This window comes from Silene latifolia, chromosome 10 (assembly GCF_048544455.1).
Source record: "Silene latifolia isolate original U9 population chromosome 10, ASM4854445v1, whole genome shotgun sequence".
Taxonomy (NCBI): domain Eukaryota; kingdom Viridiplantae; phylum Streptophyta; class Magnoliopsida; order Caryophyllales; family Caryophyllaceae; genus Silene; species Silene latifolia.
The window spans coordinates 163,359,237-163,502,009 of NC_133535.1; the positions used below are offsets into that span (position 1 = coordinate 163,359,237).

The window sequence follows — 142,773 nt, forward strand, 5'->3', positions numbered from 1 at the left end:
AAAGTATAAGGGTACAAACGATAATTGGAAAAACGTAAAGGGTATATTGTGAAAAAAGTGAACAGTTGAGGTAGCCCAGAAAAACCCAACAAAATATAAACCCTAATCAAAATCATCGCTCACTTCTCTCTTCAAAATTAGGGTTTAGGCAAAATCGTCGTAATCTCACAATGGCAGCCGCCCAAAATACGAAAGTGCTCGTAAATAGTGATCTCTCTTGGTTTCATATGCCTGCCGGCATGTTCCGTTATCTTTTGACGTGGCCAGAGCGTGTTGCTGTTGATGTTGGTAGGCAACATATGATATTTGATGCTACGCATATAAACAGCGGTAATCACTACAATCTTGAATTGCATGCGAGGTATAAGCCCGATGGGTCTTTTAATGACATAGTGATGAAATTAGGCTGGTCGACCTTCCTTCGGGATGCTCAGGCTGGGGAGGGATGGAGTGTGACGTTTACTCGTGGAGTTGGGTTAACGCTGTTCTTGGAGACGAATCCGCCTCCCGTCCCTGTGGTTCTTCCTCCCATCGTCCATGTGGTTCTTCCTCCGGTTCTTCCTCAAGAGCCTCCAAATCCGCCTCCGTCTCCTCAAGACCCTAATCCTAAGCCAATTCCGTAGGAGCTTGCTCTTCCTGATCTCAATTTGGTATGATCTGTTCGATTAACACAAATAGTGCGATCTCAATTTGGTATAATCTGTTCGATTAACACAAATAAAGTATCAGCCGTACGGGGCAACATTTTAACTACCTGTTACCGAAAGCACTTTGAAGAAAGCGTAATAGCTCACTGGTCTACTCCATTTTGCCCCCTTATTTATATGTATCCTAAATAAATATATGTTTAGAACTGTAGTTAAGCTACTAATTTTGTCCTTTTTATTGATGACAACCGAGGTTGACCAAAGACGGAATATCTCATTGTATATTCCAAAGACCATCAAAAGGAGGTTACCCTAAAACCACTAGGGTTACGCAATTCAAACAAACAAAACCATACATTATTATCCCAGAGGTTAATCTAACGTTCTACTCTTACATAACACCTAATTTTGCTCTTTTAAATTATCAACTAAGTCCTGGTGATAAAAGGGACTTGTAAGAAAAAAGTTTCTATTAATTAATACCTATATTGTCATAATAAATTATCAACGTATATTTTACACAATTTACCAAACGTTTGTCACAGATTATTAGTATTTTGCCACGAATATTGTTACTTTTATTAGTATTTTGTCCCGATTATTGTTATTGTTGTTGTTGTTTTTGTTGTTTTCGATTTTTTTAGCTAAGTAATTAATTCAACCTAAAAGAACTTTTCAAAATAGAAATTTCTATATTTTTATTTGTGAATTCAAGGTAGATTGAATAGTTAACATTGTTATGAAAGATGAGAATTACAAGCTCTGAAATAATAAATGAAGATTTTGTCCGTAAAATCTATTCTAACCATAAAACCCAAAATTTATTTAGTATTTGTTTTTATATTTAATTACTATTAGAATGAAAAGCCAAATTCGAATGAAAAACCAAAATTTAATGATTGTATTTAGTAGATATAAACTTTTTCAATATTTTTTTAAATATATACATGATGATATAGTTTGCTAAAATTATCTCAAAAGGAAAATGATGTAATGTGATGCTTTTATAATGTCTTTTTATTATATACAAGTTTAACAACGTATGAGGAAAAAATATACAACATTTTCAACCAATATTCATCTTATTTGTCAATTTAAAAAATAAGTATAAAGAACTTTAATCAATTCATTAACATGTTTTATTACAAAAACTTCTATTACAATATAAATTTTACTATAAATTATGAAATTTGGATGTGAATTTGTATAAATTACATCATTTTTGAATTTTTTTCCTCATAAAATATTAATGTACCCTATTAATTTAAGGCTAATAATGATATCTTTTAATTTTCTTTAACTTATTTGTTATAAAATATACAAGGACATTTTTATAAGGAATTTAATAAATTTAATTTTTATGTGCAAGGGTTAATTTAGTAATTTTACATGGTTGTGAGGTGGCGTCATAATAAGCTAAAAAATGTAAAATTTCGTCAATTAAGCACGCAACATGCCGTGTAATATTATCGTATAGATAATTAGATATACTAGGTTTAAACCCATGAATTCACGGGCTGTTCTTATCTAGGTTATATAAAAATGATTTTAAAAATATATTTGTATTGAATGCAATAGTTATATGATTAATGAGTATGCTTAGTATCATATGATTTTATGAATTAAAATGATTGCAAGTTTGAAAAAGGTGAACATACTAAAACCCATATAAATATTACATGTAAAGATGTAGGGCTAATGGTAGATTGGGGGTTGGAATTTTTTTTAGCATATTTGGGACTTGTGACATATTTGAACAATCAATTTGCTAGTTTTTTTGGTGTTTGGCAGACAACACGTTTAGGGTCAAATTTACTATTTTACAATATGCAGCTCGCCCAGCTTATTCTATCAGTACATTAAGACAAAATTAAGTTCGCTTTTTTAACCATGGAAAATATTAAACCATACCTTCATTCTATAGTCCATAATTTGTTCATGTCTTTATAAGGTCAATTTTAATATGTTAATTACCAAATATCTTTAACAAATTCTGCGAATTCAATATGGTAGTCAAACATGTCAACAAATTCCGCTATTATAGCGCAAAGCATTTTTAGAAAATGACTTTTAGTTCAAGTACTTGGTCTTATGTAAATTTGTTGTATGTTATTATATATTCTGTTTACTGTTTCTATCATTAATAAGATGCATATTGTAAAATTATTGTAGAGATAATCGATATGGAATAATTCATGCTCATAATATATTATGAACCACAAAATAGAAAACCCTTCGTGAACTATTTTATTGTAATTTTTCAACTATCGTAAAAGCTATATAGAGTTGTCGGTGGAACAATTATGGTTATTAAATATTGTACCCTTTCTCTAATCAAACGTCCCCTCATTTAACTTATTTTAATATTAAGACGGATATATATTTGTGACTGTTATTATCTTAAATATAATTATATAATGTCACATTTTATTGATGACGTAGATGGTTATATCAATTGTCGCGTGATCACTGTGGTTTGATTTTTATAATTTAAATATGTGATTGCATAATTGGTTATTTCAAGTGGGCGGGTGTGATCAAAGTTTCCGATTTTTTTCTTATGCAAATAAAAATAAATAAATCAAATTTTAGAGAAGTTAATTCGTTATACGGAGTATTTCACTAAAAAAATAATTCCATCTGTTGTGTGGTTAGGGACTTAGAGCATCCGCAAAGGTGGAAAAATAGCTCTCCATATACACCCTCTCTCCTTATATGGGCATCCTCATTGTTGCACCAACCTCCCCATTATTTGAGGCTCCACTGTTTTTAGGGAAGGTCCCCAAACAAAAAGCAAGACAAATTGTGTTACTTTTGGGGAGGTTCCCAAATGTTTGTGTGTGAATTGGGGAGCTTCATTATTGCATAAATATAGTTATGAAATGGGAAGGGTAAATAAAAAAGTTAGTGGAAAATGAGGTGGACGAATAAGAGAAGGAAAGAGAAAATATGGGGAGCCTCACCTTTGCGGATGCTCTTAGGGATACTCTGGTCTCTGCTTGGTCACAACTTGAGCTCGGTCAAACTAGTCTCACTCCCAGTCTAAATTGAGCTTGACTAAATGTTAATTCATATATTATTTGGCACTTTTCCCATATTTTTATTTTTTGGAGTTCAAGATGAGTTTTTATTGAGTCGAACATATCCGTATTAAAAATGAAAATTTGATTAAAACTCATACAGTATATTAAAGTCACTCTTGGGCCTAATGTTATTGGACCGGCAGCTCCAAAAAATTCCAAGTCACTCTTGGGCCTAATGTTATCGGACCGGCAGCTCCAAACCAATGTTATATGACAAAATTTTATATAAATAGATTTTGAGCTCAAGCTTTTTCCGAGCCGGGCTCAAACTTCAGCTTTTCTAGCTCGGCGACCTCCGAGACAAGCTCGAGCTCTAGCTCAATTCCTGAGTCGATTTTGAGCCCGTTTAAGCTTAAGCTCAATTATGACAGTTAAGTAAAAGATTTTAGGATTAAATTTAAATCAAAGTAATAATATATATATAATCGTCTTTTATTGTAATCAGTAGAGACACGAATTATCGATGAGTACTACAATTACCTTTATAAATTTCGCCTCGTTTGTCTTATTTCTACGACGCTTGTTGGGGGGAGCCTCTTGGTTACTACTCCGTACTTTAAATTCTTTCCCCTTCTTTCATTTCGTACTCCATCCGTTTTGTTTTATAAGTCGTTTTTATTCTAGTACTCCCCCAATAACGTTGTATCAAGCGTTATTAGTCGTTTTATTCTACTATTCCCAAGAACGCTTGATACAACATTGATTATGGTATCAAGCGTTAATTTAGTCGATAACCTTTCATGAGAATTCGTAATTTGTATGAGAAGTTCATAAAAAAAGGACATGTAAAACGACAAATAAAATAAAAGAAAAAAACAATTTCGTTAGAATATCACCAATGTGAGGAGCAAGTTGGTAAACACCGATAACAACCTCACGTGAATTACTCCATCTGTCCCCGTTAATAGTTTACGTACACTTTCTTTTTTCGGGTGTTTCAGTCAATAGTTTACGTTTCTATTTTGGATATGTTTACTCAGATGTTGTTTAGTTATCTACCTATATTTAGACTTTTTAATGAATTTCATTTCTTCCATAACGGTATCGAATTCTAATGAAATTAGTTAGGCGATTCACGACTATTGCAAATGAATACGTACACGATTTAAGATACAAGGATGACATCATCACTGAAGTAGTGCCGTAACTGTTCAACTGAATTAGCTCGAAATGGTAATCATTCGATTTGCGAAAATTAAGCTCTTTGTGATGTCAATTACCAATATATAGCCCATTTGCATCCTTATGAATAGTTTCGACTTTTAATCGGGTACCGAGTAATTAGCAAAGAACTAAAAGGGCAGCCTGGTCCACGATAAGGGTTAGTTTAATAGGAGCAAGTCTTTCCCTGCCATTTTTGGCAAGAGGCCGCTCCAAGGACTTGAAACCTGTGACCTCTCAGTTACACGGCAACGGCTGTTAAGACGATATAAGGGGAATGGTTTGTATTATTGTGTCGATCTGATGAGGATACATGACGATATATATAATAGACGACGACACTCTAAACCCTAGACGGTAGCCGTCGTAACTCGTAATCTAACCCTAATGATAGTCAGCCCTAATGAGCCTAATATCCTAATAACAGCTTAAGTGGTGCGCCATCAAGGATCCCTTTCAGGCATGGAATGCAACTATGCAAGGTAATTTGAAGAGTCCATGAATCCGATACAACGACACATGATTAGTCGAAATTGTGTAATTTAATTAAGATAGTGCAAATGTGCAATGCCATGGTAGACCCAAAAATTAGAGGACCTTAATGTCCCAAGTTTTGCTACCACTAAAACTTTCTTTACTTTTTAGTTTGTATTATTATTAGTTTTCTCATTATAGTTTAGTTAACTTTACATTGTGTTATGTACACTTTATTTGGAATAAATGACGTATGGATAATAATTAAACAGCAGTGTCTTAATACCACTATATATACATTTCTTTTGTCGGTTCAGTAGGTCTCTCTTAAGACGGACATATATATCCATCTTAAGATGAAAATTGAAAACAGGTCAAATAACACCTTACTTGGAATAATATGGGACAAACTTTTTGCTAGCCGTAGGCATCCGTTATGTTTTTGTTCTATCTATTCTATTACAGTATATTTAATCTGTTTTAAGTTTAAGACGGATATATATACCGTCTTAAACAAGAATTTTGTGTTGTTGCTTAGCCACCTAACTGTATGTCTTCGTTTTTTCTGCGGTTGATACATGAATCTTCCTAATGACGAGGAATCAATTTATTGGAAGAAAATGAGTCATTTGTCACACAGATTGTGAGATTTATCTGTAAGCTCTACGCCTCTACTGATACGACATTACATTATCGACATTTCGACACGAAAAACTACTCGAACAATATTAATTTAATCAACTTAATCCAAAAAAGTACTTCGTATCAAGGTTTGATATATTATTAAGTTTTTTTTTTCTTTTGTGAAAATACAACTGGATCAAAATTTGAAAGTTCATCAAATTAATACTTTCATATTATTTCGAGTTACATCATTTTCCAAAATCTCTCGTATATATTTTTAAAAAATGGGACAAATCTAAAGAACAGGAAGAAATATATTTCAAGACGGTTTTAAAAGTTATGGGAAAAAACAAAAGGGTGAATAGAGTTTATTCAAGTGACATAAACTACTTGACATTAATCTGAATATATTTTTTTTTTTGGGTGTTGACTAGGAGTATTCCCTACCGACAGCTGAGTCAATCTCCTTTCGGTACTTGAAAGTAATTTAATGGGTTGACCCCCCTCCCAAGTTTGACTTTTTCATTCACAAGAATCGGAGATCAAACCCTTGACCACTTGTTTAAAAAACGAGAACCCTTACCATTTATACTAGCCAATTTTGGTACATTGATGTGAATATGTGACAAGTTGTTATTACTCTCCCAAGATAATTGGACATGTTGACAAATTTTAAAGTGTTGCTCAAGTAGCAATTTACATGATTTCATATGTGGTAAGATTGATAGAGATACTAAGGAATGAACCATGAGTCCATGCTTTTCATGGCCCAAGTGATAGTAACAACGGAGTAACATGTACTGTATGTGACTATACCCGTGTAAGTACAAGTGGGTGAAATCTCAAGTACCCGGCATCGTCTTTCACTAGTGTTAGATAAATGTTCTATAGTGATACTCTCTTCATTCAACTCTACTATACAAGTTTCTTTTATCACGTTTGTCAATGCAGCTTTTATACGATAAATATCATTAGCTGCGTATTTGCAAAAATTATAAAAGTTAGATATTTTTAATGTACTCTTAAAGACGAATCAAATAAGATCCCACATTAATATATTTTCACTTATATATCGAGAGAAAATTGAAGTTGAATGTCCGCTTGTGAATAGTGCGCAAAATAAAAAGTTGCAAAGTAGAGTTGAATGGAGGGAGTATTAAATTACGAGTGTATCAGGACTGAACTATGAGTAGTCCATGTTAATTGTACTCATGAAGTTCAAGTGGGAGAAATCCAAGTATTGACTCTAATTCTAATTTTTTTTTTTTTTTTTTTTTTTTTTTTTTTTTGTCAAATGAGAGTATGAGACGCAATCTCCGCCAAGCTTACATTTTATTACTCTCTTAACCCATATGATCGACTAGTGTCACCCTTCGTTAATATCTCTCTTCTGAAATAAACGAGGAGAGTATAAAAGCTAAGAGTAAGAAAATTATCAATCAAGGAACTAGAGATGACGACAAGTCGGGGCCTAGGATTAGGGCTGGTCAATGGTGCAGGTCGGCCGGGTCCGGGCCAGGTCAAGGGGCGGGCTGGATTTGACTTAGGAGACCCGGAACCAGCTCGAGATAGGGACGGGTCCGGGCCGGGTCGGGCTAAAGATGACCCGTGAGGCGGGTTTAGGGCGGGTCTAGGGCTTGGACTGGTCGTGCTTGAGATTTGGGGACTCGGAACCAACAGGGGTATAGGGCGGGTCGGGCCGGGTTGGGAGACGGGATGGGACGGGCCAGGTCAAAAGTGATCGTAGACGACCTGGCCCGTCCGGGACGACCCACACTTTTGACGAGCCCTACCTAGGATCAACCTGGTCAACCCTGAATTGGCCCTTGAGGTATGACAGGTTGGCCGGGCCGAGCCAATTATATGGATGGCCTGGGCAACCTTAAACTGACCCATTAGGTGGATCTAGGGCGGGTCGACTCATGATTGTGAACCACAACCCCACCCGAGTGATCAACGAACCACTACGGGTCTGGGAGAGGACATGAGCGGGCGAGGTCGACCCGACCTTTATGTTTATATATACGGGTCTTTAATTTAATAATTGGACTATGAATGCGTATTGAACAATGAATGCACTGTGCAAAGATAATGGTGGGGATTAACATAAAATAATGTTTTTAACTTTATACTAATGCTACCATACATCTAGTTTAGTAGAATATGACCTGACTATTTCATGCCATAAAAATACATTATTTATTAATATTATCATCATTACATAATTACTATTATGCTCATCAGCTGATGTGTCTTCCAACAATTGTAATTGTTTACTTATTAGTACATACATAATCTGATCACATCTAACTTTTTTCTTTTAAGATCTTAAGAAGAAATTTGCATAAATTTCCTGCATCTTCTGAATTTGTTTCCAAATTCTCACGGAACGTTGTGTAACGCACTAATCATGCCATTCTTGTTTTCTTTTCCTAATTTTATGTAACCATGAAACGGTTTTACATGTAAGATCCGTCTTTTAAACATAAAATCAAATGCAAGACTGTATTATATACTACGACTCATGAAATCAACTAATTATAGTTGATCTCGTGTAAAACTGTTGTAATAATTAAGATTTCCGTGAGACAAAGAGGTATAAGGCTTCACTACTACAGATACAGGCTATAACAACGGTCAAAAACCGTTGTTAAATAAAAAAGCGGTCGTTGTTAAAGCGTCCGTTGTAGAAGGTTTTAACAACGGTTAGTTTTCTTACGGAAACCGTTGTTAAAACTATTAACAACGGTTTTAAATATAAAAACCCGTTGTGTAAAGTGTGACTCAATTTTGGGGGGAAAGTTATAACAACGGGTTTTAATATACAAAACCGTTGTTATATATAACGACAACGGGTTGTTCTTAAATAACCGTTGTTGTTTGTTCTTAAAAAATAAAAAAAAAATTAAATTAAATATTACTAGCTATAAATATTAAAGCATCCTTTACCTAACATATATTAAAGCATCCTTTACCAACATATATTAAAGCATCCTTTACTAACATTCATTAATTGAAACAACATGGCAATGAACCCTAATTTTATCAACAACGAAGAATGGCTTACACAAACGATTGAAGATGATGGTAAGGTTCTCGCCGGGCTTCCCACCGATCAACACCCATTAATCAAAGCATCCCTTGAACATCAACGGAATTATTGGATTAAGAGGCGTGAAGCGGTCCGGCTTGTCAACAAAGCCTCATCATCATCATCATCTTCATACCCTAGTCGGCTCATTACTCGCAACTTGGTCAAAAATGAGAGATATGTTGAGTTGTACTCTTCCAACCTTATCTCCACATGCAAGTCGTGTCCTTGCATATATTCAATCTGTTATTGCAAAATATGAAGCCAATGACCCGAAGTTAGCGGTATACCAGAGTGGCGTGATTGGTGGCGGGTTGAGAAGCGCTTTTTACGCTTAACCGGGTTGTTCCCGCTTATTATACATCTTTTGATTTCGATAATTGCTTGTAATGTATTTGGTTTAAAATTAAATGAAATGATCATTTTGAAAGTGTTGAGTTATGCTTGTTTGATTTGCTTCCATTTTTTCAACTCCATAGATCTATCAGTCATCATCAAGATCTGATTATGGCACAACTTCCTAACATATATGGCACAACTTCCTAACATATATATTAATTAAAAAACAACTCAACCCACACATTAGTATAAATACATTGCATTATCTCAACTAACTCGCTAAAACATGCTCGATCCGTCTCAAGGACGCCAAATAAGATGGAAATGAAATAATTAGAAACACATACATGGAAATGAAGATGGAAATGAAATAATTAACAAACCCGATAATTACGAACGTACGTAAAGAGACGATGAAATCAAAAGTGACGGCGAGAAGATAAAGCGACGATGAGAAAGAGAGAAAGAGACGATGAGAAAGTGTGTGTTTTGTGTTTGTGTTTGGTCATTCTTTGGGTTTGTGTTTGTGTATTAAGGTTTGTGTTTTGTGGGCTCGCAGAGACTTGTGTTTGTGTGGTTTATAGTATGGGAAGTATTGACAACGGTTATTAAACAACAACCGTTGTGAAATATGTTTTGACAACGGTTATAAAAAACACCCGTTGTTAAATAAGTTGTAACAACGGGTTTCAAAAATAACCGTTGTGATTACTTTTCACTAAATTTGCGCCAATTTTGCGCCAAATTATTAACAACGGTTGTGCATGGGTGACCCGTTGTTAAAACTAATAACAACGGTTTTTATAACCATACCCGTTGTAATTTATTTTAGTAAAATTCGCGCCATACATTCTACAACGTCTATTGTGATTTTCGTGAATAATCGTTGTTAAAGGGGCGTTGTAGTTGCCTAAATTTGTAGTAGTGCTTGTTCTTTTTTACTTCAATTTTCTAATATGAACTGAATTTATAAGCCCAGAATAAACATTATACTCCTATATAGGATCCGAATTTGTAGGAAAATAGGTATAAACTGAATTACACTTATAAAATACGAACTCAACTTATATATAAGACATGGACTTTTTTTATTATAGGATCTCAACTGAACTTAAAGAAAGTGACTTTTAGGGTTAAACACGTTTATCGCGCAAACGTCTCTTAGATTTGTATAGATTTATTTGCTGAAAAGAGAGAGGGACATGAAGATTTATAATAATTAAATACGTTCTTTATTTGTCAATACAAAGGGCATCTCTTTTACATCTCAGATTACATATACATAATATATATAATGTGAATAAGTTAGTCAACCTCGTTAATCTACTGATTTGTACTGAATATATGCTTTTTTATGTTGGTGAATCGTGCAAAATGCTTTCATGTTATTTTAATGTGGTGGCTGTACGTACATGATCATCGTCTTCTTTTAGATTAACAATTCTTCTATAAGACCGTCTTATTAACCTTACAATACAACTTCATATATATTTTGCATGCATGCAGTCCTTTGATTGAAATCCTTATTGTATGCAATGCAGCAATGGCAAAGCTAAACTTAACAAACACGTTATTTGGTCGGGTAATTTTGAATCTAAGTTTTATCTCGTATTTGGTTATTTAATTCAAAGAATGGAAAAGATAAATAAATAAGTATGGATTATATCGGACACGTACACTATCTCGATTAATATATTTTTTGTGATACTATATATCAGCCTAATTTTAAAATCAATATTTAGTTTATGGGATATACTTTACAATGAACATATATAGTGTCATAGTGAAGTCATTACTTTTTCTAGGGCATCATGGTACGTACGTACGTATATGCTTAGTGATAAGATACTTTCTCTTAAACTAATCTTTAGTTCTGGATTATATTGCAAAATATAATTAAAGAAATGAAAGAAAAAAATAAAGATTTCGTGTAGGTGGATCAGTGGATATCATCGCAATGGTTTTCCAGCTATATGGTGAAATTATCATTATTATTATATTATATTTGTAATTTCATGTTATTAGAAAAATAAAAGGTGCATGTACTTTGGATAAGAAATGAAACAACAAAAGTGGCTTATGAAATGGGTATTGCTCGCAAATCTCCTTAAGATCCGATCATTACCCATAACTGGCTAGACTTGGTAAATGGGTTATTTAGGCCGGTCAATAATTATCTGGTCATTTTTCTAGTCAGGTCGTTTGAGTTATTTCGGTGCAGGATTTTGCTTTAAATATATCATTTCGAGTCATTACCCCCGGTTTATTACTGAGTCAAGTTCGGGTCACTTTTAGGCGGTCTTGGGTCAGGTTATTCAGATTGGTCAGCTTTAATTTGTCAGGACTATCCATGACGGCGGGCTTAAACTATTTGATTCCATACCACCTCACCACGGCCCTAACACTTCAACCTTACTAAACTCTAACTAAACGAATGCAATTGATTCCCGCTTTTATCTATTCCGTTCCTACGTGGACCCATTCGGATTCACCCCTTGGTGGCTAATGTCTATACTCTCACAAACAACCAACCAAAAACATGCACAAATGCACAATGGGTGTTACACTTGTACCTTTACATTCTCATAGAAAGTGGAATATTCTGTGTTGTGTTCTACTCCCTCTGTTCCAGTGATATGTTTACACTTTTTTTATTTTGTGAGGGGTAAATAAAGGAAGTATAAACATATCACTGGAACGAGCGGAGTAGTTGTAGTAATGTAATTGTTCCAATTAGTCTTCCTTATTATGACTAGGGTATCCGTTTTAATATTATTCCACCCCAGCATTTACGACATTTTTTTTTCGTTTTATTTATAAATTTTATTTTCATTTTATTTATACTATTTAATCTAACTGTTTTAAGTATAAGACAGATACATCGATCTTAAATAGAGTAACAATTACTTGTGATGGTAGTTGTAGCTCTTTACTAATGAAAGGGTCGGATTTAAGTTGGTCCATGTTATTATTTGGAAAATAGCCTTTCAAGTCAACAAGGGCCCATATGATAATGAACAGCTTCAAGATTTAGTCTCCACTATCAAACTATAAATAGTTCAACATTCATACACCTCTAGTTCCATGGGCTACTTTAGACGACAATAGTTGGTGTCATGGTGTCATGGTATGACACAATAGCCCAATCACGACGCGTTATTGAGTGCTTGTTTGCTTGTCCATTAATTTTCGAGTTTTTAAAGTTTTTATAAATCGCTAAATTGTTCATAATCGAGAAATAGTCTTCATAAGAAATATTCGTTATAAAAGTTGTTACTTACCTACACGGCTAAACCGTATTTCGTGGTGTTATAGTGAAGGTTCAATTGTATTAATTTTCGATTCGAGTGGATTTGAGATTTATAGATCCCTTCTCAGGTTTCTCTACGTACTCTAATTAGAATGAAGATTGTATCATATGTCCCGCCTCGGACCTAGACCCGGGTCAAGCATGTCCCAGCCCGCCCCTCCCTCCCGACCTAGCCCGGGTCTGACCAAAAGAGCCCGACCCGCCCTGCCCGGCCCTAGCCCGGCCTGAGTACAGGTCTAGGTGCAATTAACACCATGACAATAGTTGGTGTCATGACATGGCACAATAGCTCGCCAGGACGCATGGAATGCTTGTTTGGTTGTCCATTAAATTTATGAAATTTTGAAATTTTTAAATTGTTTGGTTGTTTATAATTAAGAAAACGACTCGTAAATCATTCGTTACAGAAGTTGTTACCTACCTAAATCGTAAGGAGTATTTTCTAGTGTAATACAATAAAGGTTCAATTGTATTAATTTTCGATTCAAGTGAATTTGGAGTGTATATTATTTAACACTAATCCCTCTTTATATGAACAGACAAATATTAAATTGAATGAAGAGCGTATCAATATGTGGATTGTACGAACCATTACGACCATGTACAAGTGTACATCAACATTTAAAAAAGAGAGATTCCGAGTAGCGTTTATTATATGAGCGTTTGGAAAAAAAAATTAGGAAGTTGGTCCATAGATCACGGGAAAATAAGATCATGAAGTACATTTAGCGATGCTTTGAGCTTTAATTATTCATGTTTTTCATTTATTTTGCAATAATACATATCATTGTGCTCCACTTAAAAGTCTGGTCTCAGGTTGGGAGCATGAATAGATGCTTGTTGTAACGGAGGCGTCCCGTTACCCAAACAGTTAATTGATAAGGCGATAAGAACAATAAATAACGAATGTAAATAAAGTTGACACAAAGATTTACGTGGTTCACCAGTAAAATAACTGGCTACGTCCACCCTGCGAGGAGATCAAATTTCACTATTGTGGAGAAAATAGTACAACAGTAGACCGGTACACACACGCTCAATGTGAGCCAAAAGTATACCCTATTCTACCAACAAATATAGTAGTCTCAAAGGAACAAAAGAGACTACCCAAATAAGACGAAGGACAAATAATCTTGAGGCCTACCAAGATCTGAACAAACTCCTCCGATCTTCAAAGACAGACGAACAACAATAATAGAGCCCGGAACAAACTGAGTTTTCTTCTTCAGAAGGAACCTCACAAATCGACCCTCTTTATTGTGTGCTCTCAAATCTCTCTCTTAATTAACCTAGAATAAAACTTGGGTCTTTATATATTTATTCCACCCAAAATAAAATATCTAGACTAATAAGAAATAAACTAATAGGAAATAAATACTAATTTCCTAAAACTAACCACGTACAAACAGAAGGCTAAAAAACCAACCAAAGTCAAACACTAAGCTTATTATATTAAGAAAGCCTCTAACTTTCCTTAACACTAAGCAAAGTCACGTAAGGCACATTAATAGCCAAAACGCACTTAACCGAGCTGCTAGTATCAGATGTACGTGCGACTTGCAGAATCAAAAAGCGCTACTCACGTGAGACTCAGATAGCTCCTCGTCTCTCGTTTTTCTTGCCTTACATTAATCCGTCTTTGACACAAATTCAAGGCACAAATTCCTAACAAATCTCCACCTTGACTTGAATTATTCAAATACGAACCCAATCAAGAAGAAACCCCAAATCAGCTTCAATAGAGTCGATCCACAAGTCACTATCTGTCCCGATAGTCTCCACTTGACTTGAACACAACTCACAAAACGGACAAACGAACCAAGTGTGCAACAAATGTGACTAATATACGAAGTACCCAATGTAGTAAGCTGAAACTACCAATTGTACTAAGTACCCAACATATCTTCATACCAATAGAAAGGCCAAACGTAGCAAACTCCGAAGAGGACAAAAGCTACCAAACGCCAACACAAATATATGAGATACCAAAAGTCACTATGATGGAACGGTGTACCAAAACAACACACACAAGATTCCAAACAAAATCTCCTCCAAACTACATGGCTAAATGTACCGTCGTACCAAACTGTCCCAAAAAGAACACAAACGCCACGAACAAAATAAATGTCTCACTTGAGTATACTAGGTGTCATGACCACCACAAAAATGCCTACACCAAGGCAACAAAACTCAAGTCGAAACCAAACAAAAACAAACATTCTAAGCGAGCACAAATTACCTCCATCAAAGGTACAAATTGTTAGACAAGATAGTCCAACCCAAAAGCTCCAAAGAATAAACTTCCGTCGAAGTTTCAAATGACCCCTTATAAGGTCCCAAACGACTCTCTTTCAAGAGCCACAACAGCTCCACCTGGAGCCCCAAACCGCCCCACCTCTTGGGGCGCAGACCGCCTCATTGAGGCGCAGAGACAAAAGTAGATAGCTTGTCTTGAGAACCCTGTAGCTTGACCTGTACCGGAATAGACTCCACCTTACTGTCAACACTACCATTCTCACTAAAGCTATCCAAACCCGAATTATCCAGAATATCACCAAGTGACCCAAACTGGATGTGCTTCAAAGTATCATTCACATATCCAAGTTGCATATGCCCCAACTTAGACTCGAGAGAGACAGAAGAATGATTACCTGATGCTCCAACAGTCAGCACAGTGCCTTGAAGGACATAAATAGTTCCTTCCTTAACACCCCTCCAAGTAACAGAAGAACCCTTGCCAACGCACAACGATCCACCATCACCTTGAAAACTGTAGCCCTGATCAACTAACATTCCAAGTGATACAAGATTTCTCTTCAAACGTGGAACATGCCTAACACCTTCTAGAAAGATAACAACATCATCACATGTCCTAACCCGAATAGTACCAACTCCAAGCACCTCACATATAGACCCGTCACCCATGGCAACATTAACCCCATGTGAAGCTTCATAAGAAGTAAACCATTCCCTAAAAGGACACATATGATAAACGCATCCCGTATCCAAAATCCAACTATCCGAAGAACGTGGAACAACATCAACAACGAGAGCATAATCTTCCTCAGAATCGTATTTAGCAACCTTTTGTGCAACAGCAGAAACACCAGCTTCCTTCAACTTAGGACACTGATTTTTCCAATGACCTGGTTCCTTGCAGTAATTGCAGACATTCTTACGAGGACCCTTAGACTTGGTTTTACCCTTACTAGAACCCTCCGAATTCACAACAAGCCCTACAAGACTACTGTCTACAACACCACCTGACGCTACTCGGCGCAAATCCCTAGTGTGAAGCGCTGACCTCACCTCCTCTAGGGTCAAAGAATCTTTACCAACAACAAACGACTCCACAAAAGTCTCAAACGAATTTGGCAAAGAAACTAACAAAATCAAGGCAGCATCCTCATCATCTACCTTAACATCTAAATTACGTAAATCAAGTAAAATAGAGTTAAGACGGTCTAGATGGTCCTTGAGAGACGTACCTTCCTGCATACGAAGACCAAACAAACGCTGCTTAAGAAGCAACTTGTTGGTTAAAGTCTTTGTCATATACAAAGATTCCAACTTCAACCACAAACCTATAGCAGTTTCCTCATCGGCTACCTCAACCATAACATGATCAGCTAAACATAACAGAATTAAAGAATGAGCCTTCTCCTCCAAGACTACATCTGCATCTGTCTTTGCTGTCTTTGCTGCATCAGACGAACTACCTGTTGAATTTGCCTTTGAGATAACAGACCAGGGCACGCCTTCTTTGTCTAAGCAAAGCTCTCATCTTTAATCGCCACATTTCAAAACTATTTCTCCCAGTGAACTTCTCAACATTCAAAACATTCGTAGACGACATCTTTTCACCTGAAAATCAAGAAACCCAAATAACGCCTAAAACACAACTAACGCGGAAGCAGATCCCAAATCAAAACCTTAGCTCTGATACCAATTGTTGTAACGGAGGCGTCCCGTTACCCAAACAGTTAATTGATAAGGCGATAAGAACAATAAATAACGAATGTAAATAAAGTTGACACAAAGATTTACGTGGTTCACCAGTAAAATAACTGGCTACGTCCACCCTGCGAGGAGATCAAATTTCACTATTGTGGAGAAAATAGTACAACAGTAGACCGGTACACACACGCTCAATGTGAGCCAAAAGTATACCCTATTCTACCAACAAATATAGTAGTCTCAAAGGAACAAAAGAGACTACCCAAATAAGACGAAGGACAAATAATCTTGAGGCCTACCAAGATCTGAACAAACTCCTCCGATCTTCAAAGACAGACGAACAACAATAATAGAGCCCGGAACAAACTGAGTTTTCTTCTTGAAGGGAACCTCACAAATCGACCCTCTTTATTGTGTGCTCTCAAATCTCTCTCTTAATTAACCTAGAATAAAACTTGGGTCTTTATATATTTATTCCACCCAAAATAAAATATCTAGACTAATAAGAAATAAACTAATAGGAAATAAATACTAATTTCCTAAAACTAACCACGTACAAACAGAAGGCTAAAAAACCAACCAAAGTCAAACACTAAGCTTATTATATTAAGAAAGCCTCTAACTTTCCTTAACACTAAGCAAAGTCACGTAAGGCACATTAATAGCCAAAACGCACTTAACCGAGCTGCTAGTATCAGATGTACGTGCGACTTGCAGAATCAAAAAGCGCTACTCACGTGAGACTCAGATAGCTCCTCGTCTCTCGTTTTTCTTGCCTTACATTAATCCGTCTTTGACACAAATTCAAGGCACAAATTCCTAACAATGCTTTTATAATATAATTAACACAATTTACAGAATAAGACGGTTTTATATTATTTGACGGTCGTTTTGTGAAACAAATAGCCGCCACTGAAAAATTAATGGATGGATGTCCAAGCATGCATGGTTAAGAAATGCCTATCTAACTTGATTTTGTTGGTGTATGGGGGAGTATAGGAAGTAAAGTGGAGATTAGTTGTTTGTTTAGTTGATTAGTTGAAGGTTGATTAGTTGGAGTTTAGTTTGAATGAATTAGTTTTTTGTATTGATTTGTTGTGAATTCAGGATACACCAAAATGGGAGGGGAGGACCTCTATTTATAGTGCTCCTCCTCCTTCTCCCACATTCTTAGAATTCTCTAGAATAGAGCATTCTAGAGTGACCTAGACTTGTAAGCCTCTAGACTCTTCTATACATACAAGATATCTCTAGAATATTCTAGGTTTCTCTACACACACCTAGAACATTCATGTCTCTTCTAGACCGTTCTAGACTCTTCTAGACTCTTCTAGATTATTCTAGTATGTACATGAGTATTCTAGAACATTCTAGATGTTTCTACATTATTCTAGAATATACTGGAACCTTCTAGAACACTCCAGAAAAGTCTCACACTTCAACACTCCTCCTTGAGACTTTTGGAGTGACGCCCAGCTTTGATCTTAGAAACTCGAACCTTCCTGTCGGTAGAGCCTTGGTTAAAATGTCAGCTAGTTGGAACTCGGATGGGCAATGGAGAAGTTCCACTTCCTTTTCTTGCTCAGCATCTCGAAGTGCATAGAACCTCACTTTCATGTGCTTTGTCTTGCTGAAGCACACTGGATTCTTCGCAATGGCAATTGCTGACTTGTTATCCACCATAACCTTGGTGGCTCTTTCTTGTTTGTAGCCCAAGTCCTCAAGTATCTTCCTTAACCATATTACTTGATTGACGGCGGCACAAGCTGCAACGTACTCGGCCTCGGCTGTTGATTGAGCTACGATGTCTTGCTTCTTTGAATTCCATGAGAATACTCCTGAGCCGAAAGTAAATGCATAGCCTGAAGTGCTTTTCATGTCATCTACCGATCCTGCCTCCACTGTCGAGAGTACGCTATTAATCTTGGATTGTCGCAAGGCTGGTAAAATACTCCAAACTCTAGAGTACCCTTTAGATATCGAAGTATTCTCTTCGCTGTACCCATGTGAACCTCACTTGGTTTGCTCATAAATCTTGATAATAAGCTTGTGGCGAACATAAGATCAGGTCTTGTAGATGTGAGGTAAAGTAAGCTTCCAACCAAGCTTCGGTATTGCTTGAGATCAACTTCTTTTGACCCATCATTTTTGGATAGCTTCTCATTCAAGACCAAAGGAGTAGAAACCGGCTTACAGTTCTCCATCTTGAACCTTTTGAGGATTTCCCGAGCATACTTAGTTTGAGAAATGAAGATTCCATCTTTTGCTTGATGGACTTCCATGCCAAGGAAGAAATTCATTAAGCCCAAATCCGTCATTTCAAACCTTTTCTTCATCTCCTCCTTAAATGTAAGGATCATTTGGGCATTGTTTCCTGTGACAAGGAGATCATCAACATAGAGAGAAACGATGAGAAGATCGCCTTGTTTTTTCTTTACGTATAGTGTATGCTCATTTTTACTCCTCGTGAATCCTTGCTCAAGGAAGTAAGAATCAATCTTGCTGTACCACGCCCTTGGAGCTTGTTTGAGGCCATATAGAGCCTTTTTCAGCTTGCACACCTTTTCTTCATTTCCTTGTGTGACAAAGCCTGGAGGTTGCTCGATGTATATCTCCTCCTCGAGTTCTCCATTAAGAAAAGCAGATTTGACATCAAGTTGATAAATTTTCCATCTTTCTTGAGCAGCTAGAGCAATAAGAGTCCTTACCGTATCGTGACGAGCAACTGGAGCAAATGTGTCTCCGTAGTCTATTCCAGCTTGTTGGGAGTACCCTTTCACGACCAATCTTGCTTTGTACTTATTGATTGAGCCATCTGGATTCAACTTTGTTTTGTAGACCCATTTCACTCCAATCACCTTTCGATCCTTGGGTTTGTCCACTAATTCCCAGGTGTTATTCTTCTTTATCATGTTTATTTCTGTCTCCATTGCGTCTTGCCACTCTTTGTATTTGGAAGCCTCATCATAGTCTCTTGGCTCCTCAAAAGCGAAGTAGCATCTCTCACATTCCTCTTCATTCGATTAATAACGGACATTCTACATAAATTTCGGAGAGATCTTTCTTACCTCGAGGTCCCGTAGCATTCTCCGAATTGTCGTTAGAGGATGGAGAGTGTGCATGCATTGGAGTTGATGGAGGTGTAGGAGGATCATTATTGTTGATCGTATCATCATCACCTTCTGGTTGATGTTGGTGATAAGGAACTAGGATCACATTTCTTTCCACCTTCTTCTCTTCCCAATTCCACATTGCATCTTCATCAAACTCCACGTCTCGGCTTATCATGATCTTCTCCGTATTAAGATTGAAAATCCGGTAAGCCTTTGATTTTGAGTCGTAGCCAAGAAATATACCTTTCTCTGCCTTATCATCAAGCTTGCTCCTTTTTTGCTTTGGGATGTGAGCATAGCGATTGAGCCAAACACCTTTAAATGCTTAGTCAGTAGGCTTTTTACCGCTCCAGGCTTCTCTTTGGAGTTTTTCCTTAACCGCCTTTGTTGGAAGTCTGTTGAGCGGTATACGGATGTGTAGACACCCTCAGCCCAAAAATTTCTTCGGCATTTTCTTTTCACCAACATGCATCCGGCCATCTCCATCACGGTCCTATTCTTTCTTTCGGATACCCCGTTTTGTTGTGGAGTATATCTGCTGGTGAGCTGATGTTCTACACCTTCATCTTCACAAAACTGGTCAAATTGTGAAGAAGTATATTCTTTCCCGCGATCGGATCTAATCATCTTCAATTTGCACCCGCTTTGATTTTCAATGAGAGCTTTGAATTTTGAAAGACTTGGAATACTTCTGATTTTTGTTTCATAAAATATACCCAAGTCATTCGAGTAAAATCATCAATAAACAGGATAAAGTACCTGTTTCCAAGATGAGATAAGGTTCTTTGAGGACCGCATACGTCTGTGTGAACAAGCTCTAGCTTTTTACTTGCCCTCCATGCTTGGCTCTTTGGAAATGGCAGGCGGTGTTGCTTTCCAAGTTGACAAGGCTCGCATAGTTCTTTAGTTGCTTGAATCATTGGAAAATCCCGCACAACATTCTGCTTGTATAAGTCGGCTAGTGCACGTAAGTTGAAATGTCCGTACCTTCTATGCCATAGCCAGGTCTCCGCGGCGTGAGCTCGATATGATGACTCTAGACCATACTTCCATTTCAAGGAGAAGCTTTTATTTTCCATGGCAACTTTAGCAATCTCCTTATTTCCGGGGTCATATATGGTGCAATGATTATTTGCAAAGACTAGTGAATAACCATTCTTGATCATCTGTGCCACACTTAGCAAATTTTCAGCAAGATCCGGGACAAGCAGCACATCTTTAATGTATTTTGTACCCCGCTTAGTTGGAACAATAATCGTACCTTTGCCCTTCGATGTCAGAACTTCGTCATTCCCCATTCGTACAGGAGTTTGGACAGAAGTATCCAACTCGCTAAAGATGCTTGAATCATTCGTCATGTGACTTGTACAACCACTGTCAATTAGCCACCTACTTTCTTTGCTTGAAGTCTTTGCTTGGCCGGCATAGAAGAGGTGCTCATTATTAACGCTACTTGAATAATGAGCTTGGTCCTTGGACTCCATTTGTTTTTGTCTACAATCTTTTTTAAAGTGCCTATACTTCTTACAATGGTGACACTGGGGCTTGCCTTTGAAAAAGCAATTCTTTTCTGCATGATTATTCTTTCCACAAATGCCACAAGGAGGAAACTTTCCCTTTGATTGTGACATTTGTTTATTGCCACCATCGTCACTTTTCTTCTTCCACCCTCCGGACCGCTTTTCTTTATGCGATGACTTGAAAGCATCCTCGGAAGAAGATTCTCCGGTCTTGAATTTTGATCATAGGCGAGTAAGGATCCAAGTAGCTCGATTCTCGTGAGCTTTGAGAGATCCCTTGATTCTTCAATAACAAAGGACAATCATGTCGAACTTTTTGGTTAAAGTCGCGAGAAATTTTTGCACGATTCTCGTGTCGGTAATATCTTCGCCATATATCTTCATTTGATTAACTATCTCCGTTACTCTTGAAGTGTAAGTTTGTATGTCTTCATTCTCCCTCATCTTCAAATTTTCGAAATCTTTTCTTAGGGTATTGAGACGTATTGTTCTTATCCTTTCATCACCATGGAATTCTTTTTGGAGTGAATCCCATGCTTCTTTTGCGGTAGAAGCCCGCATTATTTTTGGAAAGATGGTCTCCGAAACAGCATTAAAGATAAAAGACAAGGCTTTGGCGTCCTTTATCTCATCCTCATTTATTTTCTTTAAGGATGCTTCGGTGGGTTGAACACCTTCTTGTTGCTTTTCGGGACCATTTTCCACAATCTCCCATAGTGCATTTGATTTTAAGAGAGCCTTCATTTTAATGCACCAATAGTCGTAATTTTCTCCTCCAAAAATTGGAAGAGTAGACGATAGAGTATTTGATGCGGAAGCCATAGTTTTATTTTGTTGCCCTAAGATCTTTAGAGCTCTGATACCACTTGTTGGTGTATGGGGGAGTATAGGAAGTAAAGTGGAGATTAGTTGTTTGTTTAGTTGATTAGTTGAAGGTTGATTAGTTGGAGTTTAGTTTGAAGGAATTAGTTTTTTGTATTGATTTGTTGTGAATTCAGGATACACCAAAATGGGAGGGGAGGACCTCTATTTATAGTGCTCCTCCTCCTTCTCCCACATTCTTAGAATTCTCTAGAATAAAGCATTCTAGAGTGACCTAGACTTGTAAGCCTCTAGACTCTTCTATACATACAAGATATCTCTAGAATATTCTAGGTTTCTCTACACACACCTAGAACATTCATGTCTCTTCTAGACCGTTCTAGACTCTTCTAGACTCTTCTAGATTATTCTAGTATGTACATGAGTATTCTAGAACATTCTAGATGTTTCTACATTATCCTAGAATATACTGGAACCTTCTAGAACACTCCAGAAAAGTCTCACACTTCAACAGATTTTATTGGCTCTCTTTTTATCTCTTTTTGTCTCCATTTTTGGCTTAACATCCCCATGAAAAATCCTTGATATTTTTCAGTCTTTTTGAGAAAGAAATAATATGAAAAATAGATGAATTTTATTTGAAGTTGGATAACAAATTGCAATGATTAATGATTGCAAATTTTTAACTTAAAATAATAATGCATTATTGAGTTTACCGTCGTAATATTAATTTAAAGTGGTTAATTTGGTGTGCATGGTTAGTTAGGTTTATAAATAATCAGCCGCCTCACTAGTATGTTGGAATAGGTCAGTTAAGCCGATATGGAGTCCAGGCCTGAGCTGATCTTGACCGAATTTGAGCCGTTCCAAAGCTGATCGGCAAGGCTTGGCTCATAAGTTGGCCGGATTGAGCTTGTCGAATATGTATATGTTATTTTAATATTATTTATTTAAATTATCAGTAATTTTATTATTTATAATTATATGATAACCTAGTATTATAGTTATATACAGAGTTTTCTTCTTTGAAAAGTAAATAAATTAGTAAGATTAAATAATTGAGAAAATGAAAAGAATATAATGATAAATCAAGCTTGATTTAAGTCAGACTTGAGCTTTCTCCAAGCTTGAGTCCGAACTTCAAATTTTTAAGCTCGGCGAGCTTCGAGCTCAAGTTCAAAGGGGACAATCAGCCAATCATAACTCGTGAGTTTATCCGAATACAACTATTCAAACTCAGATCGACTCGGTTACATCCTATGCACAGTCGTTTAACCAATAAATATTTAAAACGACCGTGGTCGACTCTATTCCCATAGTAATTAAAAAAAAAAAAAAAAGCCAAGTAGATACCCTACCATAACGTAGCCCTATAATTGTGGGTCTAGGTCCCCTATACATAGATCCCAAATGTTGGATACCTTAATCTAAAGGTCAAAATACAGAGAATCATACATGTATTATTTATTGACAACATAGAATCATCATAAATTAGTATATAGAATAGTATGTGAGTGGGTGATAATTGCATAATAAGGTTTGATACGTCATGCACACTAAGGACCAAAGGTACTGGCTCATTTTTGCTTCCCACCTTTCAATTACCAAATCATTTCCAAATTCCACTTATACCTTATCTTGCTTTTATATCTTTACCTTGTTTATGTATGGCCTTCAATAATTATGTACTTACTAGTTCTATAATTCCATTTTCATAATAATAATAATCTTTTTTCATAAATACCTTGTATATATTCCAAGGTTAGAGTAATTATTTGTGCCCTAAAACACGTGTTAATATGCTATTTAGAGAAAGGTTTAAAAACTAAGATTATATCATGAAAAAAATGACTTATAAACTCATAATTACCATAATCAATAAAATAATCTTGTAAATCTTTCTCTAATTATCTTTTTATTGTGTGCCCTAATGACACACGTCAGAATACCGTTTACTTATGTAGTCAAGAACTCAAGATTCCTTAGTTATCTTACAAGTTACAACCACGATCTTATTTTAATCAGCATTTTAAACTGCCTTAATTTGTGAAAGTCGTAAAGACCCCGAAATAATATTATTATTATTGTTATTATACATAAAGATGCTTCAAAACTATATAGAAGAGAACTAGGCCAGGATCCAACTCATTTGTACTGTAGTTAGCAATTCCCTAATAGTTGTCTCCAATATTCTACGAAAAATTCTTTATTGGCACGACAAAGGTAGTAGTAGTATTCGATCAGTTTACTACAAGATCTTCTTGGCTAGAATATGAGTACGTGCTCTCTATATATATCCTCCAAAATAAATGATGATAATACACTACAATTCCTTACTACATACTTTATCTAAGTCAATAGTCTAGTTTTTTTTTTTAAAAAAAAAATTACTTCTTATATTCCTCACATAAAAAAAAAAGAAAAAAAAAAAGCAAAATCAAATGAGTCAAAGAGAATAAGGCTTTATAATACAAAGTCCTCAATGGTTGGGGATATGTAGAATTTTGTTTGATCAACGTACTGGCATCTACCGCCTCATTCATTTGTTTAAAATATTTTATTAAGATACTTCTTATAAAAAAAATAGAACTTAAATAAATGATTAGAAAGGAGAAAATATATATATTCACAAATGTTTTAGAATAATATAATTAGCGCTTATGTAATGTTAGTTTATTAAAGTTAATTTAGTTCGACTACATTTTTTTATAAGACGAGATCACTAAAACTTGCAAGTAATGAGTTATACTTCTTCCATCTCAAGATAATTATCGTATTAGTTTGACTTTTGCGATCGAATTTTAGAAACTTTGACCTAAAATAAGCTTTTGTTAGCAAGACCTACAAAAAAAGTAGTATTAATTTACTAACATAATAAAATTTTTGACATGATAATAATAAATACTTACATTCATCATAAAAAAAAAGTCTTTTACAAAAATATTGTCTGGAAAAAATAGTACTCCGTAGTATATAAATAGAGAAAAAGTTGAATCAAAACAGTGCTTTTAAAAAAGCATGTGCAAAATCAAATGAGAAGATTATTTCGAGATAGAGAACGCATATACGTGCCTATCAATAGTTCAACACTACTTATTGAATGTAAGTTGTGTTTGACAATACATTTTAGGTATCTCTTCTTATTGAAAAAGCTTTTTTTGACAAAAAATTCACAGATAGCTTATTTTTGTGAGGTATTTGACAAGTAGCTAGGTACCCAAATAAACTACCTGAAATGAAATGTTATCCAAGGTAGCATTTGAGATCTCAGATAGCTGATCCTAATTTATATAGTTTTTTTTACCCCTTCAATCTATAATATTAAATAATTATTATATCATTTTACGTAATTTCCAGCTACCTTTTCAGATTTTAAATAGCATTTCAGTTTTCAAGTATTTTTTCGAATTTCAACTAGTTATTCTAAACAGAGCCTTACATTCCCTTAAATTTATGAAACTAGTAATATCAGTCCAAAAATTCCAAAAGCCAAAAAGGGTGATACGATTATATCTGTTGCATTATGATAAGATTAGTAGATTACATCACTTATAAAGGAATATATTTAATCAAGAAAACTATCTATTTTTGACTAAAGTAATTATAATCATATAATTATTAGAAACAAATCATAAAATACATCCTTAAGTTGGATTATGTAGAGTTAGTTTGATCTATAATTGAGGTTTTTGTCTTTGTCTATGAAAAGGGTAAAAAGATTTTTATAGCTGGACTTGTATGATATGTGCAACGAATTGTTAAAAGAAACTTTTTTTTAATAGTTACGTTCTTACGTTCATAATCAAATTAAAGCTCATGGCCTAAATTTGACCATCAATTATTTGATAGTCTATAATTCAATGTAGGCAAATTATATATCACATACATTGTGAAATTTATTGAACAAGACAAATTAAAATGCATTAGGCACAAAAGATTGATGTACGAGTTTAGGATATTTAGTACTACAAAGTTATTTCGGATAAATGTCGAATCATCTAACCTAATCCAACTCGAATTAGCTATTTTGGTTAATCGGAGATATGTTTAGACTTGAGTGTCTTTTTTTTTTTTTTGGATGGAAGGAACATGTATTAAAGAAAACAAAGTTTAGAGTACATCACGGGGGCGGGTCGGGGGATAAAGGCACAGAGGCCAAAACAGAGTCACTAGTACAAAGTTCAACAACAAAAGGAGGGGCAAGAGCCCACTCAAAACAACCTAGAAGAGAACTAGTATCATGGACGGAATGATGTGCAATCGCATCCGCCACACGGTTAGCCGTCCTCTTCTCAAAAATCAGCTTCAAATGGGGTGAGTCCTGCAAGAGGGCCCTACACTCAAGAATGATGTTAGTGTAAGGACCACAAGGGGCAGAAGTCTGCAAAATAGAGTTGACGGCATCCAGACAATCCGACGCAATCAGGACATTGTTCACAAGGACACTAGAACGTACAAGCCCATCGCGGATGGCAAGAACTTCACACAGGAAAGGGTCACTCCCAGGGAAGCGGAGTGACCACCCTAAAACCCAAGACCCAAAACAGTCTCTAATGACACACCCCAAACTGGCTAAACAAGAAGAGGGAGAAAGGGCCGCATCAACGTTGGCTTTGAGCCAACCCTGCGGCGGAGGGGCCCAGCTAATAGGAAAGCTAAAGGCATCAAGGGGGGTGGTACCGGTGCAAGGGGCAGTGGGGGTGCGGTCATTGGCTCTGGTCCAGGTAAAGGTTTGGGAGAAGACGGAGGTGTAGAAGGAAGAAGAGGGCCGAAGGTTAGAAGGGGAAGGGGAGAAGATAAGGTCGCAGCGCCTCATCCAAAGGCGCCAGATGGCAAAGGTGAAGAGGGTGTTCCAGCTAGGGGAGGGGGAGTTACAGTTGTCGAAAATCCAGGAGTGAAGGTCAGGGCCGAAGAAGGAATTTGGGACATTAATTGAAGCCCAAAAGTCAGAAGCGAGACTGCAATCACGGAGGACGTGAAGAGAAGTCTCAAGGAGGGAGGGACTATGGCAGAGGGAGCAAGAAGGGCAAGGGATGATGTTTCTAGCAAAGAGAGAAGCTTTGTGTGGTAATTTATTCCACCACACAAGCCAAATGAAGACTTTGATCCTAGGTTGAGTATGAATTTCCCACAACCATGACAAGTCCAGGGAGAGGGGGGGTGGGTGGTAAGGCGGGGAAAGGGGGGCCAGAGAGGTGGTGGTAGGTGTCCCCCACAGAGAACTTGCCTTTGGGGGCAAGGGAGGTGGAGAGGATGTCTCCTCGAGGGGAGGAGGGGATAGGGATTGAAAGAATGATCTGGGTAATATGGTCGGGAAGCTCGAAGTCAAGAGAGTCAAAGGACCAAGTACCATTAGTGATGATGGTGCAAAGTCTCGCCGTAGAGGAAGTAAAACTGAGAGGGCCAGTGATGACAGCCCGGAGAGGCCCCTAACTGGTCCAAGGATCATCCCACAACCGGATAGTGGAGCCATCTCCAATAGACTTGAGTGTCTGAGTCTGAATTAAAGTCACTACTTCACTTGTAAAAGATACCTAGTATACGATAAAAAAGATTGATAGACATACAGTACAAAGTTATATTTTTGGATAATTGAATTTAACCTAATCCAACTCGAACTAGCATTTTTTATTGTAGTTTCGGAGACATGTTTTAATTTGCATTGGGACTCGAGTTTTAAAAAATTCATTTGATTTAGATTGAAGAGTCTGAATTAGAGTCACTACTTCACTTGTAAAAGATACCTAGTATACGATAATAAGATTGATCAGACAATACAAATTAAAGTTATATTTTCGGAAAAATATTGAATTTAACCTAATCCAACCCTAACTACCTATTTTGATTGTAGTTTTTGGAGACATAGCTTAATTTGCATTTGTACTCGATTATTTTAAATTTTCATTTGACTTAGACTAGAGAGTCTCAAGTCTGAATTAGAGTCACTACTTCACCTATAAAAGATAACGTAGTATACCATATACGATAAAAAAACGATTGATCAAACACTACAAAGTCTGAACTAAAGTTACTACTTTACTTGTAAAAGATAGATACGCGAGTATACCATATACGATAATAATCGTCATGATTATGATCGAAGAGGCAATTTGGAGTAGTGTTCGAAAGGTTATCATCTCTTGAGCTAATGTTATGAATTTTTTTTTAAGGTGGGTACTTGATGTTTTGAACTTTGAAGTGTAGTCTTATCTCCCCACTTGAATCTTTTGCTTGGTAATTGTCATGCATTCCTTTTTTGTTGGCATATTCTTCACATTGATCCTAGATGCTTAAGTTAAGACTTTATATGGTCATGTTACATTTTGTTGGTCTTGTTCTCTCGAGCACAAACATACCCTATTAGTATCACTAATTTGCAGATAGAGCTCTTCCTCATAAGTTTTAACACCGTTATATTTTTAGGACTTAAATTCAAAATCTCTAGTTAAATTAGAATAATTTCTTAGCATATATGCAGTTGATCTAAGTACATAAAATTTAACACAACATTACTTATGATTCGTGATGTCTTAGGTTCAAATCTCTAACTTAGTCAAGAGTTTTTGAGTTCTGATTTTATATCAAAAGATTAAAAAATCGATACTACTAAAATCTTCCTTCTATTCCTTTACACTAAACAGATTTACATTTTTATGGACTTCACATATACAGTGCGCAGATATCAGCTAGCTTAGCTAGAAAAGTTAAACTCATGAAAAATGGTACTCGTGACCTGGGTTCAAATCCCGAAAATAATCTATCACTAGTCATTATATCTTCATTTAGATGATCTCCCAAAAGAAAGTATTACAGAAAATTACATGATGCTTAATCAATCAATCAAAGGAGTGCGTGGAGGCCGATTCACTTGGCTATCGATCTACTATTGTCTTTTGCTACTTTTCAATCAACATTCATACGCAAATAGGGTAGATTTATAGAATGCCAGCAAATAAGGTAAGGCCTGGAAAAGAGATGAAAAGAAACAAAAGATGTTCCAAGTCAAAGAATCGTAAGTAACGGGTAATCCAATTCTTATTCCTTCCAAAAGCTCAATCATACATGCATAATGCAAGTGATGCAACAATGCAACCTTGGCCGTGTTTTTTTGAGCTGAAAGGAGTTAAACTGAATAGAGCTGAACTGAATTGCATGGAGCTAAATTGAATTGAATGAAACTATAGCACGAGTTAATTTGAATAAAGTTGAGCTAAACTGAATGAAACTGAACTGAAGGTGAAATTAAGTCAGAAAGAACAACGCATTACTCTAAGTTATAGTTTTCAGATTGTATTAAATCGATTATCGTCCGACCCAAGTTATTGGATATATAAGACTCCATTTTATTGTGAGTCCAATTATATTACTAATTACGCGTCATCTCATTTCTCTCTCTATATATATAGCCAGTACAGTTGATAATAGGAAACAAAATAATGAAAATATTATCCTTAGAAGACAAAATTGACACTAGTTTTAAGTTTAATTAAGACGAACAATGTCCGTCTTACATGAAATTTGTGAAATAACACATATCAATTGTAGAAAATTCGTCCATGTCACAGACTCACAGTTGATGTGGCATCTCAGTGGACAGAATGTTTGGGCCATTACTGAGGAGTCTATGAGAAATAAAACGACTTCAACAATGCATATTCAAAAATTTCATTCTACAGATTTAGTTTCATCCATTGATCAATGTATGGGAGCTTCTTACTACCCAAACATATACACGGTTTTTCTAATATGTATCCTAAAACGCATAATAAAAAGCTAATTAGTTAAAGATTTTTACGAATATATGATTAGAATTTAGTGTGCAAACTAGTTTTTCCATAATCGATCAATGAAATAATCTTGTTACGTTAGAAAAATGATACATAATATAAATGCTAGTTGCAGGTTATTAAATCGAATATTCAGGTATTAGACGTTGTTTATCACATGTTTCTACCCCTAATTATCCCAATCTCACAATTCCATTTTTGTCTAAATTGCTCATTGTTTGATTAAAAATCATTTATTGGGAATTTGAATGTGTCTATAACTAAAATACATGATAAACCTTGCGTACATGTTTCTCCAGTCATCTCATTCACAAACATTTTACGAATTTATAGAAAAAATTTAGATTCGTGACTGAGATATAGGTATTATAGTCGATAAGTAACACACTTAATTTCGTATCTTCTTTGTATTCTATTTTTTTTTTTAATATCTTTTGTAAAAAAAAAAGCATTTTATTTCTTGAAAATATAATTTAATAAAGGTGCTAATAAAAAATGTTCCAAGGTACACATAGTCATGCTTAACAACAAGCCTAAAAAGGGCACTATCAAAACCTATAATTTTAGCCAACCCAATACATTTCTTTTTTCTTCCCTCTATATAAAGCAATTGAAATTATCTATCTAGTGCAATCCCACTTTCTTTCTTCTTTTCTTCTTCTCTCCTTCATCACACATTACATATTCTCATCATTTAACAAAGAAGAAGATTAGGAAAAAGACGGGTACAACATAGAAAACTGAAAAACTCGAGGATACAACGTATAATTTCTCAAAAGAGAAATAATGGTGAAATTTTCTAAGGAGTTGGAAGCACAACTTATACCAGAATGGAAAGATTATTTTGTAAATTATTGGCAACTCAAGAAACATGTCAAAAAAATTAAACTCTCTCGTAAATCAAAATTAGCTTCTCAAGTCTTGAATAACCCTTGCCATTGTTCCTCCACCTTTGGCTACTCGATTTTCGATCCCGTTCGATCTCTTTTCTCCTCGGTGGGTTGTAATAAGCTTCCTTGTTGCTGTAACTCCTCTCCGGGAGATTATGAGGTACATGCATACACGTAATGACGGAGTTAGGATTTAAAATTAACGGGAAATTAAAAAACAAGATTAAAGTTTTATGAGAGCAAATTAGTTATGTAATAATAAATGTAATATTTTAACCTTTATTCTTTTTTCTTTTCTTTTTTTTTTACAAAATTTAAAAGCAATTTAAAATTTTTCATTGCTCGGCCATCTACGATTCTAATGTAGACGAGAAAGTGATAATTTTTTTACTAGGTTTATTTGTTTGTAAAATTTTGTGTTCGATATTTTGCTCAAAGTTATTTTAAAAGAAATTTTTCTGAATTCGCTACAACAGTTTTCGTATGAGTGTTTGCTGTTTGCATGAATTTCATGGAGTGAAGCAAGCATAGTTATAAGTGTACAATATGCATATGTTAATCATATGTACTCCTACTATATATGATTAATTGATTATATACATAGTTTTGTTTTTGTTCCTTAATTACTTAAGGTATTGGCCATTCTTTTTTAATCAAATTTTGCCCTTTTTAGGCATTGGGTCTAATGTCGTTATTTTAGAGTTAATGATACAACATTTGCGTGGAGAAATTGGCAAAATAAAGTAGACATTTTAACGTCATTTTTGGTGTAAATTAAAGTTTTTAGGGTATAATTTTATTAAATTATTGTACACTTTATTTTTCTTAATATTATTGTCGTCAATTATAATGTACTCGCTCCGTGCTAGTGAATAATTTACATTTTCTTTATTTTATGAGGGAAAAATAAAGCAAATGTAAACTATTGACGGGAACGGAGAGTATGTAAGAAGCATTTTTTTTTTTTCAAATATTGTCTGTTGTGTATAATAATAATTGAGCTCGTTATTTGGCATGAACTTCACGTAAATAATGTGCTATACAAACAAGAAAAACCCATGCATCAAAGATAGCCATGCACATACATTATTAAACGGAAATTAATAAAATAAAACAATGGAATTAATATAAAAAAATTTAAGGGATAAAATAAAGGAATTGCATGAAAAACAAGCAACCTAATTAATTGTTTAACGTTGCAGATTGAGAAAGGCAAATCGAATGAAGGCGAGGACGATCAAGATGAATTACATCAAGTTCATGAACAAGAGCTTTCACAATTATTCTCAGAAGAAGATGAGGTGCTAATAATTAGTTAACTAAATTAAAAAATTCGAATACCATCCCAATCATTTGTTTAATTACACTTTTATATTATCTGTAAACGTATTTTAATTAAAGTTAAATAAATAATTACCAGGGCGTTATATTACGACAATATTAACATCTCCAGTCTGGCCTAAGAATATTTGGTTAGTATTATAAATATGCATAAATTGCGGATATCAAGTAGATCAGCCAGTTTAGTTGGTAAAGTTATGAGTGATGCTGCCATGACCTGTGTTTAAATCCCGCATGTTTAAAATTTGAGAAAAATATTTAACCTTTTTATGTCATTACATATGTAGGTGAAGATGTTTTTTGATAGATTGGATGAAGAACTTGAAAAGGTGAATAGTTTTTATAGAGCTAGGGAAAGTGAATTCCTACAAAGAGGAGAGGCACTCCTTAAGCAACTCAAAATATTGATAGATCTTAAGCAAGTCTTAAATCAACGTCGACGCAAAAATTTCCCATCACCTATGTCATCTTTCCATGGCGGATATCTTTCTCGATCTAACTCGATTTCATCTCGTAATTCTGATTGCTCTGGTAAGTTCATTTCCTTTGCATTCGATTTGATTTCCGAGATGGTAACAATCCTTCTCATGAATAAGAAAAACATATTCTAAATAAAATAAATGTGGTGCACCGTGCATGCAATTTTTATTGATTAGGATGCAGTGGCGTATCCAGGATTTGAGTAAAGGGGGGGCACAGTAAGAAAAAAAAATTTTGCGGACAACATTTATACATTAAAATTCAAATATCGTCTTTTTTTTAAAAAAAAAATTTTTTTTTTTTTTTTCTTTTTTTTTTTTTGTCACGTGAGGGCACGTGCCCTCACTTTCCCCCCCCCCCCAAATCCGCCCCTGTTAGGATGTATGATATATATCACTCCGAGCCGAGTTAGAATTTCTCTATACCGTTTTCTAAGTACTTGTATTAATTTGCGTGTGCATGAAGCTGTTGAGTAGTTTTAAAATTTCCAAAAAGCCATGCAAGTTAATTACGCACGTAGTATGTACTCCGTAGTATTATACATTTATACGGAGTATATAGGACGTAAGTATTACAACAACAACATCAAATTCTTCATCCCAAAATGATATGGGGTCAGCTATTCGACTGACATGAATCATTCTTTAGAATTTATAATTATTATGGTAAAATAAAATTTATTAATTCAAAAATTCGGTAAATTTTTATAGTCAGATTATTTCTTTATACATGATTATTTGTTAAATAAAATAGGGAGTAAATCGTTATTTTAAATTTTAAAATATTATGTAATACTCTGATCGCTCTTTCAAGGAAAATGAGTTGGCGCCACCGGGTGGCACCCAAATATCCAATCCACAATTTGTAAGTTATAACACATATGAGTGGTAGTTTAATTAGTGGGGTTGAAAACTCACAAATCCACAATTGTTGCATTATTGTCCTTTTTTTAGAGAAATTATGATGATTATTTTATGAACATAAGACTGACTTTATTTATTTTATTTGTAATTATTAAATTAATTAAACTTGTAATGGTCCTTCTTAACCACAAATAAGTTTAGTGGACCGCGACGTGTAAAATACTATGATTAAGAAATTGCAAGTTGGTAAGGATCGAGTAGTGAATGAAATAGCATGCACATATATAGTGTGCATAATCATGAGATAATCTAAGCCATATAATTGTTCTGTTGTTTAATTTTGTTAATTGTCAGTGTTAATTAGACTCCAACTTTAATAGCTTTATTCTCTAATTATTAAGAAAAAAAAGAGATTAGATTTAGACTTCCCATACTCCCATGCATGTACTATATCGCATACAAATATTCGGATAAAACGGTTTTATACAAGCATTAGATAAAACGGGTTGATTTTGTAACTAATGCTTCAGATCACTAATATAAATCATGATTTGTTAATGGTATTTCTATTTTGTATGGAGTATAACATTTCTGTAAAACCGTTATATACGAGTAAGAGATTAATTGACGTTTTAAATGACTTTATCGCTACCCAGTAAGTTTAATACAATAAATTAGCTGAGGAATGTAAAGATACACGTTAAAAATTGTTATGTTTATCTATATTTATAGTTTTTTGAAAAATTAAATATTGCCGATTGTAAGAAATGATTTGATAAGTAAAATGGAAATATATAAACAAAATGATTAACATTTCAACTTGATCAAGACAATTTATCCCTAGTTCGAATCTAAATTTATTTCTAAACAATATATTTAATTTCTAAATTCTAAACAATATATCCCTAGTTCGAATCTAAATTTATTTCAACTCGAAAAAGACAATTTCCGTACCAAAAAAAAACAAGTCTTACATAGTTAGTTAGTTACTGTACATGCCATAGTTGACTTTTAAGTATGACAACGATCGCACCCTGATGATCGCAAAGCCAGATTTGACACCAACATAATTCACCTGTCATTAGCCAAAAATCACATTTTTTACGATAATTTATTGTGAAACCGTCTTTTATTTACCAAAATTTGGTACCACAGAAAAGCGTAATAACTACGTTTCTAACGAAATTTACGTAAAATAGCCGACGACGATTTTAAGATAAGACCGTCTTACTCTTTTTTTTTTTTATTTGTAACCAACTCCCATTTTCGTCAAACAATTTCAACTTTTTCAATCTACCAACAAATTTTTAACAGCTTTTACAATTTTACACGGACTTTATTTATGTAATTCATACCGATTTTTAATTATTACTGTGACCGGATTTTGGGTTTATTTCTGGATTACACAACTTTGCACACCAGGTGTTTGTTGAAATTCCTCTGAGAATTAGCTGGACTTTTGACACATTTTGATTTACAATTGTACATTTAGCTATGTTACACAGACTCGTACACTCGTATCTGGCAAAATACGTATCGGAAGTATCTGATACGGCTATTTTGTGTGAAATTTTGAATATTTTGGTCTAAAATGAAGTATCGAAACATATCGGATACGGAATACGGCAACTAAGTGAAGTATCGGAGTAACAAAAGACATTTAGTGTACTAATTTTCAGATGGGTGCTTCAGAAATTGTCCATATTACTAAAATCAATTGGTTTTTCGTAAAACGGTTTTATACAAGTATTAATTATATACCGAACACGAAAGACGTAAAATGAGGACTGAAATTGTGCAGAATCTGAGATGAATGAAGCTTCAGATGCTTCATCACAGACAGATGATGTACTGGCAACCCTTGAAAAAAATGGGATAAATTTTATTGGGGCGGCGACGATGGCTAAGCATAAAAAAGGGAAGCCTAAGATGTCCTTAAGGATTGACATTCCCGCGACTACGCCAGGTCGGACAATTTCTGCTGTCAGCTCTATGTTGTGGGAGGATCTGGTGAATACCCCTAAAGACCGGCCGAGGGAGTTCATTAACAGGAAAAAAATACAGTGTGCTGAGAAAATGATCAGAGGGGCTTTTGTGGAATTGTACAAAGGTCTTGGCCTGTTGAAAACCTATAGGTATCGATACTCGCTCGTATTCCTACTTAAATCTACAGAATTTTATGTCGTTTTTGGTAGTCTGCAAATTCGCGTAAGAATGCTATGGTAGTAACTTTGTTATGTGTGTGTGTGTGACTGTTTAACAACTGCATCTGTGGACTGTCAGTTGAACTCATCATATTGACAGCTGAAATGTTACTGTCGGTCGTGTTGAGGCGTTGTTAAATGTAAGATTAACCATTTCATCATAGGGTGAATGGGTTAGACTCACATGTAAAACCGTCAGAGAACTAACTTGTTTCAAAACACGAAATTAGTGATCTTTACTTGGATGATTTGAGTTTCTTTATATGCTTAGTTATAACTGCCCCTTTCAAACTGATTAGGTGCTTGTATTAATATATCGGTTATCAGGTCGTTATGATGAGTTTGTTATTCATTAATATGAGTATTGTTCCCTTTCGGCTACGACATCCAAATGCTAAATTTAGTCACTCCTTTTTACAGCTCACTCAACATGGTAGCATTCACAAAAATACTCAAGAAATTTGATAAGGTATGATTTTGATTTATCTCTGTCATTAAGCATTAATGATCTACCAGTTTTGGTGTAACAACCTTAGATTGATTGGTGTATCGTCACATTCATCTTAGCTATTTTGGCTCTCAAATTTTATACTCGGTCATGATAAAGTCATCTGTTTTCGCACATTTGAGCTATTATGGCTCTCAAATTTTGTACTCGGTCTTGGATAATAAAATTTTCGAAACTGTGCAAAGTTACAAAATGGATTGGATTTTGTTTTGAACTAAATAAAATGTTTTATTCATAATCTTGCGAAAACGTTTGATGCGAGAATTTGTATTCTTATTATCAGGTAGCTAACAGACAAGCATCATCTAGTTACCTGAAGACAGTAAAGAGTACCCATTTTATCAGTTCTGACAAGGTAATGGAATTGAAATTATTTGATAATGGTTAATAATTTAATCATGTTTTTGTGTTGGAATCATACTAGACTTCATAATATGCAAATCACATATCAGTTTTCCACCCATATATAGCTAAAGCAAATCAAGCATAGAAATGTATTATTAAAGGCTAAACAGCTTAGAGCACTATGTAAACTTTAGTAAGTGTGTTCCACACAATAGGCCATACCACCATACCAAGATTTGTATATGAACTATGTGAGAGCGTGATACCGAATGTCCAAATGTAACGACTACGCTACACCAGCGGAGAAAAAGGATTGTACATCAGATGTACTACCTCATATTTAATGAGTTTTTGAGCTTTTGTGTATTTTTTTTTTTTGAGTTTTATAGAGTTTATAAATTACATTTTAGTTTTATGACGTCAAAAATCAAATTTTTCTGAGCTTATATGTAATTTTTTTTGAGTTATAATATAATTTTTTGAGATTATTGTTCAAGTAAATGAACTCAAAAACTTTATAATAAAATTCAAAAATTTTAAATTAAAACTCAAAAACTTTTTCTTAATGCTCAAAAACTACATCAGATGTATAATCCACTTACTGCTACATCAGCGTCTCAATGACTCTCATACTCACTTGTGGTGGGGTAAGGGGACAGATGTACCCGGCCTTACCCTTATGTTTTAAAGTTTTGAAAGTGTGTTCCACACAATAGGCCATACCGTTATACAAAAAATTGTATATGAACTATGTGAGACTGTTATACCAAATGTAACGACTACCCTACACCAACGTCTCAATGACTCTCACTTGTGGTGGGATAGGGGGACATGCTGTATCGGCCTTACCCTTATGTTTTAAAGTAAAAGAGAGACTGTTTCTGGATGACCAATAATAAGAATTACGTCGTGAAATGTTACGTAAAATGGCACCCAATCATTGGCCTTTAGAAATCCCTTGATTGGTGTTAATGTTAGGAGTTGCCAATATTATTTGCCAACTTGATTTAAAAGGCAGTATGTTAGTGGCATTATGGTAAGAAAGTTGTTTAAATAAGTTACTAGATTTTTGGGTGATTAATTATGTTGGTGGTGATGGTAATGTGATAAAGGTGGTTAGACTAATGGACGAAGTGGAGGCCTTATTCACCAAGCACTTTGCCGACAATGACAGGAAAAAGGCTATGAAGTTCTTGCGTCCCCAGCAACAGAAAGACTCTCACATGGTTACTTTTTTTGTTGGTAAGTTTATTTTGTATTTCGCGGTATTTATTGTGTATGACCGTTATATAGTACAACGGACAAAAAATTACATTTTATTTTATAATATTAAAAAGTGGTCACTTTTTAACCTAAACCGACACTTTTTACATAAAGTGGCAACTTTTTAACTTTTTATGTGGCCATATTTTAATATTACCGTTCTTTGTCACCTTGGTAGAGTTACGACTTACGAGTACGACTCTTCCGGCTCTTTTTCAAGTTTGATGTTACTCCAACCATTTTTCCCCATTTTTACATGTAGCTCTCTGGATGAGTATGGTGTATAAAATGAGCACCAAAAAGAGACAAGGCAATACAAATATTTGTAAAAAAAGGGGCGTTCCGAGAATCGAACTCGGGACCTCTCGCACCCAAAGCGAGAATCATACCACTAGACCAAACGCCCTTGTTGGTAATACCAAGGAATGAAACTCTATATTACACTTTTCATATGGCGTAAGATAAAACTAAAAAACTGACTGCTGTAGGATTTGAACCCATACGACTGTCTCATAGTATAATTTACGTTTGAATTGCATTTAGTTTTATCATATATCACTCGCGCCACCACCACCTCCGATACCAACGACCCAAATTTTTTATCCTGGGAGTGTTAGTAACATGAACATTAAATGGAACTGCCAATATGAAGTACGGAGTAGTAAATACTAAACATAGAAAACAATAATTGTGTATCTGATATATCCCATGATTTTTTTTTTTCGAGTTGATGATATTGAGAACGCGACATGATCCTTCACTTAGTAGAAGAATACTACTACCATAACCATGTGATTCTTTGTCCCTAAACATGTTTCTAGAAATGTTGAAATCACGCGATTTTCATTGTTTCTTTTATATTTGTCGGAGCAGGATTGTTTACGGGCTGTTTTGTCACCCTTTTCATTGTGTACGCAATTTTGGCTCATATTTCGGGTATGTTCTCTCATGGAAGCCAAGATGAATCCGGTTATATGGAGACAGTTTATCCTATTTTCAGGTATTTTTATTTCTCTCTAATGTATACAAGCATAATGTAAACTGTTTCGTAAAATGCATCGTCATTTGACTTTATAGACGAGTATTTCAGGATTTACATTTTACTTCTGTATTTTACTCGGACATTACTTATGATGTTTTTGATGCAGCACATTTGCACTGCTAGGCTTGCACTTGTTCATGTATGGATGCAATTTGCTAACTTGGAAGGCCACAAGAATCAACTATACATTCATATTTGAATTTAACCCAAAGACGGCCCTCAAGTACCGGGATGCTTTCCTAGTCTGCACATCCTTGATGACTGCTGTAGTTGGTGCCTTGGTCATTCACCTCATTTTAAGGTCTACTGGTTTCCCTCCTCACCAAATTGACGCCATCCCCGGCATCCTTCTTCTGGTTAGTCTTTCCACCTAAAACTTCTTTACTCTTACTAGTTTTTTCCAACTCGAATTCTACTGGACCGGACTTGGACCTGATCCTAAATATCCCGACTGAAAACCATCCAACTGAAGTGCACCAGGTTCCACTGATGTATGTTCCTGAATTGGTGAATTTGATTGTAACTCTGTATAACTTTGATTCTCAGATCTTTTTCGCAATGCTGATTTGCCCGTTCAATGTATTCTATCGTGCAACTCGATATTGTTTCCTTAAGGTGATACGTAACATTGTATTCTCTCCGTTATACAAGGTGTGTATATAATCCTTACTCGACAAGTCCTATTATTCTCTGTGGCTATGCTAATATCGTGGCTCACAATTTTATAGGTCCTGATGGTAGATTTTTTCATGGCTGACCAACTAACTAGCCAGGTAAATATGATTAGTTTAACACTGGCAAAGAGTAACTTAGATCGATTCCAAATGCAAAGTAGCTACGTAATCACTTACAGTATGATCCTTCATAATGTGGATGTCTTTGTATTCGGTGTTTCGCAGATTCCTCTGCTCAGACACATGGAAATCACAGCATGCTATTTTCTAGCTAACACTTTTGGGACACACCAGTATGATGTCTGTAAGAAAGGAAAGCTATACCGAGAGCTTGCCTATGTCATCTCCTTTGCACCATACTATTGGCGTGCTATGCAGGTAAAACCCGACTTCCATTAATTTGCCAGATTGGATTTTGTCGGATCAATATCACTTTAAGGGTCATTATGTGTCGGGTTTCGGTCTATTTGGGTCAGGTTTGTCAGCTCTACCCCTTCCTTGTCGAGTTAGTTGCATGTACTTCACTATTGAAGTGCTTGTGTATCTACTTGTCTTGGCATTTCATTGATTGCAGATGCTTAAACATTTCATTCTCGAAAATCAGGAATAAACCTGGCAAAAGTCCTATGTTACTCCGACTCTTCTAATTCCCTCACGTACCCGTGTCCGACACTCGACACTCAGACAAGGGTATGACACTTCGACACCTCATTTTAAACCAAAATATGCATATTTTTCATAGAAATGGCCAAGTCTGACACTTGGACACGCACCCGTGTCGGATACTTCTAAACGAGTCTGAGCAACATAGGGCAAAACATACCAGACCCAAATGACTGGAGTACCCAAACTGTACTCTAGTTGAATAACTCGAGTATGTCCTGAAACCCAACCTATCAGACCCGACTCGAACTGGCCAGATAATAAGACATCTGAAACTTTCCCGACTCGGCCAAACCCGAATGCAAGCAATACCGGATCTGACATGACCAATACCTAGCCCAACTGGACTGACTGAATTTTTTTGTTGAGGACTCTCATTGATGTATCAGTCATCCCTCTGATTATTTCCTTTTCTTCATTTATCGACATTCAAGTGTGCTAGAAGATGGTTTGACGAAGCCGATGTAAAGCAATTAGCCAACTTGGGCAAGTATGTATCGGCCATGATCGCAGCTGGTGCTAGGTTAACATATGCCCAGCAACAGGAACCTACAGTTTTCTTCACAATTTTAGTCATAGTGACTTCTGTCATTGCTACGATGTACCAATTATATTGGGATTTCGTGCAAGATTGGGGTTTCTTCGACCTCAGTTCCAAAAACCCGTGGCTAAGAGATGATCTTGTTCTGAAAAACAAATGCATATACTACATTTCCATAGTAAGTTTCTCTGTCGGCTTTATCCCTTCTGAATTCTTTCAGATATCAAAACTCGAGCATTGAAAATAACAGTATTTCTTTCCAGGTTCTCAATTTGGTCCTAAGAGTTGCGTGGGTGGAGAGCGTGATCAGATATATCAAAGTCGGAAATGTAGAGGCCAAATTTTTAGACTTTACTCTGGCGTCTTTAGAAGTAATTCGACGTGGCCATTGGAACTTTTATAGGTAATCCCCATTCCTGTTAATGACTTTTAACTGTCAAAACTCCGGCACAAAAACTTACTGAGATAATTATTTCTCAATCTGATTCCGTTTTCTTGGTATTGTTGCTGCTATAAAACAACAGATTGGAAAATGAGCACTTGAACAATGTGGGAAAGTATAGGGCAGTAAAGACAGTTCCTCTGCCATTCCGTGAAACGGATTCCGATGGCTAAATAAACACTTCTAGGGCAAAGTTACATGTACAAATAACTTCCATAGCCATGGAGAGATCTGCTCTAATTTATCAAGTACAGAAGGAGATCTCTCGTCCCTGAACGTCACAAAATTTGACGTCAATGATACAACTCGTCAATCCGTTTATGTACAGAAGCATGCGCAGTTGCGCACCCCGGATAAATTGATCTGTTCTAGTCATAGTTAATTACTGGCATAAATTTTGGAACATTAGCTTCTAGTCTACTATAGTTCTTTCATTAACCAAAATGTAATGCTACTGTTTTTTTTTTTCGGAATATTGACATGCAATTTCTTGTAAAGCAATACATTTTTGAAGCAATGTCATGATTTCTTTTCTGTGATTTAGAAAAATAATGAAAAACCAGCAACTAAGTTCTGATCTTTGAGCGAGCCGCTATTCTTGTATGAGACGGTTGTAGTTGTGAAGTCACCGAACCAAGAGATTAACCCTGTTATTATTCGAAAAATGTAACAGTAAATGATTGTTCAATAACCATGTGATTGACCCATGATCACACAACTCTTAACGATAATTATTGTGCAGAACCGTCTCACTAAGACATTATTTGATAACACCTTGCTCTATTATGCAGTAAATTACTCGGATCATACAAAATCATCACAATCATTACCTAGTACCGCGACAAAATCATCACAATCACCAATAACACAGTAAGCGAATCAAATATGTACATAATGTGGAAATAAACCGCGTAACTGTATCCAAACGACCAATTACATCAAAACACTTACTTTCATAATAACATGAAAAACAGTGAAGAGTTTAAAAGTTATATAAAACACAACAATTAATTAACAAAATTAAAAAAAAAAATACATGAGCTTAAATTTTACGAGCGAGGTGCTCTATGTAATCTAACAAACATTCATATTTTACGAAAGCTGCCTCCACATTGCTGGACGATCTCTGGAGACAAGCAGAACCTGGGAAGAGTGGTAATCGAAAGAAGGCGAGTACATATCATCCGGACCAATAATTTCCCTTACATTCTGCGGGCCATTGTAGTTACTAACAAACGAAGGCAGCTCATCATCTTTTTGGGCATCGAAAACAAACAATCCTAGACCAGATACGGCCATAACCCAGTCTGAATTTCCCCAAACTTGGGTCAATGCCCTATGATGCGAATGAGCGTTGGATTCAGGCAAATTGTATGTGTTTACAATCTTCTGTTTGCGTACAGAGAACTGCAATACCTGAGAATTCACCTGTTTCCGTTGTGCTGAGATAACATTGTTGCATCCAAGAAATACTGAATCTCCTCGAGAAGAAATTGATTGGACAGTTACTCCGATCTTGGGTATTTTCAGACCGATACCTGATGGCTGACGAAAATCTAGGATGTTTATGGAGTCTGATGTACAGAAGACGCCGTCATTTCCTTCTGCTTCTGATGAACTTGTCCTGCATATTAGATTATTTCTCACCATTTAGCCGAAAGAAAACTGATATCATTAACGTCAGGGGTGAGCAAAATTAGGTCCGGACCGGACCGGACCATTTGGTCTGGACCAAACCCGGACCGAATTATTTTGGTCCGGTCCTTGGTCCTAATTTTTCAAGGTTTGGTCTTTGGTCCGGTCCAAGACCATTAATTTAGGTCCAGACCGAATGGACCAAATTTCATATTTTTAATGACGCAACATTAAAATATTATGAATCAAATTAATATTTTATCTTCAAAAGACATTATAAATTAGTATTGTCAATGGTTTTCATAAAAAGAGTAGTCTAATTATTTAAATGTATTTTATTTAGCGGAATTAAAATGTGACTATCGTATACGAAATAGTGAAAAAAACTAATTTTAGGTTCATTTTGGTCCAAGACCGGACCGGACCAAATATTTCCGGTTTGGTCCCATCCAGGGCCGATAGTTTTATGTTCGGTCTTTGGTCCACTAAAATTTTATTTTCGGACCGGTTCGGTTTGGTCCGGTCCGGTTTGATCCGATTCGGTCCGGTCTGGACTTGGACCGATTCTCAGCCAGAATCATAGCCAAAGAATAGTGAGTCTTTGGCTCGACTGAGAATGGAAATACAAAAGCAAACCAACAAGCATAGAACTGTAGAAATAATAAGATTGAAAAAAGCAGATAATAATGTGCATCAGAACAAGTTGACAGTAGATGGAGTAAATGTTAACCTTTGACGAACTCCTCCGCCTAATTCAGCATCAGTATTATTAATATGAAGGGCTGATATTCTGCGACCCGAAGTGGAAACAGATGATAATGCCTGAGAATTCTGGGAGCTGACATCCCATAAAGAGAGACCTTCAGTTTCGGCTACAACAACCTTTTCTCTATTTCTCCATTGCAAAGGACTCGAATAATCCATTGACAATACAGGTTTTTGGACATCCCACTTCATCATTATGTCCCCATCACGAATGTCAAATACTTTTACTCGGTTCTGACAACTTGCAGTGGAGATGATCAAGGGCCCACTTGGTCTATACCACCATTGTCGATTTTCATTGGATCTGAGCCCAGATAGCGGATTTCTTTTACGCATGATGTTATCAGGCAACGGACTTAGAGGTACTCTACTGCTGTTATTATCCTCGATGTGGAAAGCTCGCACATCTTTGGTGTAGAAGTCCCAAGAACAGAATCCCGACTCCATGGTACTTCCAGCAGAAGCAGCCACCACATACTTTGCAGAACAACTTTCAGCACCAGGTGCACGGACAATCCAGCAATCCCTCCATATGTTTTCTGAAAGTCCTGGAGGTGGTATGTATTCAGCTTTTTCCTGAATGTAATGGTATAATGGTAAGCCATAAATTAGTATTCAAGTCTCGAAATCATAATAAATTTAATCAGACTCTTCACTTTTGTTGCAATACCCCTGTCTGACACGACACACAACGATATGTGCATGGAATATGTACCCAACACTGACCAATCTCACAATTCTCCTATCAAAAACAGGGAGCCAAGGTAATTCAGACGAGAAAAGACGAGGGATATATATATGTATGTATGAAGGTTATGATACGATTATTTAGCCTTATTTCAAACATCTTTCCATTTCACTTTTAAAGAGCCCATATATGTTGAGCTTTTAACTAAATTCCCATCTTAAGGACGCGGCCTTATGCCCGTATCATCATTTAAGAACAAAGTTCTTTTGCCTCGATATATGCCCTAACAAATGTTATCAAGGATCACCTAGATTACAACCACAGTATGAGCCAGTCTCAGCCAACAATATAAACTGTCTGAAAAAACTGATGCTGCAACATTTTACTCGAAATATAAGAGCTAAAACGATGGAAGAAATTAAATTTTACGATGTAGAGGTATTAAATCCATACCTCATAGTTTACAATGTCATGGAAAGAACAAGTACCATCATCATGAGCTAAAAGAACAGCTTCTCCCTCCGAGACAAACCAACCCGCTGTAGAAGTCTTGCGACCAACTTGGACAAGCTGAGAAACAGAATCCTCCTCCATCTCGTCTTCAACAACCATGGGTTTATTCTCTTGCTCATATAACTCATCAAGCCTTTCATGAGCTTCAAGGTCTACTTCTCCGCTTTGCATCCCGCTAAGAGTGCCATAACTTCCTTGAGCTGTTGAGCTTTGTGGCTCTTCGGTTGCTTTAATTTCATCCATCATTACGACTTCTCCATGCTTTGTACTAATAACCTCAGCCTGCGCATTACTCAAAGAAGCTAAAAATTGATTTTGAATCAAGTTATCCTCAATCTTCGATACACTGTTGGATTCTAAGATATTGTTTCCTGATATTGACGACAATGTTCGACTCCTAAGCAATTTGTGATGAGGAAAAAGCCGTGCTTCTAGCTCCTGACTATTCAATCCTTTCACGGACGCTTTCTCAGAATCCGCCCACTTGGTCTCTGCAAGTAAAGTTTGACACAAGCTGTCGATTATTTCACCATTATTAGAATTACCCGAAACACCAGAACAAGCACCAGTAACATGTGTATTAGAATCAGCCATCACACTGCCTACAGCTTTCTCAATCCCCGAAATCTTTTCCTGAATATCAGATAATATCAATTTTGATGCATCAGTATTATTCATATCAAGCATTTCCTTCGTTTTCTTAATATCACACGCGATTCTCTTAACTTTCCCTTCTAAATAAGCAAGCTTCTCATGCAACCTACTAGCACTCTTACTCGCAACACGGCCACTCGATCCCTCCCCATTCTTCACACCCGAACCCTTCCCATTCAACTCTAATCCACGTCTCTCCGAACTAACCCCAATCCGACAACTATCCTTCATCACAATATTTTCATCTAATGTTTTACCTTTCTGAGCTCTACCATCATCACCACCAACAACGAAGCTTCCACCTTTACTAATTCCGACAACACGCCTTTCCGAACCAATTTTGGGTTCACTAGCAATCTGTTTAACCAAATTAACACACAAAGCACCTTCCTTTCCAAAATCATCACTCAAATTCATACCCATACCACTTCCACCTTTACTACTCGAAACAACACGCCTTTCCGAACCACCTTTCGCTTCATTCGCAATCTGTTTAACCAAATTCACACACAAATCACCCTCCTTTCTAAACTCATCACTCAAATTCATACCTAAACTACCAAATTTCCTCTCTTTAATCCCACTTCCCTCTCCAACCCGACTTCTTTCTCCGGTTTTCGGATTAAATCCTCGTAAACCCGTCTTCTCCAAAACCCTAGATCCTCCATTACCCACCTCACTCCTACCCAAATTATTCCCACTAGAAACCCTATTTTTCCTCATATCAGACAAAACCCTAGTAAAATCAGAAGGACTAGCACTCCTCCCTCTAGGTTGAGACTTAGACCGGTTTTCGACACCCGACATTTTAACCATCGGTCGGATCACAGGCTTCTGGGTTTGGCCTGAAACCCTAGAAGGTAATTTAGGATTAGGGTTAGGGTTTTCTTTACCAATTGATTTCCTTCCACTAGCAATCAAAGAGGGATTTTCAGAAATTGGGATTAGGGTTTTACTGGGTATTGGAGCTACAACCTTTCCTCCTGATCCTCCCCTTTCTTTGAGCCGACGAACTGATTGCGACGACATTTTTGATTGATTTTTGATGGATTTTTAGGGTTTTAGCTTGATGGGTAGTGTTAATTTTGGTTGAATTTGAATATTTTGGGTGAAAAATTGGATCTTTATAGTAGGGTTGAGAGGATTGAGATTTGGGGATTTTTGTGGATTGAGTTGATGAAGAATAATGAAATGAAAAGTAGGAGAGAGAGAGGAGCGGGAAATGTTAATAATGTTAAGGTTTTTGAAAAATTTGAATTTTTGGTGTGTGGGAAAATGTGCCGCGGGATTAATTATTTGTTTGTGTTTGTTGGTCCGGACTCCGGATCTTCTTTAATGACATGACCCGGATATATCCGTCTATACCTAACGACGGGACAAATAATTTGAAAGTGATGACATTTTTTGGGGTAAGTGGCAAATACACCCCATAGGTTTGCAACTATGTGCAAATCAACCCCAAATGTTTTAACATGTGCAAATTAACCCCATAAGTTTTATTTAGCATGCAATTAAACTCCAATGACTATTTTCCGGTCATTAGCTTGCCGGAAAAGAGTGATAAGATGCCGGAGAGATAATTAAACACAATAAATTTAAAAATAAATATTACTTTAAAACTGAAAATAAAAAAATATTACTGATCTATCATAAATGGCTAGAGGCAGGCTTTAAATTGGGTTAGGATTTGCCATGTTTGGTTTTGACTACGAAGGAGGAGAGGATAACAAAAGGAGAACCTCCGTTGTAACAATGGAGGAAAGAGAAACAAAGTGAGAGTTTAGAGATAGAAAATTGAAGGTGGGATAATAGAAGACAATCAAAGACAATAAAATGATACTATATCCCATAAAAATAGAAATATTTACTAGATTTGTTATTTGCAGCGAATTATCGAAACTGAAATGAATTTGGGATGGTGATGGTGATGAATTGAGGTGATGTTTGTTGAGGAAGCAGGCTAAGGGAAAATATCCGGTGTTTTATTAATTTTCTCCGACGAGCAATTGACCGGAAAATAGCACCTAAAGTTTAATTGCACACAAACGAAAACTTATGGGGTTATTTTGCACATGTTGAAACGTTTGGGGTCGATTTGCACATAGTTGCAAACGTATGGGGTGTATTTGCCACTTCCCCGGACATTTTTTACCCGTCATCTTTAGTTATAGACGGATGGATATATATGCCGTTTATAATGAGATTTTGTGTCAGTAGATAGAGTGCTTGTTAGAGTTGGTAAATAACTAGGGTAGATCCCGCGCAAAAGCACGGTTTTTTAGATCGCTTTGTATATAAATCTTAACAATTAAATTAATTGTATTTAATTGTAAGACTAACAATTTTAAATAGCTTCCTAAATTAAGACCCAACTTATAGCTAAAGCATTTTAGGCGGGAAAATTCCAAACTTTTCCTAATCATTTAGTAAATAGGGGATGTGGGCAAGCTCGATTGGGCACGACCTGAACCGTGTTGTCGAGCCAAAAAAATGGCAGCTTGTTCATCCTGTGGTCTGGCCAAGCTATGTTGAGCCTTTAGCGGGTCGGGTTAGTACCAGGTTTTTCTTTGCTTGACCCGCTCCACAACTGAAAAAAGAAATTAAAATAGGTCTAGCACAAGTGCACAACTCGTTTTAACCCGTCGCTCATTGGGCCATGCTCGAGCCACTAATTTTGGAGCCCAATTCGGAACAGCTTGGCAATGAGAAAGAGTAGTGTCGTGCTCATACCCCTACCCCTCGGCTCAGCCCGTCCCTGCCCCAGTTCGATTCCCACAATCCCACCCCTAATGTTATTGAGATATTTGGTTTGATTATGGATTGGGTTAGTTTAATCATATCGAATTAAGGTTGTGAAATGTCGAAATTGGATTTGGGTAGCTTTGTGTTTTAGGTGGGTCAATGTCGCGATGGATTCGGTTGAGTCATTATCGATTTTGGTAATTATATTTTAAATTTGAAAAAAAAATCACGTTAACCTATTCTGAGGTACATACTTTATACACTACTTATTAACTAGTGTAGTTCCCGTGCTAAAGCACGGTAATTTCTGAATTTATTTTTATAAAGAAACGTTCTCAAATAAATTATTTGTATAAATGAACTGTAGTTTTAATTAAATGTTATAATGTACTAAATATAATATTAATAAGAGATAGAAAAAAAAAAAAAGTTTACTGTCATCAAAAGACACTTTAAATAAGTTATTTTATTACTATTAAAAATAATGTTATATCAATACATGCAACTAATTTATGACATTAATAATACAATTAAGTTAGTTGTATAATCTAATTAAAACGCGTATTGACCTTAAAACAAAAATCGGTAAAAACAGTGGGCTAATTAAAAAATTTGAGCTATTAATAACTTTTACTTCGACAGGTGGGATAGAAAAAAAGTGGGTTATTTATAGGGTCCACAATTTACAATTCATCTAATATTATGGTGTTAGTATCCTGAAAAATAGGCCCAACTGAATATAACTTCTTTAGGCGGGAAAATTATGAGAATTTTTATTCTCTTAGTTGTAGGGGAGATTTTAGATGAAACTAATTACTCCGTAAGAATAATGTCAAATTTGATATTGTCCGTATTATTATTACTCGCATCAATTAAGCTAATTTGTCATGGGTCATCTATCATGTCCGATTATGATCAACTCACATCTCAACTCGGGTCAAGTTAGGCTCATAAAAATAGAGTTGTTATAAGCTATCGATTTAACCTCGAGTCGGGTCTTAATTTTGGTTCACATAAGTCGTGTTATTTTTGGAAGACTTATTAAAGATTGAGTTATTTTTCGTTAAACTTACCAAAAAAATACGACAGATTATGAAGCAAGGCATGTAAGAATTTATGATTCATATCTAATCTAAAACCCCTCTAAATGTGTAAACATTGGAAATTCTCCCTTTTCTTCTACCACAAAATCTCATTATAGACGACATATATCCGTCTATAACTAAAGACGGGCCAAATACAATATCACATTCTCTGATAGGACAAACAACAAATGAAATGATAGAGGCAAAAAATATTACCACTTTCAAGCTATTTAACCCGTCTTTAGTTATAAACGGATATATCGGTCTATAGCAAGGCTAACATCTTCTACATAGCTGCTCCTCCTCCTCTCTTCGTTCCTCGACATCCTCATTCTATGGCGGTGGAAACAACAGGTATTTTAGCATTCCATTTCTCTCTATTGTGTTACTTTGGGTTTAATTTAATTAGGGTTTTGCTTTACCTTGATTATCAACTATTGTGCTTTTTGTACTGCTGGGGTTTTGATTGGGGGGTTTTTGATTGGGGGTTTTTGATTGGTTTTGTCAATTATCAAGTTTGTGCCAAAATCAAAGGTAAACAAATGAGAATATATCGTTTTCCTAAACCTAACCCTAATCCTAGTATATATACAAATTATTCCTTATCATAGCCTCGTAGGAGTTTCCGCAATCATCATCTTCTTCTCCAATTAATTAAGTTGATTACTATATCGCAATTGTTATTGCTTTGTAAGTTATCTTTTGATTGTTTTACCTTGAATTAAACTTGCCTTTTTGCTTGTTTATCATCAATTTTTATTCCTTTATTATTCATTCACCAGGACTTGATTGCTGCTTCTTTTTAATCTGATTTGTTGTTAGCAATTGATTCTTGTTCGCTCCGTCTCAATCATTTGTTTAGCAATTCATCCTTTTGCTGGATCTGGTCAAAGTTGCTTGTTGTTGATTCACAAACATCTGATTTTTTTTGAGAGAGATTTTTGTAAATTGCACTTGTTTTTCAGCCGTCTTTATTTTCCCCATAAAGTTATCTAGTACTACTTGTGTATTTTGTTAGTTTGTCATTATCAAATTCAATTGCAGATTCAATTGGAAGTTTATTTTCTTCTTGATAATTTTTTTAAACTAGGATCCACGATGGCGGGTATGGACCGAAAACTGAAATGGCAACGTACAAGTGGCCCTTTTATAAGGGACTGTTATGCGGATAGATTAACCAGTTTACCTGATGAGGTATTGGAACAAATTTTGTCGTGGCTCCCAACCAAGGATGCTGCTGCGTCCCAAGTACTGTCCAAGAGGATGCCACGAGCTTTCTCTTGTATAACAAAAGTGGACTTGGATGATTCTCTTATATCACATTGTGTAAAATTTCCCCATCTGGTTGAGCGCACCTCTCTTTACGAGTCATTTATCGACAATGTATTGCATAAATTATCTCAGTCTCAGCAGCCTCTTACTCGGTTTAGACTTCGTTTTGGTGGGGACAAAACCACTTTCTATCGTTCCCAATTAGCTTGGCACTATTGTAAGCCAACTTGTTTCCCCAACCCTGAACCCGCCCGTCTTTATGCATGGATCTCTTACCCGTTAACCCATTGTGGCCTTAGGGAACTTGACCTCTCCTTTCATGTACGCAACCCTTCTGAATTTCAATTTCCGCCCGGACTTTTTACTCGCCAACTGTTAGAGGTGTTGACGCTTGATTCCAATCTTGAGATTAACAGTAGCACTGAAATCCCACCCATTTGTCTCCCTAACTTGAAAATCCTTAACCTCCATTCCTTTGTTTTTAATGACCACGACTTTGTCACTAAGCTAGTTTCAAACTGCCCTGCTCTTGAAGATCTCTCTATCTCTTATTGTTCCTGGGAGAAGGCAGATTGTCTCACCATTTCCTCACAATCGCTTCAGAGATTCACCTTCCTTGTTTTCAGAGATACAGATGAAGCTAAATTCGGTGACATTGTGCTTATTGAGACCCCTAATTTGCAGTATTTTAGATATTACGACAATTTACCAATGAAATATAATATAAATATGAATGCGCTAGTCGAAGCGTACGTCCGGGTGCGCAATACGAAAGAACTCACTTCCGAGGCTGCTTTCAGGAACCTGCTTAGTCTTACAAGAGCCTTGTCTAATGTTAAATATTTATCTATGTTCGGATGGCTTACTCAGGTTTGTCTCTCCACCTTTTTCATCCTCGCTGGTTTATATATTACCATCTTTGTTCCACTTGTATTTTTTTCACGATATATTTTCTAATTTATCCAAGAGACGCGTAAAAAGGGTCTACATTATTAGTTTATTTTATGATCATATAAGTTTCTTCCCCCTCGTATTGTGTAAAAAAGTTGTACGGAAAGTAGTTGTGGGGAAATATTTATGTGTAAGAACCCTAGATATGTCCTGATATTGTAGAGACACGATATTGTAAATGAACATTATGTGTGACGGTCTATACATTTCTACCCTTAGCTTTACAGGCAAGGGTGTGGTACCCATTCCCTTAGTTTGAAAAGGCGCGCCTTAGATGAGGCACTATCCAAAGCCTTGGTTCACTTTACGTGTGCCTTTTAGATAAGGCTCGCTTAGCGAGGTTCATTAGTACGTCTATATTTTTAATATGCCTTTTCTTTTCCCCATTATTCTTAAATTTAGATGCTAGTCAACTTGAAAACTCTAAAAAGGGTATTGTTGCCCAAAACTTTATTTTGGAAATAAAATTAAGTTCCGAAAATAAGGCGCCTTGCGCTCCATCTCCTCAGCCCCTTAGCGCCTTGGTGCGCCTTCCTCCTTTTCAAACTAAGCACGTTCCTGCTCAAGGTACCGGACCGTAACAGTCTTAAATGCCTAACGCCTACTTTTTTTTTTCTCAAGGGTTTTTATTATGCTGCCAAGTTCAAGGCATCACTACCTATGTTTCGTAATCTAAAAACTTTGAAGCTGGGCGCATTCTGTGATTCATGCTGTAGCGGAAGATGGGATATTGTGCTGTTGTTGATCCTTTATCATTCACCTTTGTTAGAAGAACTTGTTTGTATGGAGGTTAGTCTGTAGTTTATAATCCGTGTTGCTCCCTCCAATTCTTTGGAAATTCCCCCGTTTACTTTATGCACAAGGATTAAGGTTGTGAGTGGGGTGGTAAAGTAGCAGGATTTTATTAACAAAAACATGCTCAAAATGAAAATGTTCAATTCTAAAAACCTGCCGAAAATGGAATATGGAGCAATTTGTAAGAATCAAGGCATGTAATATTTAGGAGATCGACAAAATGTTGCCATTTTTGTGTCTATTATCCAACTAAACCTGTTTTAAGAAAAAATGACATAAAAGGAAAAACCTAACTGTGCTGCAAAATGGTTTGTTGTTTTCAGGGTTTCTTTGATTTCAACGAAACATGTTCTATTCATAAGCCAAGCAAGTTTGATGTGGCTACTCTTGAAGCTGCTAGCTGGGGACTATCTCAAACAATCCCTTCATGTTGCGAATCTCATTTGAAACGAATCTGGATTTACAGTTGCTACGGGCATGTCCAAGAGCTGAATTTGATCAAATTTCTTCTTGGTAAAGCGTCTGTTTTGAAAGAGTTGGTTATATCCATGTCAATGGGATATAATGGAATCAAATTTAATTCATCTAAGTTAGATGAATTTAAGAAGAACCTCGAAGAGATACCGAGGGCATCCAAATCATGTTGTATAATATATTCCGATGATCAACCAGACTACAACTACATTACCTCAGCGCCTAAATGGCTCCCACAAGTTGCGGGGTAAAGGGGGAGTCGGTTGTACGCAGCCTTATCGTTGTGTTAGCAACACAAAGTGGCTGTTTCCGAATGACCCAAGTTCAAAATTGTGTTGAGAACTGCATCGAAGGACCGCTATTTCACTCCCGAATGTAAGAGTAATGAGTCTGTCTCCATTGGAAATATGGAAACAGATGATGAACCATACTACAATTTATGTTTGCATTATTTTATTAGGTCCTCTGTATTTTGACTATTTATTGATAAATATAGCTAGATGTAATAATGAAAACTGATTGTTCTGTTATCGTTTGATTGATTGATTGATTGCCTGATTTTAGCTATTATTATTTACATTCCCTGCACTATTGATGTGTGCAACCACACCCTCAGTGTTGACAGTTGGTCGTTCTTGGTCAATGACGTTCCTCGTCAGGTTTTCGTTCTAGTATATCATTCGGGTTTTCTTCCTCGTCTACCCGTGTGATACGCTTTGTTCTCTTAAGGCCCTGTTCTTTTGGACTTAAAGTCACTCTCTATAAGTTAAGTTCAGCAAAATTAAGTTAAGTTCAGAAAAGTTCAGCAAAATTAAGTTAAGTTAAGTTCAGCAAAATTAAGTTCAGCAAAATTAAGTTCAGCAAAATTAAGTTCAGAAAAGTTCAGCAAAATTAAGTTCAGAGAAGTTAAGCAGAATAATAAGTTTCATAATATTGACGAGTTTTAAAAAATAGATACCATTTTCGTTCAAATCGGTTGTATAAACAATCCGAGATTAATTATTATTCTATATAATTTTTTCAAAAAAAAAACATTTATTTAAAGCCGAATTCTTACCTATCCCCCGAAGGTATGTTAGAGCATTTTAATTACCGACATTCGTCATTGAGAATGAAAGTTGAAATGGCATTTGGTCAATTGAAAAAAAGGTGGAAGGTGTTAAAAGTTATGCCTCAAATGTCACCTAAGTATCAAATGTTCATTATTGTTTCTAATTTCACACTTCATAATTTTATACGGATGCACACTCATGGGATACCTGTTATACAACATGAGAATGTTCTAGCGACAAAAGATTTAGGCATGTTTGATAAGAAGCGGAAAAAAGCTATGTACAAGGTGCGAAATAACATAGTCAATAACATTTGGCGAGGCAATGGATTTGACGGGGTGAGCTCAAATGGAGATGAAGAAAGTGACGAGGAAGATGATAATATGGAACTAGATGATTAGAAAGAAAAAAAAAGTAATGTGATTTACTTTTTATTTTTATGTATTAGGTAATGTGTACGAAAGTATTAACTTATATAAATAAAGTTTTATAATCTTTATTTGTGTTTTTAGTTATATTTCTTTATTATTATTAAATATTATTATTATTTTTTTTAAGGGAATTATTATTATTATTATTATTAGTAGTAGTAGTAGTAGTAATAAGTGAAATTAAATTAAGTTAATTTATGTAAGATTATTTTAATTTAGAAAAGTTAAGCTATTATAAGTTAAATTCAGCAAAGTTCAGCAAAATTCAGCAAAATTAAGTTCAGCAAAATGAAGTTCAGAAAAGTTCAGCAAAATTAAGTTCAGAAAAATTAAGTTGAGAAAAGTTCAGCAAAAATAAGTTAAGTTCAGCAAAATTAAGTTAAGTTCAGAAAAATTAAGTTAAGTTCAACAACTTTAAGTCCAAAAGAACAGGGCCTAAGTCTTCGTATTCTCTAGCATAATGTCAAATAGTTATGAACGAGTCATTGCAACATAGCTTGTGGTTATGATGGTTCATCTTAGTAAATTAGGTCTAGAAAAATAAAAATAAAAAAGTATCGTCATAAGCTATCGATTTAACCTCGAGTCGAATCTTAATTTTGGTTCACTTAATTTTCGGATCCTATCAAATCGAATTTAGACTAGTTGGTGAGCAGGTCCAGCCCAAATAACCCAATTAGTGCAACTATAAAACCCCCAAAATGTAAAGCAACTCTTCATCTCTTTCCAATTCTCCCGCTTTAATTTCCAGGTTTCAATCGAAATCTCCTTGCTTAACACTCTTTTTTATGTTTTGGGTATTAATCCATTAATTATGTTGCTATCATTATATGTTTTTTTTTTTTTTTTTAATATAACAACCATGATTGTTAGTTTAATTTGTTAGTTTATTTTCTAATTTTTCTGTTCAAAGTTGTTTATTTGTGCATTTTAATAAGTGGGATAAATCACAAAAGTTGTATACTTTAGGCTTGTTAGTGACTTGATGTGCTAATTTTTACTTTCTCCGTCTCAGTCATTTGTTTACTACGGCTATATTCATTGTGATTTGTGAGGGTATCTTAATAAAAGGTAAACAAATGATTAAGACGGAGGGAGGAATTGATAATAATCCTTCAATTTTAGGAATTTTTTGTATAGAAATGACACGATACATTAATAATCCCTCCGTCTCAGTCACTTGTTTACCTTTGGTTCTGACACAAAGACCAAAGAAGGAGGAATGGGTTAGAATGACAAGTATACCAAATTGAGGGTGGATGATTAAATTGCTCGTCAAAAACATTACCAAAATAGAAAAGTAAACAATTGACCGAGACATCCCAATATGGAAAAGGTAAACAAATCCCGGTCATTTGTTGTCCTTTTCCATTTTGGGTATCTCCGTCATTTGTTGTCCTTTCTATTTTAAGAATGAATTTGATAAGTAATTTGACCATTCACACAATTTATTCAACTTGTCATTTAGTAATTGACTCCCTCACTTTTCCTTGGTCTTTGTGGCAAAACTAAAGGACAACAAATGACCGGGACGGAGAGAGTATCTTATAATTTTTGTCCTCAATGTTATGAATATTTTGTGGGTTATGTTTTGCTGTCTAGTCTAATCTCCATCACAAAATCTCATTTGTGACGGCACGTATCCGTCACTTTGGAGTGACGGATACCATTTTCCCTCACAAATGACCCAAATAGAGGAGAGAGGGAAGCATATGGGGGTGCCCCACCTTGTCCCCCCTATTCGTTTTGTGAGTGGCATTATCCGTCACTTGCTCCAACCCGTCTTCAGCAAGACTAGTTGAATCTTCATAGTTACAAATTTTCATGTAAGGCAGTCTTACATAAGATTATAAGAAGTATATAAAATGGATTTACTTGGTAGCTAACTTCTTTTCGCTTAAATGGGTCATGATATATGTATATGTAAATCCGTTTTACACAATTTTAGCCGAAAATGGCCTCACATAAGAATGGTTGAATAACTATTCAATAAATTGGTATAAGTTGAAATCTGGATTGTGGGTTAATTCATTACATGTGGGTGTAGTGTGCTTAAGAGCAATTGTTTCATGCATGAATTGTATAAAAGATTTAGTCTTTGAGGTATATGTGTGAGTTCAATTGAGCCCTTTGACCAATTTTTTGAAGTTGTTTGAAGTTTGAACAGCATTTTGTTGAGCAATTTTAATGGAGTATACTTTTCTTCGCCGTGTCTGAATTTTCAGGGTTAAACTCATCCCAGAAGAAGCATGGAGGAAGACATTCCCGGTTCTGATGACATCCAAGCCGCTGGTATGTCCTGTGAGAAAAAATCTGATAATTTAGTTCATCTTAATGAAGATCGTGTATATGCATGTGACAATGACATAGATAAACGTCTCCCGTGTGGTGCTTCCTCTGATAATGGTGGTGGTAATGGTGATAGTAGTGGTGATGATTCCAAGTCTTCAAGAAGTCCTGATGTTGAGCTCGATAAAATTCGACGAGCTATGTGTAATATGGTTATTTCTGATGGACTTTCTCTTAGAACTTCTGAGAGAGTTGGATTCAAGATTTTTGTGGCGAGTTTGTGCCCTCATTTTAATCCCCCCAGTCCCACTGATCTCGTAAAAGATGCGCTTAATTATTACAAGGAAGAGAGAAAGATAGTTGAGGATGAGTTACAGAGAGCTCCTGGCCGAATTTGTTTCACAGTCGATAATATGACGGATGACATTATAGAAGAGAATTGTACGTGTCTGACCGCTCACTGGATTGACTGTGATTGGAATTTGCAAAAGCGAATGATAAAGTTCGAGACTTTGATAACCCCGTTTGATGAAGACTATGTGTGTGCCACAATTAAATCGTGTTTGGCCAACTGGAAGATTTCGAACAAGGTTTTAAGTTTCACAGTAGACAAACCCTTCTATCGTAGCTCAATGATGGTTTCTATTACGACTCATTTGCAGAAGACAAATTCAATGGTCCTTGGCGGACAATTATTTCACATAAGTTGTTCTCACGAGATCATTAATCTTGTCGTGGTAGCTGGTTTGAACCTTATTGAAAAAGTTATTGACAAGATTAGAAGTATTGTGGAGCATATTAGATCCTTTACTTCCAAGAAGGAAAAGTTTTACGAACTTGCTCGTTCAAGTTTTGGTCTGGACACCTCCAAAAGGTTGATTGGCGATACAGATGCGAGATGGAATTCCACATTCGTGATGCTTGATCGTTTTCTCTATTTCCGTGATGTGATTGATAGTTTTGTTAGCAAGGACAAAAATATTAAAGTCTTTGCTCTTAAACAAGAAGAGTGGGAAAGGGTTGCTGAGGTTTTCAACTTCTTGAAAGTCCTGTATGATGTGATGAATACATATCTAGCCTCAAAGACACAGACTCCGAATGTTCATTTCCATGTTTTGTGGACCGTCTTTAGGAAATTGTCGGATATTTCAAATGGTCCTCCTAGCTTTCTGTTTACCATGGCCAAGGAGTTGCATTTGGAGTTTGATAAATATTGGTCAGATAATTGTTTAGTATTATCCTGTGCTGCTGTTTTAGATCCTCGGTTTAAGCTTGAAAGAGTCGAGTATTGTTATGAGAAGTTGTATGGGGAAGAATATGCCAGGGAGATGATCGGAAAAGTGAAAACCGCTCTTTTTGATATGTTTGTTGAGTATAACAAGGTTGTTGATAAACCAAACAATGTAGGTTATGTAGCTAGGGGTTATTTGGAACATGATGATTATGAGGACTATGTCGCCTTCTTGAGTAAAAGGAGTAAAGTGGAGGAGAAGTCGGAACTAGAACGGTATTTAGAGGACTGGCATTCTGATATGGATAAAGATACTGATGTTTTAGCCTACTGGAAGAATAATTCAAAGCGTTTTCCATGTCTTTCATGTTTGGCTCGTGATATTTTAACCGTTCCTATCTCAACTGTTGCTTGGAAGTCGGTTTTTAGCACCACTAAGAACTTCCACTGCCTCTGGAGAAAGTCCATTCCACTGGAAACTCCGATTGTAATGGAAGCACTCGTTTGTTACCATGATTGGGTGCGAGCCAGAGGACTAATGAAAGGTAATGCTGCTTTTGGTTATCACTTTTGAGTTAATTCTTTTTACAGTCAGTCCCCCTTAAGACGGTTTTAACTTAGGACGGGAAAAATGTGATAATTTTTTTAATGAAAGCCGACCATTTAGTGATAATAAGTTATAACTAAAACTGTCACTTCTTAACAATAAAAAGATGGTAACTTTTATCCGTCTTAATTTCACACGGATACCACCCGTCTCAAATGAGAATTATTACCTTAACTTAATGTCTTTTTATTCTTTGTTCTTAAAGGTTCTCCTTTCTATGGTTACAATGATGATGATGTTGAGGAAGGAAGTGAAGATGAGTTTGAAGAAAATGAAGATGAAGATGATGACGGAGATGACGAAGATGAAGGTGAAGATGGAGATGATGAAGACGAAGATGAAGAGGAAGATGATGAGGACTGTAAAGAAGACTGAAGATTATGGTCTTAGTATCACTCAAATTTTCCCAAGATAGCAGTAGATGCTGTCAATGAGACTGGTTGCGGTTTTTGTTTTGCTGTACCTATTATTTATTGTACTGTTTGGAACTGTTGCAGTGTGTCGCAGTGTCGCCTGTCAGCGTACTTTGATGCTGCTTCTTGACAGTCACTTGGATTTTGTCTTTAGTAAAAAAATGTGTCGAAAAAATATGTTAGCAATGAGAAGACTGACTTGGCTATTTCTGTGTGCTGCAAGAGTTGAGAATTTACGATGAATTTTCGCAGCAGAAAACAAAAGAGGCAGAGCAAAAAGAATAGAAACAAGATTTGAACTCATAAAAACAGTAATTTACATAGCAGGAATTCTTCTAGTTTTATCATCAATTGCATTCTGATCCTTTTCAGATCCTGAAAGACCTAAACTTTGGCAAGTATCCTTACTTTTCAGCCCATTTGATGTTATTCCAGGATCCGAATACCCTGAATCGGGTGTCGTGGACGTGGGTTTGGACTTAGATGATGAGGTCTTGGTTTTTCTTCTACGCGAAGCCTTTGCGCTTGAGGATGTGTCGCGAGAAGGTGAGTCTTCAGGTCCAGGAGACTGCTTTGTGCTGTTTTCTGTGGTTAATGTTCTGTTAGGGGAGTCATTACCTGCCGAACTATGCCGCCTCGCAGCAGCCTTGCCCTTGTCTGATGACTGTCGTTTTGATCGGGACTTGAGAATCGAGTCAGTCCCGGTTGAACACCGTCTTTCTTGAGCCGTGAGCCTTGGGTCTAGCGGGACATTTTGCTGATCGCCTACAGATCACACCAATAACTCGTTAAATAAGTTTTTTTTTTTTTTTTTTTTTTTCGACAACATCGTTAAATAAGTTTTAACTATGTATTACTTATTGTCAGACCGTCTTACAAAAGAATTACTGAAAAAAATGTAAAATGCATACCATTTGAAGGTGCTCCTGGGTCTCCCTCTTTAAATTTTTGGATCTGCAGAAAATTATGAAATAATTATTATACATGATTAATAAATTACCCTTTAATTTATAAATACGATAATTAATTAATAATTAAATGTTAATTAGTGTATTACCCAGCTAGGTGCATTTCCAGCTGCAGGACCATCCCAACCAATATGGGCAACATGTTTTACATCAGTTGGAAATCCAATTTGCATTTCTTGTTGTTCTCCATCTTCTACATTGCATTCAAAACAAATCATTTTCTAATATTAAAAACGACGTTATTTTGAATAATCGTCATCATCATCATCACCTCAGTACCTCAAAAAAATTCCTGATTAAATAACTCTTATAAGGGAAAAAAAATTACTATTAAATAGAGATAACATACCGAATATTTGTGAAATGTATCGTAAACCCTTTAGAACTCCTTTCATTTTATTCGACATTTTGCCCTATTCCAACAATGTTCTTCGAGTTTTGACACGTCGAAGAACAATCTCAAATCCGATTTTTTTTTTTTTTGTACTATAAGAATCTCAATCTACAAAAGAAATAAGAGAATTATAAAAAATAATATTCAAAATTTCATGAAATTTTTTGAGTTTTATCTTACAACAAAATCATGCAACATCATTTTCCTTACAACCAAGTGATTAACAATAAGATTTCAAGATTTTGCCTAAGGAATGATAATAGAGAAGTTGTTATCAAAATTCTGTCATTAATATTTTTGTCAAATATAATTAATTTAATTATTTAATTATAATCATTGATTTCTTCTCTTTTGAGTGGAAACCACGAAGACCTTTTATAAAAATAATTAACTAAAATCATATAATTAAAAAATAATAGACTTTGTTGTTGATGAAAAATGTAGAAAGTTTCTTCTCTTTGTTGTCATTATAGTTGACAATATTTTATGTCATGTTATTTGAACATATCAAAACATGTTTCCATGTTTCCTTAAGTGCATAATCAAGCATCTTCCTTAATATATGTTAATCTAAATACTTTTCTAAATTCTAATAATGTTTGCATTTATACTATTTTAGATTTTTTTAGAAATTGGTATATAATTCATTTCAATCCAAGAAGGGGGCATGCAAAAATTTGCACTCTTACCTACAAATTGATGTCATCTTTGGTGTATAAATCTGGTTTGTAACCCCGGTAAGGAGATCAGATATATGCAATAAAATCGATAAAATTTGTAGTGTAGGAAGAACGTGAACAACTTTTTGTACTTAAATGTGTTGGTAAAACAGAAATGGAAAAATATTCTAGGAAGATTTGGTAAGAAATAATAATTACTTTTAATAATGTAGAAAATTGATTAAAAGAAAAAAAAAAGGTTAAAAAAACCTTAATTTGGATTTTAATTGTGACATTACATATAAATGATTTTCGATGTTTTAGGTGACAAACGCGTTAATTAGTTTGTTTAGTTCAATTTGTAATTGCCAGCCAAAACATGAAAATATAACAGCCTTCTTCTGTTCATGTTTTACTTAGTTAAAGAAAACACAATTTTTCATGCATTTTTTGGCTAAATATATACAATTTGCATAGGATTTGGTATTAATTAATAAAATGTCAGAACAAATTCAATTGCAAAAGGCAATTTAGAAAACAATCTACACTTGTGAGTTGTGATTTAGATGAAGCTATTTCAACATAGAATATGTTTTCGATTTAGTAGAGTCAAAGACTCGTTATTCTCATAATTCTGAATTATGTTGAAATAAAGTAACAATTATTTATTTACCTTTTATATTCTTTGTGAGAAATATTTTAATCAAATATAAACAAATGATTAGGAGGAATGGAGTATATGGTAAGGACGTAAAGTTGCATACATCAAAAGTCCGTTGGACTTGTTAAGAGGAGAAAAACTCGCAATGGAGGAGCTATTGATTTAATATCAGCGGGGGCAAAAAATTTCAGCGGGGGCTAAAAGATAATATAACAAAGTAACATTGAAAAAATTCAAGAATTTAACTAAAAATATCGGCCCGACTCGCGCCACCACTGAGCACAAGGAAACAAAAATTGTTAATGGAAATTCACTTTGCATGAAAAATGTCAGAGTAACTTCTATTAATCCTCCTGCCTTGAATCTGGAAGCATTCCAGTACATATGTGTATATTTATTTACAGCCTAAATCGAATTTTAAATAATGTAATATACAAAAATTCGTCTCACCTAGATATGCTAATCAAATTTCGAATCATAATTCATACCGTAAAAATGAATTACGTAAAAATGTGGCATGATCCGAGGAATTAGCTTACGAGACTCAAGGGTGCATCCGTAAAAGCGTTGTTGAGTCAAAATCGCTCCCCTAAATCTGTAGTTATCGAGTTATCTTATTACTAGTCGTCATCACCCCCCACGTCATTGTCTCCCTCTCCATCTCCATATTCATCTTCGGGGTCATCAGCATTGCCATAAATAGAACGATCAAGGTTAATGTCGTCATCGGGTTGTTCCTCCACCGTCTTTTTCATAGATTCCATGTGTTCTTCACTAAAGAATGATGAATAAGGCTTGGTGACCTGGAGATGAAAAGAAAACGTAGGAATCAACGCCGAGATCCCTTCTAATTTAAGGCGTAGGATACTTCGTCACTTCATTTAGGTAAAAAAACCGTGTTCAATGCTCTGCACCATCTAACACCCGACATATGAATGTTATCTTATGCAATGACAGTGATTAAGAACAATTACCTCGAAAAGAGTCTCATTTTTCACAGCAGTTTCGATAAGGTTGCCCCAATGGTTGTCCCTCTTAAGAGTTGATGCAGACCCCACAACCTGAGATTCTGAATGTCAAATACACAAATGATGAACATGATTTTTTTTTTTACGAAGGCGAGATTTAATTAGTCATACCAGGACGGCAGAGCGAGCTCTAGTAATTCCAACATTCATACGTCGATAATCAGAAACAAACCCAATACCCTTATCCTTGCTTGCTCTCACACATGAAAATATCGTGACATCCTTTTCCCTTCCCTATACGAGTAAGATAGGACATCCAGGGTTGAAAAGTAAGTTTAAATTGAAGAGAGCTGATTAATTACTCAGTAAAACTTATATGAGACGGTTTTACATTTGAGAAATACACAAGGATATGAGTTGGTCTCAGATGTGAGATCGTCTCATATAAGACTTGGTGGTAAGTAGATGTTAGTTATACCTGGAAACCATCAACAGTATTTATGTCCACTATTTTTTCTGAATCAACCCCGAACATTTCTTTGAAACGTTGACGGAAAAGTTTAACCTGACCTCGATAGGGGGAAATAATAGCCAGTTTGGAGCTTGACTTGAGGTCTGAGTATTTAGTCACCAATTCCCGATACAAGAGCATTGCAAAGCTGACTTCATCCTCATTGACCCAAGATCCACTTCCCTCAGGCTGTGTCTCTGCCCCGTCCTTTATATCAAAGAAGCAAAATGGCCGAAAACAGTGGTAATTATGCCAAGGACGTGCGGTCTCATCTTCAACATCTTCACCATCCTCTAATGCATCCTCGTAAAATTCTCGAGAAGGAAAAGCTCTAATCTGTTTGATTATTCCAGAAAACAAAACAACGAAGGATCAGGATCAACAGTATGCCTTCTAAAAATAATAAATAAAAGAAGATAAATTAAACAATTGCGAAAACTAGAAAAACGATCCAAAAGATTCAAATGTTTCACTGGGCCGGCTGCCTCTATTAAGCCCTCCTTGGTTCTGCAACTGACTATGTTGTATGCATACAACGGTCGTACACAAGACTAATTGACTCATAAGTCACAAGCAATCATCAAATTAGAGAAATTTATCTTAGGTTTTACTTAATTTGGCATAGAATAAAAAATAAATGTTAAAAGAACAAAATCGTCCAACAGCTAACCTCAGGATGCATACGATATTGTGTCTTTAGCATCAACACAGGATATCCAGCTTTCTGGAATCTTTTGAACAAGCTTGTACCATATCTACGGAAAATTGAGGGACACAAGGTAATTTAGTTAACACGTAAGGAATCTGAAATCTAAAATACAAAAGTAAATTCTAAAAAAATTAATAACCAGTAACTAGCATCCTCACCCCAGCTTTTCAGCCACAGTAGAAATCACAGTAGCTGGCAATTGAACAGGATCACCAACCTAAACATAAAAACAAGAATTTAATCGAACACCTATAAATATCAGGATCTCAGTATCGCACTTCAGTTTACACAGATTTCCAAGATGAAGGAACATCATCATGGCAGTACAAATAGAGAGGTGAATAAAAATATACCAAAAACACTTGCTTGCATCCAGCTGCGAGAGGGATAAGAGTAGCAGGTTCTACCTGTTCATGGGAAAAGGAGATAATTCAGATCAGAAATATGAACAAGACGTATAACAAAGAGGCAAAAGAGTGCAGCAAACACGACAAAAACTGAATTACAAGATCTACGACCACATTAAATGTACTCAAAAGTATTTGTAAATCCTACAATCTAGGTTATACACCTCTCAGAGTCTCATCTCCATAGAAAAGAGAAAATAAGAAATGGGAAAAGGCACTACAAAACATTACTCCAGATGAGGCACACGCGCGTTTTGGAACTAGCGAATTACAGGAGTGAAAAATGACAATTAGCGACACCATATACTTTCACATGCTTAAGGCAAATAAGAAAAATTAATTATATTTAGACATTTATATAAAGCACTCATGGTGATATATTCACGTCATAAAGCTCCGATATGTCAAATTCCCAGAAAATTCTACCATACTTGAAAAAAAATTAAGATTTACGCTTATCCTCTAACGGACAGGCTCGCTTAATCCAGGAAATGTATAAACATAGTAACTAAATCTTCTAAGTCAACAAGACAAAAAAAAATCCTCATGAAGCAACTGCCTTGGATCAGAAGTACAGGCAAAAACAAAGTGCTCAAAAGGAATGATGAGCCTAAAATTTTAGCCTTTGTTTCATGATTTTATCACAGGGAAACAATTTATTTTCATTTCTAGCCACTTTTGGCTATTACTCGATAGCACAAATACCTAATTTGTGTACCTCATGTGACGCCTAATGTATTAGCAATAGAAAAGCACCAGTAATTAGTAAGACAAATGAATGGCATAATGCTTACCGCTTGAGCAGCTTCGTCTATAATAACAATGTCAAAATTGCGGTTCATTTTAGAAAATATAGTTGAACCGCTGAAGCTGAGCGTACAGAAAACCTGTCGTCAGTAAACGAGTTAGGAAAGGAGTGATGGAACATAATTTCAAGTTAGCAGAAAGAATTGCATACAATCACAGCGTCATCCAAAATTGAAGCACGAATGTTGTCCCTATCAGTCCCGGTAGCTCCATGTTTCTGCCTATCAGTCGCCTGGTGGCCTCCGAGGGAAGCTAGCTTCTGCTCTACCTTGAAGAGGAAAGTAGTTGCATCAGGTCACAGAGGCTCAGAAACATAAGGAAAAATAATACAATACTAACAGGAAAGTGCAGATAATACACCACTAAAAGTATAATTATTATGATCATCACCATTAAAAGGTCGGTAGGATAATTTCAAGTACCGAAAGACAAGACCAGAATTTAACGCATCAACATACCAAATAATCCATAGAGACTGACTGCACTGTATGATGAGCTTTGAGACCTATACGCACAATTTTAGGATGATACGCATGGTTATTTTCATCACGGACACCTGAAGACAATCAAAATAGATAGTGTGAATACATCATATTAGTTTATGCATCACAAAATATGCTGAGTGACAGATATACAGCATCCCTTCAACAATAAGAGATACATCAACCAATAAACATTGTTCCAGAATATCAGAGTCGAATGCCTCTGGGGTTGAAGGAGCAAAAGCTATGGAAGCAAAGAAGAGAATGCCATAAAACAAAACAGAGGCACACACAAACAGAATCTCCTCAATAAAAAAGAAAACTTAAAACTTTTAAAGCATGCACTGATAGAGAGTATCACACTGAGTCAGACAAAAGTGTCTAATGAAACAGGTTCAAAGAACCGCTTTGCAAAGTTTTTCAACAATCTACAGCTGGCATAGATATGGAATGGAATTTGATAAGAGATTGTATACCTGTGTTTAGGACTCGTAACACTATCTCGTCAAGGGCAGAGTTTGATGGTGCACAAACCAGTACACGAACACGATATTTACGATTAGATGATACCACTTCAGGTTTCTGCACCATATATATAGTTTAGAAGATACAGAATTTAAAAGATTATTTAATCATAGCAGCAAACGTTGGAAATTACCAATTCATTTCCAGTGGTTGGAAAAAAGCCATCATCACCATCAACAGGCATGATCATGTCTCTGGGATTGGCCCCAATCAGCCATGGAGAAGCTACTCGCCAATGATGACACCTGGATGGAAGAAAGTGTCATGCTTGATACCAATGCATGATTACTCGTGAACAAACTGACTTCGATGCAAAAAAAGATCCTATGTTTTCACAACTAAACAATCCCATTAAGAGAAGAATGGCACTACAATTGCACAGGAACAGAAAGTGCACACCACATCAAACAGCTAAGGGTGAGCATCATTCCAAGACCGGTACGGACAACAGGACCAAACTGAACCGAACCGGAGCAAACCAGCAACCGAAAATAAAATTAGGTGGATCGAAAAAAATATATTGAAAAACAGCTAAGGGTGAGCACAGTACACGACCACGAGAATCCAAGCAGGATGATGATACAACTTCTTTAGCATATCCAATATGATATTTCTGGATCCTATTCAGTCAGTGTAATATAGCTATGTGCTTTGTTTCTCCTATTCAGTACAATATATTTGATGTCTTATTCAGTGAAATACAGCTATGTGATTTTCTTACGAAGGAGAACTGATATCTTATTTAGTGTAATACAGCTATACGTCCAACCTCCTTACAAAGGAGAGCATTTGAGGCAAAGGGCTGCGATCGTTGCAAGATTCTTAGAAGGAAACCGAAAAGAAAAATTAGTCAAGACATGAAATTGAAAGAAAAAGCAGAACATACTTCTCCTTCATTGGCAATTCGGGACCTCGCTTCATCTCATGCGACTGAAGCCTGCATGGGGAATACGATCGGATGAGACAACAGCCTCCAAAGTCAAACACAATAAGCAGCACCTTTCCAATCATAAGACAACAGTACATCATGATAAAAAGCAAAATGAACTCACTTTGCATGTATTCTTGCTGGGACAGCATGCAAAATCGCATTAAGAAGCCCTAAAATAGTCTGTGTCTTCCCAGTTCCAGGTGGTCCCTAACAAGAACAAGCCTTCAGGATTCAGAAACAGCTCCTGGAAGCAGATCAGAGCACAAGTATACTGACACAGGATATTTTCAAATTTAAGCGTGATTGTTTTTTAGAGTAGCAGATACACCTATAGATAATATAAGCTTGAAACTTTGAAAGTAACCTGGTCATATAATGAGGTGCATAAAACAAGATGATGTACTTGACAAATGATAAATTACTGATTTCAGGGGGGAAATTATACCTGAATCAGGACGAAAGGCTTGCGCGATAATCCTGCCTGGACAAGAAATAATAATTGGTTATGAGAACTGTGAAAATACATTATGCAATCACTTACTGGCGGTTTAAACTATGATGCTTTCCAGAAGAAGTGAAGACGCTAAATCAGAAAACAACAGAAAATTCAAAAGAATTTGTAAATGCTTACACGTATAGCCTCCAGTTGAGATTCATTATGATTACTTTCAATAGATTCCATCAATTTTGAGGGGATTTCCCATGCAGGACCATTAGAATTGACATTGTTGTCTGAAGCTTTCAAAATCACGTCTTTAAATGGATTAGAGCAGATTGACCGAATACCAACAAACTCGCGAAAGATTGTCGACAAACTGCACACCTGCATGAACAATTACTTAAAACGATTAGATACTGACTCCTGAGAGCGCTTTCACAATGGTGATCTTAAGGAGAATAGTTCATGTAGTCACAAATTTCACTGTTGCATTTAGTTTCAGTTATTCCCTCGTACTCTTCTAGTAAAGCTTACAAGAGTACGGGAAAAACTTCAACAGTCTTACAATGCCCTAAAAAAACAGAAAGCTCAACACTTCAAAATAGAAATAAGAGATACTTCCTCCGTTTTCTTTTATCTTCCCATTTCAATAAAATACTCACATATAATAGAGAAATGGGAAGATTGAAAAAAATAGAGGAAGTAACATGTTACCTTTGAGATGAATAATGAAGGAGTCCTTTCACCGAGAAGTGAACGCATATTACTGAGCCTTGCGGCAGGCTTGACCTTTTGAACATTAGTTCCCTGAACCTCTCCAACCAAAAACACTCGGAGCCTAAGAGAATCCATCTGACGATGTTCCACTAATGCAAATGCATAAGCACTAGGAAGCTTTTGCCCCCTGAACTGCAAAATTATCACTTACAATTAACAATCCCACCATAAAATCACAGTTTACAAATCATGGCTTGTAAAGCAGTAGCAAACTAAAGTAATCCAAATGAGGCCATATGGAGTATGACATGACACTCAACGATATGGTATGGGATTTGTAACCATCCCAATCTGAAACATCTCCTATGCGATACCGGAAGGGAGGCTAGCGTGATACAACTAGAGGAATTAAGTTATGTAAGAAGTATTATAGTATAATTTTTAACAATTTTAAGCCTTAGATCTGAAACATCTCTCTTTTTCACTTTCAACAAGTATAAAAATCTCGGTCTTTTAAGAAAACGTTAAATTTCAAGCTTATAATCCTCGTATCCTCACTTTAGGACAGAGTTTACATTCCCAAAAATTGAGTGATGACTCATGACGAGTCTTACACTTAATAGTAAGCACCCGTATCCGAGTCCATGTAGGATAATTAGTAGAGCACCTTGTCATTTGATAGCAGCAGAAGATCATTCTGAGAAATGGATTCCCTCTCTTCTGGCAAGAATATCACTACTGGGAAATGAAATCCATCCAATTCACTACATTCCTTTATTAAACAAAGCTTCTGCTCCATAGTCGACGTCTCTTTTTGTTCGATATACAACAATTCACAAACAAAACAGCTCAAATAAGTCAATGAAGGTCTAACAATGAAGTGAAAGGACACGTTAAGGGAGGGGAGAAAGACAAATACGGAGTAACATAATTACCCTCTTCGTCATTGGTTTGAACAATTTGAGCTTTTACTTCTTCAAAAAGAAGAGGCTCAAAAGTCGCAAAATAATCATCAACATCAGTATATGTATCTTTCACCTTCTTCAGCTCATCAGCTTTGCTCGCTTTCTGCATAACTCACCATCCCACCCAAAATTCAATTACAGTACGATAAATACATAAATAAACAAGAACAAAGATCAAAACTTGAAACATAACTAATAGCAAATAAAAATACATCACAGCATTATAAAAAAGACATGAAATTCATTTTTTTTAAATCCCTAAATTCGCACAGCGACAGAGCGGAGGAGTAGCTACTAGCTAGCATTGGCTGTCGCGCCACTAAACAATGAAAAACATGAATTCCATAACTAAGACTCGGTTTTTTTTTCCGTTAGTTACTCTATTGCATTACCAACTCGCCCCCTCGTATTTTCGACTCTTTTCTGAGATAATCTATTCCATTAACAACTCCCCCTCCCCTCCCCTCCCCTCCCACCCCCTCTCCAAAGTTTCAATCTTTTTACCCGTAAACTTCAAATCTTGATTCCGCCACTAACTCCACACTACATAACATGAAAACTAATACCATTACCCTAACTACATCACAAAAAAAGAGATCATCAATCATTAAAATAATCAATTGGGCAGAGATTAAACATTGTTTGAACCAATTCCAAGAAAAACCCTAATCATTATACAGAAGATTTCTAGCATTATACATAATTCATCTATCCAGCACACAAAAAAACACAAAATGAAAAAATGGAGAAAGTATATACCTTGGAAGGTTTAGAAAGGTTGAAATAATCCCAGCTAAGAACAATTTTGTAGAAGCGAGTGAAGCATGCTTCTTCTTCCTTCAATTTAGTTGTATCGATCGCCATTGTTGAAGGATTCAAGAAGCTTTTTTGGGGGTTTTAGTGGAAGTATATATGGTGTGTTATTACTTCAGGGTTTTGAGGTTTTGGTTTTTTACAGAGTTGGGGTATGAGAGAATCGAACACTGGTATGGACTATGGAGTGTAAGTAGACAATTTAGATATATGTTTTGTCGGGTCGGGTTTTGATCGGGTCAAAAGGGTGGAACTTAGCCCCTTTAGGTCTTGTAACCATGAAGTTGGGTGGTCGATTCTCACCCATTAAATAAGTGCGCTTATTTGGACTAGAAACAAAAAAAGGCTGTGTACTCTTGTGCATCGGATTGGTACGGTTTAGTGCGGTCGAGTAATAAATAATGTTGGGTGTAGTAGACACTAGACATATGTTTTGTGTGGTCGGGTTATGAGGGTGGAACTTAGGTCGTGTGCATTGGATTGGTATGGTTTAGCTCGGTCTAGTAATAGTGACCCAACAGGTATGTTTGAAGTAGGGTAGAACTAACGGCACAATAAGACCTAATTATAAACTTAATCCGTTACGACCATGAATTTTGGTGAAGTAATCTAGGTTGATGAGAGGTGTTAGTCCAGTGGTAGCTGGGTTAAACCTTGAAGCTTGCAGAAATGCAGGAGTTGAGAGGTCCCAGGTTCGACTACCAGCTGGGGCGATGATCACTTGGCCACTGCAGCTCCCGAAGGGGGTGGCTTACATGGTCCATGTAGTGGTGCGGGAATGCATGGGCCCGGGAGGGGACTCAACCCCCTCGTCATCAAAAAAAAAAAAAAAAAAAAAAAAAAAAAAAAAAAAAAAAAAAAAAATCTAGGTTGATGAGTGTCAAACTGTCAATTGAGCAGTAGTTTTTTTTTTTTTTTTTTAAAAAAAAAAAAAAAAAAAAAAATTGAAGTGAAAGAAAATAATCCTGATCAATCCATAGCAGATTTTGCTATGGAATGAGCGTAAATTGATGCAAACGGATTTTGAAGTTTTTAACGAGGTACACATTTTTTTTTTTTTTGTTAAGAGTCTTCTATAGCGAGCGATTCTCCCATCCAAAATTCTGAATCCAACTTCATTGTCAAATGGTAAGAGTCTTAGTTAGAGTCATGAGATAATTTATAAGACGATTTTTCATTAATATACTCATTGTAAAACTTTATATTGAAGTTAATTCATGACAAAATATAAAGTTAGTTACTCATACATGAGAATTTGTAAATAATGGCTTTTAACCATAACACCTAGATAGTATAAACTACGAATTTTGTGATTATTTCATTTATTTTAAATTTGAAGATATAAAATGGAATTAGTTATAACAGTCTTCGCGAATAGCACAGACACTTTCCCCTTGCTTGGACGACGGAGAATTGAAGAGAAAAGAAAGGAGAGACGAACCATCACAGTGAATATATATTTTAACTGTTGGACGAGCAACAACTGTAACTGTACTGAAGCCAAGGAGTATGCCACAACCGAAATGGTAAGTTACAACAAGGTTTTCAATGTCTACAGCCACGAAACCACAACCGAAATGGTAAGTTACAACAAGGTTTTCAATGTCTACAGCCACGAATTTCTTATGTTAAAACATCAGTAAGACGGTAACCATAAATATAACATAGCATCACAGGATTAGAGTCCGGGTCCCTGACTCTCAGTCCTTCATGACGCTTTCATATCATCCAGACCGACACTAGCCTGAAAACACAAAATGAAGCAAATCGACATCAAGATCGACAATATTGCTGTGAACATTATACGTGACATCATCAAATAGTACGGAAATGCATATGTTAGCTAGTTTAGCTCGTTAAGTTAACGAGGTTGATGATACTCATGATCTGGATTTGAAACCATCATATCAAAATTACCTCTGTGAATTCTTATGCCAAAAAATGAAAGTGATATCCCCTAAACTTTTTCGTTTTCTAAGGTGTACCCCTCGTTTTTTACAAAAAAAAACTGAGACCGGCAATAATGCTCTGTTACAAGTTCAGAAAACGGTAATTTTTTTTTTCAAACCAATTATCTCGTCAAGGTCTTGAATTTGAAAAAAAAAATCTCCGCTTTTTGAACTCGTAGTCGATAGTTATGGTTGGTCAAATCTTTTTTAACGAATAAACTTTGACCGACCATAATTCCCGACTACGAGTTGAGACGTCGGTGAATTCTTTTTCAAACAGAAGACCTACGGTCAATTTGAAAAAAAAAAAAATTATCGTATTCCGAACTTCTAGCCAAGAGTTATTGACGGTCAAAGTTTTTTTCAAGAAAAGAGGGGTACATCTTAGAAAATGAAAAGGCTGAGGGGTACACGAGAAAATATCCCAAAATGAAATGGTCTGGGATTTCAACAATCGGCATAGAAATCATACAGATAGACGTAGATGAGAAAAGTAAGAATATTGATCTTACCAAAAATTTGTGGTTCTGCTGAAGTAGAGGAGTGAAGGTTGTCAAAAAACTCTCGAGGTCACCCTTGACTGCATCACCTCCAAGCACCTCCATAAACTTCTTCCTATCCGGAGCTAACTTCATCGCTAACTGTGTACCCAGTTCATACAACAAATGAATAACCACGAAAACAAAAAAACTGTTGCCGAATTGGCTGAAGTGCTATTCCAAGAAATTTCAGCTGTATGCAGCCAATAAACATCAGTCTTAACGAAACCTTTCCTAATTATCTATTCCAGGACACGTGAAAGTCCTAAACTCCTACAACCATCACCACTCTATACTAGAAAGTTGCAATGACCATAATTACATACATAAATCGTATCTGGACTAATGTGTCACAGTCCGCTTGTTTCAGATGGAACAAGATGCTCAACTTCCCTGATGCTAGTGGAAATTACAAGAAACAAGGAATAGGCCAAGTTTATGATGCACCGACCGAGATCAAGTGGCAATTACAAGAAACAAGTCTCGTGTCTTACCGAAAAGCTTGAACTTGCGAGCCAGCCATGCCACTTCTTCAGGGTCTTTGAGTATGAGTCTGTACAAGCTTGAGACATTGACCAATCTGGGTGCTCTAGCAAATTGCGGAAGAGTTCCACCAAAAAATCCATAGCCCTATGACGTTATCACAATAATGTCAAGCAAAAGAACCCGTAACAGAAACAAGGAATGCACAAAACAACTAGATACTTTACTATGGAAGTTCACCAAGCAGGAAAACATGCATACACCTTTCATGTACCTAGTTAGCCACAGCAGACCATTAGTACAGCTGGATGATCCTTTAGCTGTTTGAGTTTCAACCTCCACTTGAACCATATTGTATAAGTAGTTAAACTTGACAGGATCCGTGTTGTACTTGTCCTCCAATCTCTGTAACAGTAAACAAATGCAAAATGAAGAGACTTATAAAATCAGTTTCAGCTTGGTTTATTATCATTTCACAAACACCATGCAAGAGAAGGGTTATCTATCATTAGACTCAATAAGTTCAACACACCATCAAAACTCAAAAGGGAGCGAGCATAGAAAGAGATAACCCCAAAAAGAAAAGCATTATAATTATAGTACTCGAAGACGAGAAAAGACAGCCGTGAAGTAAACAATAACCCCGTGAATGTCTAGGGAGGTCTAGATGTGCAGAAACTCAACCCCAACAAGTATCCGATTTGTTCCAACAAGAAAACAACTTATCTGTATCCTGAAGAAGGGACATCGCTTAGCTGAAAAATAATATAGTGCCAGACTTCACTACTCGCCACCCCCAAAAGAGACACCACATTGCAAAAAGTTGGGAACAGAACACGTGCGCTAAGTAGCTTACCGTGATATTTCCGCCAATATCAGATTTCACTAGTGCCATAGAAGCACCAAACTTATCTGCATGAAACAGAATGATTAGCAACTTAATAACCCATACCAATTTATTGAAACAATATTAGCAGACATCAAAGGGCGAGATAAACAATACAAACAAAAAGAAGAATTCCCAATGGTCGGAAGTGGTACGGGGTTCAAGGGGAAAATCAGACTAATATTTGTTGGCATACGTAATATCACAATCATTGGCTACTCCTCGAACTTCCAATACCTCACATGCATCAAATGGAATTTCCACAAATAATCCCCAGAACAATCATCTCATCCGAGAGAGAATGGGGACGGTAATTTCCTTTTTTGTCAGCAATTTAGATTTGAGGAAAATGTAGATATTCATTATCTCTTCTGCAGGCCAAATTAAAATTCTTCCAACTTGGGAATGATTTCAAAGAAAAATGGCCTTGGCCCATTCCCCATTTCCCCCATTCTCTTCCCCTTCCCCTCGACTAGAGCTCACAAATTGACCAACCGAAACCAGTTGTGTATTCACAAAACATATAGCGGGCAAAATTGATGCTAAATAGGTTGATTCCGGTAAAATTTTAAGCACCTATTTGCCAACACAATGAAGCCATAAAATCATTCAGAGTTCAGTTATAAAATCTGGATAAAACAGGACATTATATAAGCACACTGCACACCTATGACAGGCAAAATATGCTTGCAAGCATCCAAGAAAGGTTTGGCCAACATCTCTCCATCCTCAGTCTTAACGAGCTTGATCCCTTCCAATGCTGGGGTAAATACAGTTTCCGACATTTGGCTTTAACTGCGCTAATCAATTACAATAGTAAACTACAAAAAGCAGAAAAGGTACACATGTAAATGGCATATACGGGCTCTAAAACATCATGACATTCTGTTGCTGACAAAAGAGATAAAGGACTGTGCACAGATGAGAACGTGAGACTCTTTAAGTGTTGGTTTCTGTTTCCTTTACATGTGTCTAAGAGGCAAAACTGAAAACTTTTACTCACGACAAGGAGTTCGAATAACAGGATTTATCCAGTTAACTAAGAAATGATGACCACCATACAATTAGACATCATAACAGCAATACAAATAGCGTCAGATAAGTCATCATTCATCAACGGGACAAAGCAACTGAGCAGAAAAAGTAAGGCTAAATGGTTACAAAGAAGAAAAACACAATTCCTTGGCTCGATGAACAAGAGTTTAAACCCTATGAAACAACGGAATGCAAGCCTCCATTTGGCAGATTTGGTATAGTTTGTGCCAACACAATAAATTTCATCCAATACTTGTACCACAGACACCTAGTCACTTGTCTATAAACAAACGCAGCAAATAGTACACAACAAATAGCTCACTAAACTGACTGCGTTTCATTTTAACGTGAAATAGTAGTCAGTTAATACATTTCTTACCACAATTTTTATTTCAGCTGACTACAACCAAATCAGTAAAGCGATACAATGTAGCTAGACAGATTTGGTCAGTCAGGGAAGCCGGGTTGTACCCGAAAATTAGCTCTACCAACCAAACTAGCATTTCATTTCCACAGATCATCACTACAGTAAATAACCAAACACACAAAATTACTCTAAGATCAACAAAGACAAGACCTTTCAATCAAAACCCTAATGATCCTCATCCCAAACTACAATTACAGCCAACAATATTTCTAACAAATCATCAAGCAATAGTATTAATACATCAGATCAATGAATCATACTCCCTACATCTCGATCATTTGTTTACCTTTTTTAATCCTTTGTGACGGGCATTTTAATCAAATGTAAACAAATGATCCGGACGGAGGGAGTGCAAAAAAATAAGGAAATCACAGGTACCCTTCTAAGCAGATTGCATATAATTGATGAAAAACTTAACAAAACTTCCACAGAACATGAAGAAAACAATTAAAGTACATTAATCACAGCAAAGGGTAGCGTAAACTCAAAGCAATTATGAAAAGGGTGCAATTAAATAATTAAAATTCAAAAGATAGGATTTTTAGTAAATGGGAATAGAATTAGATTCCATAATTCATGATCATGATCAATTGAATATACTATAATTAAATTAAATTCGTTATGATTTATGAAAAATTGAAAATAAAAGGGGTAAAATTTACCAGATTAAGTTAAGTAGAAAGTTGGGAGTGAAGCTGTCTGAAGAAGTAGTGATCGGATTTTGGGTCTTGGGAGGTGTTTCTTTTCTAGCTTTTTTTTAGCCGGGTGCGAAAATGGGATAGAGGATTCACTCTCGATTTCTCGACTCTTTTTTAACAACATTTTTTTGTTTAATATGTCGACGGTTACAAGTTCGTTGCAATATTGACCACTATAAATTGGAGAAGTTATTTAACTTTGAGCATATTGATGGTAATTGTAAATTGTAATACTTGTTTTAACATGTATGCTAATGATTTCATGTAACAATTAGGGGTAATATTAGAATTATAAACTAAAATTACCGGTTAATCTAATGTTGTTGTTGATTATCGTAATTCTTTGGAAGAAGACCCATTTTCTGTGAATTCTTTTTGTGACAAAATCTTTACTCGCGTTTATGATCCGTTAATTCTCACAATGACAATTTTAGTCAATGACTCATGTTAACCGAGTACCGAGCCAAATCATTCCATAACTAAGATCAAATATGAGGATAAAATTTCATGCAAATTTTATTGCATTTCCTTAACATAATTTACACATTGAACATACTTATGTGTTCATTTGATAGTAGCATTACAGAGAAGCGAACAACAAGTCTCCCTTACGATGGGCCTTTTTCGACTAAAATTAAGACGAAAAAGACCCGTCTGAAATGAGAATGCCTATAGCGAATTAGCAGGGTACTTAATTGCATTCTTCACTAATTTCTTAAGAGCAGCATCAGCAAGATCAATGCCACAGACATCAGCAAGCCTAATAAGGTATAACAGCACATCAGATAACTCTTCTCCTACATGCTCTTTATCCGACTCTTCCCAATTTGGCAACCCTTTTCCGACCTCTCCTCTCCATTGGAATATCTCCGAAAGCTCTCCGACTTCTCCTACCTACATGTTCGAAGCATAACATAAATTAAAGTTGTGATGAAAATAGCATGGTCTAAAAAGTAGCATCATCAACAAACATATTCCTTATGTCATTTTTATCATGTTTGGATGTCTTTAGCGAAACAATAGTAAAAACTACTCGATTTAGTGTTCGCTACTGCGCTTTTAACCGTTTTGTCGTTATTCCTTGCCTATGGAATATCATTGAATGAAAACTGTGTCGAGAACTGCATGAAAAGACTTTTAGTCTAGTACTATTACAAAGAGACTGTTTCCAAGCGACTAAAAAAGAAAATTGTGTCGAGAACTGCATGAAAAGACTCTTAGGGTGTGTTTAGATAGTAAAAGTGAATGGAAAGGGAAGGGAGGGGGTGGAGGGGAGGGAAAGGGAGAGAAAGGAAGGGAAGGGAAAATGGAGAGGTGGAGTTTTCCCTCTAAATCTTGCCTATGTTGAAGGGAAAACGTTTTGGCTTGGAGGAAGAAAATGGAGGGATCCATTATCCCTCCCCTCCAAATCCCTCCAACCCTATTTTGCTATCCAAACAATGGATATTGCCTCCTTCCAAATCCCGCCCCTCCCTTTCCTTCCAAATCATTCTATCCAGACAAGGCCTTACTATAAGACATTTAGTAAAAAAAAAAAAAATCTCCGTGTGAGTAAAGTAGTCTGTATTTGATCTTATTATTATCATGTCAAAGATCGGATTCATTGAGGCAGTAGAATAATGTTGTTACGAAACTCCTAGTGAACTACCCTTTAAATTAAGCCATGAGACAAAGAATATAGGAAAGATTCTGAATGTCAACATCACTATGTCACCTTAATTTTGCTTTGTGAAAAGGATGGTTAGCATTGGACAAGGAATTTGGTTCTCTATATGCTCTATGTTCGACTAATGCCTGGATGTACACTATCCGTACTACCGTCGAATTTTGGCTCAACATAAAATGTGTCCAACACGAGTACACGAGCAGAGACGAGAAGCGTAAGCAAAAAGCATAAACCAGCTTTCGCTTAGCATTCAGGTTACTGATGTTATGTTACTCTCAGTTAACATACATCTCATGCATGGGCGAGTGATCATGCCCCGTCCATTAACCTAGTTTTAATGGGTTTTAACCGTTTAGGCAGTGGCTGCCAGTGGCAGAACCAGGATTTGAAGTCAGCGGAGGTGAAAGGGTAATTTTACAAGGGAACCTCGGAATTTTTTGCAAATTTTAACTAAATTTTTTGAAAGGACGGGTATTAGGGTATGTAAATCAACAAGTTGTGAGGCCTATACAATAATACAAACAATGTTCTGACTCGTACAATCGTACATCAAGCCTGCAAATAATCACCTCTGGTCCTCTAGCACTTCTCTAATGTCGTGACTACGGACTAATATGAAGTGTTGTGTTGTGTCGTGTTGTGACTCGACACCCAACAATAACATAATATAGGTTAGTAAGAGAGTTATACCATAGCAAGGAGCAAATTGCGAGGACTATGATACTTAGCCCAGTCTCGAGCCTGAGCAAAATCTTCGAGTTTTACAGACAGGTCCTTAAGACTTATCTCTTTTGTGCTCTCCTCCTCCGACATTATCGGCGTATCGACTTCTCCCATAGCTATAACTTCACACTAGAGTTGGACTTAGCTTCTTTTGAGCTTGCAATGCAATACTCAACAATGCAGGTCTACTTCTGAATATAAAGGCTAAGATTTCAACAAAGAATATAGAGTGAATGCTCGAAAATTGTCTTAAAGGGCCCATCTTGCTTACGGCCTCCGTTACGGTCATTTGTTGTCCTATTTTATTTTTAGGTGTCTCAGTCAATTGTTACCCTTTTTATTTTAGGATCAGACCAATTTGATCATCCGCATGCAATTTGATCTATTTGTCATTTAATAACTGGCGTCTGGCTCATTCATCTTTTCTTGGTTTTTGTGCCAAAACCTAAGAAAAACGATTGATCAGGACTAAGAGAGTATTTGTTTATACACATTTGAGATTCCTTGCCAACGGCCCACCAATTTGCATAACCATTGTCTCTTAGTTTTAAGTTGTCGGGATTCGAACTCAAGTTGTGAGAATAATCAGCGTGATATAAAAATGTAGCTAAGTTAGCTGATATCTGTATTATTATCTCTTAATGAGAGTGTGGTCGTAAGGGCAATCATGATGTAGATGTATTTTACATTCGAGGTGAGCATTACGGAGTTACTCCCTATGTCCTGGTCATTTGTTGTCCTATTATATTTTTGGACGTTTCAGTCAATATAATTGTTGTCATTTCTATTTTAAGAATGATCTTGATGAACAATTTGATCATTCACACTCAATTTGGTCCACTTGTCATATAGTAATTGACCCTCTTATTTTTCCTTGATCTTTGTGCCAAAACCAAAGGATAATAATTGACGAGGACGGAGAGAATATATTTTATCACAAAATTTATTGAGTTTTAGGCTCTGTTCTTTTGGACTGAAACTAATCTGATCTGAATCAATCAACTTATAGGATCTCGAATCAATCGAATCAACTTATAGGATCTCGAATCGAATCAACTTATAGAATCTCAATCAATCGAACTTATAGAATCTCGAATCAACTTATAGGATCTCGAATCGAATCGAATCGAACTTATAGGATCTCGAATCGAACTTAAATTAAGTGAGGTATAGGATCTGAATCAACTTATAGGATCGATCTCAATCGAATCAACTTATAGGATCTGAATCGAATCAACTTATAGGATCTCGAATCGAATCGAACTTATAGGATCTGAAGTGAATTAAAATTAAGTGACTTTAAGTCCAAAAGAACAGGGCCTTAGACTCAAATAAAAAAGTATACTGGTTAATTTCCGTTGTTATCTTGTTCATAAATTTTAATTTATACTTTTCTATATGTATCCGTAATTGATGGAATATATACTAATAAACCTTGCTCTGATACCTAACTAGCTCCTAACAAACTTCTAGCTAAGGCCCTGTTCTTTTGGACTTAAAGTCACTTAATTTAAGTTAACTTCAGATCCTATAAGTTGATTCGATTCGATTCGAATCCTATAATTTCGATTCGATTCGAGATCCTATAAGTTCGATTCGATCCTATAAGTTGATTCGATTCGATTCGAGATCCTATACTCACTTAATTTAAGTTGATTCGATCCTATAAGTTCGATTCGATTCGATCCTATAAGTTTAGTTCGATCCTATAAGTTCGATTAAGTTCGATCCTATAAGTTCGATTCGAATCCTATAAGTTGATTCGATTCGATTCAGATCTTATAAGTTGATTGATTCGATTCGAATCATCCTATAAGTTTCATCCAAAAAAAGGCGCCTTAAAAGTTTGTTAGTACGTATATATTCCATCCGTAATTTATAGGTTGCTCAAGTTTAAACTATAAACTTCAAAAATCAGTTTCTCTAAATACAAACAAAAATGTCATTTTTAACTTTACGAATTTGTGTATAAAGTATATGCATTGTAGAATGAGACTAGTTAAGTTTATTCTTCATGTGTCTGGTCATTTGTTTACTTTTAATTTGACACAAATACCAAAAGAAGAGAGAATAACCAATTATTTGATGACAAGTTGATCAAATTGAGAGTAAAAAATCAAATTGTTCATCAAAATCATTCCCAATATTGAAGCTAAACAATTAACCGAGATATCGAAATATAAAAAAGGTAAATAAATGACCAAAACGAAAAAATTACCTTTATAAACTACTCGTAGTTTTTTTTGTTTTTTTTGTTTTTTTTTTTTTTTGGAGCAAACTACTCGTAGTTGAACTATATATTACGAGTTACTTTCCCACAACAAAAATTATCAACTTTTTGTATTTTTTATTTTTGAAGTGTAGACCTTTGATATTTAAGGAAAAAGACAAATATTATCTTTGGAGAAAAATATTGTGGTACGTGCGTTATCTGGGATCTCATTCCCTCGAACAAGATTGGGAATTTGGGGTGACCTACGTGATTTTTATTCATTTGAGATAGATTTGCATCTATGACTGACTAATCACTAATTTACACCACAGCTAATTTACATTATTATACTAAAGTTAGTTTTTTTTGTATATCGTTTAGTTTAGTTCGAATTCGAGTCGGATAGGCTTTATTAACGCGATAAAGCTCAATCTCATGAGTTTTAACATTAATGCATTTTCAGGATAACCTATTTTCAGTTGACTTAAGTAATCATGTGGTTGTGTCGGTTGGATTGTGTGGGTATGGGTTGGTCTTTGGTGTTGGGTGGCTTGGATGGAGTGGTCTTTAACATTTCTAATGTCGTCGTTTTGCTTTATTTTGGTCATGTTTCTCCAAATAACCTCCCTTTATGGGAGACCCGCTGCTAGGATTAGTTATGCTGTATGGAATAATGGCTTGGCAAAGGCGTCGTTGGTAGTAATTGATGGACAGTTGGCCAGGAGGAGCTTTCTTACCTTTCTTATCACCTTACTTCCTTTCTTGAGTTGTTGGTCTTTGGACTGTTGGGACCGATCACCACGGTGTAGGAGATTCTTCTCCACTGAAGACAAGCTTGTTCAGCTCGTTCTTCCTCCTTTCTTTCTACGCTTTTGTTGCGTAAGTGCACCTGGATCCTCTCGTTGGCTTATGGAAGTTGTTAGTATTGCTGATGTTTTGGACGAAGCGGCTCGTGGCCTTTCTACCTCATCTTACCAGCTTGTCACTAGGCGTCTTTTTTGTCATAAGACGGTTTTAGCTTTATTACATTTATGGTTTGTTTTTCTCTTACCGTTCAATGTAATACTATTAGGATTACTCATGCTATAGTTATGTCTATAGCCTAAGAAAGCAGTCTTTTTCACTCTGACAAAAAAAAAAAAAAAAAAAGTAATCATGTTATCATGTGTCTATTAAACTGGTTAGTAAGATGGTAATAGTTTTTATTTTTTAAGTAGTTAGTGATCAGAGTTTCGATTCCTAACACTCAAAAATTGAAATACACTACATTTCAAAAAAAAAATTGAAATACACTAATTAAAAGGGGACTATGAGTCTATGACTACTCATGAATTTTGATGCTCTTATGTTATATAGGCTACTAATGAGTAGTAATAACTTGGGAAATAAAAAATAAAAGAGAGAAATGACTAAGCTATCTTTAATTTCATTTTAATGTGTATCAATGATTAGTTAATGCCTTAGCTTCCGCAACAATTCTTCCAACAACCGAAGATGTCTTAGTTTAGTGGTTAAGACGGAGGTATTGTGAACAATAGGTCCCAAGTTCGAATCTCCTCTCCCCTCTATTGTAATGCGACTAAGTGCGCGCTTCGATTGGCAAAAAAAAAAAACAATTCTACCAACAACTAGAATATTTAATTATTTTTTCAATGCTTTTATGCTTGTTTACGAGGGAATTCAACTATAGAATCCAAATGTAATCATATAACAAGGCATCATTAAGTAACTTTAGTTTTCTTTTATGATAATGTAATTTACTACTAGCATATTGTTGTCATATACTCCCTCCACTTTTTTATATACGACGTTTTGCATTTACGGGTAAGCCTTTGACTTTAATATTTACAAAAATATATTTGTTCAAAAAATATAAAAATGGTACCATTAAATTCCTTACGAAAAACTCTTTCATATGAGTATACATATCATAATATTTAGTCTTATATTTTAAGAGATATTGAAGAGAGAAGGGAGTGTCTCGAAATGTGAGAAAGTCATATATAAAAAAATTGAGGGAGTACTAAATCGAGGCGTCCATTACAACCTCGGCCTTTATTTGCTTTACGCGCTATTTTAAATATTTAGTGTACACTTGATTATAAATAAAAGGCTCGATTTCTCCTATGGAATAAAATTTAGGATACGAATATGATCATTACTTTGTTTTTGAGGAATAAAAGGCTCGCCAATTATATGTGGACTTTCTATTTTCCTACAATTGTAAATCCGTCTTTTGGAAAAAAAAAATCATTTTAACAAAAGATCAACCTAAAATAAACTAGTCAAACCCGATAAGACTGATACCAAGTAGAGAACCCAAATGTGACTCAAAATCTCAATTGAAGATGTCCGACCCAATTTTGACTCGAGTTTGCTGACTCGTACCCACCCAACTCAACCTGAATGAACTGATACAAAATCACCCGATATGATTAGAGATAACTCGAAATGACTCATAATAATTTTAAGTAACTAATTCAAATTACACTTTATATTATATCCACTAATATAAATAATCAATTATAAAACTTAAATTCTAAATAGTTTTCCAAAATACACATTTTTAGTTAAAGTAACTACTATAATCACTCCCATCGACCATCACTGACTCGGAAAATGAACCATAACAAACTAAAACAACATACCCAAAAGTGTAAATAACCCAACTCAACCCGACAATATAACACACGCGACACGCATACTAACCCAACCGGTATCCTTTCCAACTAATGCATTTTCTTATATCCAAATCTAACTAATACGTTTTTTTGGTATCCAATCCGATTAACCCGGTTATCAGGTCTACTTTCGATCCGATACATCCACCAACTCTAATTGGGCCACCAAGTAATACCACAACGGACCGGATAACTCACATCAAAACCCTCAAAAATACATCAGCTTACAAAAACCCTAATTTCATCTCTTTCATTTTTGCCGTCTCCTCGCAACCTTCAATCTCAATAACCTTCGAAAATGGTGATTCCCTTTTCTCCTTCCTCTCGTCTCAATACGTTGTTGTTTCGACATCATTCATCGTCGTTTTCGCTTTATTTTGTACTAATTTAATTGTGTTTTTGAATGATTTGTAAATGTAGCCGTTCAAGAGGTACGTTGAAGTCGGAAGAGTTGCTCTTGTTAACTATGGTAAAGATTACGGCCGCCTTGTCGTCATCGTTGACGTCATTGATCAAAATCGCGTATGTTTTCCATTTAATTTAAAAAAATCTTAATTTCTTGTATGACATTGTTGTTTGTTGTAAAATTTGATGTATTTAGTTTCGTATAATGCAAGTTATGTTATATATTTTGATTGTGTAATGTGTTTGATTGTTTTGTGATTCATGAGGTGCAATGTGATTGATTATGAGGTGTTGTTTACCTGATTAATTGATTGATTGTTATTGGAATGAGAAGTGAGGAAGTGTTGGAATCGGTTGGCGTAGTTAGGTAAAACATGAGTGAATTAGGCCGCGTTCTTTTTGGCCAAAACGGTTTGAACTGAAGTACACCGTAGTGAAGAGGAAAATGAGTGAATTATGTCGCATTCTTTCGGATTGAATGTTTGAAACTGTTTGAACTGAACTATAGTGACTCAAAAGGAAAAATGAGTGAGTTAGGTTGTATTCATTTGGACTGAAACAGTTTAATCTGGAAAAATGAGTGAATGAGTCCGTATTTCTTTTTGGACTCAAACAGTTTGAATGTAACAACAGTGAATTGAAGAGGAAAATTGAGTGAATTAGGTCGCGTTGTTTTGGACTGCGATAGTTTGAAGTTATTACAGTGAAATAAAGAGGAAAATGAGATAATTAGGTCGTGTCATTTCGGACTAAAAAGTTTGAACTGAACTACAGTCAACTGAGATGAAGAGGAGAAATGAGCCAATTAGGTCGTATTCTTCTGGACTTGAACAGTTTTGAATGGAAAAGGCAAAATGAGTGCATTAGGCCGTGTTCTTTTGGAGTTCTTTTGGATCGAAACAATTTGAATTGAAGTACAATAAATGAAGCGGAAAAAGAGTGAATTACATCACGTTCTTTTGGGCTGTAACATCTAAAGTGAAGGCGAAAAATAAAATGAAATGATTAAATTGAACTCCTAGGGTGTGTTTGGATTGAGTGATTTGGAGGAAAAAGAAAGGAAGGGGGAATAGGGGATTTAATATCCCTTGTTTGGATAGGAAATGAGGGTGGAGGGAAATGGAGGTGGAGAGATTTGAAAGAATCAAATTTCCCTCCTCAAAGCCTAATTAAAATCTCTCCATAATAGGCAAGATTTGGAGGGAAATTGTATCCAAACACCCACACCCCATTTCCCCTCCCCTTCCCTTCTCTTCCTTTCCCTTCCCTCCTTCCCCCTCCCCTCCCTTTCCCTCCATTTCTGCTATCCAAACACACCCTTAGGAGCTGAAAGGGTTACTTGTGGTTCTCTTGTTTGAACACTTGAACGATTTGGCTTGATACTTTGTCTTCTAGATTTTGAGGATTGGAGCATATAAATGTGGCTGACCTACATGGGGTAGTATACTAGGGGGGATTACTTACATACCCCTAACCGTGGTCCGTAGTTTGGCCATGTTTGTGGGTTTGATTGTTCAAAAAGGAAACACAGAGGAGAAGGCTTTGTGATTGATGGAAGTGAAATGTGATTGATTTTGAGGTTTCGTTTACCTGATTAATTTTATTGATTGATTCTTGTTGGAATGCGAGCTAAGGAGGTGTCAAAATCGGTTGGCTTAGTTGGTTAAAATATGAGTGAACTAGGCGGAGTTCTTTTGGACCAAACAGACTGAACTGATCTATAGTGAAGTGGAAGGAAAAATGAGTGAATTAGGTCGCATTCTTTTGGACTGAAATACAGTGAATTGAAGAGGGAGATTAAGTGAATTAAATAGTGTTATTTTGGACTGAAATTTGTAGTCTGAAGTGAAGTCAAAAAATAAAATGAACTTACAGAAATTAGAGGGCCTTGTGGTTATCTTGTTTGAACATTTGTCGGTGCGATTTGGCTTGTTATTACGTCTTCCCAGGTGTCAGAATCAGTTGGGTCAGTTAGTTAAAACATGGGTGAATTAGGCCACATTCTTTTGGACTGAAACAGTTTGAAGTGAAATACACTGAAGTGAAGAGGAAAAACATGTGACTTAGGTGGCATTCTTTTTGACTGAAACAGTTCTACAGTGAAGTGAAAGGAAAGATGAGTGAATTAGGTCGTGTTCTTTTGGATTGAAATAGTTTGAATTGAACTACACTGAAGTGATGAGGAGAAACAAGTCTATCTAGTCTTTCTTTTGGACTGAAACAGTTTGAATTGAACTATAATAATGAATTGAAAAGGGAAAATAAGTGTATTATGGTCGTGTTCTTTTGGACTGAAGCAGTCTGAAGTGGCTACGAAAAATAAAATGAAATAAACTAAATTGAACGTATAGAAACTTAAATGGCCATACTTGTAGTTCTTTTGTTTGGACACTTTGTCATAGCAGTTTGGCTTGATATTATGTGATCTTGAGTTGGAGGCTCAAGGCTGCTAACAGTGGCTGATCTACACGCTGCCGTAAACTAGGGGATTGCTAGGGCTAACGGTAGGTAACTGTTGTCTGTTTTATTGTTGAAAAATAAACACACAAGAGAGGTTTAAGTTGATAGTCAAGTTTAATGATAATTTGATACAGGGCGGCAGGACAGTCTTACGCGTGACTTTATGGTTGCTTACATGACTCGTTAGTGTAGTGTCATGTAGGCATTTGATTTTGTCAATTTTTTTCATTTGCTTGCATTTGTGATCCTTGAAGAGTTTTGTGTAACTGCTATCAATGTTTTAATCGTGGAAATGTTAAGTTTGAAATGGTATGATTTTGTGTAGTTGTGTCGGAAAATTTTGATAGGGAAACATAGTAACTTAAATGAGATGGTTGGACACATTCGACGGTCTTAATGTTATATGCCTCATTTCATAAATGAGTTGCATTAGATTCATTTTCTTAAAATGCTTGTTGCTAGATTTTTTACGGCTTAAGAAAAGCAATCAAGAATTTGATGAACCTGCCAAAGAGTCGTTTGTCGTATCTAATTAATTATTAGATTGATTGATTTTGAGGTTTTTTTACCTGATTAATTATTGGGTTGATTGTTGTTGGAATGAGAACTGAGGAAGCCTCTGTTACGGCTGGCTTAGTTAATACATGAGTGAATTAGGTTGCTTTCTTTTGGTCCGAAACAGTTTGAACTGAACTACACTGAAGAGGAGAAAAATGAGTGAATTATGTCGCATTCTTTTGTATTGAAAGGTTTGAACTGAACTACAGTGAAGCAAAAGGAAAAATGAGTTAGCTAGGGCGTATTCTTTCGGACTGAAACAGTTTAATCTGGAAATTTGAGTGAATTAGGCCTCATTTCTTTTTGGACTCAAAACAGTTTGAAAGAACTGCAGGGAAATGAAGAGGAAAATTGAGTGAATTAGGTCACGTTGTTTTGTACTGAGACGGTTTGAAGTTATTATAGTGAACTAAAGAGGAAAAATGAGTTAACTAGGTTGTGTTCTTTTGGACAGAAACAGTTCGAAGTTTTGAACTGAACTACATTGAGTCATTGAGAACTGAAGTGAAGAGGAAAAATGAGTGAATTAGGTCGTATTCTTTGGACTTGAACAGTTTTGAATTGAAGAGGGAAAAAATGAGTGAATTTAGGTCGCGTTTGTTTGTACTGATACATGTAATTTGATACACGACGGCTAGATGCCCGAATAGTCTTACATGTGACTCATAACATTCATTACAAGGCTTGGTAGTATCGATAAAAGTTTTCCCTCAACATTATTTTGTGGTTTCTCGTGTTCAGTGTCGTGAAGGCATTTGTTTTTAAAGATTTTTTCATTTAATCGTTCACATTATATCTGAAGAGTTTGACTGAAATTAATATCTATGTTTTTATTTTTGTGGAACTGTAAGTTTAGCGGAGTTGTTGAAAGGTGAGCATAATAATTTAAATGGCCGTATGCATTCGTCGGAAATGCTTGTTGGTGGATTGTTTTCATACTACTGGAGAAAAACAAGCATGAATTTGATGATCTTGACAGAGTCATTAGTATTATCTGACTTGCCGTATGGATTGCAGGTTCTTGTTGATGCCCCAGACATGGTTAGAGGCCAGATGAACTTGAAGAGGCTTTCTTTGACCGATATTACTGTTGAAATCGAAAAGGTTCCTAAGAAGTCAACTTTGATTGCTGCCATGGAAGCTGCTGGTACGCCGGCATTCACTTACGACTTTTACTGGTTATACATTTTCTTATGTATGTGGTGATTAACTTGCAATGAATATGCAGATGTTAAGAACAAGTGGGAGAATAGCTCATGGGGAAGAAAACTGATCGTTCAAAAGAAAAGAGCCGCCTTAAACGACTTTGACCGATTCAAGATTATGTTGGCCAAAATCAAGGTTTGTTATCATCGATTTCATCTATGTTTATCACAATTTAATTATCTTTCCGCTGTATTTATCAGTTGATTCAGTTTTTGAGCACATGAAAGCTTTTGTTAGGTGTAATTTTGTAGTTTCAGTAGCCTATAAATAGTCTTACTTTGTGTATAGCTTCTACAGAATATCTTACTGTATCAGTACTCAGTAGCTGACTAGCTGTAGGACTAATGTTATTTCGTATGCGTCGGTTTCATGAGTCTCGTCTCTTCGTGATACCATCTCATATGAGAATGTCCAAGTGATCACTGTTCTTAGTTTACTGTACAGTTTTGCTATATCTTGCTCTCGCTTGAGCACGTGTAGATTATTCTTTACTGTTTTTATCCTGCAATAAGCTGGGTAGAGCAGCTACTGGAGTAATTTACTGTAACAGTAGGACTGATGCTACTTTTGTGTGGGTCGGTTTCGTGACAGTCTCATCCTGATACCATCTCATATGAGAATGCTTAAGTGATATGATCTTTGTTTAGCTTATGGTTTTTTTGCTAGAGCCTGTTCTCGCTTGAACACGTGTTGATTATTCTTTACTGTTTTGATCCTGCAGAAAGCCGGAGTAGTGAGGCAGGAGCTTACAAAGTTAAAGAAACAAGCAGCTTAAGTTATGCAGAATGTAAGACGATGTGTAGAAGGCAAAGATTTTGTTTGGATCTTATGTTATTTAAGTTCATTCAGATGTTTAGAAGAAATATTGTCCCAAGACTTTTTTTTTTCAGTTTTTCTATGTACCAAGAGGAGTTTATTGTCGGACCGATTAAATTCTTTTTTGACTTGATTTAAAACATCATTGTGATTTTAAATGACAAAAAAAACACGTTAAGCTTGGGTAAACTGGGTTTTGACTCTTTTGAGTTGTCAACAGAAATGGAGAAATGAATTAATGTATTAGTATCGCTCTATCGGTAAATGTGGCAATGAAAACTAATTGGTTATTTAGTAAAATTTAAGGGTAATTGGTATTCTTTTTTGTAAGAAAAATTGTGTAAATTCAAGTGAATCTCCAATCATTAGAAAGGGAAAAATTGAGTTGCTTCTTTTTAACAAATGGAATTCTTATCAGAGATCTACCTGATTTAAGTTAGTACTCTGCGATTTATTACAATTGAGTACTATATTTCTGCAATTCCACCCACTATTAAGGAGATTTATTAAAATTGAGTACTACTTCCTCCATTCAACTCCACTCTACCACTTTCCTTTTTCACGGTTACCAACACGTGTTTTACGCGCTAAATATCGTTAGCTACGTATTTGCAAAAATTATAAAAGTTAGATATTTTTAATGTACTCGTAAAGACGAATCAAACAAGATCACACATGAATATATTTTCACCTACGTATCAAGAGAAAATTGAAATTGAATACTCACTCGTGAATAGTGTACAAAAATGAAATAGGTAGAGTGAAGTTGAATAGAGGAAGTATATTTCTGCAATTCCACCCACTATTAAGGACTTGGAAGTTATTTGTTCCACTTTATTAAAATACTCGTTATCACATGAACTGTTACACAGGTCAGCTAAAGGAGCCAGCAACACAAATTTTAAGATGAAACAGAGGACATTTGATTGTGCTGGTATGTGATAAACTAGGGTTTCACACTAAAATCGGTTACTCCTTAAAAACAGACGATAACTTTTTGTTTAGGGCTGAAATCGAATACGGTAACTCATGAAACAACCCAAGACATATGGTAGAAAAACTGGAAGGACAAGACATGTGACTCGGTAGGACCTCCCAAACGGCTCAAATTTAAATGTATAATACACGGTTTTCGGGATTTCAGAGTTCCGGAACAAAAATGTCTCTAAATCATACGGACGGTTTCCTTGGGTCGGATAAAACAACTACACAGTTTTTGAGAAACAACATAACACATTTGAGGGCCGGTTCGCCATAAATGAATCTCGAACGAAAATCAGTTACCCCCTAAAAATAAATGAATACTTGTTATTTAATATTGAAATCGAATACGGTAACTCGTGAAGTGACCCAAGACACGAGGTAAAAAAACTATAGGAAAAGAAACATGACCCGGTACGGTCTCCAAAACGGTTCATATATTTAAGTGTTTAATACACGTTTTTCGGGATTTTAGGGTCCTGAAACAAAAATGTTCGTATATCACACGGATAGTTTCTCAGTTCAGATAAAGCAGCCAAACAAATTTTGAGAAGCAACACAGGACATTTGAGGGTCCCGGTACACGATATACGATAACTCACGAAGCGACCCCTGACGCGTGGTAGAAAAACTGGGAGGAAAAGAAACATGACCCAACTCCTAAACGGCTCAAATCAAGTGTATAATATACGTTTTTCGGTATTTCAGGGTTCCGGTACAAAAATGTCCGTAAATCATACACACGGTTCCTCGGGTTAGATAAAATAGCCACACAAATTTTGAGAACCAATTGAGAACATTTGAGGGTGCCGGCCGGCACGCGATAAAGGAGTCTCAGACTATAATCAGGTACACCTTAAAAATAGATGAATACTGTAACAAGCCAAGAGTATGAGCGGAAAATTGTCTCACATCGGGAAAATATGGAGATTGTGATATGTTTATAAGGGATTCCACCCACCAGTTAGTAAAAAAATCTTGTGCTTTTGGGCTTAAGTGAGGACAAATAATGGGCCCAAAAGTACACATCCCATCTTATTGAACTTGTGTTACGATAATGGTAGGCCGGGCTGTTATAAATGGTATCAGAGCAACTCTGCGACCGTGTGGTGAGCTTGTGGTAAGGAGTACTCAGGTTGTTATAAATGGTATCAAAGGATTTTGGGCTTGGTTGCGGTCAAGTTTGAGGCACGACGAGGGAGTCATGATCTTTAAGTGGAGGAATTTGTAACACCCCAAGAGGCCAAGAGTATGAGAGAGAAGTTGTACCACATCGGCAAAATATGGAGCTTGTGATATGTTTATAAGAGATTCCACCTATCACTTAGTAACAAGGCCTTGTGCTTTTGGGCTTAAGTGAGGACAACTAATGGGCCCAAAGGTACACATCCCATCTTATTGAGGTTGTGTTACGATAGTGGCGGGTTGGGTTGTTATAAATACTTGCTATTTGGTGCTGAAATCGAATATGACAACTTCTAATACGACCTCGAACACGTGCAAGAAAAAACGGGAGAGAAATAAAGAACATCCAAGACAACCTCCCGAACGGATGAAATTGAAGTTCTTAATACACGATTTTCGGAAATACAGGGTCCTGTAACCAAAATTCCCGTAAATCATACGACGGTTCCTCGGGTTATATAAAGGATCCACACAAATTTTTGCGGAGAACAGAGGTCATTTTAGGGTGCCGGTAAGCAATAAACCAATCTCGGGTGAAAATCTGATACTCGTTAAAAATCGATTAATACTTGTTATTTGGTGCTGAAATCGAACATGACAACTCGTGAAGCGACCTTGGACACGTGCAACAAAAATCAGGAGAGAAAAAAATAAGAGCCGACACGACCTCCCTAACGGCTGAAATTGAAGTGTATAATAAACGGTTTTCGGGATTACAGGGTCCCGAAACAAAAATGCCCTTAATTCACACGAAAGGTTTCTCGTATTAGATAAAGCGTACACACAAATTTAATCGAGTAACAGAGGTCATTTGAGGGTGTCAGACAATAAACCAATCTCGGAAAACAATCTGTTACTCTCTAAAAATGGATTAATACTTTTTATTTGATCATGAAAACTCCTAAATCGTCCTCGGACGGTAATTAAAGTTTATAATGAATGTTTTTCTCCGGAGAATTTTGTTCCGGGAACCCGGAATCCCGAAAAACCGTGTATTATAACACTTCAATTTCAGCCGTTCGGAAGATCGTACCGGACCCTATTTCTTTTTCTCCCTGTTTTTCAATCACGCGTCCGAGCTCATTTCAGGAATTAACCTGATCGATTTCAGCCTCAAATAACGAGCTTTAACACGATAATCCGAGTTTCGGCGAATGCTGGTTTGTGGCACACCGGCACCCCCAAATGTCTTACGTTGGTGCTCAAACTTTGCGTTGCCGCTTTATCTGACCCGATGAACTTTCTATGTGATTTCCGGAGAATTTTGTTCCGGGACCCCGACTCAAAAAACCGTGTATTATACACTTCAATTTCACTGTTCGGAAGGTCGATCGAGCTGTTTCTCTTTCTCCTGTTTTTCAATCACGCATCCGAGCTCATTTGAGGAATCAACCTGTTCGATTTCAGCCTCAAATAACGAGCTTTAACACATTTTTCACGATAATCCAGTTTCGGCAAAATCTTTGGTTTGTGGCACAAATGGCACCCCCAAATGTCTTCCTTTGGTGCTCAAACTTTGCCTGGCCGCTTTATCTGACCCGAGGAACTTTCTATGTGATTTCCGGAGAATTTTGTTCCGGGACCCCGGAATTCCGAAAAACCGTGTATTATACACTTCAATTTCAGCCGTTCGGAAGGTCGTATCGGACCCAGTTTCTTTTTCTCCCTGTTTTTCAATCACGCGTCCGACCTAAATTTCAGGAATCAACCTGTTCGATTTCAGCCTCAAATAATTAGCTTTAACACATTTTTCACGATAATCCGAGTTTCAGCGAATGCTGGTTTGTGGCACACCGGCACCCCCAAATGTCTTACGTTGGTGCTCAAACTTTGCGTTGCCGCTTTATCTGACCCGATGAACTTTCTATGTGATTTCCGGAGAATTTTGTTCCGGGACCCCATAATCCCGAAAAACCGTGTATTATACACTTCAATATCAGCCGTTCGGATGGTCGTACCGGACCCTGTTTCTTTTTCTCCCTGCTTTTCAATCACGCGTCAGAGCTCATTTCAGGAATCAACCTGTTCGATTTCAGCCTCAAATAATGAGTTTTAACACATTTTTCACGATAATCCGAGTTTCGGCGAATACTGGTTTGTGGCAGACCGGCACCCCCAAATATCTTCCGTTGGTGCTCAAACTTTGCGTCGCCGCTTTATCTGACCCGAGGAACTTTTTATGTGATTTCCGGAGAATTTTGTTTCAGGACCCCGGAATCCCGAAAAACGGTGTATTATGCACTTCAATTTCAGCCGTTCGGAAGGTCGTACCGGACCCTGTTTCTTTTTCTCCCTGTTTTTCAATCACGCGTCTGAGCTCATTTCAGGAATCAACCTGTTCGATTTCAGCCTCAAATAACGAGCTTTAACACATTTTTCACGATAATCCGAGTTTCGGCGAATACTGGTTTGTGGCACACCGGCACCCCCAAATGTTCTAAACTTTGCGTGGACGCTTTATCTGACCCGAGGAAATTTCTATGTGATTTACGGAGAATTTTGTTCCGGGACCCCGGAATCCCGAAAACCGTGTATTATACACTTCAATTTCAGCCGTTCGGAAGGTCGTATCGGAGCCTGTTTCTCTTTCTCCCTGTTTTTCAATCACGCATCCGAGCTCATTTGAGGAATCAACCTGTTCGATTTCAGCCTCAAATAACGAGCTTTAACACATTTTTCACGATAATCCGAGTTTCGGCAAATCTTTGGTTTGTGGCACAATGGCACCCCAAATGTCTTCCGTTGGTGCTCAAACTTTGCGTGGCCGCTTTATCGACCCGAGGAACTTTCTATGTGATTTCCGGAGAATTTTGTTCCGGGACCCCGAAAAACCGTGTATTATACACTTCAATTTCAGCCGTTCGGAAGGTCGTATCGGACCCAGTTTCTTTTTCTCCCTGTTTTTCAATCACGCGTCCGACCTAAATTTCAGGAATCAACCTGTTCGATTTCAGCCTCAAATAATTAGCTTTAACACATTTTTCACGATAATCCGAGTTTCGCGAATCTTGGTTTGTGGCGACCGCACCCCAAATATCTTCCGTTGGTGCTCAAACTTTGCGTCGCCGCTTTATCTGACCGAGGAACTTTTTATGTGATTTCCGGAGAATTTTGTTCCGGGACCCCGGAATCCCGAAAAACGGTGTATTATGCTCTTCAATTTCAAATAGTTCGGAAGGTCGTGCGGACCACTGTTTCTTTTTCTCCTGTTTTTCAATCACGCGTCTGAGCTCATTTCAGAATCAACCTTCGATTTCGACCTCAAATAACGAGCTTTAACACATTTTTCACGATAATCCGAGTTTCGTCGAATGCTGGTTTGTGGCACACCGGCACCCCCAAATGTCTTCCGTTGGTGCTCACACTTTGCGTGGCCGCTTTATTTGACCCGAGGAACTTTCTATGTGATTTGCGGAGAATTTTGTTCCGGGACCCCGGAATCCCGAAAACCGTGTATTATACACTTCAATTTCAGCCGTTCGGAAGGTCGTATCGGAGCCTGTTTCTCTTTCTCCCTGTTTTTCAATCACGCGTCCGAGCTCATTTGAGGAATCAACCTGTTCGATTTCAGCCTCAAATAACGAGCTTTAACACATTTTTCACGATAATCCGAGTTTCGGCGAATGCTGGTTTGTGGCACACCGGCACCCCCAAATGTCTTCCTTTGGTGCTCAAACTTTGCCTGGCCGCTTTATCTGACCCGAGGAGCTTTCTATGTGATTTCCGGAGAATTTTGTTCCGGGACCCCGACTCAAAAACCGTGTATTATACACTTCAATTTCAAATAGTTCGGAAGGTCGTATCGGACCCAGTTTCTTTTTCTCCCTGTTTTTCAATCACGCGTCCGACCTAAATTTCAGGAATCAACCTGTTCGATTTCAGCCTCAAATAATTAGCTTTAACACATTTTTCACGATAATCCGAGTTTCAGCGAATGCTGGTTTGTGGCACACCGGCACCGCCAAATGTCTTCCGTTGGTGTTCAAACTTTGCGTGACTGCTTTATCTGACCCGAGGAACTTTCTATGTCATTTCCGGAGAATTTTGTTCCGGGAATTATACACTTCAATTTCAGCCGTTCGGAAGGTCGTACCGGACCCTGTTTCTTTTTCTCTCTGTTTTTCAATCACGCGTCCGAACTCATTTCTGGAATCAATCTGTTCCATTTCAGCCAAAAATAACGATCTTTAACACATTTTTCACGATAATCCGAGTTTCGGCAAATGCTTTGTTTGTTTGGCACACCGCACCCCAAATTTCTTCCGTTGGTGCTCAAACTTTGCGTGGCCGCTTTATCTAACCCGAGGAACTTTCTATGTGATTTCCTGAGAATTTTGTTCCGAGACCCCGGAATCCCGAAAAACCGTGTATTATACACTTCAATTTCAAATGCTTCGGAAGGTCGTCTGGACCCTGTTTCATTTTCTCCTGTTTTTCAATCACACGTCCGAGCTCATTTGAGGAATCAATCTGTTCGATTTCAGCCTCAAATAACGAGCTTTAACATATTTTTCACGATAATCCGAGTTTCGGCGAATGCTGGTTTGTGTCACACCGGCACCCCCAAATGTCTTCCGTTGGTGCTCAAACTTTGCGTGGCCGCTTTATCTGACCCGAGGAACTTTCTATGTGATTTCCGGAGAATTTTGTTCCGGGACCTCGGAATCCCGAAAAACCGTGTATTATACACTTCAATTTCAGCCGTTCGGAAGGTCGTACCGGACCCTGTTTCATTTTCTCCCTATTTTTCAATCACACGTCCGAGCTCATTTGAGGAATCAACCTGATCGATTTCAGCCTCAAATAACGAGCTTTAACACGATAATCCGAGTTTCGGCGAATGCTGGTTTGTGGCACACCGGCACCCCCAAATGTCTTACGTTGGTGCTCAAACTTTGCGTTGCCGCTTTATCTGACCCGATGAACTTTCTATGTGATTTCCGGAGAATTTTGTTCCGGGACCCCATAATCCCGAAAAACCGTGTATTATACACTTCAATATCAGCCGTTCGGATGGTCGTAAATGGGACCACTTTTCTTTTTCTCCCCGCTTTCAATCACGCGTCAGAGCTCATTTCAGGAATCAACCTGTTCGATTTCAGCCTCAAATAATGAGTTTTAACACATTTTTCACGATAATCCGAGTTTCGGCGAATACTGGTTTGTGGCAGACCGGCACCCCCAAATATCTTCCGTTGGTGCTCAAACTTTGCGTCGCCGCTTTATCTGACCCGAGGAACTTTTTATGTGATTTCCGGAGAATTTTGTTCCGGAATCCCGAAAAACGGTGTATTATGCACTTCAATTTCAGCCGTTCGGAAGGTCGTCATGGGACCCTGTTTCTTTTTCTCCCTGTTTTTCAATCACGCGTCAGAGCTCATTTCAGGAATCAACCTGTTCGATTTCAGCCTCAAATAATGAGTTTTAACACATTTTTCACGATAATCCGAGTTTCGGCGAATTTTGGTTTGTGTCACACCGGCACCCCCAAATGTCTTCCGTTGGTGCTCAAACTTTGCGTGGCCGCTTTATCTGACCCGAGGAACTTTCTATGTGATTTCCGGAGAATTTTGTTCCGGGACCTCGGAATCCCGAAAAACCGTGTATTATACACTTCAATTTCACCGTTCGGAAGGTCGTGCGGACCTGTTTCATTTTCTCCCTATTTTTCAATCACACGTCCGAGCTCATTTGAGGAATCAACCTGATCGATTTCAGCCTCAAATAACGAGCTTTAACACGATAATCCGAGTTTCGGCGAATGCTGGTTTGTGGCACACCGGCACCCCCAAATGTCTTACGTTGGTGCTCAAACTTTGCGTTGCCGCTTTATCTGACCCGATGAACTTTCTATGTGATTTCCGAGAATTTTGTTCCGGACACCATAATCCCGAAAACCGTGTATTATACACTTCAATATCGCCCGTTCGGATGGTCGTGCGGACCACTGTTTCTTTTTCTCCTGCTTTTCTCAATCACGCGTCGAGCTCATTTCAGAATCAACCTGTTCGATTTCAACCTCAAATAATGAGTTTTAACACATTTTTCACGATAATCCGAGTTTCGGCGAATCTTTTGGTTTGTGGCGACCGGCACCCCCAAATGTCTTCCGTTGGTGCTCAAACTTTGCGTGGCCGCTTTATCCGACCCGAGGAACTTTTTATGTGATTTCCGGAGAATTTTGTTTCAGACCCCTAATCCCGAAAAACGGTGTATTATGCACTTCAATTTCAAATTCGGAAGGTCGTCACGACCCTGTTTCTTTTTCTCCCTGCTTTTCAATCACGCGTCAGAGCTCATTTCAGGAATCAACCTGTTCGATTTCAGCCTCAAATAATGAGCTTTAACACATTTTTCACGATAATCCGAGTTTCGGCGAATCTTTGGTTTGTGTCACACCGCACCCCCAAATGTCTTCCGTTGGTGCTCAAACTTTGCGTGGCCGCTTTATCCGACCCGAGGAACTTTCTATGTGATTTCCGGAGAATTTTGTTCCGGGACCTCGGAATCCCGAAAACCGTGTATTATACACTTCAATTTCACCGTTCGGAAGGTCGTGCAGGACCTGTTTCATTTTCTCCCTATTTTTCAATCACACGTCCGAGCTCATTTGAGGAATCAACTCGATCGATTTCAGCCTCAAATAACGAGCTTTAACACGATAATCCGAGTTTCGGCGAATCTTTGGTTTTGGGCACACCGCACCCCCAAATGTCTTACGTTGGTGCTCAAACTTTGCGTTGCCGCTTTATCTGACCCGATGAACTTTCTATGTGATTTCCGGAGAATTTTGTTCCGGGACCCCATAATCCCGAAAAACCGTGTATTATACACTTCAATATCAGCCGTTCGGATGGTCGTACCGGACCCTGTTTCTTTTTCTCCCTGCTTTTCAATCACGCGTCAGAGCTCATTTCGTGAATCAACCCGTTCGATTTCACCTCAAATAATGAGTTTTAACACATTTTTCACGATAATCCGAGTTTCGGCGAATACTGGTTTGTGGCAGACCGGCACCCCCAAATATCTTCCGTTGGTGCTCAAACTTTGCGTCGCCGCTTTATCTGACCCGAGGAACTTTTTATGTGATTTCCGAGAATTTTGTTTCAGACCCCCTAATCCCGAAAAACGGTGTATTATGCACTTCAATTTCACGTTCGGAAGGTCGTACTGACCACATTTCTTTTTCTCCTGTTTTTCAATCACGCGTCCGAGCTCATTTCAGGAATCAACCTGTTCGATTTCACCTCAAATAACGAGCTTTAACACATTTTTCACGATAATCCGAGTTTCGGCGAATCTTTGGTTTGTGTCACACCGCACCCCAAATGTCTTCCGTTGGTGCTCAAACTTTGCGTGGCCGCTTTATCTGACCCGAGGAACTTTCTATGTGATTTCCGGAGAATTTTGTTCCGGGACCTCGGAATCCCGAAAAACCGTGTATTATACACTTCAATTTCAGCCGTTCGGAAGGTCGTACCGGACCCTGTTTCATTTTCTCCCTATTTTTCAATCACACGTCCGAGCTCATTTGAGGAATCAACCTGATCGATTTCAGCCTCAAATAACGAGCTTTAACACGATAATCCGAGTTTCGGCGAATGCTGGTTTGTGGCACACCGGCACCCCCAAATGTCTTACGTTGGTGCTCAAACTTTGCGTTGCCGCTTTATCTGACCCGATGAACTTTCTATGTGATTTCCGGAGAATTTTGTTCCGGGACCCCATAATCCCGAAAAACCGTGTATTATACACTTCAATATCAGCCGTTCGGATGGTCGTACCGGACCCTGTTTCTTTTTCTCCCTGCTTTTCAATCACGCGTCAGAGCTCATTTCAGAATCAACCTGTTCGATTTCAACCTCAAATAATGAGTTTTAACACATTTTTCACGATAATCCGAGTTTCGCGAATCTTGGTTTGTGGCGGACCAAGCACCCCCAAATATCTTCCGTTGGTGCTCAAACTTTGCGTCGCCGCTTTATCTGACCCGAGGAACTTTTTATGTGATTTCCGGAGAATTTTGTTTCAGGACCCCGGAATCCCGAAAAACGGTGTATTATGCACTTCAATTTCAGTGTTCGGAAGGTCGTATCGGACCTGTTTCTTTTTCTCCTCGTTTTTCAATCACGCGTCCGAGCTCATTTCAAGAATCAACCTGTTCAATTTCAGCCTCAAATAACGAGCTTTAACACATTTTTCACGATAATCCGAGTTTCGGCGAATCTTGGTTTGTGGCACACCTAAGCACCCCCAAATGTTCTAAACTTTGCGTGGACGCTTTATCTGACCCGAGGAAATTTCTATGTGATTTACGGAGAATTTTGTTCCGGGACCCGAATCCAAACCGTGTATTATACACTTCAATTTCACCGTTAGGAAAGGTCGTATCGAGCCTGTTTCTCTTTCTCCCTGTTTTTCAATCACGCATCCGAGCTCATTTGAGGAATCAACCCGTTCGATTTCAGCCTCAAATAACGAGCTTTAACACATTTTTCACGATAATCCGAGTTTCGGCAAATGCTGGTTTGTGGCACAGCGGCACCCCCAAATGTCTTCCTTTGGTGCTCAAACTTTGCCTGGCCGCTTTATCTGACCCGAGGAACTTTCTATGTGATTTCCGGAGAATTTTGTTCCGGACCCCAATTCCAGAAAAACCGTGTATTATACACTTCAATTTCAGCCGTTCGGAAGGTCGTATCGGACCCAGTTTCTTTTTCTCCCTGTTTTTCAATCACGCGTCCGACCTAAATTTCAGGAATCAACCTGTTCGATTTCAGCCTCAAATAATTAGCTTTAACACATTTTTCACGATAATCCGAGTTTCAGCGAATGCTGGTTTGTGGCACACCGGCACCGCCAAATGTCTTCCGTTGGTGTTCAAACTTTGCGTGACTGCTTTATCTGACCCGGGGAACTTTCTATGTCATTTCCGGAGAATTTTGTTCCGGGAATTATACACTTCAATTTCAGCCGTTCGGAAGGTCGTACCGGACCCTGTTTCTTTTTCTCTCTGTTTTTCAATCACGCGTCCGAACTCATTTCTGGAATCAATATGTTCCATTTCAGCCAAAAATAACGATCTTTAACACATTTTTCACGATAATCCGAGTTTCGGCAAATGCTGGTTTGTGGCACACCGGCACCCCCAAATTTCTTCCGTTGGTGCTCAAACTTTGCGTGGCCGCTATATCTAACCCGAGGAACTTTCTATGTGATTTCCGGAGAATTTTGTTCCGAGACCCCGGAATCCCGAAAAACCGTGTATTATACACTTCTATTTCAGCCGTTCGGAAGGTCGTATCGGACCCTGTTTCATTTTCTCCCTGTTTTTCAATCACACGTCCGAGCTCATTTGAGGAATCAACCTGTTCGATTTCAGCCTCAAATAACGAGCTTTAACACATTTTTCACGATAGTCCGAGTTTCGGCGAATGCTGGTTTGTGTCACACCGGCACCCCCAAATGTCTTCCGTTGGTGCTCAAACTTTGCGTGACCGCTTTATCTGACCCGAGGAACTTTCTATGTGATTTCCGGAGAATTTTGTTCCGGGACCTCGGAATCCCGAAAAACCCTGTATTATACACTTCAATTTCAGCCGTTCGGAAGGTCGTACCAGACCCTGTTTCATTTTCTCCCTATTTTTCAATCACACGTCCGAGCTCATTTGAGGAATCAACCTGATCGATTTCAGCCTCAAATAACGAGCTTTAACACGATAATCCGAGTTTCGGCGAATGCTGGTTTGTGGCACACCGGCACCCCCAAATGTCTTCCGTTGGTGCTCAAACTTTGCGTTGCCGCTTTATCTGACCCGATGAACTTTCTATGTGATTTCCGGAGAATTTTGTTCCGGGACCCCATAATCCCGAAAAACCGTGTATTATACACTTCAATATCAGCCGTTCGGATGGTCGTACCATACCCTGTTTTTTTTCTCCTCGCTTTTCAATCACGCGTCGAGCTCATTTCAGAATCAACTTTGTTCGATTTCACCTCAAATAATGAGTTTTAACACATTTTTCACGATAATCCGAGTTTCGGCGAATCTTTGGTTTGTGGCGACCGGCACCCCCAAATATCTTCCGTTGGTGCTCAAACTTTGCGTGGCCGCTTTATCGACCCGAGGAACTTTTTATGTGATTTCCGAGAATTTTGTTCCGGACCCCGAATCCCGAAAAACGGTGTATTATGCACTTCAATTTCACTTCGCTCGAAGGTCGTCGGACCACTGTTTCTTTTTCTCCTGTTTTTCAATCACGCGTCTGAGCTCATTTCAGGAATCAACCTGTTCGATTTCAGCCTCAAATAACGAGCTTTAACACATTTTTCACGATAATCCGAGTTTCGGCGAATACTGGTTTGTGGCACACCTACACCCCCAAATGTCTTCCGTTGGTGATTAAACTTTGCGTGGACGCTTTATGTGACCCGAGGAACTTTCTATGTCATTTCCAGAGAATTTTGTTCCGGGAATTATACACTTCAATTTCAGCCGTTCGGAAGGTCGTACCGGACCCTGTTTCTTTTTCTCTCTGTTTTTCAATCACGCGTCCGAACTCATTTCGAATCAACTGCTCCATTTCAGCCAAAAATAACGATCTTTAACACATTTTTCACGATAATCCGAGTTTCGGCAAATGCTGGTTTGTGGCACACCGGCACCCCCAAATTTCTTCCGTTGGTGCTCAAACTTTGCGTGGCCGCTATATCTAACCCGAGGAACTTTCTATGTGATTTCCGGAGAATTTTGTTCCGAGACCCCGGAATCCCGAAAAACCGTGTATTATACACTTCTATTTCAGCCGTTCGGAAGGTCGTATCGGACCCTGTTTCATTTTCTCCCCGTTTTTCAATCACACGTCCGAGCTCATTTGAGGAATCAACCTGTTCGATTTCAGCCTCAAATAACGAGCTTTAACACATTTTTCACGATAATTTGAGTTTCGGCGAATGCTGGTTTGTGTCACACCGGCACCCCCAAATGTCTTCCGTTGGTGCTCAAACTTTGCGTGGCCGCTTTATCTGACTCGAGGAACTTTCTATGTGATTTCCGGAGAATTTTGTTCCGGGACCTCGGAATCCCGAAAAACCGTGTATTATACACTTCAATTTAAGCCGTTCGAAAGGTCGTACCGGACCCAGTTTCTTTTTCTCCCTGTTTTTCAATCACGCGTCCGAGCTCATTTCAGGAATCAACCTGTTCGATTCCAGCTTCAAATAATGAGCTTTAACACATTTTTCACGATAATCCGAGTTTCGGCGAATACTGGTTTGTGGCACACGGGCACCCCCAAATGTCTTCTGTTGGTGTTCAAACTTTGCGTGGCCGCTTTATCTGACCCGAGGAGCTTTTTATGTGATTTCCGGAGAATTTTGTTCCGGGAATTATACACTTCAATTTCAGCCGTTCGGAAGGTCGTACCGGACCCTGTTTCTTTTTCTCCCTGTTTTTCAATCACGCGTCCGAACTCATTTCTGGAATCAACCTGTTCCATTTCAGCCTAAAATAACGAGCTTTAACACATTTTTCACGATAATCCGATTTTCGGCAAATACTGGTTTGTGGCACACCGGCACCCCCAAATGTCTTCCGTTGGTGCTCAAACTTTGCGTCGCCGCTATATCTAACCCGAGGAACTTTCTATGTGATTTCCGGAGAATTTTGTTAAAAGACCCCGGAATCCCGAAAAACCGTGTCTTATACATTTCAATTTCAGCCGTTCGGAAGGTCGTACCGGACCCTGTTTCATTTTCTCCCTGTTTTTCAATCACACGTCCGAGCTCATTTAAGGAATCAACCTGTTCGATTTCAACCTCAAATAACGAGCTTTAACACATTTTTCACGATAATCCAAGTTTCGGCGAATGCTGGTTTGTGGCACACCGGCACCCCCAAATGTCTTCCGTTGGTGCTCAAACTTTGCGTGGCCGCTTTATCTCACCCGAGGAACTTTCTATGTGATTTCCGGAGAATTTGTTTCCGGGACCCCGGAATCCCGAAAAACCGTGTATTATACACTTCAATTTCAGCCGTTCGAAAGGTCGTACTGGACCCAGTTTCTTTTTCTCCCTGTTTTTCAATCACGTGTCCGAGCTCATTTCAGGAATCAACGTGTTCTTTTTGAGCCTCAAATAATGAGCTTTAACACATTTTTCACGATAATCTGAGTTTCGGCGAATGCAGGTTTGTGGCACACCGGCACCACCAAATGTCTTCCGTTGGTGTTCAGACTTTGCGTGGCCGCTTTATCAGACCCGAGGAACTTTCTATGTGATTTCTGGAGAATTTTTTTCCGGGAATTATACACTTCAATTTCAGCCGTTCGGAAGGTCGTACCGACCCAGTTTCTTTTTCTCTCTTTTTTTCAATCACGCGTCCCAGCTCATTTGAGGAATCAACCCGTTCGATTTCAGCCTCAAATAACAAGCTTTAACACAATTTTCACGATAATCCGAGTTTCGGCGAATGCTGGTGTATACACTTCAATTTCAGCCGTTCGGAAGGTTGTACCAGACCCTGTTTCTTTATCTCCCTGTTTTTCAATCACAAGTCCGAGCTCATTTGAGGAATCAACCTGTTCCATTTCAGCCTCAAATAACGAGCTTTAACACATTTTTCACGATAATCGGAGTTTTTGGTGAATGCTGGTTTGTGGCACACCGGCACCCCCAAATGTCTTCCGTTGGTGCTCAAACTTTGCGTGGCCGCTTTATCTGAACCGAGGAACTTTCTATGTGATTTCCGGAGAATTTGTTTCCGGGACCCCGGAATCCTGAAAAACCGTGTATTATACACTTCAATTTCAGCCGTTCGGAAGGTCGTACGGACCCTGTTTCATTTTCTCCATATTTTTCAATCACACGTCCGAGCTCATTTGAGGAATCAACCTGTTCGATTTCAGCCTCAAATAACGAGCTTTGACACATTTTTCACGATAATCCGAGTTTCGGCGAATGCTGGTTTGTGGCACACCGGCACCCCCAAATGTCTTCCGTTGGTGCTCAAACTTTGCTTGGCCGCTTTATCTGACCGGAGGAAACTTTCTATGTGATTTTCGGAGAATTTTGTTCCAAGACCCCGGAATCCCGAAAAACCGTGTATTATACACTTCAATTTCAGCCGTTCGGAAAGTCGTATCGGAGCCCGTTTCTTTTTCTCCCTGTTTTTCAATCACGCGTCCGAGCTCATTTGAGGAATCAACCTGTTCGATTTCAGCCTCAAATAACGAGCTTTAACACATTTTTCACGATAATCCGAGTTTCGGCAAATGCTGGTTTGTGGCACACCGACACCCTTAAATGTCTTCCGTTGGTGCTCAAACTTTGCGTGGCCGCTTTATCTGACCCGAGGAACTTTCTATGTGATTTCCGGAGAATTTTGTTCCGGGAATTATACACTTCAATTTCAGCCGTTTGGAAGGTCGTATCGGCCCCTGTTTCTTTTTCTCCCTGTTTTTCAATCACGCGTCCGAACTCATTTCAGGAATCAACTTGTTCGATTTCAGCCTCAAATAACGAGCTTTAACACATTTTTCCTGATAATCCGAGTTTCGGCAAATGCTGGTTTGTGGCACAGCGGCACCCCCAAATGTCTTCCGTTGGTGCTCAAACTTTGCGTGGCCGCTTTATCTAACCCAAGGAACTTTCTATGTGATTTCCGGAGAATTTTGTTCCGGGAATTATACACTTCAATTTCAGCCGTTCGGAATGTCGTACCGGACCCTGTTTCTTTTTCTCTCATTTTTTCAATCACGCGTCCGAACTCTTTTCAGGAATCAACTTGTTCGATTTCAGCCTCAAATAACGAGCTTTAACACATTTTTCACGATAATCCGAGTTTCGGCGAATGCTGGTTTGTGGCACACCGGCATCCCCAAATGTCTTCCGTTGGTGCTCAAACTTTGCGTGGCCACTTTATCTAACCCGAGGAACTTTCTATGCGATTTCCGGAGAATTTTGTTCCGGGACCCCGAAGTCCCGAAAAACCGTGTATTATACACTTCAATTTCAGCCGTTTGGAAGGTCGTACCGGACCCTGTTTCTTTTTCTCCTTGTTTGTCAATCACGCGTCCGAACTCATTTCAGGAATCAACATGTTCGATTTCAGCCTCAAATAACGAGCTTTAACACATTTTTCACGATAATCCGAGTTTCGGCAAATGCTGGTTTGTGGCACATCGGCACCCCCAAATGTCTTTCGTTGGTGCTCAAACTTTGCATGGCCGTTTTATCTAACCCGAGGAACTTTCTATGTGATTTCCGGAGAATTTTGTTCCGGGACCCCGGAATCCCAAAAAACCGTGTATTATACGCTTCAATTTCAGCCGTTCGGAAGGTCGTACCGGACCCTGTTTCTTTTTCTCCCTGTTTTTCAATCACGCGTCCGAGCTCATTTCAGGAATCAACCTATTCGATTTAAGCCTCAAATAACGAGCTTTAACACATTTTTCACGATAATCCGAGTTTCGGCGAATGCTGGTTTGTGGCACACCGGCACCCCCATATGTCTTCCATTGGTGCTCAAACTTTGCGTGGCCGCTTTATCTCACTCGAGGAACTTTCTATGTGATTTCCGAAGGATTTTGTTCCGGGACCCCGGAATCCCGAAAAACCGTGTGTTATACACTTCAATTTCAGCCGTTCGGAAGGTCGTACCGGACCCTGTTTATTTTTCTCCCTGTTTTCCAATCATGCATCCGAGCTCATTTCAGGAATCAACCTATTCCATTTCAGCCTCAAATAACGAGCTTTAACACATTTTTCACGATAATCCGAGTTTCGGCGAATACAGGTTTGTGGCACACCGACACCCCCAAATGTCTTCCGTTGGTGCTTAAACTTTGCGTGGACGCTTTATCTGACCCGAGGAAATTTCTATGTGATTTAAGGAGAATTTTGTTCCGGGACTCCGGAATCCCGAAAAACCGTGTATTATACACTTCAATTTCAGCCGTTCGGAAGGTCGTATCGGAGCCCGTTTCTTTTTCTCCCTGTTTTTCAATCACGCGTCCGAGCTCATTTGAGGAATCAACCTGTTCGATTTCAGCCTCAAATAACGAGCTTTAACACATTTTTCACGATAATCCGAGTTTCGGCAAATGCTGGTTTGTGGCATACCGGCACCCCCAAATGTCTTCTGTTGGTGCTCAAACTTTGCGTGGCCGCTTTATCCGACCCGAAGAACTTTCTATGTGATTTCCGGATAATTTTGTTCCGGGAATTATAAACTTCAATTTCAGCCGTTTGGAAGGTCGTATCGGCCCCTGTTTCTTTTTCTCCCGGTTTTTCAATCACGCGTCCGAACTCATTTCAGGAATCAACTTGTTCGATTTCAGCCTCAAATAACGAGCTTTAACACATTTTTAACGATAATCCGAGTTTCGGCAAATGCTGGTTTGTGGCACACCGGCACCCCCAAATGTCTTCCGTTGGTGCTCAAACTTTGCGTGGCCGCTTTATCTAACCCGAGGAACTTTCTATGTGATTTCCGAAGAATTTTGTTCCGGGACCCCGGAGTCCCGAAAAACCGTGTATTATACACTTCAATTTCAGGCGTTCAGAAGGTCGTACCGGACCCTGTTTCTTTTTCTCCCTTTTTTTCAATCACGCGTCCGAGCTCATTTGAGGAATCAACCTGTTCGATTTCAGCCTCAAATAACGAGCTTTAACACATTTTTCACGATAATCCGAGTTTCGGCGAATGCTGGTTTGTGTCACACCGGCACCCCCAAATGTCTTCCGTTGGTGCTCAAACTTTGCGTGGCCGCTATATCTAACCCGAGGAACTTTCTATGTGATTTCCGGAGAATTTTTTTCCGAGACCCCGGAATCCTGAAAAACCGTGTATTATACACTTCAATTTCAGCCGTTCGGAAGGTCGTACCGGACCCTGTTTCATTTTCTCCCTGTTTTTCAATCACACGTCCGAGCTCATTTGAGGAATCAACCTGTTCGATTTCTGTAATACTCCGTATTTATAAGTCTCTGGGTACTCTATCGAGTAGGCCTTAACTCGATCGAGTAAGGGTGAGTTGCGTTTTATAAAAGTTTCTGACCTGTTGGGTACTCGATCGAGTAACGTGGGTACTCGATCGAGTAAGGGGGCACTCGATCGAGTACCTTAGCTACTCGATCGAGTAGCCGGTTTACGGGGAGTTATTTCTCGGGTTTTGTTAATTATGCGATTAAGGTATATAACCTTTTCCGTCATTGTTCTTAAACACTTTTCAAAACCTAAATTACTCACAAGAGAGAAAGCAAAAATCGTTCACCACTTTAATCGCATTGTTAGCAAATTCCGGAGTTTGGAAGGTCGGATTTCACCTTTCGTTATACCGTTGAGATCCTTGCGTCGAGGGTAAGATCTATGTACCGTTTTTACGATATTTCCTTTAAGTTGGTTAAACCCTAATAAGGGGATTTTGGGGTTTTGATGTAGATTATGTTTGGTAGTAATTATGTGTATGTATGATAGGAGGAGGATTTGTAGAAGAGGCTTTTTGATACAGCTGTTGAGACCGTTTGATAGTTGTGCTTTCCAGGTAGGGTTTCCCTACTCAGTATTAGTCCCATATTGGTTGATTGATGTGTTGTGAATATTGATTAATATCGTAATTGTGTTGTGACGGTGGTTGATTTGTGATTGTTGATTGTTGTCCTACGAGTATTGTGCTTGGTCGTTGGTTTTGATTCTTTGGTTAATGATTGTGATTGTTTGTCTCTGGATCTCGAGATGCGTTCTCGGCTGAGTGGAGTCACTTGCGGGAGTGGCTTCACGCCCTAGTTTCGCCCTCCGTGGAACCCGCCACGGGAGGGGATGTGCACATTAATGAACAGGGAAATCGCTCAATATGAGGAGCGGGGATTTGGTGGGTTCGGTGCGGTCCCCCATCGGGTGGCTGGTCCAAAGGACGATCGGTGATTGAGATTAATGGGAATGGTGTGATTGTATGTGTGACGGTGAGAGCTGTCTGTTTATCGGATTGTTGATATATATATAAATTGTGTGATTAGTACTGACCCCGTTTAAATGTTTTAAAAACAATGGTGATCCATTCAAGGGTGGTGAGCAGTTTCTTGGCAGGTATATCTTGGATACGCGTGGGATCTAGCTGGGGATGGAGTCATCACATATCAGAGTCTTTAGTCTTCCGATGTGTTTGTTAGGACAGTTCCTTTCAGATGGTTTATAGTTTGAGAACAGTTGTATTTTGCTTAGAGTTGGTTTTGTTATGTAATCACTTAAACTTATTTAATAAAGTATGTTTCTTCATTATCTTATGTTATCATGCCTCGGGTAACCGAGATGGTAGCATCCTTATACCTGAGTGGTCCTGGTAAGGCACTTGGAGTATGGGGGTGTTACAAATGGTATCAGAGCGACGATCCTGAAACCTGTAACCAATGAATCCAATGAATATAGGGAGTCAATTAAAATGAACCCGGGGTAAAGGTTGTAGGAGCTAATGCAAAGACTTGGGAGACGTCCTAAAGTCGCGAACTCGCCCTACAATTTTGAACCGGTCACCATGGGATATGAGTCGGGATCGCTATGTGTTTATCTTGTGAATTGTGTACCTATATGGTGATGTGTGGCATGAATCAGTGGATGTATGTATGTGGAAAATGGGGAATGTGTAGAAAAGATGGTGATGATGTGATTTCGTATGTTGTTGATTGAAAACATGTTGCATGATAGTTGGTTTACAATGTTGGTTGGAATTGTTAGAAAAGTGTATGAGAATGATGAGCAATGTGGTGGAAAAAGGGAGTAGTTCATATATGATGATATGTGATGAATAATGATGTTGCAGGAGGGATGATTTATAATGGGGATATACTAGTAACATGTGATTAGGGGGTGTGATATGATCTTACGTAATTTTGTTTGCGTAAAGCTATATATTAAGTTCGTATAATTGTCTACTGTTGTATCATATGCACTTGTTAGATGAAGAATGTGATTGAACTAGATGAATTGATTGGAAAAGATGAAGTGTCAATTGCATGAGAATATGAATTTTGTGAATATGAATATGTTTGGATGACGAAGTGGATTTGTAATATTGTTGCGTTAGTAACATGGAAATAGGATTTGTAGTGTATGGGTGTGGTTTGTGTTATGAAAAGTTATAAAAATTAAAACATGCGGGTAATACATGATTGAAAGTTGAATGTTATATGAGCATGATAGATTTTAATGTTTGGCTTTTGGTAAGTAGTAACATGTAGAATAGAGATTCAAAGATATGTGTTTTGTATATCGAATTGGATGAAAAGCATGATGGTTGTTTATAACGTGGCACTTGATAACACGAAGTAGATTATTTTGTTGATTGTATGAGGAGTCGCGCAGATTTGAATGCGTAGTTGTAATTATAATGTTGAAATAATAATGAATGCATAGTACGTTGGGGTATGTGAGATAACATGCGGGTAGTATTCACGAGTCTGCATGACTCGATCGAGTGGGTCTGATTCGATCGAGTGGGTATTTGTCGTTTTTATGACCAGAAACGTGTTTTTGGGCACTCGATTGAGTACCTCGGGCACTCGATCGAGTAGGGGGTCACTCGATCGAGTAGCCGGGCTACTCGGTCGAGTAGGTCAGAGATCAGAAGGTCTGTTTGGGTTCTGGAGTCGGGGCACTCGATCGAGCATGTTGGGCACTCGATCGAGTAGCCTCAACTCGATCGAGCAAGTTCTGGTACTCGATCGAGTGGGGTCTGTGCAGGTCATATGCGTGTTTCGGGTCATATGTTTATCTTTTGACATTCGTTGCATATTATGTTTAATTCAAAGGTGTTGTATTACTTCTTTATGCATTGTTTTACGTATGTGTTGGTCCTGAAGCGTAAGTTACCCAATCTTATGATGTAAAGAGTGACACTTATGATGAGTATGAGTTCGGTGGGGAGGACATGAGTTATATGTGATTATGATAGATGGTGGAAAAAGAAAAGGAAGATTGGTATAGTTTATTGAGGCATGGCGCACGTTTTGTGAGACGGGATGAGTGATATGATTGTGTGTTGAGTAATGTAAAAGTAAGGGAATATGGGCAAGGAATAGTATAAGTCTAAGGAACGTGAGAATGAAAAGATTGGAAGGAAGGATGCGCATAGTAGCAACCTGAGATGTATAACGAACTATGAAGGGAGATGGTTAGGAATGGTGTTGATTAAGAATATATGTAATGAAAGGTCGTTTTAGAGGAATTGAGAAGAGTGGTATATAGCGAACTTAATGGAGACATGTCGCGACGTAGATTTGCAGATAGTTAGTGAGTTTGGGAGATTTGGTTCATTAAGAAATGAAACTAATGTGTGACTTCCTTGAGCAAGTAAGTTATGAGAGATCAGGGTGAGTAATAGCATGAGGTGGTCTGGACTAATTTATGTTAAGTGTGAGTAAGAGCAGGATAAGACAAGATTGATGGTAAGAAAGAGTGAGATGGTACTAATATGAAATGAGGGAAATTGAGTTTTGGAGCAACAAAAAGGGTAACTGGATTACTAAAGAGTTAGATGACAATACAAATAAGATAGTATTGGGAATAATGTTGAGGTAATTTTGTTGATAGGTTTGATGTTCGTTATTTGGGATGTTAACCAAAGATAGGAGGAAAACCGTGTTATTTTGATATGAGTGTAAGAGGTTTGATATACGAGCAGTGGTGGTATTGTGGTGTTGTCACTAGTGGTTAAGGGTGATGATAGATAAGAAAGACAACAGTCCTAGAGAGGTTTATTTTGTAAAGGCCGGATTGATATGAATGTTTGTAAGGAAGTATAAGATGTGGTTATATGAGGCGAGCGCTAGTGGTTGAATATTAATGGTATGGTTATACTTGGCATGAGGTGATGGTTATGCGAACGGGAAAATATATTATGAGGGGCATATGAGTTAAGCTCGTGCGACAGGTAACCTTTATCGAGTGGTAACTTACGTGATCAGGATTGACTAGTTGGATGTGATTATGGGTCTATGATGTCTATAAATGTTTGTGTGAGGTTGTGACCTCACGAGAAGCGGTATGGTGTGATAGTTATAATGTTGTTATCTGAATGTTCTGTAATATATGTTGGATACGGTAACTAAATGGAAAGATGATCAAAAGTAATAGTTTGGGTGGTCTGACATGACTGGTTATACTTGCATGTGTATTCATGATATATGTTTATTCCGTGAAAAGGTATGGATGGTATGCATGAGATTCTTGTCTGTTATTCAGTATGATATATGGTATTGTGATCTAGTAAAGCAGTCTTGAGTAAGTTTTCTTGTCTGAGAAGTTATGCTGAATCAGTGTTTAGGGGTTTGTGTAAGTTGTGATGTCGATCGGTGTGGTTGTGGTGCCTCGGGTGGTGATCCGGGCACGGTACATAGTGCTGTGTTGCGGGTATTTTCGCACTGCGGTGTGGCTGTTGGTGGCGGTGTTGCGATGTCGTCACCGGTTGTGGTAGAGTAGGCGGGATGATTATGATACGAGTTTTCGAAAGTGCATACCAGTTATACATAGATTGTTGTTTTGTTTGCAGTTGTTCCTTGTGAGTTTTGGTTGAACAAGTAGACTGTTGTTTTGTTTGTTGATGTTTCTTACCAGTTTCAGCTTGGGTGTGAGGGTAGAGTGTGATATGGAGTAGAGTTGTGTATGTTTTGTTGTTGTCATGGTATAGTGATTTTCTGTTGATAGGGCACAGTTGTAAAAGGTTGTTACAGTAATTTTGATCTTGTTTTAAGATGAGACATCGGTAGACATGGTAATGGCAAATGATTCGTAAAACATGTGTGGTAATGACCTGAAAGATGCAGGTGGTTCATAATCCTTTGTTGAGACAGTGGGTGTAGGGTGTTGGGGGAAGTAGTGTCATGTTAAGTTGTGTATGAGTTTTTCGGTAATTGAAGAAAGAACTTGAGGATCTAGTGTGCGTGTACGTAACGAGTGCGGATCGTGAAGTATGCTTCTGGGAGATAAGGGCCTTACATAGTGAGGTATGTTGTTTTGCACTAATAATGAAGAGTTGGTATGGTGATTTTGCTACGAGTTTATGGTATAGGTTAGGTGCTATGCCGAATGAGTTGAGGTATGAGAAATGTTTAAGTAAGAGAGCCTTGGATATATGCATGGCGAGTGTTTAGATTATAGGTGGTTATCTTTGGCATGCGGTGGTGATGAGGATAATGAGACGATATAGCTAGGATTTAGTATTAGTGAGTTACGAGGACGTAATATTTATCTTAAGAGGAGTAGGATGCGATAAAAGAGATTTTGATGTTTGTGCATATGGTGGTATATTCGCAGTAGAGTGTTGGTGTAGCATAAAGAAGGAAGTTGAATATTTTGTGGTTGACGTTGTTAAAAAAGGCCATGGTCGAGCTTGTAGTAGTGTGATGTTTAGGAGTGTGGGAATATTTCACTAGTGTTGACAATTGGATGATGAGGTTATGAATGTGAGTAAACTTCGAGGACGAAGTTCCTTTTAAGGGTGGTAGAATGTAACATTCTGTTTGATGTCTATGAGTGTCTTGGTATTGGATTTGATAGTGGATCATATTATGGAGCTAGCAGCGTTAGAGGATGGTAGTTGGTTATGTATGGAGTTGGTGTCGTGAGAGACATATATGTGGTAGATACGATATCGTGAGTCATGTAGTGGAAGTAAACATAGTTGGTGGAGTGGGTGTTAAGAGTTCATGTTTTATGTTCGGCCGAGTTCTTGAGTTCTTAGCTTAGTTGTTGTGTCTTGGTCGAGTTAGTATGGCTGTTTTTTTTATGTATGGGTTGAACTTCGGGGACGAAGTTCTTTTTAAGGAGGGAAGACTGTAATACTCCGTATTTATAAGTCTCTGGGTACTCTATCGAGTAGGCCTTAACTCGATCGAGTAAGGGTGAGTTGCGTTTTATAAAAGTTTCTGACCTGTTGGGTACTCGATCGAGTAACGTGGGTACTCGATCGAGTAAGGGGGCACTCGATCGAGTACCTTAGCTACTCGATCGAGTAGCCGGTTTACGGGGAGTTATTTCTCGGGTTTTGTTAATTATGCGATTAAGGTATATAACCTTTTCCGTCATTGTTCTTAAACACTTTTCAAAACCTAAATTACTGTCAAGAGAGAAAGCAAAGTACGTTCACCACTTTAATCGCATTGTTAGCAAATCCCGGAGTTTGGAAGGTCGGATTTCACCTTTCGTTATACCGTTGAGATCCTTGCGTCGAGGGTAAGATCTATGTACCGTTTTTACAGTATTTCCTTTAAGTTGGTTAAACCCTAATAAGGGGATTTTGGGGTTTTGATGTAGATTATGTTTGGTAGTAATTATGTGTATGTATGATAGGAGGAGGATTTGTAGAAGAGGCTTTTTGATACAGCTGTTGAGACCGTCTGATAGTTGTGCTTTCCAGGTAGGGTTTCCCTACTCAGTATTAGTCCCATATTGGTTGATTGATGTGTTGTGAATATTGATTAATATCGTAATTGTGTTGTGACGGTGGTTGATTTGTGATTGTTGATTGTTGTCCTACGAGTATTGTGCCGGTCGTTGGTTTTGATTGCTGGTTAATGATTGTGATTGTTTGTCTCTGGATCTCGAGATGCGTTCTCGGCTGAGTGGAGTCACTTGCGGGAGTGGCTTCACGCCCTAGTTTCGCCCTCCGTGGAACCCGCCACGGGAGGGGATGTGCACATTAATGAACAGGGAAATCGCTCAATATGAGGAGCGGGGATTTGGTGGGTTCGGCTGCGGTCCCCCACTGGCAGGGCTGGTCCAGTGGACAGTCGGTGATTGAGATTAATGGGAATGGTGTGATTGTATGTGTGACGGTGAGAGCTGTCTGTTTATCGGATTGTTGATATATATATAAATTGTGTGATTAGTACTGACCCCGTTTAAATGTTTTAAAAACAATGGTGATCCATTCGGGGGTGGTGAGCAGTTTCTTGGCAGGTATATCTTGGATACGCGTGGGATCTAGCTGGGGATGGAGTCATCACATATCAGAGTCTTTAGTCTTCCGATGTGTTTGTTAGGACAGTTCCTTTCAGATGGTTTATAGTTTGAGAACAGTTGTATTTTGCTTAGAGTTGGTTTTGTTATGTAATCACTTAAACTTATTTAATAAAGTATGTTTCTTCATTATCTTATGTTATCATGCCTCGGGTAACCGAGATGGTAGCATCCTTATACCTGAGTGGTCCTGGTAAGGCACTTGGAGTATGGGGGTGTTACAATTTCAGCCTCAAATAACTAGCTTTAACACATTTTTCACGATAATCCGAGTTTCGGCGAATGCTGGTTTGTGTCATACCGGCACCCCCAAATGTCTTCCGTTGGTGCTCAAACTTAGCGTGGCCGCTTTATCTGACCCGAGGAACTTTCTATGTGATTTCCGGAGAATTTTGTTCCGGGACCCCGGAATCCCGAAAAACCGTGTATTATACACTTCAATTTAAGCCGTTCGGAAGGTCGTACCGGACCCAGTTTCTTTTTCTCCCTGTTTTTCAATCATGCGTCCGAGCTCATTTCAGGAATCAACCTGTTCGATTTCAGCTTCAAATAATGAGCTTTAACACATTTTTCACGATAATCCGAGTTTCGGCGAATGCTGGTTTGTGGCACACGGGCACCCCCAAATGTCTTCTGTTGGTGTTCAAACTTCGCGTGGCCGCTTTATCTGACCCGAGGAACTTTCTATGTGATTTCCGGAGAATTTTGTTCCGGGAATTATACACTTCAATTTCAGCCGTTCGGAAGGTCGTACCCGACCCTGTTTCTTTTTCTCCCTGTTTTTCAATCACGCGTCCGAACTCATTTCTGGAATCAACCTGTTCCATTTCAGCCTAAAATAACCAGCTTTAACACATTTTTCACGATAATCCGAGTTTCGGCAAATACTGGTTTGTGGCACACCGGCACCCCGAAATGTCTTCCGTTGGTGCTCAAACTTTGCGTGGCCGCTTTATCTCACCCGAGGAACTTTCTATGTGATTTCCGGAGAATTTTGTTCCAAGACCTCGGAATCCCGAAAAACCGTGCATTATACACTTCAATTTCAGCCGTTCGGAAGGTCGTACCGGACCTTGTTTCATTTTCTCCCTGTTTTTCAATCACACGTCCGAGCTCATTTAAGGAATCAACCTGTTCGATTTCAGCCTCAAATAACGAGCTTTAACACATTTTTCACGATAATCCGAGTTTCGGCGAATGCTGGTTTGTGGCACACCGGCACCCCCAAATGTCTTCCGTTGGTGCTCAAACTTTGCGTGGCCGCTTTATCTCACCCGAGGAACTTTCAATGTGATTTCCGGAGAATTTGTTTCCGGGACCGCGGAATCCCGAAAAACCGTGTATTATACACTTCAATTTCAGCCGTTCTTAAGGTCGTACTGGACCCAGTTTCTTTTTCTCCCTGTTTTTCAATCACTCGTCCGAGCTCATTTCATGAATCAACCTTTTCGATTTGAGCCTCAAATAACGAGCTTTAACACATTTTTCACGATAATCCGAGTTTCGGCGAATGCAGGTTGTGGCACACCGGCACCACCAAATGTCTTCCGTTGGTGTTCAAACTTTGCGTGGCCGCTTTATCTGACCCGAGGAACTTTCTATGTGATTTCCGGAGAATTTTGTTCCGGGAATTATACACTTCAATTTCAGCCGTTCGGAAGGTCGTACTGGACCCAGTTTCATTTTCTCCCTTTTTTTCAATCACGCGTCCGAGCTCATTTGAGGAATCAACCCGTTCGATTTTAGCCTCAAATAACGAGCTTTAACACATTTTTCACGATAATCCGAGTTTCGGCGAATGCTGGTTTATACACTTCAATTTCAGCCGTTCGGAAGGTTGTACCGGACCCTGTTTCTTTTTCTCTCTGTTTTTCAATCACACGTCCGAGCTCATTTGAGGAATCAACCTGTTCGATTTCAGCCTCAAATAACGAGCTTTAACACATTTTTCACGATAATCGGAGTTTTTGGCGAATGCTGGTTTGTGGCACACCGGCACCCCCAAATGTCTTCCGTTGGTGCTCAAACTTTGCGTGGCCGCTTTATCTGAACCGAGGAACTTTCTATGTGATTTCCGGAGAATTTGTTTCCGGGATCGGAATCCTGAAAAACCGTGTATTATACACTTCAATTTCAGCCGTTCGGAAGGTCGTACCGGACCCTGTTTCATTTTCTCCCTATTTTTCAATCACACGTCCGAGCTCATTTGAGGAATCAACCTGTTCGATTTCAGCCTCAAATAACGAGCTTTAACACATTTTTCACGATAATCCGAGTTTCGGCGAATGCTGGTTTGTGGCACACCGGCACCCCCAAATGTCTTCCGTTGGTGCTCAAACTTTGCGTGGCCGCTTTATCTGACCTGAAGAACTTTCTATGTGATTTTCGGAGAATTTTGTTCCAAGACCCCGGAATCCCGAAAAGCCGTGTATTATACACTTCAATTTCAGCCGTTCGGAAGGTCGTATCGGGGCCCGTTTCTTTTTCTCCCTGTTTTTCAATCACGCGTCCGAGCTCGTTTGAGGAATCAACCTGTTCGATTTCAGCCTCAAATAACGAGCTTTAACACATTTTTCATGATAATCCGAGTTTCGGCAAATGCTGGTTTGTGGCACACCGACACCCCCAAATGTCTTCCGTTGGTGCTCAAACTTTGCGTGGCCGCTTTATCTGACCCGAGGAACTTTCTATGTGATTTCCGGAGAATTTTGTTCCGGGAATTATACACTTCAATTTCAGCCGTTTGGAAGGTCGTATCGGCCCCTGTTTCTTTTTCTCACTGTTTTTCAATCATGCGTCCGAACTCACTTCAGGAATCATCTTGTTCGATTTCAGCCTCAAATAACGAGCTATAACACATTTTTCACGATAATCCGAGTTTCGGTGAATACTGGTTTGTGGCACACCGGCACCCCCAAATGTCTTCCGTTGGTGCTTAAACTTTGCGTGGACGCTTTATCTGACCCGAGGAAATTTCTATGTGATTTACGGAGAATTTTGTTCCGGGCCCCCGGAATCCCGAAAAACCGTGTATTACACTTCAATTTCAGTCGTTCGGAAGGTCGTATCGGAACCCGTTTCTTTTTCTCCCTGTTTTTCAATCACGCGTCCGAGCTCATTTAAGGAATCAACCTGTTCGATTTCAGCCTCAAATAACGAGCTTTAACACATTTTTCATGATAATCCGAGTTTCGGCAAATGCTGGTTTGTGGCACACCGACACCCCCAAATGTCTTCCGTTGGTGCTCAAACTTTGCGTGGCCGCTTTATCTGACCCGAGGAACTTTCTATGTGATTTCCGGAGAATTTTGTTCCGGGAATTATACACTTCAATTTCAGCCGTTTGGAAGGTCGTATCGGCCCCTGTTTCTTTTTCTCACTGTTTTTCAATCATGCGTCCGAACTCACTTCAGAAATCAACTTGTTCGATTTCAGCCTCAAATAACGAGCTTTAACACATTTTTCACGATAATCCGATTTTCGGCAAATGCTGGTTTGTGGCATAGCGGCACCCCCAAATGTCTTCCGTTGGTGCTCAAACTTTGCGTGGCAGCTTTATCTAACCCGAGGAACTTTCTATGTGATTTCCGGAGAATTTTGTTCCGGGAATTATACACTTGAATTTCAGCCGTTCGAAAGGTCGTACCGGACCCTGTTTCTTTTTATCTCTTTTTTTCAATCACGCGTCCGAACTCATTTCAGGAATCAACTTATCCGATTTCAGCCTCAAATAACGAGCTTTAACACATTTTTCACGATAATCCGAGTTTCGGCGAATGCTGGTTTGTGGCACACCGGCATCCCCAAATGTCTTCTGTTGGTGCTCAAACTTTGCGTGGCCGCTTTATTTAACCTGAGGAACTTTCTATGTGATTTCCGGAGAATTTTGTTCCGGGACCCCGAAGTCCCGAAAAACCTTGTATTATACACTTCAATTTCACCGTTCGGAAGGTCGTCGACCACTGTTTCTTTTTCTTCCTGTTTGTCAATCACGCGTCCGAGCTCATTTCAGGAATCAACCTGTTCGATTTCACCTCAAATAACGAGCTTTAACACATTTTTCACGATAATCCGAGTTTCGGCAAATCTTTGGTTTGTGGCACACCGGCACTCCCAAATGTCTTTCGTTGGTGCTCAAATTTTGCATGGCCGCTTTATCTAACCCGAGGAACTTTCTATGTGATTTCCGGAGAATTTTGTTCCGGGACCCCGGAATCCCGAAAAACCGTGTATTATACACTTCAATTTCAGCCGTTCGGAAGGTCGTACCAGACCCTGTTTCTTTTTCTCCTTGTTTTTCAATCACGCGTCCGAGCTCATTTCAGGAATCAACCTATTCGATTTAAGCCTCAAATAACGAGCTTTAACACATTTTTCACGATAATCCGAGTTTCGGCGAATGCTGGTTTGTGGCACATCGGCACCCCCCATATGTCTTCCATTGGTGCTCAAAATTTGCGAGGCCGCTTTATCTCACTCGAGGAACTTTCTATGTGATTTCCGAAATATTTTGTTCCGGGACCGAGGAATCCCGAAAAACCGTGTGTTATACACTTCAATTTCAGCCGTTCGGAAGGTCGTACCGGACCCTGTTTCTTTTTCTCCCGATTTTCCAATCACGCGTCCGAGCTCATTTCAGGAATCAACCTGTTCGATTTCAGACTCAAATAACGAGCTTTAACACATTTTTCACGATAATCCGAGTTTCGGCGAATCTTTTGGTTTGGTACACACCGGCACCCCCAAATGTCTTCCGTTGGTGCTTAAACTTTGCGTGGACGCTTTATCTGACCCGAGGAAATTTTTATGTGATTTACGGAGAATTTTGTTCCGGGCCCCCAGAATCCCGAAAAACCGTGTATTATATACACTTCAATTTCAGCCGTTCGGAAGGTCGTATCGGAGCCCGTTTCTTTTTCTCCCTGTTTTTCAATCACGCGTCCGAGCTCATTTGAGGAATCAACCTGTTCGATTTCAGCCTCAAATAACGAGCTTTAACACATTTTTCACGATAATCCGAGTTTCGGCAAATGTTGGTTTGAGGCACACCGGCACCCCCAAATGTCTTCCGTTGGTGCTCAAACTTTGCGTGGCCGCTTTATCCGACCCGAGGAACTTTCTATGTAATTTCCGGATATTTTTGTTCCGGGAATTATACACTTCAATTTCAGCCGTTTGGAAGGTCGTATCGGCCCCTGTTTCTTTTTCTCCCTGTTTTTCAATCACGCGTCCGAACTCATTTCAGGAATCAACTTGTTCGATTTCAGCCTCAAATAACGAGCTTTAACACATTTTTCACGATAATCCGAGTTTCGGCAAATGCTGGTTTGTGGCACACCGGCACCCCTAAATGTCTTTCGTTGGTGCTCAATTTTTGCATGGCCTCTTTATCTAACCCGAGGAACTTTCTATGTGATTTCCGGAGAATTTTGTTCCGGGACCCCGGAATCCCGAAAAACCGTATATTATACACTTCAATTTCAGCCGTTCGGAAGGTCGTACCGGACCCTGTTTCTTTTTCTCCCTGTTTTTCAATCACGCGTCCGAGCTCATTTCAGGAATCAACCTATTCGATTTAAGCCTCAAATAACGAGCTTTAACACATTTTTCACGATAATCCGAGTTTCGGCGAATCCTGGTTTGTGGCACACCGGCACCCCCATATGTCTTCCATTGGTGCTCAAACTTTGCATGGCCTCTTTATCTAACCCGAGGAACTTTCTATGTGATTTCCGGAGAATTTTGTTCCGGGACCCCGGAATCCCGAAAAACCGTATATTATACACTTCAATTTCAATTAGTTCGGAAGGTCGTAGCGGACCTGTTTCTTTTTCTCCCTGTTTTTCAATCACGCGTCCGAGCTCATTTCAGGAATCAACCTGTTCGATTTCAGCCTCAAATAACGAGCTTTAACACATTTTTCACGATAATCCGAGTTTCGGCGAATACTGGTTTGTGGCACACCGGCACCCCCAAATGTCTTCCGTTGGTGCTTAAACTTTGCGTGGACGCTTTATCTGACCCGAGGAAATTTCTATGTGATTTACGGATAATTTTGTTCCGGGAATTATACACTTCAATTTCAGCCGTTTGGAAGGTCGTATCGGCCCCTGTTTCTTTCTCCCTGTTTTTCAATCACGCTTCCGAACTCATTTCAGGAATCAACTTGTTCGATTTCAGCCTCAAATAACGAGCTTTAACACATTTTTCACGATAATCCGAGTTTCGGCAAATGCTGGTTTGTGGCACACCGGCACCCCCAAATCTCTTCCGTTGGTGCTCAAACTTTGCGTGGCCGCTTTATCTAACCCGAGGAACATTCTATGTGATTTCCGGAGAATTTTGTTCCGGGACCCTAGAGTCCCGAAAAACCGTGTATTATAAACTTCAATTTCAGGCGTTCGGAAGGTCGTCTGGACCACCTGTTTCTTTTTCTCCCTTTTTTTCAATCACGCGTCCGAGCTCATTTGAGGAATCAACCTGTTCGATTTCAGCCTCAAATAACGAGCTTTAACACATTTTTCACGATAATCCGAGTTTCGGCGAATGCTGGTTTTTGATACACCGGCACTCCCAAATGTCTTCCGTTGGTGCTCAAACTTTGCCTGGCCGCTTTATCTGACCCGAAAAACTTTCTATGTGATTTCCGGAGAATTTTGTTCCAGGACCCCGGAATCCCGAAAACCCGTGTATTAACACTTCAATTTCAGCAGTTCGGAAGGTCATACCAGACCCTGTTTCTTTTTCTCCCTTTTTTTCAATCACGCGTCCGAGCTCATTTCAGGAATCAACCTTTTCGATTTCAGCCTCAAATAACGAGCTTTAACACATTTTTCACGATAATCCGAGTTTCGGCGAATGCTGGTTTGTGGCACACAGGCACCCCCAAATGTCTTCCGTTGGTGCTCAAACTTTGCGTGGCCGCTTTATCTGACCCAAGGAACTTTCTATGTGATTTTCGGAGAATTTTGTTCCGGGACCACGGAATCCCCAAAAACCGTGTATTATACACTTCAATTTCAGCCGTTCGGAAGCTCGTACCGGACCCTGTTTCTTTTTCTCCCTGTTTTTCAATCACGCGTCCAAGCTCATTTCAGGAATTAACCTGTTCGATTTCAGCCTAAAATAACGAGCTTTAACACATTTTTCACGATAATCCGAGTTTCGGCGAATCCTGGTTTGTGGCACACCGGCACTCCCAAATGTCTTCCGTTGGTGCTCAAACTTTGCGTGGTCACTTTATCTGACCCGAGGAACTTTCTATGTGATTTCCGGAAAAAAAAAATTCCGGGACCCCGGAATCCCGAAAAACCGTGTATTAACACTTCAATTTCAGCCGTTCGGAAGGTCGTACCAGACCCTGTTTCTTTTTATCCGTGTTTTTCAATCACACGTTCGAGCTCATTTTAGGAATCAACCTTTTCTATTTCAACCTCAAATAAAGAGCTTTAACACATTTTTCACGATAATCCGAGTTTCGGCGAATGCTGGTTTGTGGCACAGCGGCACCCCCAAATGTCTTCCGTTGGTGCTCAAACTTTGCGTGGCCGCTTTATCTGACCCGAGGAACTTTCTATGTGATTTCCTGAGAATTTTGTTCCGGGAATTATACACTTCAATTTCAGCCGTTCAGAAGGTCGTACCGGACCCTGTTTCTTTTTCTCCCTGGTTTCAATCACGCGTCCGAACTCATTTCAGGAATCAACCTGTTCGATTTTATCCTCAAATAACGAGCTTTAACACATTTTTCACGATAATCCGAGTTTCGGCGAATGCTGGTTTGTGGCACACCGGCACCCCCAAATGTCTTCCGTTGGTGCTCAAACTTTGCGTGGCCGCTTTATCTGACCCGAGAAACTTTCTATGTGATTTTCGGAGAATTTTGTTCCGGGACCCCGGAATCCCCAAAAACCGTGTATTATACACTTCAATTTCAGCCGTTCGGAAGCTCGTACCGGACCCTGTTTCTTTTTCTCCCTGTTTTTCAATCACGCGTCCGAGCTCATTTCAGGAATTAACCTGTTCGATTTCAGCTTCAAATAACGAGCTTTAATACATTTTCACGATAATCCGAGTTTCGGCGAATGCTGGTTTGTTGCACACCGGCACTCCCAAATGTCTTCCGTTGGTGCTCAAACTTTGCGTGGTCATTTTATGTGACCCGAGGAACTTTCTATGTGATTTCCGGAAAAAATATTTTCGGGGACCCCGGAATCACGAAAAACCGTGTATTAACACTTCAATTTCAGCCATTTGGAAGGTCGTACCAGACCCTGTTTCTTTTTCTCCCTGTTTTTCAATCACGCGTCCGAGCTTATTTTAGGAATCAACCTTTTCGATTTCAGCCTCAAATAACGAGCTTTAACACATTTTTCACAATAATCCGAGTTTCGGCGAATGCTGATTTGTGGCACACCGGCAGATCCAAATCTCTTCCGTTGGTGCTCAAACTTTGCGTGGCCGCTTTATCTAACCCGAGGAACTTTCTATGTGATTTCCGGAGAATTTTGTTCCGGGCCCCCGGAATCCCGAAAAACCGTGTATTACACTTCAATTTCAGTCGTTCAGAAGGTCGTATCGGAGCCCATTTCTTTTTCTCCCTGTTTTTCAATCACGCGTCCGAGCTCATTTAAGGAATCAACCTGTTCGATTTCAGCCTCAAATAACGAGCTTTAACACATTTTTCACGATAATCCGAGTTTCGGCAAATGCTGGTTTGTGGCACACCGGCACTCCCAAATGTCTTCCGTTGGTGCTCAAACTTTGCGTGGCCGCTTTATCTGACCCGAGGAACTTTCTATGTGATTTCCGGATAATTTTGTTCCGACCCCGAATCCCGAAAAAACCGTGTATTATACACTTGAATTTCACCGTTCGGAAGGTCGCATCGGGACCCTGTTTCTTTTTCTCCCTGTTTTTCAATCACGCGTCCGAGCTCATTTCAGGAATCAACCTTTTCGATTTCAGCCTCAAATAACGAGCTTCAACACATTTTTCACGATAATCCGAGTTTCGGCGAATGCTGGTTTGTGGCACACCGGCACCCCCAAATATCTTCCGTTGGTGCTCAAACTTTGCGTGACCGCTTTATCTGACCCGAGAAACATTCTATGTGATTTTCGGAAAATTTTGTTCCAAGACGCCGGAATCCCGAAAAACCGTGTATTATACACTACAATTTCAGCCGTTCGGAAGGTCGTACCGGACCCTGTTTCTTTTTCTCCCTGTTTTTCAATCACGCGTTCGAGCTCATTTAAGGAATCGACCTGTTCGATTTCAGCCTCAAATAACGAGCTTTAACACATTTTTCACGATAATCCGAGTTTCGAAGAATGCTAGTTTGTGGCACACCGGCACCCCCAAATGTCTTCCGTTGTTGCTCAAACTTTGCGTGGCCGCTTTATCTGACCAGAGGAACTTTCTATTTGATTTCTGGAGAATTTTGTTCCGGGACCCCGGAATCCCGAAAAACCGTGTTATACACTTCAAGTTCAGCCGTTCGGAAGGTCGTACCGGACCCTGTTTCATTTTCTCCCTATTTTTCAATCACACGTCCGAGCTCATTTGAGGAATCAACCTGTTCGATTTCAGCCTCAAATAACGAGCTTTAACACATTTTTCACGATAAACCGAGTTTCGGCGAATGCTGGTTTGTGGCACACCGGCACCCCCAAATGTCTTCCGTTGGTGCTCAAACTTTGCGTGGCCGCTTTATCTGACCCGAGAAACATTCTATTTGATTTTCGGAGAATTTTGTTCCAAGACGCCGGAATCCCGAAAAACCGTGTATTATACACTTCAATTTCAGCCGTTCGGAAGGTCGTACCGGACCCTGTTTCTTTTTCTCCCTGTTTTTCAATCACGCGTTCGAGCTCATTTAAGGAATCGACCTGTTCGATTTCAGCCTCAAATAACGAGCTTTAACACATTTTTCACGATAATCCGAGTTTCGAAGAATGCTAGTTTGTGGCACACCGGCACCCCCAAATGTCTTCCGTTGTTGCTCAAACTTTGCGTGGCCGCTTTATCTGACTAGAGGAACTTTCTATTTGATTTCTGGAGAATTTTGTACTGGGACCCCGGAATCCCGAAAAACCGTGTTATACACTTCAAGTTCAGCCGTTCGGAAGGTCGTACCGGACCCTGTTTCATTTTCTCCCTATTTTTCAATCACACGTCCGAGCTCATTTGAGGAATCAACCTGTTCGATTTCAGCCTCAAATAACGAGCTTTCACACATTTTTCACGATAATCCGAGTTTCGGCGAATCTTTGGTTTGTGGGCACACCAAGCACCCCCAAATGTCTTTCGTTGGTGCTCAAACTTTGCGTGGCCGCTTTATCTGACTTGAAGAACTTTCTGTGTGATTTTCGGAGAATTTTGTTCCAAGACCCCGGAATCCCGAAAAGCCGTGTATTATACACTTCAATTTCAGCCGTTCGGAAGGTCGTATCGGCGCCCGTTTCTTTTTCTCCCTGTTTTTCAATCACGCGTCCGAGCTCATTTGAGGAATCAACCTGTTCGATTTCAGCCTCGAATAACGAGCTTTAACACATTTTTCATGATAATCCGAGTTTCGGCAAATGCTGGTTTGTGGCACACCGACACCCCCAAATGTCTTCCGTTGGTGCTCAAACTTTGCGTGGCCGCTTTATCTGACCCGAGGAACTTTCTATGTGATTTCCGGAGAATTTTGTTCCGGGAATTATACACTTCAATTTCAGCCGTTTGGAAGGTCGTATCGGCCCCTGTTTCTTTTTCTCACTGTTTTTCAATCACGCGTCCGAACTCACTTCAGGAATCAACTTGTTCGATTTCAGCCTCAAATAACGAGCTTTAACACATTTTTCACGATAATCCGAGTTTCGGCAAATGCTGGTTTGTGGCACAGCGGGAACCCCAAATGTCTTCCGTTGGTGCTCAAACTTTGCGTGGCAGCTTTATCTAACCCGAGGAACTTTCTATGTGATTTCCGGAGAATTTTGTTCCGGGAATTATACACTTGAATTTCAGCCGTTCGAAAGGTCGTACCGGACCCTGTTTCTTTTTATCTCTTTTTTTCAATCACGCGTCCGAACTCATTTCAGGAATCAACTTGTTCGATTTCAGCCTCAAATAACGAGCTTTAACACATTTTTCACGATAATCCGAGTTTTGCGAATCTTTGGTTTGTGGCACACCGGCATCCCCAAATGTCTTCTGTTGGTGCTCAAACTTTGCGTGGCCGCTTTATTTAACCCGAGGAACTTTCAATGTGATTTCCGGAGAATTTTGTTCCGGGACCCCGAACTCCCGAAAAACCTTGTATTATACACTTCAATTTCAGCCGTTCGGAAGGTCGTACCGGACCCTGTTTCTTTTTCTCCCTGTTTGTCAATCACGCGTCCGAACTCATTTCAGGAATCAACTTGTTCGATTTCAGCCTCAAATAACGAGCTTTAACACATTTTTCACGATAATCCGAGTTTCGGCAAATGCTGGTTTGTGGCACACCGGCACTCCCAAATGTCTTTCGTTGGTGCTCAAATTTTGCATGGCCGCTTTATCTAACCCGAGGAACTTTCTATGTGATTTCCGGAGAATTTTGTTCCGGGACCCCGGAATCACGAAAAACCGTGTATTATACACTTCAATTTCAGCCGTTCGGAAGGTCGTACCAGACCCTGTTTCTTTTTCACCCTGTTTTTCAATCACGCGTCCGAGCTCATTTCAGGAATCAACCTATTCGATTTAAGCCTCAAATAACGATCTTTAACACATTTTTCACGATAATCCGAGTTTCGGCGAATGCTGGTTTGTGGCACACCGGCACCTCCCATATGTCTTCCAATGGTGCTCAAACTTTGCGAGGCCGCTTTATCTCACTCGAGGAACTTTCTATGTGATTTCCGAAGGATTTTGTTCCGGGACCGAGGAATCCCGAAAAACCGTGTGTTATACACTTCAATTTCAGCCGTTCGGAAGGTCGTACCGGACCCTGTTTCTTTTTCTCCCGATTTTCCAATCACGCGTCCGAGCTCATTTCAGGAATCAACCTGTTCGATTTCAGCCTCAAATAACGAGCTTTAACACATTTTTCACGATAATCCGAGTTTCGGCGAATACTGGTTTGTGGCACACCGGCACCCCCAAATGTCTTCCGTTGGTGCTTAAACTTTGCGTGGACGCTTTATCTGACCCGAGGAACTTTTTATGTGATTTCCGGAGAATTTTGTTCCGGAATCCCGAAAAGTCGTGTATTATACACTTCAATTTCAGCCGTTCGGAAGGTCGTATCGGAGCTCGTTTCTTTTTCTCCCTGTTTTTCAATCACGCGTCCGAGCTCATTTGAGGAATCAACCTGTTCGATTTCAGCCTCAAATAACGAGCTTTAACACATTTTTCACGATAATCCGAGTTTCGGCAAATGTTGGTTTGAGGCACACCGGCACCCCCAAATGTCTTCCGTTGGTGCTCAAACTTTGCGTGGCCGCTTTATCCGACCCGAGGAACTTTCTATGTAATTTCCGGATAATTTTGTTCCGGGAATTATACACTTCAATTTCAGCCGTTTGGAAGGTCGTACCGGACCCCGTTTCTTTTTCTCCCTGTTTTTCAATCACGCGTCCGAACTCATTTCAGGAATCAACTTGTTCGATTTCAGCCTCAAATAACGAGCTTTAACACATTTTTCTCGATAATCCGAGTTTCGGCGAATGCTGGTTTGTGGCACACCGGCATCCCCAAATGTCTTCTGTTGGTGCTTAAACTTTGCGTGGCCGCTTTATTTAACCCGAGGAACTTTCTATGTGATTTCCGGAGAATTTTGTTCCGGGACCCCGAAGTCCCGAAAAACCTTGTATTATACACTTCAATTTCAGCCGTTCGGAAGGTCGTACCGGACCCTGTTTCTTTTTCTCCCTATTTGTCAATCACGCGTCCGAACTCATTTCATGAATCAACTTGTTCGATTTCAGTCTCAAATAACGAGCTTTAACACATTTTTCACGATAATCCGAGTTTCGGCAAATGCTGGTTTGTGGCACACCGGCACCCCTAAATGTCTTTCGTTGGTGCTCAAATTTTGCAAGGCCGCTTTATCTAACCCGAGGAACTTTCTATGTGATTTCCGGAGAATTTTGTTCCGGGACCCCGGAATCCCGAAAACCGTGTATTATACACTTCAATTTCAGCCGTTCGGAAGGTCGTACCAGACCCTGTTTCTTTTTCTCCCTGTTTTTCAATCACGCGTCCGAGCTCATTTCAGGAATCAACCTATTCGATTTAAGCTTCAAATAACGAGCTTTAACACATTTTTCACGATAATCCGAGTTTCGGCGAATCCTGGTTTGTGGCACACCGGCACCCCCATATGTCTTCCATTGGTGCTCAAACTTTGCGTGGCCGCTTTATCTCACTCGAGGAACATTATATGTGATTTCCGAAGGATTTTGTTCCGGGACCGAGGAATCCCGAAAAACCGTGTGTTATACACTTCAATTTCAGCCGTTCGGAAGGTCGTACCGGACCCTGTTTCTTTTTCTCCCTGTTTGTCAATCACGCGTCCGAACTCATTTCATGAATCAACCTGTTCGATTTCAGCCTCAAATAACGAGCTTTAACACATTTTTCACGATAATCCGAGTTTCGGCGAATACTGGTTTGTGGCACACCGGCACCCCCAAATGTCTTTCGTTGGTGCTTAAACTTTGCGTGGACGCTTTATCTGACCCGAGGAAATTTCTATGTTATTTACGGAGAATTTTGTTCCGGGCCCCCGGAATCCCGAAAAACCGTGTATTACACTTAAATTTCAGCCGTTCGGAAGGTCGTATCGGAGCCCGTTTCTTTTTCTCCCTGTTTTTCAATCACGCGTCCGAGCTCATTTAAGGAATCAACCTGTTCGATTTCAGCCTCAAATAACGAGCTTTAACACATTTTTCACGATAATCCGAGTTTCGGCAAATGCTGGTTTGTGGCACACCGGCACCCCCAAATGTCTTCCGTTGGTGCTCAAACTTTGCGTGGCCGCTTTATCCGACCCGAGGAACTTTCTATGTAATTTCCGGATAATTTTGTTCCGGGAATTATACACTTCAATTTCAGCCGTTTGGAAGGTCGTATCGGCCCCTGTTTCTTTTTCTCCTGTTTTTCAATCACGCGTCCAACTCATTTCGAGAATCAACTTGTTCGATTTCAGCCTCAAATAACGAGCTTTAACACATTTTTCTCGATAATCCGAGTTTCGGCGAATGCTGGTTTGTGGCACACCGGCATCCCCAAATGTCTTCTGTTGGTGCTTAAACTTTGCGTGGCCGCTTTATTTAACCCGAGGAACTTTCTATGTTATTTCCGGAGAATTTTGTTCCGTGACCCCGAAGTCCCGAAAAACCTTGTATTATACACTTCAATTTCACCGTTCGGAAGGTCGTAAATGGGACCACTGTTTCTTTTTCTCCCTATTTGTCAATCACGCGTCCGAACTCATTTCATGAATCAACCTGTTCGATTTCACCTCAAATAACGAGCTTTAACACATTTTTCACGATAATCCGAGTTTCGGCAAATGCTGGTTTGTGGCACACCGGCACCCCTAAATGTCTTTCGTTGGTGCTCAAATTTTGCAAGGCCGCTTTATCTAACCCGAGGAACTTTCTATGTGATTTCCGGAGAATTTTGTTCCGGGACCCTAATCCCAAAAAACCGTGTATTATACACTTCAATTTCAAAGTTCGGAAGGTCGTACTGACCTGTTTTCTTTTCTCCTGTTTTTCAATCACGCGTCCGAGCTCATTTCAGGAATCAACCTATTCGATTTAAGCTTCAAATAACGAGCTTTAACACATTTTTCACGATAATCCGAGTTTCGGCGAATCCTGGTTTGTGGCACACCGGCACCCCCATATGTCTTCCATTGGTGCTCAAACTTTGCGTGGCCGCTTTATCTCACTCGAGGAACATTATATGTGATTTCCGAAGGATTTTGTTCCGGGACCGAGGAATCCCGAAAAACCGTGTGTTATACACTTCAATTTCAGCCGTTCGGAAGGTCGTACCGGACCCTGTTTCTTTTTATCTCTTTTTTTCAATCACTCGTCCGAACTCATTTCAGGAATCAACTTATCCGATTTCAGCCTCAAATAACGAGCTTTAACACATTTTTCACGATAATCCGAGTTTCGGCGAATGCTGGTTTGTGGCACACCGGCATCCCCAAATGTCTTCTGTTGGTGCTCAAACTTTGCGTGGCCGCTTTATTTAACCCGAGGAACTTTCTATGTGATTTCCGGAGAATTTTGTTCCGGGACCCCGAAGTCCCGAAAAACCTTGTATTATACACTTCAATTTCAGCCGTTCGGAAGGTCGTACCGGACCCTGTTTCTTTTTCTCCCTGTTTGTCAATCACGCGTCCGAACTCATTTCAGGAATCAACTTGTTCGATTTCAGCCTCAAATAACGAGCTTTAACACATTTTTCACGATAATCCGAGTTTCGGCAAATGCTGGTTTGTGGCACACCGGCACTCCCAAATGTCTTTCGTTGGTGCTCAAATTTTGCATGGCCGCTTTATCTAACCCGAGGAACTTTCTATGTGATTTCCGGAGAATTTTGTTCCGGGACCCCGGAATCCCGAAAAACCGTGTATTATACACTTCAATTTCAGCCGTTCGGAAGGTCGTACCGGACACTGTTTCTTTTTCTCCCTGTTTTTCAATCACGCGTCCGAGCTCATTTCAGGAATCAACCTATTCGATTTCAGCCTCAAATAACGAGCTTTAACACATTTTTCACGATAATCCGAGTTTCGGCGAATGCTGGTTTGTGGCACATCGGCACCCCCCATATGTCTTCCATTGGTGCTCAAACTTTGCGAGGCCGCTTTATCTCACTCGAGGAACTTTCTATGTGATTTCCGAAATATTTTGTTCCGGGACCGAGGAATCCCGAAAAACCGTGTGTTATACACTTCAATTTCAAATAGTTCGGAAGGTCGTCGGACCACTGTTTCTTTTTCTCCCGATTTTCCAATCACGCGTCCGAGCTCATTTCAGAATCAACTTTGTTCGATTTCGGACTCAAATAACGAGCTTTAACACATTTTTCACGATAATCCGAGTTTCGCGAATCTTGGTTTGTGCACACCGCACCCCCAAATGTCTTCCGTTGGTGCTTAAACTTTGCGTGGACGCTTTCTCGACCCGAGGAAATTTTTATGTGATTTACGGAGAATTTTGTTCCGGGCCCCCAGAATCCCGAAAAACCGTGTATTATATACACTTCAATTTCAGCCGTTCGGAAGGTCGTATCGGAGCCCGATTCTTTTTCTCCCTGTTTTTCAATCACGCGTCCGAGCTCATTTCAGGAATCAACCTGTTCGATTTCAGCCTCAAATAACGAGCTTTAACACATTTTTCACGATAATCCGAGTTTCGGCAAATGTTGGTTTGAGGCACACCGGCACCCCCAAATGTCTTCCGTTGGTGCTCAAACTTTGCGTGGCCGCTTTATCCGACCCGAGGAACTTTCTATGTAATTTCCGGATATTTTTGTTCCGGGAATTATACACTTCAATTTCAGCCGTTTGGAAGGTCGTATCGCCCCCTGTTTCTTTTTTTTCCCCGTTTTTCAATCACGCGTCCGAACTCATTTCAGGAATCAACTTGTTCGATTTCAGCCTCAAATAACGAGCTTTAACACATTTTTCACGATAATCCGAGTTTCGGCAAATGCTGGTTTGTGGCACACCGGCACCCCTAAATGTCTTTCGTTGGTGCTCAATTTTTGCATGGCCTCTTTATCTAACCCGAGGAACTTTCTATGTGATTTCCGGAGAATTTTGTTCCGGGACCCCGGAATCCCGAAAAACCGTATATTATACACTTCAATTTCAGCCGTTCGGAAGGTCGTACACCCTGTTTCTTTTTCTCCCTGTTTTTCAATCACGCGTCCGAGCTCATTTCAGGAATCAACCTATTCGATTTAAGCCTCAAATAACGAGCTTTAACACATTTTTCACGATAATCCGAGTTTCGGCGAATCCTGGTTTGTGGCACACCGGCACCCCCATATGTCTTCCATTGGTGCTCAAACTTTGCATGGCCTCTTTATCTAACCCGAGGAACTTTCTATGTGATTTCCGGAGAATTTTGTTCCGGGACCCCGGAATCCCGAAAAACCGTATATTATACACTTCAATTTCAGCCGTTCGGAAGGTCGTACCGGACCCTGTTTCTTTTTCTCCCGGTTTTCCAATCACGCGTTCGAGCTCATTTCAGGAATCAACCTGTTCGATTTCAGCCTCAAATAACGAGCTTTAACACATTTTTCACGATAATCCGAGTTTCGGCGAATACTGGTTTGTGGCACACCGGCACCCCCAAATGTCTTCCGTTGGTGCTTAAACTTTGCGTGGACGCTTTATCTGACCCGAGGAAATTTCTATGTGATTTACGGATAATTTTGTTCCGGGAATTATACACTTCAATTTCAGCCGTTTGGAAGGTCGATCGGCCCTGTTTCTTTCTCCTGTTTTTCAATCACGCTTCCGAACTCATTTCAGAATCAACTTGTTCGATTTCAAATTTCAAATAACGAGCTTTAACACATTTTTCACGATAATCCGAGTTTCGGCAAATGCTGGTTTGTGGCACACCGGCACCCCCAAATCTCTTCCGTTGGTGCTCAAACTTTGCGTGGCCGCTTTATCTAACCCGAGGAACATTCTATGTGATTTCCGGAGAATTTTGTTCCGGGACCCTAGAGTCCCGAAAAACCGTGTATTATAAACTTCAATTTCAGGCGTTCAGAAGGTCGTACCGGACCCTGTTTCTTTTTCTCCCTTTTTTTCAATCACGCGTCCGAGCTCATTTGAGGAATCAACCTGTTCGATTTCAGCCTCAAATAACGAGCTTTAACTCATTTTTCACGATAATCCGAGTTTCGGCGAATGCTGGTTTTTGATACACCGGCACTCCCAAATGTCTTCCGTTGGTGCTCAAACTTTGCCTGGCCGCTTTATCTGACCCGAAAAACTTTCTATGTGATTTCCGGAGAATTTTGTTCCAGGACCCCGGAATCCCGAAAAACCGTGTATTAACACTTCAATTTCAGCCGTTCGGAAGGTCATACCAGACCCTGTTTCTTTTTCTCCCTTTTTTTCAATCACGCGTCCGAGCTCATTTCAGGAATCAACCTTTTCGATTTCAGCCTCAAATAACGAGCTTTAACACATTTTTCACGATAATCCGAGTTTCGGCGAATGCTGGTTTGTGGCACACAGGCACCCCCAAATGTCTTCCGTTGGTGCTCAAACTTTGCGTGGCCGCTTTATCTGACCCAAGGAACTTTCTATGTGATTTTCGGAGAATTTTGTTCCGGGACCACGGAATCCCCAAAAACCGTGTATTATACACTTCAATTTCAGCCGTTCGGAAGCTCGTAATCGGACCCTGTTTTTTTCTCCTGTTTTTCAATCACGCGTCCAAGCTCATTTCAGGAATTAACCTGTTCGATTTCAGCCTAAAATAACGAGCTTTAACACATTTTTCACGATAATCCGAGTTTCGGCGAATCCTGGTTTGTGGCACACCGGCACTCCCAAATGTCTTCCGTTGGTGCTCAAACTTTGCGTGGTCACTTTATCTGACCCGAGGAACTTTCTATGTGATTTCCGGAAAAAAAAAATTCCGGACCCCGGAATCCCGAAAACCGTGTATTAACACTTCAATTTCACCGTTCGGAAGGTCGTACCAGACCCTGTTTCTTTTTATCCCTGTTTTTCAATCACACGTCCGAGCTCATTTTAGGAATCAACCTTTTCTATTTCAACCTCAAATAACGAGCTTTAACACATTTTTCACGATAATCCGAGTTTCGGCGAATGCTGGTTTGTGGTACAAATGCAAGCACCCCCAAATGTCTTCCGTTGGTGCTCAAACTTTGCGTGGCGCTTTATCTGACCCGAGGAACTTTCTATGTGATTTCCGAGAATTTTGTTCCGGGAATTATACACTTTAATTTCAGCCGTTCAGAAGGTCGTACCGGACCCTGTTTCTTTTTCTCCCTGGTTTCAATCACGCGTCCGAACTCATTTCAGGAATCAACCTGTTCGATTTTATCCTCAAATAACGAGTTTTAACACATTTTTCACGATAATCCGAGTTTCGGCGAATGCTGGTTTGTGGCACACCGGCACCCCCAAATGTCTTCCGTTGGTGCTCAAACTTTGCGTGGCCGCTTTCTCGACCCGAGAAACTTTCTATGTGATTTTCGAGAATTTTGTTCCGGACCCTAATCCCCAAAACCGTGTATTATACACTTCAATTTCAGCCGTTCGAAGCTCGTCGGACCCCGTTTCTTTTTCTCCCTGTTTTTCAATCACGCGTCCGAGCTCATTTCAGAATTAACCTGCTCGATTTCACTTCAAATAACGAGCTTTAATACATTTTCACGATAATCCGAGTTTCGGCGAATGCTGGTTTGTTGCACACCGGCACTCCCAAATGTCTTCCGTTGGTGCTCAAACTTTGCGTGGTCGTTTTATCTGACCCGAGGAACTTTCTATGTGATTTCCGGAAAAAATATTTTCGGGGACCCCGGAATCCCGAAAAACCGTGTATTAACACTTCAATTTCAGCCATTTGGAAGGTCGTACCAGACCCTGTTTCTTTTTCTCCCTGTTTTTCAATCACGCGTCCGAGCTTATTTTAGGAATCAACCTTTTCGATTTCAGCCTCAAATAACGAGCTTTAACACATTTTTCACAATAATCCGAGTTTCGGCGAATGCTGATTTGTGGCACACCGGCAGATCCAAATCTCTTCCGTTGGTGCTCAAACTTTGCGTGGCCGCTTTATCTAACCCGAGGAACTTTCTATGTGATTTCCGGAGAATTTTGTTCCGGGCCCCCGGAATCCCGAAAAACCGTGTATTACACTTCAATTTGATCGTTCGGAAGGTCGACGGAGCCCATTTCTTTTTCTCCTGTTTTTCAATCACGCGTCCGAGCTCATTTCAGGAATCAACCTGTTCGATTTCACCTCAAATAACGAGCTTTAACACATTTTTCACGATAATCCGAGTTTCGGCAAATCTTTGGTTTGTGGCACACCGGCACTCCCAAATGTCTTCCGTTGGTGCTCAAACTTTGCGTGGGCGCTTTATCTCACCCGAGGAACTTTCTATGTGATTTCGGATAATTTTGTTCCGGACCCCGAATCCCAAAACCGTGTATTATACACTTGAATTTCACCGTTCGGAAGGTCGTACCGGACCTGTTTCTTTTTCTCCCTGTTTTCAATCACGCGTCCGAGCTCATTTCAGAATCAACCTTTTCGATTTCAAATCAAATAACGAGCTTCAACACATTTTTCACGATAATCCGAGTTTCTGAATCTTTGGTTTGGCACACCGCACCCCCAAATATCTTCCGTTGGTGCTCAAACTTTGCGTGACCGCTTTATCTGACCCGAGAAACATTCTATGTGATTTTCGGAAAATTTTGTTCCAAGACGCCTAATCCCGAAAAACCGTGTATTATACACTACAATTTCAGCCGTTCGGAAGGTCGTATCGGACCCTGTTTCTTTTTCTCCTGTTTTTCAATCACGCGTTCGAGCTCATTTAAGGAATCGACTGTTCGATTTCAGCCTCAAATAACGAGCTTTAACACATTTTTCACGATAATCCGAGTTTCAAGAATGCTAGTTTGGGCACACCGCACCCCCAAATGTCTTCCGTTGTTGCTCAAACTTTGCGTGGCCGCTTTATCGACGACCAGGAGGAACTTTCTATTTGATTTACGAGAATTTTGTTCCGGGACCCCGAATCCCGAAAAACCGTGTTATACACTTCAAGTTCAGCCGTTCGGAAGGTCGTACCGGACCCTGTTTCATTTTCTCCCTATTTTTCAATCACACGTCCGAGCTCATTTGAGGAATCAACCTGTCGATTTTTCACCTCAAATAACGAGCTTTAACACATTTTTCACGATAAACCGAGTTTTGCGAATCTTTGGTTTGTGGCACACAAGCACCCCCAAATGTCTTCCGTTGGTGCTCAAACTTTGCGTGGCCGCTTTATCTGACCCGAGAAACATTCTATGTGATTTTCGGAGAATTTTGTTCCAAGACGCCTGGAATCCCGAAAAACCGTGTATTATACACTTCAATTTCAAATGTTCGGAAGGTCGTCATCGGACCTGTTTCTTTTTCTCCTGTTTTTCAATCACGCGTTCGAGCTCATTTAAGGAATCGACCTGTTCGATTTCAGCCTCAAATAACGAGCTTTAACACATTTTTCACGATAATCCGAGTTTCGAAGAATGCTAGTTTGGGCACACCTAAGCACCCCAAATGTCTTCCGTTGTTGCTCAAACTTTGCGTGGCCGCTTTATCGACTAGAGGAACTTTCTATTTGATTTCGGAGAATTTTGTACACGGACCCCGATCCCGAAAAAAACCGTGTTATACACTTCAAGTTCACCTTCGGAAGGTCGTAAATCGGACCACTGTTTCATTTTCTCCCTATTTTTCAATCACACGTCCGAGCTCATTTGAGGAATCAACCTGTTCGATTTCAGCCTCAAATAACGAGCTTTCACACATTTTTCACGATAATCCGAGTTTCGGCGAATGCTGGTTTGTGGCACACCGGCACCCCCAAATGTCTTTCGTTGGTGCTCAAACTTTGCGTGGCCGCTTTATCTGACTTGAAGAACTTTCTGTGTGATTTTCGGAGAATTTTGTTTCAAGACCCCGGAATCCCGAAAAGCCGTGTATTATACACTTCAATTTCAGCCGTTCGGAAGGTCGTATCGGCGCCCGTTTCTTTTTCTCCCTGTTTTTCAATCACGCGTCCGAGCTCATTTGAGGAATCAACCTGTTCGATTTCAGCCTCGAATAACGAGCTTTAACACATTTTTCATGATAATCCGAGTTTCGACAAATCTTTGGTTTGTGGCACACCGACACCCCCAAATGTCTTCCGTTGGTGCTCAAACTTTGCGTGGCCGCTTTATCTGACCCGAGGAACTTTCTATGTGATTTCCGGAGAATTTTGTTCCGGGAATTATACACTTCAATTTCAGCCGTTTGGAAGGTCGTATCGGCCCCTTTTTTCTTTTTTCTCACTTTGTTTTTCAATCACGCGTCCGAACTCATTTCAGGAATCAACTTGTTCGATTTCAACCTCAAATAACGAGCTTTAACACATTTTCACGATAATCCGAGTTTCGGCAAATGCTTTGGTTTGTGGCACAATGGGAACCCCAAATGTCTTCCGTTGGTGCTCAAACTTTGCGTGGCAGCTTTATCTAACTCGAGGAACTTTCTATGTGATTTCCTGAGAATTTTGTTCCGGGAATTATACACTTGAATTTCAGCCGTTCGAAAGGTCGTCATGGGACCTGTTTCTTTTTATCTCTTTTTTTCAATCACGCGTCCGAACTCATTTCGAGAATCAACTTGTTCGATTTCACCTCAAATAACGAGCTTTAACACATTTTTCACGATAATCCGAGTTTCGGCGAATCTTGGTTTGTGGCACACCGGCATCCCCAAATGTCTTCTGTTGGTGCTCAAACTTTGCGTGGCCGCTTTATTTAACCCGAGGAACTTTCAATGTGATTTCCGGAGAATTTTGTTCCGGGACCCAAGTCCCGAAAAACCTTGTATTATACACTTCAATTTCACCGTTCGGAAGGTCGTGCGGACCCTGTTTCTTTTTCTTCCTGTTTGTCAATCACGCGTCCGAGCTCATTTCAGGAATCAACTTGTTCGATTTCACCTCAAATAACGAGCTTTAACACATTTTTCACGATAATCCGAGTTTCGAAATCTTTGGTTTGTGGCACACCGGCACTCCCAAATGTCTTTCGTTGGTGCTCAAATTTTGCATGGCCGCTTTATCTAACCCGAGGAACTTTCTATGTGATTTCCGGAGAATTTTGTTTCGGGACCCCGGAATCACGAAAAACCGTGTATTATACACTTCAATTTCAGCCGTTCGGAAGGTCGTACAGGACCACTTTCTTTTTTTTCACCTGTTTTTCAATCACGCGTCCGAGCTCATTTCAGGAATCAACCTATTCGATTTAAGCCTCAAATAACGATCTTTAACACATTTTTCACGATAATCCGAGTTTCGGCGAATGCTGGTTTGTGGCACACCGGCACCTCCCATATGTCTTCCAATGGTGCTCAAACTTTGCGAGGCCGCTTTATCTCACTCGAGGAACTTTCTATGTGATTTCCGAAGGATTTTGTTCCGGGACCGAGGAATCCCGAAAAACCGTGTGTTATACACTTCAATTTCAGCCGTTCGGAAGGTCGTACCGGACCCTGTTTCTTTTTCTCCCGATTTTCCAATCACGCGTCCGAGCTCATTTCAGAATCAACCTTCGATTTCAGCCTCAAATAACGAGCTTTAACACATTTTTCACGATAATCCGAGTTTCGACGAATACTGGTTTGTGGCACACCGGCACCCCCAAATGTCTTCCTTGGTGCTTAAACTTTGCGTGGACGCTTTATCTGACCCGAGGAAATTTTTATGTGATTTACGGAGAATTTTGTTCCGGGCCCCCGATATCCCGAAAAGTCGTGTATTATACACTTCAATTTCAGCCGTTCGGAAGGTCGTATCGGAGCTCGTTTCTTTTTCTCCCTGTTTTTCAATCACGCGTCCGAGCTCATTTGAGGAATCAACCTGTTCGATTTCAGCCTCAAATAACGAGCTTTAACACATTTTTCACGATAATCCGAGTTTCGGCAAATGTTGGTTTGAGGCACACCGGCACCCCCAAATGTCTTCCGTTGGTGCTCAAACTTTGCGTGGCCGCTTTATCCGACCCGAGGAACTTTCTATGTAATTTCCGGATAATTTTGTTCCGGGAATTATACACTTCAATTTCAGCCGTTTGGAAGGTCGTATCGGCCCTGTTTCTTTTTCTCTCTCTGTTTTTCAATCACGCGTCCGAACTCATTTCAGGAATCAACTTGTTCGATTTCAGCCTCAAATAACGAGCTTTAACACATTTTTCTCGATAATCCGAGTTTCGGCGAATGCTGGTTTGTGGCACACCGGCATCCCCAAATGTCTTCTGTTGGTGCTTAAACTTTGCGTGGCCGCTTTATTTAACCCGAGGAACTTTCTATGTGATTTCCGGAGAATTTTGTTCCGGGACCCCGAACTCCCGAAAAACCTTGTATTATACACTTCAATTTCAAATGTTCGGAAGGTCGTGGGACCTGTTTCTTTTTCTCCCTATTTGTCAATCACGCGTCCGAACTCATTTCATGAATCAACTTGTTCGATTTCGGTCTCAAATAACGAGCTTTAACACATTTTTCACGATAATCCGAGTTTCGAAATCTTTGTTTGTGGCACACCGGCACCCCTAAATGTCTTTCGTTGGTGCTCAAATTTTGCAAGGCCGCTTTATCTAACCCGAGGAACTTTCTATGTGATTTCCGGAGAATTTTGTTCCGGGACCCCGGAATCCCGAAAAACCGTGTATTATACACTTCAATTTCAGCCGTTCGGAAGGTCGTACCAGACCCTGTTTCTTTTTCTCTCTGTTTTTCAATCACGCGTCCGAGCTCATTTCAGGAATCAACCTATTCGATTTAAGCTTCAAATAACGAGCTTTAACACATTTTTCACGATAATCCGAGTTTCGGCGAATCCTGGTTTGTGGCACACCGGCACCCCCATATGTCTTCCATTGGTGCTCAAACTTTGCGTGGCCGCTTTATCTCACTCGAGGAACATTATATGTGATTTCCGAAGGATTTTGTTCCGGGACCGAGGAATCCCGAAAAACCGTGTGTTATACACTTCAATTTCAGCCGTTCGGAAGGTCGTACCGGACCCTGTTTCTTTTTCTCCCTGTTTGTCAATCACGCGTCCGAGCTCATTTCATGAATCAACCTGTTCGATTTCAGCCTCAAATAACGAGCTTTAACACATTTTTCACGATAATCCGAGTTTCGGCGAATACTGGTTTGTGGCACACCGGCACCCCCAAATGTCTTTCGTTGGTGCTTAAACTTTGCGTGGACGCTTTATCTGACCCGAGGAAATTTCTATGTTATTTACGGAGAATTTTGTTCCGGGCCCCCGGAATCCCGAAAACCGTGTATTACACTTAAATTTCAGCTAGTTCGGAAGGTCGTATCGGAGCCCGTTTCTTTTTCTCCCTGTTTTTCAATCACGCGTCCGAGCTCTTTTAAGGAATCAACCTGTCGATTTCAGCCTCAAATAACGAGCTTTAACACATTTTTCACGATAATCCGAGTTTGGCAAATCTTTGGTTTGTGGCACACCGGCACCCCCAAATGTCTTCCGTTGGTGCTCAAACTTTGCGTGGCCGCTTTATCGACCCGAGGAACTTTCTATGTAATTTCCGGATAATTTTGTTCCGGAATTATACACTTCAATTTCAAATAGTTTGGAAGGTCGATCGGCCCCTGTTTCTTTTTCTCCTTGTTTTTCAATCACGCGTCCGAACTCATTTCAGGAATCAACTTGTTCGATTTCAGCCTCAAATAACGAGCTTTAACACATTTTTCTCGATAATCCGAGTTTCGGCGAATGCTGGTTTGTGGCACACCGGCATCCCCAAATGTCTTCTGTTGGTGCTTAAACTTTGCGTGGCCGCTTTATTTAACCCGAGGAACTTTCTATGTTATTTCCGGAGAATTTTGTTCCGTGACCCCGAAGTCCCGAAAAACCTTGTATTATACACTTCAATTTCAGCCGTTCGGAAGGTCGTACCGGACCCTGTTTCTTTTTCTCCCTATTTTTCAATCACGCGTCCGAGCTCATTTCAGGAATCAACTTGTTCGATTTCAGCCTCAAATAACGAGCTTTAACACATTTTTCACGATAATCCGAGTTTCGGCAAATGCTGGTTTGTGGCACACCGGCATCCCTAAATGTCTTTCGTTGGTGCTCAAATTTTGCAAGGCCGCTTTATCTAACCCGAGGAACTTTCTATGTGATTTACGGAGAATTTTGTTCCGGGCCCCCAGAATCCCGAAAAACCGTGTATTACACTTAAATTTCAGGCCGTTCGGAAGGTCGATCGGAGCCCGTTTTTTTCTCCCGTTTTTCAATCACGCGTCCGAGCTCATTTAAGGAATCAACCTGTTCGATTTCAGCCTCAAATAACGAGCTTTAACACATTTTTCACGATAGTCCGAGTTTGGCAAATGCTTTGGTTTGTGGCACACCTTTTGACCCCCAAATGTCTTCCGTTGGTGCTCAAACTTTGCGTGGCCGCTTTATCCGACCCGAGAAACTTTCTATGTGATTTCCGGATAATTTTGTTCCGGGAATTATACACTTCAATTTCAGCCGTTTTGAAGGTGGTATCGGCCCCTTTTTCTTTTTCTCCCTGTTTTTCAATCACGCGTCCGAACTCATTTCAGGAATCAACTTGTTCGATTTCAGCCTCAAATAACGAGCTTTAACACATTTTTCACGATAATCCGAGTTTCGGCGAATGCTGGTTTGTGGCACACCGGCACCCCCAAATGTCTTCCGTTGGTGCTCAAACTTTGCGTGGCCGCTTTATCTAACCCGAGGAACTTTCTATGTGATTTCCGGAGAATTTTGTTCCGGGACCCTAGAGTCCCGAAAAACTGTGTATTATACACTTCAATTTCAGGCGTTCGGAAGGTCGTCTGGACCTGTTTCTTTTTCTCCTTTTTTTTCCAATCACGCGTCCGAGCTCATTTGAGGAATCAACTGATCGATTTCACCTCAAATAACGAGCTTTAACACATTTTTCACGATAATCCGGAGTTTGGCGAATCTTTGGTTTGTGGCACACCGACACTCCCAAATGTCTTCCGTTGGTGCTCAAACTTTGCGTGGCTGCTTTATCTGACCCGAGGAACTTTCTATGTGATTTCCGGAGAATTTTGTTCCGGACCCCTGAATCCCGAAAACCGTGCATTACACTTCAATTTCAAATGCTCGTCGAAGGTCAGACGACCCAGTTTCTTTTTCTCCCTTTTTTTGTATCACGCGTCCAAGCTCATTTGAGGAATCAACCTGTTCGATTTCAGCCTCAAATAACGAGCTTTAATACATTTTTCACGATAATCCGAGTTTCGACGAATCTTTGGTTTGTGGCACACCGACACCCCCAAATGTCTTCCGTTGGTGCTCAAACTTTGCGTGGCTTTATCGACCCGAGAAACTTTCTATGTGATTTCCGGAGAATTTTGTTCCGGGACCACGGAATCCCGAAAAATCGTGTATTATACACTTCAATTTCGGCCGTTCGGAAGGTCGTCCCAACCCCGATTCTTTTTCTCCCTCTTTTTTTAATCACGCGTCCGAGCTCATTTCAGAATCAACCTGTTCGATTTCAGCCTCAAATAACGAGTTTTAACACATTTTTCACGATAATCCGAGTTTCGGCGAATGCTGGTTTGTAGCACACCGCACCCCCAAATGTCTTCCATTGGTGCTCAAACTTTGCGTGGCTGCTTTATCTCACCAGAGGAACTTTCTATGCAATTTCCGGAGAATTTTGTTCCGGGACCCTAAATCCCGAACTTTCTATACACTTCAATTTCAGCCGTGCGAAAGGTCATACCGGACCAGATCTTTTTCTCCCCGGTTCAATCACGCGTCCGAGCTCATTTCAGAATCAACCTTTTCGATTTCACCTCAAATAACAGCTTTAACACATTTTTCACGATAATCGAGTTTCGGCAAATGCTGGTTTGTGGCACACCGGCACCCCCAAATGTCTTCCGTTGGTGCTCAAACTTTGCGTGGCCACGTTATCTAATCCGAGGAACTTTCTATGTGATTTCCGAAGAATTTTGTTCCGGGACCCCGGAATCCCGAAAAACCGTGTACTATACACTTCAAATTCAACCGTTCGGAAGGTCGTACCGGACCCTGTTTCTTTTTCTCCGTTTTTTTCAATCATGCGTCTGAGCTCATTTGAGGAATCAACCTGTTCGATTTAAGCCTCAAATAACGAGCTTTAACACATTTTTCACGATAATCCGAGTTTCGGCGAATGCAACGCACACCGGCACCCCCAAATGTCTTCCGTTGGTGCTCAAACTTTGCGTGGCGGCTTTATCTGACCCGAGGAACGTTCTATGTGATTTCCGGAGAATTTTGTTCCGGGAATTATACACTTCAATTTCAGCCGTTCGAAAGGTCGTCTTAGGACCGCTTTTTTTTCTCTAATTTTTCCAATCACGCGTCCGAGCTCATTTGAGGAATGAACCTGTTCGATTTCAGCCTCAAATAACGAGCTTTAACACATTTTTCACGATAATCCGAGTTTCGGCGAATGCTGGTTTGTGATACACCGGCACTCGCAAATGTCTTCCGTTGGTGCTCAAACTTTGCCTGGCCGCTTTATCTGACCCGAAAAACTTTCTATGTGATTTACGGAGAATTTTGTTCCAGGACCCTAGAATCCCGAAAAACCGTGTATTAACACTTTAATTTCAGCCGTTCGGAAGGTCATACTAGACCCTGTTTGTTTTTCTCTCAGTTTTTCAATCACGCGTCCGAGCTCATTTCAGGAATCAACCTTTTCGATTTCACCCAAATAACGAGCTTTAACACATTTTCACGATAATCAGGAGTTTCGGCGGATCTTTGGTTTGTGGCACACAGGCACCCCAAATGTCTTCCGTTGGTGCTCAAACTTTGCGTGGCCGCTTTATCTGACCCAAGGAACTTTCTATGTGATTTTCGGAGAATTTTGTTCCGGGACCACGAAATCCCCAAAACCGTGTATTATACACTTCAATTTCGACCTGTTCGGAAGCTCGTCTGGACCCCGTTTCTTTTTCTTCCTGTTTTTCAATCACGCGTCCAAGCTCATTTCAGGAATTAACCTGTTCGATTTCAGCCTCAAATAACGAGCTTTAACACATTTTCACGATAATCCGAGTTTCGGCGAATGCTGGTTTGTGGCACACCGACACTCCCAAATGTCTTCCGTTGGTGCTCAAACTTTGCGTGGTCACTTTATCTGACCCGAGGAACTTTCTATGTGATTTCCGGAAAAAAAAATTCGGGACCGGAATCCCGAAAACCGTGTATTAACACTTCAATTTTCAGCCGTTCGGAAGGTCGTATCAGTCCTG

At 38.9% G+C, this 142,773-nt stretch overlaps 10 protein-coding genes and 1 non-coding gene across 17 annotated transcripts; 4 read left to right on the plus strand and 7 right to left on the minus strand.

Annotated features, from left to right (window-relative positions):
- Positions 1-21,604: 21,604 nt before the first annotated feature.
- Positions 21,605-22,141, minus strand: LOC141608858 (uncharacterized). Its single transcript, XM_074428204.1, has one exon. It carries the CDS (start codon positions 22,139-22,141, stop codon positions 21,605-21,607), a length of 537 nt encoding a protein of 178 aa, XP_074284305.1.
- An 8,416-nt stretch (positions 22,142-30,557) lies between these two features.
- Positions 30,558-41,743, plus strand: LOC141606838 (phosphate transporter PHO1-like). The gene is made up of 15 exons (XM_074426171.1): positions 30,558-30,978; positions 32,021-32,119; positions 32,447-32,690; positions 35,304-35,637; positions 36,127-36,175; positions 36,498-36,569; positions 37,672-37,801; positions 38,696-38,822; positions 38,971-39,220; positions 39,411-39,515; positions 39,593-39,637; positions 39,764-39,916; positions 40,636-40,920; positions 41,006-41,145; positions 41,267-41,743. The coding sequence occupies exons 1-15, from the start codon at positions 30,715-30,717 to the stop codon at positions 41,355-41,357; spliced, it is 2,388 nt and encodes a 795-aa protein (XP_074282272.1). The 5' UTR covers positions 30,558-30,714; the 3' UTR covers positions 41,358-41,743.
- TRNAP-UGG (transfer RNA proline (anticodon UGG)) lies at positions 38,157-38,228 on the minus strand. The gene has a single exon. It is a non-coding gene; the product is annotated as a tRNA-Pro (tRNA).
- Positions 41,744-42,047: 304 nt separating the features above from the next.
- LOC141606837 (KIN14B-interacting protein At4g14310) lies at positions 42,048-46,704 on the minus strand. Its single transcript, XM_074426170.1, has 3 exons — positions 44,726-46,704; positions 43,550-44,160; positions 42,048-42,808 (listed from the first exon to the last, which is right to left on the minus strand). The coding sequence occupies exons 1-3, from the start codon at positions 46,466-46,468 to the stop codon at positions 42,277-42,279; spliced, it is 2,886 nt and encodes a 961-aa protein (XP_074282271.1). The 5' UTR covers positions 46,469-46,704; the 3' UTR covers positions 42,048-42,276.
- Positions 46,705-49,510: 2,806 nt separating this feature from the next.
- LOC141606828 (F-box/LRR-repeat protein At4g14103-like) lies at positions 49,511-53,325 on the plus strand. Its single transcript, XM_074426162.1, has 4 exons — positions 49,511-49,620; positions 50,357-51,408; positions 52,111-52,278; positions 52,608-53,325. Exons 1-4 carry the CDS (start codon positions 49,602-49,604, stop codon positions 53,007-53,009), a joined length of 1,641 nt encoding a protein of 546 aa, XP_074282263.1. The 5' UTR covers positions 49,511-49,601; the 3' UTR covers positions 53,010-53,325.
- Positions 53,326-54,725: 1,400 nt separating this feature from the next.
- LOC141606839 (zinc finger BED domain-containing protein RICESLEEPER 2-like) lies at positions 54,726-58,987 on the plus strand. 2 transcript variants are annotated; one of them, XM_074426172.1, is made up of 3 exons: positions 54,726-54,992; positions 56,467-58,306; positions 58,574-58,987. In XM_074426172.1, exons 2-3 carry the CDS (start codon positions 56,491-56,493, stop codon positions 58,741-58,743), a joined length of 1,986 nt encoding a protein of 661 aa, XP_074282273.1. In that variant the 5' UTR covers positions 54,726-54,992; positions 56,467-56,490; the 3' UTR covers positions 58,744-58,987. The 2 variants fall into 2 exon arrangements, with proteins under 2 accessions (XP_074282273.1, XP_074282274.1); XM_074426173.1 differs by lacking the exon at positions 54,726-54,992 and adding an exon at positions 54,994-55,038.
- Positions 58,988-59,060: 73 nt separating this feature from the next.
- On the minus strand, positions 59,061-61,075 carry LOC141606840 (CRIB domain-containing protein RIC6-like). Its single transcript, XM_074426174.1, has 5 exons — positions 60,833-61,075; positions 60,099-60,251; positions 59,839-59,942; positions 59,693-59,735; positions 59,061-59,546 (listed from the first exon to the last, which is right to left on the minus strand). The coding sequence occupies exons 2-5, from the start codon at positions 60,154-60,156 to the stop codon at positions 59,098-59,100; spliced, it is 654 nt and encodes a 217-aa protein (XP_074282275.1). The 5' UTR covers positions 60,157-60,251; positions 60,833-61,075; the 3' UTR covers positions 59,061-59,097.
- Positions 61,076-61,777: 702 nt separating this feature from the next.
- Positions 61,778-69,924, minus strand: LOC141606841 (putative helicase MAGATAMA 3). The gene is made up of 20 exons (XM_074426175.1): positions 69,684-69,924; positions 68,895-69,027; positions 68,627-68,769; positions 67,957-68,151; positions 67,435-67,626; positions 67,249-67,284; positions 66,925-67,010; positions 66,759-66,809; positions 66,006-66,117; positions 65,824-65,929; positions 65,324-65,421; positions 65,017-65,133; positions 64,853-64,945; positions 64,005-64,058; positions 63,810-63,868; positions 63,613-63,697; positions 62,910-63,278; positions 62,603-62,725; positions 62,438-62,524; positions 61,778-62,266 (listed from the first exon to the last, which is right to left on the minus strand). The coding sequence occupies exons 1-20, from the start codon at positions 69,786-69,788 to the stop codon at positions 62,084-62,086; spliced, it is 2,427 nt and encodes an 808-aa protein (XP_074282276.1). The 5' UTR covers positions 69,789-69,924; the 3' UTR covers positions 61,778-62,083.
- A 1,243-nt stretch (positions 69,925-71,167) lies between these two features.
- On the minus strand, positions 71,168-75,855 carry LOC141606842 (glycolipid transfer protein 1-like). Of its 6 annotated transcripts, none has more exons than XM_074426176.1 (7): positions 75,719-75,855; positions 74,262-74,389; positions 73,565-73,620; positions 72,983-73,113; positions 72,720-72,855; positions 72,199-72,327; positions 71,168-71,481 (listed from the first exon to the last, which is right to left on the minus strand). In XM_074426176.1, exons 2-7 carry the CDS (start codon positions 74,377-74,379, stop codon positions 71,446-71,448), a joined length of 606 nt encoding a protein of 201 aa, XP_074282277.1. In that variant the 5' UTR covers positions 74,380-74,389; positions 75,719-75,855; the 3' UTR covers positions 71,168-71,445. The 6 variants fall into 6 exon arrangements, with proteins under 6 accessions (XP_074282277.1, XP_074282278.1, XP_074282279.1 ...); XM_074426177.1 differs by having other exon boundaries at positions 74,262-74,415; positions 75,719-75,854; XM_074426178.1 differs by having other exon boundaries at positions 74,262-74,394; positions 75,719-75,852.
- Positions 75,856-76,246: 391 nt separating this feature from the next.
- LOC141609516 (uncharacterized) lies at positions 76,247-78,338 on the minus strand. Its single transcript, XM_074428556.1, has 2 exons — positions 78,111-78,338; positions 76,247-76,648 (listed from the first exon to the last, which is right to left on the minus strand). Exons 1-2 carry the CDS (start codon positions 78,255-78,257, stop codon positions 76,424-76,426), a joined length of 372 nt encoding a protein of 123 aa, XP_074284657.1. The 5' UTR covers positions 78,258-78,338; the 3' UTR covers positions 76,247-76,423.
- Positions 78,339-83,202: 4,864 nt separating this feature from the next.
- On the plus strand, positions 83,203-88,670 carry LOC141606843 (large ribosomal subunit protein eL14z-like). The gene is made up of 5 exons (XM_074426182.1): positions 83,203-83,337; positions 83,457-83,558; positions 87,477-87,606; positions 87,688-87,800; positions 88,387-88,670. The coding sequence occupies exons 1-5, from the start codon at positions 83,335-83,337 to the stop codon at positions 88,438-88,440; spliced, it is 402 nt and encodes a 133-aa protein (XP_074282283.1). The 5' UTR covers positions 83,203-83,334; the 3' UTR covers positions 88,441-88,670.
- The last annotated feature ends 54,103 nt before the right edge of the window (positions 88,671-142,773 follow it).

What these genes read in the sequence shown, in the direction of transcription:
- LOC141606840 (XM_074426174.1), bottom strand. Translation starts at nt 60,156, where the DNA reads ATGTCGAATAAAATGAAAGGAGTTCTAAAGGGTTTACGATACATTTCA. An exon ending in CTGGAAATGCACCTAGCTGG is followed by an intron (nt 59,736 to 59,838) that starts GTAATACACTAA and finishes AATTTTCTGCAG; the next exon opens with ATCCAAAAATTTAAAGAGGG. An exon ending in CCCAGGAGCACCTTCAAATG is followed by an intron (nt 59,547 to 59,692) that starts GTATGCATTTTA and finishes TGTGATCTGTAG; the next exon opens with GCGATCAGCAAAATGTCCCG.
- LOC141606837 (XM_074426170.1), bottom strand. Translation starts at nt 46,468, where the DNA reads ATGTCGTCGCAATCAGTTCGTCGGCTCAAAGAAAGGGGAGGATCAGGA. An exon ending in ATGACATTGTAAACTATGAG is followed by an intron (nt 44,161 to 44,725) that starts GTATGGATTTAA and finishes CATTACATTCAG; the next exon opens with GAAAAAGCTGAATACATACC. An exon ending in GGCGGAGGAGTTCGTCAAAG is followed by an intron (nt 42,809 to 43,549) that starts GTTAACATTTAC and finishes TCTAATATGCAG; the next exon opens with GACAAGTTCATCAGAAGCAG.
- LOC141606843 (XM_074426182.1), top strand. An exon ending in TGCTGCCATGGAAGCTGCTG is followed by an intron (nt 87,607 to 87,687) that starts GTACGCCGGCAT and finishes ATGAATATGCAG; the next exon opens with ATGTTAAGAACAAGTGGGAG. An exon ending in TTATGTTGGCCAAAATCAAG is followed by an intron (nt 87,801 to 88,386) that starts GTTTGTTATCAT and finishes TTGATCCTGCAG; the next exon opens with AAAGCCGGAGTAGTGAGGCA.
- LOC141608858 (XM_074428204.1), bottom strand. Translation starts at nt 22,141, where the DNA reads ATGGCTTCCGCATCAAATACTCTATCGTCTACTCTTCCAATTTTTGGA.
- LOC141606839 (XM_074426172.1), top strand. Translation starts at nt 56,491, where the DNA reads ATGGAGGAAGACATTCCCGGTTCTGATGACATCCAAGCCGCTGGTATG. An exon ending in AGCCAGAGGACTAATGAAAG is followed by an intron (nt 58,307 to 58,573) that starts GTAATGCTGCTT and finishes TTGTTCTTAAAG; the next exon opens with GTTCTCCTTTCTATGGTTAC.
- LOC141609516 (XM_074428556.1), bottom strand. Translation starts at nt 78,257, where the DNA reads ATGGGAGAAGTCGATACGCCGATAATGTCGGAGGAGGAGAGCACAAAA. An exon ending in GCAATTTGCTCCTTGCTATG is followed by an intron (nt 76,649 to 78,110) that starts GTATAACTCTCT and finishes TCGAACATGTAG; the next exon opens with GTAGGAGAAGTCGGAGAGCT.
- LOC141606841 (XM_074426175.1), bottom strand. Translation starts at nt 69,788, where the DNA reads ATGGCGATCGATACAACTAAATTGAAGGAAGAAGAAGCATGCTTCACT. An exon ending in CCAGCAAGAATACATGCAAA is followed by an intron (nt 66,810 to 66,924) that starts GTGAGTTCATTT and finishes TTCCCCATGCAG; the next exon opens with GCTTCAGTCGCATGAGATGA. An exon ending in CAGTCTCTATGGATTATTTG is followed by an intron (nt 65,134 to 65,323) that starts GTATGTTGATGC and finishes TTCCTCTTCAAG; the next exon opens with GTAGAGCAGAAGCTAGCTTC.
- LOC141606842 (XM_074426176.1), bottom strand. Translation starts at nt 74,379, where the DNA reads ATGTCGGAAACTGTATTTACCCCAGCATTGGAAGGGATCAAGCTCGTT. An exon ending in ATATTGGCGGAAATATCACG is followed by an intron (nt 73,114 to 73,564) that starts GTAAGCTACTTA and finishes TTACTGTTACAG; the next exon opens with AGATTGGAGGACAAGTACAA. An exon ending in GGTCTGCTGTGGCTAACTAG is followed by an intron (nt 72,856 to 72,982) that starts GTACATGAAAGG and finishes ATAACGTCATAG; the next exon opens with GGCTATGGATTTTTTGGTGG.
- LOC141606838 (XM_074426171.1), top strand. Translation starts at nt 30,715, where the DNA reads ATGGTGAAATTTTCTAAGGAGTTGGAAGCACAACTTATACCAGAATGG. An exon ending in ACTATTGGCGTGCTATGCAG is followed by an intron (nt 39,917 to 40,635) that starts GTAAAACCCGAC and finishes TCGACATTCAAG; the next exon opens with TGTGCTAGAAGATGGTTTGA. An exon ending in GGCCATTGGAACTTTTATAG is followed by an intron (nt 41,146 to 41,266) that starts GTAATCCCCATT and finishes ATAAAACAACAG; the next exon opens with ATTGGAAAATGAGCACTTGA.
- LOC141606828 (XM_074426162.1), top strand. An exon ending in TGTTCGGATGGCTTACTCAG is followed by an intron (nt 51,409 to 52,110) that starts GTTTGTCTCTCC and finishes TTTTTTCTCAAG; the next exon opens with GGTTTTTATTATGCTGCCAA. An exon ending in AAGAACTTGTTTGTATGGAG is followed by an intron (nt 52,279 to 52,607) that starts GTTAGTCTGTAG and finishes TGTTGTTTTCAG; the next exon opens with GGTTTCTTTGATTTCAACGA.